The sequence below is a fragment of the Rattus rattus genome, chromosome 16 (assembly GCF_011064425.1).
Source record: "Rattus rattus isolate New Zealand chromosome 16, Rrattus_CSIRO_v1, whole genome shotgun sequence".
NCBI classification, from domain to species: Eukaryota; Metazoa; Chordata; class Mammalia; order Rodentia; family Muridae; genus Rattus; species Rattus rattus.
In genome coordinates this window covers 38,820,640-38,958,175 of record NC_046169.1, presented here as the reverse complement: position 1 = coordinate 38,958,175, position 137,536 = coordinate 38,820,640, and the positions used below count along the sequence as shown (strand labels likewise).

General features: G+C 49.4%; 4 protein-coding genes across 5 annotated transcripts; 3 read left to right on the top strand and 1 right to left on the bottom strand.

Annotated features, from left to right (window-relative positions):
• Window positions 1-31,982: 31,982 nt before the first annotated feature.
• LOC116885531 (2'-5'-oligoadenylate synthase-like protein 2) lies at window positions 31,983-43,921 on the top strand. The gene is made up of 6 exons (XM_032886829.1): window positions 31,983-32,348; window positions 34,449-34,737; window positions 35,356-35,531; window positions 39,047-39,288; window positions 40,482-40,638; window positions 43,388-43,921. The coding sequence occupies exons 1-6, from the start codon at window positions 32,151-32,153 to the stop codon at window positions 43,859-43,861; spliced, it is 1,536 nt and encodes a 511-aa protein (XP_032742720.1). The 5' UTR covers window positions 31,983-32,150; the 3' UTR covers window positions 43,862-43,921.
• A 14,203-nt stretch (window positions 43,922-58,124) lies between these two features.
• Oasl (2'-5'-oligoadenylate synthetase like) lies at window positions 58,125-69,647 on the top strand. Of its 2 annotated transcripts, XM_032886827.1 has the most exons (6): window positions 58,161-58,398; window positions 63,318-63,600; window positions 64,601-64,764; window positions 66,470-66,711; window positions 67,757-67,904; window positions 68,708-69,647. In XM_032886827.1, the coding sequence occupies exons 1-6, from the start codon at window positions 58,201-58,203 to the stop codon at window positions 69,206-69,208; spliced, it is 1,536 nt and encodes a 511-aa protein (XP_032742718.1). In that variant the 5' UTR covers window positions 58,161-58,200; the 3' UTR covers window positions 69,209-69,647. The 2 variants fall into 2 exon arrangements, with proteins under 2 accessions (XP_032742719.1, XP_032742718.1); XM_032886828.1 differs by lacking the exons at window positions 66,470-66,711; window positions 68,708-69,647 and having other exon boundaries at window positions 58,125-58,398; window positions 67,757-67,867.
• Window positions 69,648-72,893: 3,246 nt separating this feature from the next.
• On the top strand, window positions 72,894-78,586 carry C16H12orf43 (chromosome 16 C12orf43 homolog). Its single transcript, XM_032886593.1, has 6 exons — window positions 72,894-73,072; window positions 75,888-75,930; window positions 76,110-76,208; window positions 76,390-76,520; window positions 77,213-77,303; window positions 77,688-78,586. The coding sequence occupies exons 1-6, from the start codon at window positions 72,925-72,927 to the stop codon at window positions 78,007-78,009; spliced, it is 834 nt and encodes a 277-aa protein (XP_032742484.1). The 5' UTR covers window positions 72,894-72,924; the 3' UTR covers window positions 78,010-78,586.
• A 529-nt stretch (window positions 78,587-79,115) lies between these two features.
• On the bottom strand, window positions 79,116-104,544 carry Hnf1a (HNF1 homeobox A). The gene is made up of 10 exons (XM_032886592.1): window positions 104,149-104,544; window positions 93,230-93,429; window positions 87,881-88,067; window positions 87,284-87,525; window positions 85,930-86,078; window positions 85,623-85,824; window positions 84,201-84,392; window positions 82,601-82,719; window positions 82,369-82,513; window positions 79,116-80,238 (listed from the first exon to the last, which is right to left on the bottom strand). Exons 1-10 carry the CDS (start codon window positions 104,472-104,474, stop codon window positions 80,114-80,116), a joined length of 1,887 nt encoding a protein of 628 aa, XP_032742483.1. The 5' UTR covers window positions 104,475-104,544; the 3' UTR covers window positions 79,116-80,113.
• Between the last annotated feature and the right edge of the window lie 32,992 nt (window positions 104,545-137,536).

Below are 137,536 nucleotides of genomic sequence, written 5' to 3'. Positions count from 1 at the left end.
AAGGCCATGGGCGCTATTAAGGAGAAAGGACAGTGAATGAGGTCAATGTCGTGGGCAGAAGGTTCTAGAGACTGATGGCTGACATCCCATCCCGGTCACAGCTACGGAATCGGACTGATGGAAAACTATCGAGACCAGACACCTCAATCCATCCCTACTGCGGGGTGAAGGGGTCCAGGCCCCCGATGAGGATTGCAGACATGAGGGGACACTGGCAGTGCCTTGAGGTGAATACTGTGAAATAGCACCATCCACGGAGCAGCAGGGCCCGGAGTTCTCCCCCTGCTCTTGGTCCCTGGGACCACCTCATCAACACCACTGCTCCTAAAACTCAGATCACTTGGCAACGGTGAAGACTCAGAAAGAGCCCGTCTGTGTGTCAGCCTCCTCTGCCCTACCCTTTCCTCTCTCAGGAGTTCTGGCCTGTGGTGCCTCTTTCTCACATTTATGACTCTCATTGTGAGGGATCTGAGAGATCAGGGCCATCCGGACACTTGACCTCCTGGAAAGACAGCGAGATCACTGCCTCTGCAGAGATCCTCTTGCTTATCGGTGCCCTGGTTTCGGACGCCAGGCTATGACACAGAGTAGGAGCAGCCCTTCCCAGCTGGGTGGGCTCTTCATGGGGACAGGGGCAGGACAGCTGTGGGGGGTCAGCATTTATGTCAAGGTTCAGGAGAGGGCCTGGGGCACTGGGTGCTCTGCGTATGAGCGAGTGCGTTCTGCCTTCCGGATAGGAAGGTGATTCTGCTGACGTGCTTCTTGCCACCTCTTCCTGGAGACGCAAAGGGTGGACAGGGTGAGGGAGGGGTGAAGGGCAGGGGAGAGAGTGTGATGAGGGTGTGGTGAGCAGAGGCAAAGGACTCCCTCGCCCCCACCTCTCCCTCGGCTTTCAATTTGAGGAAATCGAGATCACGGAAAGAGCCGCTTGCTGTGGCCGCTTTTGTGTCAAGGCCAGAAAGGTCAAGGAAAGGTCATAGGAAGATCCATGAAGTAAATGCCTGACCTGAGAAATCCTCCTCCAACGTAGGACTTGTTTCTGGCTAGAGAGACAGGCAGGCCAGGAGGACGGGCATCAGCAATAAAATATGTCCTTGGGGAAACACAAAGAACCCATATTTAAGTGCAGGCACCAGTATGGCCCCTGTGGAGGGTAGACATGGGGGGCACTGCATGGCTTCACCCAGTGTCATTCGGCCTCCCACCCCAGAGACCCAGGGTCATGGGACTCGGCTCTCCCAGCCCAGGGTCCTACAGATGCCCTATCTGCTGCTTCAGGCTCACTGACAGAGCTGCCCCTGAGGCCTGCCCAGTGAGAGCCCAGGCAGCCTCCCTGTGGGAGGACAGTCACGCTCTTCCCACACACAACACCTTAGCTAAGGCCACAAGACAGAACTTGGTGGCTGCTGGATGTGAGTGGCAGGAATATCTGAGGAGCCTTCTGGAACACACAGTCTCCCAGCCAGCCTCCTCCCCCTCTCCCTCCCCCTCCCCCTCTCCCTCCCCCTGCCCCTCCTCCCCAGTCACTGCTTCTCCCCTGGCACCGTGCAATTCTCTGTGCTGCTGCAAACTCCTATAATGTGTATCGCCACCTTAGGAGGTCAATGACCTGCATCCCTGGGGCTCACAGCCACTCGGCTGTATGGCCTCCGCTCTCTGTAAAATGAGGTTTGCACTGGTTTGCACTGGTTAGGTTGGCCATATTTAGTGGACATTTAGGGTATAATGTTGTGTTTCTTTCGTATTTAATGTTGATCATATGTCTGTTCTATAGTGAGTGTTCCTGGGAGGCAAACCTCAGGCCCCAGGGAGCCTCCTCTGAGGTCCACCAAACAGTTTCAGTTTCAGGTAGAAACTATGCCAACCTCTCAACATTCCCCGCCAAGTGGAGATCTGAAGGGAAGCCTGCACACGTTTCCCCCCAGGACAGGACGCTCTCGGGGCCACCTCAGCAACCAACACCGCAGGAAAGCTGAATTGCAGCCCGAACGCAGCCGAAAATACTTGTCAGAGCCTGACATCACTAAGAGCAACTTAGACTCGGAGACGTTCAGAAAGGAGCGACTGGGATGCCAGGGCGCGACGTCCCAGGTTGGGTGGCGACAGAATCCTCGCTTTGGGGGCGCTGACATGACTGCACTAGAAAGTCATCGACATCCAGTCAGTGGGGACACTTGGTGGCAGAGGGATGTGGCAACAGTAGGGCCAGGATGGTTCAGAAGAAACCTCCAATGTGGTTGCCTGTAGCTATGGAGGGAACTTCATAGAGGTGCCCTGCCCCTGGCTGTGCAGAGGACCTCACACAGATGCTCTGCCCTGCCCCCTGGCTGTGCAGGGAACTGCAGAGGCAGGATGAGAGTTCCGGAGTGAGTTCAGGCGGACAGGAGGCAGCAGGAAGGAACGTCCTCAGAGCAGGGACACACAGTCCCGGCCAAGCTTCTTCTCATACGAAGTGTCAGGTCAGGAGAGAGCACACAGACAGGACAGCTTCCTCCACTCCCAGGGAACCACAGCCCGGGAGCTACTTTGTCCCCAGTAATCAATGCTAACAGTTCATCCGAGGCTGCCCAGTGGAATCTGGGCACGCTCACTGTGGTGGGGACAACGTTGAGTTTGAGTTTTGAGCCACATAGGAGCCAAGAAGAACGTGGGTTCTTCAAGAGGGTCCCGGAAGCTGATGAGGAAAAGTCTCAAGAAGTGGGGACCTAGAGTCGACGCCGCTCTCCGAGTTACATTCTATTGAGAAACTGCCCTAACTGTTGGTGCGGGACTGCCATGCAAAGGCAGGAGTCTGGGTCAGCTACGCGCCATTCTCTTAGCCAAGCACTTCTTCAGGGTACCCAACTCTTTTCACAGCCTCTGTGGGGTGAGAAAATCTGGGAAAGGGAGTGGGAGGGAGTCCGAATCATCATCGTGGACTCTGGTTGATGCTTTGCGTCCCCAGGGAGCCAACTACATTGCTTCTATCTGGTCCACGAGACCTGTGTGACTCTGGGCAAGGCTCTTCATGGAAGGTCAAATACAGAGTTCCACTCGCTGCACAGGGCTGATGTGGGGGGACCACAGGGCTGACGACAGTTCCTCCTGGGAACTCCACGATACCATGCTCATGTGAACTCTGAACCTACCAAGCTCCCCCACCACCCCTGCCTTGCCCCATGTCTTTCCTAGCTAGAGGAAACATCCTCACACATCTGGCTCTCCCCAGACCTGTAGCACTGGCTGCTCAGGCACAACCAGGAAGCACCGGTCTGTTTTCCTCAGACTTCATGTGCAATCAATACACTAAGCTTTATACTCTGAGAATAGTAGATAACCAGAGGAGCGTTCTAGTAAACAAGCCACGAACCATGGAGAAGAGAACAGGAAGTCCCTCTCCCATGCCCCACGGCTTCTCAGTGAGGCCCGAGCACAGGACAGCAGGCACCTGCCCGGGCTTTGTGTCAGGACATTGCCTTTCTCTCTAAGAATTATTCCAGAATCTGCCCCTTGAGTGGTTCAAGTCTGCCCTACACTGTAAGACCTTCTTCCCAGTGCAGCTCTGGTTCAGCTGTCCCCTGAGACAGCGGGGACAACAGGAGAAAAGAGTATCTAGGAAGCTTCCCCTGACATCCACGCTATTTTGAATATATTGTCCCTGCATGTGGCTCAAGGGCACAAGATGCAAAGATGCTAAGACGTTCAAACAGGGCGGTCCAGAAAGCTACTGCAGAGCCCACAAAAGGTTCTGCATCCTTGTCACAGGAATCCAAGACAGGTCAGGCGGCAGCCACCAAGGCCTTCCTACTGTCTACCCCAGTTCAGAGTTTGCTGGGCCCCTCAGCCTTTGGCCCAGTAGCAGCGGAGCCCCAGTGAGCCATATGCAAGCAGGAGGCTACACACGCACGCTGAGTGGCCCAGCTGCAGCCAGTTCTCAGCCTCTCCTGGGTCCAGGCTGCTTCAGTGGGTTAGTCAGATCTAGTTAGCCTGACCCTGGAAGGCCAGAGACCTTCCCTGAACCATCCCGCCCCAGCACAGCAGCTCCCCACAGCTGCTGCTTCTTCATATGCTCCCCTAGGTTTGGCCGGTTCAGGCAGATCTAATTTATGCAACTGTCACATGGGCAGTTGGTCGGAATGTCCTGGGTTCCGGGCCAGTTGGGAGTCAAACACACCGACATGGTCACCCAACTTGGTCTTTTCCCCCTGGTACATTAGATTTAAACATGTCCAATGAAGAGGGCACCAGGTTACTGGTCCCTCAAGTCCACTGTCCCCTTCCGGTGTCCAGATAACTGAGGCCCCAGTACACTTCTCTCTAATACATTTTTACACTCGAAGAAACAAATTCCAAGGTGATTGGGTTGGGCAAGCGTGTGGAGATCTGTGGTAGTTCACTATCTAGGCTCTACGCAAGCCCCCTTTCCCTCTCTCTATTTTGCTTAATGTGTCTCCATTCTAGCAGGGTATCCATTTGTCTGAGTACGTGCTGTGCCCAGTGCCTAGAGAATTACAAAGCCATAGATGCTCCTGAGACCTTTTAACACAGGCCAACACACACACACACACACACACACACACACATACACATGCACGCGCGCGCATATATAGACACACAGACAGATGAAAACACATACATACATACATATATAACATACATGCACGCACACATGCACACACACATGCACAAACACACGCACATGCATATATAGACACAGACACACAGATGAATATACAGACACACACATACACACATACATATACATATACATACACATACATATATACATACATACACATGCACAGAGAGAGACACACAGACACATATACACACATATACATATACATACAAACATACACATGTACATGCGTAGATATAAACAATCCCTCGCTAAGTCTGGTCCTGAGGCTTACTAGACATAAGCCGTATCAGCTATTGAAATCACATTCAATGAGTTAGGTAAACTCTAAAGTCTACATCGTGGAAAGTCTGTTCCTGCACCATTTCATGCACGGTTCCTGGGATGGACCTGACTGCGGCAGAGAAAGGATGCAGAAACATAGATACACACACGGGAGAGCAGAGGGGTCTGAGCTCTAGGCTGGGGAAACCGCAGCACCTGGGGAAGCTTCACATGTTTACAGTTTAGAGTTGAACAGGGAGGTAGAGCCATGGCACGTGGCTGGCAGGGAGGCGAGGTTATGACTTATAAATGAGGGAACGGAGTTTATGGTTTGCAAGAGAACAGGGAGACGTGTGTGGCTAGTCTTGGTCAACACAGTCTCTGTAAGGGACAATCTTCAGGCCATATACCTCAGGAGTGGGAAAAGCTATGGTGGACAGACTCTGCACAGACCATCAACACTTGTGCTTGGTGTCCCAGGAAGGTTTTGCTATGCCTCTCAATCTCACGGAGGGGGAATGTATTGATGCATGCATCCCTCAATGGGTCTGAGGCTCTAGAGTCAACACACGTGTTCCCTCAGGACAGTGCTCACTGAGGACAGTCTCTGTTCCCCACATTCAGGAAAGAGCTAGTCAGACGTATAAGCCTCAACAGGGGAGTTTTGGCAGGGTCTTTGGTCGCTGGAACAAAGCACTATGTCCCTTAGACAAGCAGAACGTTCTTCACTTGCAGTTCTGTAGGACAGAGATGTCTGTGTTAAGGTGGTCAGAAGGAACTTGTCTGTTTAAAGGCAGAGTCGTCTGTGCCCAAATGCGCCTGATGTCTGAGAGCTGTAGACACGTATCTTTATCTGCCTCCTCACCGCTCCTGCTGAAGCCCCTGGATGACCTTGGCTTGCAGGTGTACCACTCCCCTACCCGACTGTCACCACCCGTCCCTGTCGCCTCTGTGCCTCTATGCCCACACTTTCTTGTTGTCATCTGAGTGATGGTCATTCACTTAGAGTGCATGCTGATACAGGACAAGCTCACCTCAGTGAAAGGGAACCAATTTCCAAATAAAGGCATGGTCACTAACACTGGACATTCGGCATTGACACTGGAGGGCATGGTTCAGTCTCTGACTTCCCTGAGCCAGCAGAGGAAAGAAACAAGCTTATACATCAGTCAGCAGATAGCACCAAGTCCGCGTCACAGTCAGCAGAGATACAGAAACAAGCATCAAGTCTAAGTCGTAGTAAAGATACGTAATACATAAGCTATCAAGCACAGGGGCATGGGCAGAAAGAGAATCTAGGAAGAGATGACAGGAACTTGTAAGCCAGGAAGAGCCCGAAGCCCTTAGATCTTAATTAAACCTTCAACCAGACATTAGCAAACCCAAAATGTAAAACTCGGATCACATTGACCTGGTTAAAGTCCAGAGAGGCAGAGGGCTGACAAGAGCCATTTATCATGTGGAGAAGGTTGCTGAAGAACAACCCGGCTATAGACAGAAGGAAAAAAGATGTGTTACAGACAGTGATGGGGGTGGCAACAGAATCTCTGGTGCATTTCCGGGAATAGCTAAGAAGAAATGGCTCTACCGGTCCTGAAAACATTAAGAGCTATCATGTGGCCTAGCAATCCAGTGCAGCAGAGATGCAGAACAGGTGCAACACAGGTGCAATGCAGGTGTAGAACAGGTGCAGCACAGGCGCACTGTAGGTGCAGCACAGGTGCAGTGCAGGTGCAGCACAGGTGCACTGTAGGTGCAGCACAGGTGCAGTGCAGGTGCAGCACAGGTGCACACCACAACACAGATGCATCTTACTAACCTACACTAAAACTGGCAGATTGCGCAGCATGGTGTAGACCTGTCGGCATGAGATGTGCAGAAGAACTGAGAGAGCCCATAGCCTTGCGGATAGACAGAGAGCATTGACTGATCCTGGGAACAGGATTTCATACTGAGATGGTAAAAAGCACCCTGAAATAGGAATGGCTGAAAACGCTAAGAACACACTTGAAGGTTTATGGTTGAGTTATTTTGATTACAAAAAGAATAGGGCCTGAAAGTCTGACTTCAAACACGGGACATTGGATGAACCCTATTCCCCCCAACCCCCGCAGTCCATCCCAGAAACACATGACATTTACCTGAGAGATAATACTGCTTCTTCTGGAAAACTCTGCCCCCCAGACTGTGGTGCTCTGGATGGAGCTAGCTGTCCATCTGCGGTCTGAGAGGACAGACTACCCCACCCACCGCCCCTCCACGAAGTCAGCACAAAGTCTTCACTCTGTCCCTGATACTTTTATGGACTCTGTACACTGTGCCCACCGGAAAAAAAAATGTAGCTGGGCTGTGATGTGATCACTGCCAAATCAGCACCTCAGGGAAAAGCTAGCCTTGTGCATGTACAGTGTGGGGGAGAGGAGTGGCTTAAAAGTATGGGAGCCGATCAGGACAGTGAACGACTCTGTAGCAGACTGCCGGGAGATGGGCAGGTCAGCTTTTCTCATTGCTGGGCTCTCTGGGTCTTTGCAATGCCTCAGCTCCTACAAAAGTACTACATACATTGCTTTAGTTAAGAGTAACCATGCAGGGGCTGGAGAGATGGCTCAGTGGTTAAGAGCACTCACTGCTCTTCCAGAGGTCCTGAGTTCAAATCCCAACAACCACACGGTGGCTCACAACCACCTGTAACAGGATCTGATGCCCTCTTCTGGTGTGTCTGAAGACAGCTACATTGTACTTGTATAATAAATAAATCTTAAAAAAAAAAAAAAAAAAGCCACATTTCGTGTTCCAGGTTGTTCCTGGTGCAGAGGAAACAGTGTCACCCTCTCACGGGCTGCTGCTCTGAGCCTGGCCCAGCTCTGTTCATCAAACCCACATCTGCCATATGCACCTCACAGCCCGGATTCCAGCTCGACGGATGGGGAGGCAACAGCTGCCCTGGGTCACTGAAGAAGCAAACTGAGAGGTGAGTGTTTCAAATCCCCACTTGGCAGCTCGAAATGATTGCCTTTTTTTTTTTTTTTTTTCAGAGCTGGGGACCAACCTAGGGCCTTGCGCTCGCTAGGCAAGCGCTCTACCACTGAGCTATATCCCAACTGGCTCCCCAACTCTTCAGAGCCTGGGAAACATCTGAATGTCCGGGGCAGGATAGAGCAGAGACACCTTCTGTAATTATGACATTAGTCTGTTTTCTCTGTTATAGCAAAACGCCTACTGTGGGGATTTATAAACTAGGGGGAAATTTAGGTCACGATTTGGGGGCTCGAGGGCACATGGCAGACATGTGCTTAGATTTTGTGACGACGCCTGCGGGTGGGAATTTGTTAGAGGGAGATGCCGTCGTAATAAAGCAAACACATGGGACGGAGAGACCTGGTTTGCTCCTTTTATTGAACGATGCCAACCAAGGTGTGAGAAAACTGCATTAAACCCAGCATAGGTCAGCATCTCCAGCGACCAGACTTCCTTCCTCTAAGCCCTCTCTGCCATACACTGGGGTCTACACATCCAGCCTCTGAACCTTGCTGGTCAAAGCACATCTTAAACCACAGCACCCACCATGACCTCAACAAGCATGGACGGACTGGGCAGGACTCTCTCCACTAACGCTCTTTCTGATGTTTCTATCTCTGAAGATCGGCGTGTGCACAGACGGTGGAACTGGAGCCATGAGCGTGGAGATCCTGCAGGTAGGGATACTCCTTGGGGTGGGACCCTGCGGGGAAGGATTCCTGGGGGAGCCGGGGGCAGGGTTAGGGTTATTATGGGGTGCACCTGCTGCTCTGAGACTTTCTTTCCTGCTGTTATTTTACTGTTATGGAAATATGGCCCTTAGGTCTCTGGTATCAAGCAAACCATTAGTAAACCTTTTCTTGCTTTGCTGGTTAAAAAGAACCCTCCTCACCAGCCCTGCTGGTTCAGCCTGTGCCAGCGATCATGGCCTTTTTGGGGGTTTATCGGTTAACACTCCCTGCCAGCGATCATGGCCTTTTTTTTGGTGTTTATTGGTTAACACTCTGCACAATTTGCATTGGATTCTGGTCTTCTCTGTTGACGCTGCAAGGGACAGATCTAGTGGGGAGGAGAGGGCAAGGCCTTGCTCACAGGTGGCAGTTGGCCCTAGAGGTGGACTTGTGACCCAGGGGGAGGGGGAGAGGTCAACACGCCCAGCATTTGTAAGGATCCGTGCATTTTCTGCTCTGAACTCTCTGTCCCCTCCTGGTTTAACTCTGGGAGTTAAACAAGATCAGCAAAGGGGCTCCTAGGTGGCAGGTCGCAGTGGTTGCTGCTTTACCTGATGACACCACCATGCTTTTCCTGTCCTCGGACTGCTAGTGGGCTCTTCCATGACTCAGTGCGAAACCCCGCCAGGTCCCCCCTCTCTATCGATACTTCCCTCCTGTAGGGTAAAATTACAAAGTACGAGATCTGCACAAGTTGGCTTCACCCCCCAGACTCGTTCTCACCCTTGTCTACCTACGAAACCACTGTGAAGGTCCAGCGTCTTCCCAGTCCCTCACCTCATCCCACACTCAACACGCCCTGCCCCCAGTACGTAGTTTGGTTGTAAATCTCTCCCACAAGACGCGAGAGACCCCCTCAGTCCCGTAACAGGTCTCAAGGTTCTAGGGGGGAAGCAGGTGAGTGAATGAATGAACGGGGCTGGGAGGGGAGGCAGCCCTGGTCTTTCTGGCAACGTCTCCACACCAGAGGAACCATTGTGAGTGGGCATCGACTCGCAAAAGGAAGTGAGACAGGGCAGGACAAGCAGTTTGAGGGAGGCTGGAGGGAGGGAGGGAGAGAGGGAGGGAGGGAGGAAGGAAGGAAGAAAGAAAGGAAAGAAGGAAGGAAGGAGGGAGGGAAGGAGGGAAGGAGGGAGGGAAGGAGGGAGGGAAGGAGGGAGGGAAGGAGGGAGGGAGGGAAGGAGGGAGGGAGGAGAGGGAAGGAAGGAGGGAAGGGAAAGGAGGGAGGGAAGGAGGGAGGGAAAGAAGGAGGGAGGGAGGGAAGGAAAGAAGGAGAAAGGAGGGAGGGAGGGAGGGAGGGAGGGAGGGAGGGAAGGAAGGAAGGAGGGAGGAAAGGAGGAGAGGAGGGAGGAGGGAGGGAAGGAGGGATGGAGGGAGGAGGGAGGAAGGAAGGGGGGGGGGCGGGAGTGAGGGCGGCGGGAGGGAGGGCGGGCGGGGGGAGGGGAGGAGGGGGGGTGGGGGAGGGAGGAGAGGGGGAGGGGGGGGGGGGGGGAGGGAGGGAGGGAGGGAGGAGGTCCCCTGTGAGAGTCAAGAGACCTTGGCTGAGTCTTGCAAGGGCAGGGAGTCACAGGCTGTGACAGGGTGGTGCTCTGGCTGGAGAAGCAGCCTGGATTCCAGCCACCGTCCCCGTGCACAGCAAAGTGACTGAAGCCCCGAGACGAGAAAAAGGGATTCGAGGGAGAACTGGGTTCTGCACTGGGGCTCTGAGACACCAGGAGCATTGGGGGACATGAACCCTGTCCTCCTTCTCCCAAGGACACCACCACATCATGGTCACTGTCCTGGTATATCCAGAAGTATGTGTCATGGATTCTGAGGATAAGGAAAGAGGGAACAGAAACTGGTATGTAAATTGTCCCCTCTCCTTCCCTATGCGCTTTCAAGTTTTTCAAATGTGTGTTTAGTCTCTGTCATTATTGGTGTTTACCGTGCCACCCAAGTCTAGCTCATCCCCTTTGTCCTCCCACATGGTCTCCTGCATACTTTCACAACACACACACGTACACACACGCACACACACGCGCACACACGCGCACACACACGCACACACAACAGTGGTTCACGTACAGATATGACTAGGGATAAATCTTTAAATTGCATTTGAAGTGAATTGTATAACTCAGTGTATTATATTTCAAATAAGATTTCCTTCAGAAACCTTTACTGCTTTAAAAACAAACAAAAGGGGCTGGGGATTTAGCTCAGTGGTAGAGCGCTTACCTAGGAAGCGTAAGGCCCTGGGTTCGGTCCCCAGCTCCGAAAAAAAGAACCAAAAAATAAATAAATAAATAAATAAATAAATAAATAAAAACAAAAACAAAAAAACGGGTTCGGGATTTAGCTCAGTGGTAGAGCACTTGCCTAGCAAACACAAGGCTTTAAGTTTGGTCCTCAGCTCCAAAAACAAAACAAAACAAAAAACAAAAAAACAAAACAAAAACAAAAAAACCTTCAGGTCGCACTCCAGGATTCTATAACAAACATGACGTTGTAAACAAATTCCAGAGAGAAAATAACATTTTAGAAAGCACAAGGCCAGAAGCCTCCCAATGCCTAGCTTCAGACAGTATCATAGAGCCACAGAGCCAAAAAGAGCATGGGGCTGGAGCAGAAGTGCAGGGAGACTAACGGACGGACGGAGGAGAAGGCCTGCAAACAAACAAGCGGACACCCGCCCACAGTGTGGAAACAAGGCAGCTTCTGCAAAGGGTGCCGGGGAAATCGCACATCCGGGTACCAAACAGACACCGCCTCTCATCCCGGAGATCTTAAGTTCAAGGAGCCAGCGATGCGGCTCAGGCTCAGCGGCTAAAAGCACTACCATGATGCAGTCACCTGCAAAGTGTGGGGCCAAGAACGTGGCAACACAGCTTTTTTTTTTTTTTTTTTTCAATAGCACACAAAAATTGGGGGCGGGACACATTCAAAGCTGTCCTGCAGCTCTTGTGGCCAGCGGGACACGGGTTCTACACAAGCACCCGTCTCCTCAGTCCCTTAGTGGTGAGGAGATTTGGGAAGAAGGATGAAGGTGATACCGCCGCCTTAAGCGTCCACAGCGTCTGTTGGGGAGGAAACACACAGAAGGGGGTTCCCACAAGTCACCCAAGTGTTGGCACGGAAAAGCAGCCACCTTTCCGTGAACACGGCAGTTGCCTGTGAACATTCGGGAACAGTGGTTGGTGTCTCAGTTGAGCAGTTGGCCTTCCTCTTTCTATACTCAACGCGATAATCCTTATCATGGTACTTCCATGATCAAGAAAAAAATGGTGGGGGTTGGGGATTTAGCTCAGTGGATTTTGCCTAGCAAGCGCAAGGCCCTGGGTTCGGTTCCCAGCTCTGAAAAAAAAAAGAAAGAAAAAAATGGTGGCAGACATTGTAATTTTACTTATTTAACTTGTCTTAATAAACACACAAGCCCAGGGATTACTTTCTGGCTAGCACAAGGTATGAAGGTCAAACCCCACCATAAAGGGGAAAACAACATAAGCCCAGTCTAATAAGTGTGGGTCTGAGGTCCAGCCTTTGAAATCAAACACATCCTCTCGCATGGCACACTTTTGGACATGGGAAACACACCTCTCTACACGGCACCACAACAGCACCCCCATAGGTGCCCTGAACATTCTGCGATGAATGGTCACCATGGCAATGAGCGGGCACACGCCTGGCCTTCCATTCCAACTGTGTTTCGGTGAGTGAGCAGAACAGTTCACGTCTGTCTGAGAGCAGTGGGACAGGTTTTAGGTCGCCACCTAGGCTCCTCGGAGATGGGAAACTTGCAGTGTTGCTGCAAAGGTATGCTCCCTCTACCCAGAGAGGGCCCATTCAATATCACACGATGTATTTCCCTCACACGTCCCCATCCCCTCCCAAATGTTCTACCGGTTTTAAGGTTTTCCTATCACTCGACACGGACTTCCAACACTTCCCTCACTGGTTGGCTGGGATGTTTCAATAGTAGTGTTAGCACAGTTCCTGTTTCGTACAGTCTTCCCAGGGACAGCGTGGCCAAGGGAGACTCTTGACACTGAGTTAATACACAGTCCACAAGAGGAGAATGACTCTAGAAACTCTTCTCAATGCCCATGGCGAAAGCCGAATCCAGGACTGGGGAGATGGCTCACTGGGGAACAAGCACTGAGATTGCAGTTAGAAGGAAACTGGGACTTCTGTGGAGCCTGGCTCCTCGCTGTTTGGGAACTGCTGAGACACTGGTGACAAGGTAGAGTGCCCTGATCTCAGTGAGGTAGTTATTCAATGACAGAGACAGAGAGAGGCCTTGGCTAGCACTCAGAAAGTGTCCTGTGTGGGGGTCGCAGGCTGAGAGGCTAAGACAGGTCTGGTCTGCTCCCAGCTTTGTGAGACCTCGGAGGAGCAAGAGGCTGTGAACAGGAGTGTGTGACAACTTCTCATTCTCTACCAAGCCTTGTCCAGACGCCCAGAGCAGTAGCCAGATGACATAGGTACACAACTTCCCCTGCCGAGCCCCTGCCACTTCAGGCACGAGGTGCAGGACATCACAGAGACAAGACCAAAAAACGAAACTCCCCCATGACATATAGCTAATACACAAGAACAAAGAAAGGCCACTGGAAGCTACAAGAGGAAAACAAACCTCTTAGCTCCAGTTCCAAGTGATCCAACACCCTCTTCTGTATATATATATTTGCATGTATACATACATATATACACACACACATACACACATACATATATACACACATACACATATACATACATACACACATACACATATACATACACACATACATATACACACACATACATACATACACACATACATACATAGATACATACATACATACATACATAAATACACACACACACACAATAAATGTTTTACCCAACGTATTCCTAAAGTCTACTTGTCACGCCGTCTTCCCAGCCTCTACTAACTACAGGTCTGCTCCCTCTAACCTTCTGGGAGATCCATTTCTTTTTTTTTTTTTTTTTTTTTCCGGAGCTGGGGACCGAACCCAGGGCCTTGCGCTTGCTAGGCAAGCGCTCTACCACTGAGCTAAATCCCCAGCCCCATTTCTTAATATCCCATGCGTCAGATGGAGTAGATCTGTGTTCTAGTCACTCACACGAATATCCTCCAGTTCAATTGCACGTTGTCCCAAAACCCAGTTTCCCCTCACCACAAACAGCGATACCTAAGTAAAGCTGCAAACGCCAGCAAACGCTATCACTGGACGATAAACACATTTTGAAACAGACTGTGCCTCAGGATACGTCAGTTATTCTATGCCAATCTGGCTGTAAATAACAGATGTCAACACTGTCTCCAACGTCTGTCTCCTAGGTTGCTGCGTCCCCGACGACGATGTTCCTCAGAGGAAGAGACATTTTTCCCACGGAACGCGGATCCGCCTGTGGCCGCCTAGCAGAGTGGAGCCCACATATCCCAGTGACGGTCTGTGAAAATCAAGTCCTCGAGTCCGCACGCTGTTCACACGAGTACTTCTTAGTCAGCATCCCTCACTAACATGGTTCAGGGGTGACCGTAACTGTGTTAGGTCATGCCTTTCTTTCTCCGACGTCCGCACACGTCAATTCAGTTACTACCAACCTCAGAAATGACCAGCTACTTGCAACCGTGCACCCCCGGCAGGGTGGCCTCCAACTTCCAGATATCCCCCTGCCTCAGCTTCTCGAGTGTCGAGGCTGCTGGTTTGCATCACCACAGAGTTTTAAAACCTTTCGGGGCCCCACAGCATAGTGTTCAGCCCAACTGCACCGCCATTTTGGCTCTTGCTGGCACGCACAGTGCCGTTTAAGGCTGGGGGAAGTTGCCCTCCTCCGCGCTGCGTTCGATCGATTGGGGGTCACGCTCGGGTCACGCTGCCGTCCTTCTAGTATGTTCCATTTCTGTCTGGGGCTGCTTCCTGTCCTCCTCTCACCCGCCAAGGAGCATGTCCCAGCAGTACCTGGCACTGTGCATGTCACCCGGCCACCCCACCCTCCCCCTCTTCCAGCTCTGGGTCCACACACCACACACACACACACACACACACACACACACACACACACACACACACACACACACACACACACATTCTTGTGTCTTTCATCAGCAAGGCCAGTGGACTGACAGCACCCTGCCTCCCTACCAGTTTCCAACAGGGTCATCATGGAGGTGGTCCCCTGTGTCAGCTCAGAAGAGGAAGAGGAAGAGTCTGTCGGAAAGGTAAGCTGTATCCTTCTTTGTCGGAGGCAGGCATGTTGTGTTCCCGGTTTACTTCTTCGGGAAAATCAAGTTCAGGCATTAAAATCTAGGCACACATAATTTCCTTTGTGGGGAAATGTCAAGTGCAAGTCTGTTGCCAACTGATGCCCGATTTAAGATGATCTTCCCGTCAGTAGCAGGTACCAACTAGAGGCTAGCTCCTGAGTCTTCCTCAAGTGCTATCTCACTTCACTTTAGGGACATTGTATAGTGCTGGAGGCCAGCTCTGGTGTTCTTCTCTCTTGAAGGAAGCTGGGGGGAAAGGGTTTCAGTGAGGGCAAAACTTGGTCTTGCAAAAAAATTAGGATTCCTTTCTTTTTTTCTCTTTTTTTTTTTTTTTTTTTTTTTTTTTTTTTTTTCGAGCTGGGGACCAAACCCAAGGCCTTGCGCTTGCTAGGCAAGCTCTCTACCACTGAGCTAAATCCCCAACCCCTCCTTTCTAATATTTAACCGTTTACCTGCCTGAAGTCTGGATTACTTTGCAGGGGTAGCTGGCCCGCCTGTCTGAGTTCCTCTGAGGCCAGAAACTGCATAATTTCTGGCATTTATTTAGCACCTCATGTCAAACCAGCAGGAGATTAAGTAGCCTTTGTTCTTATGTCCCAGAAGACTGGAGTACCCAGTGAAAAGTTGCTCAGAGAAAGAAAACAGGACACTTTGAAAGCGATTCTAGTCTCTTTATTTCTAAGTTCTCTTTCTCCAAAACTTCTCTCCTCCAAAGAAATTCTCCTCTAAAAATTCCCTCTCCAAAAAAATGTCTCTCTCAGCTCTCTGTCCTCAGCACCTACACATCTTTCAGAACGCACGACCACATGGTAAAAAGCTCGCCAAGAGTTTACACATAAATTCACCTCATAAACTGAATGTGACGTTTACAGCAGAGAGATGTTTACACTGCTTTCATTAAGACTAGCTATGGAGCCAAACAGTAATTTTCTGTCACTGATTCCACAGGTTCACAGAAAGTTAAAAAGCCACGATTTCGTGACTAAGTGATCGTTGAAGTTTTTGCATAGATAAACCCAGTCAATATTTTGCCTTCCCTCCTTGCACCTACAACAAATTGTTAGTTCCCTTTTATGACCTTTGGTTAATTGTTTTACAAGCTCTTGAAATGTGTTCTAAAGTTCTAAGTTCCTGCTTTCTATCTCAGAAGCAATTAACTCTCGACAGTGAAGCCTGCAGGAGTTCTAACTGAAGTTTTCATATCAGAGGGGGCTTTAATAGCAGCCCTATTAGAAAGGGCTTAATAATTACCAGTATAATCTTAGGAATCCTTACAGGAGCATCCTTAAGAATTAAGATGTCATCTATATGTCTATATGGCATCACTACAAGACAATATGTCTTTGTTGATTGTCAGAAATGTATATATATATATATATACACACACACATATATACATATATATATATTAATTATCAGGAGAAGGATATCAATAGCAGGAATCTTTCCTAAAATGTAGCCCCTTTGGCCTTGCCTAGAAGGGCTCACCCATAGTTTGACAGTCCACGGTGAAACCTGTGGGATGATGTAACAGGTGAGGCAGGTACAAGATAGAAGGAGGCCTGTCATTGGATGAGAAGGAAGGATGGGCAGGAGAAAAGTTTGAAGGAAGAGGAGGAGACTGGAACGGAAAGGAGGAAGAGACAGGAGAGAGAGGGAGAGAAGCTGTGGCAGGACAATATGGCAGGTGACGTTAAGATTCCACGCTGTAGGGGCCGGAGAGATGGCTCAGCGGTTAAGAGCACCGACTGCTCTTCCAGAGGTCCTGAGTTCAATTCCCAGCAACCACATGATGGCTCACAACCATCTGTAATGAGATCCGATGCCCTATTCTGGTGTATCTGAAGACGGTTACAGTGTACTTATATATAATAAATGAATAAATCTTTAAAAAAAAAGATTCCACCCTGTACCTTTACAGGTTGTTACGAATGTTTTTAAGGGATGGGTGTGTACTGGGCTTTGTATGTTTAGGTGGGCAATTATATCTTATCAGTTGGGCCAGAGGTTATTGTGTTGTGTGTTCTTTCATGTAGCGATTTAAGTGTAAGAAAGTGTGCGGCAGCTGGTCTGGGCTGCCACAGAGTTAGGATGTGTGTTTCTGGCATGGAAACCTGCCTTGGGAACTAGGTAGGCAGAGAGATTGCTGCCAGGCTCAGAGAGAGGCCTTTGGCAGTGTGGTATGGGATGGAGCAGAGTGGGTGAGAGGCTTTGCTGACTGAGAATTAAGATATCCAGCAGATATCTTGGGGCACTGTGGTGATGGACCTAGTGGGGATAAAAGACAGCATTTATATTTTTTACATTTTTACAACAACAGAAACCACTTCAGGAAGATCACCTGCTAGTTTTTTTAGCCTCTCCTAGGTGGCTCTGGCAGCATAGATTCCCTGTTCTCCTTGCAGTTTTGCAATTGCCACCAGACTGCACAAAGAGACCTGAGCTAACCGGGCTAAATGTGTGATCTGATCCTCACGTCCGTTTTCTTTGTGCCCGCAGGTGGAATCCGCAGACAAGGAAAACAGTAAGTGTCCCAAACTCGTTTCATCTTAAGTGCTAAAAGGGGGATAGAATTTCTTGACTGTTTTGTTGAAAATATGCATCCCAGTTCCAGTTCCCAGCTGGAAAGTAAAGAAGGAGGAAGGGGCCATGGTGAACAGAGTTGGCGATCCCATGGAAAAACGAGGGCCGTCCACAAAGACTGGATGTCTTTTGGTGGTGTGGACTTGTGCACAGGAAGGTTGGAAGGCAGCTGTGGCTGAGTCCAAGGGGAATAAACCCCCACGCTCCAAAGAGCGGAAAAACAAAGTATGCACTTCACGTAAAGTTTTATCCATTCTGTCCGAGAAAAGCCTGATGCCAGCTAACTGGTCCATGGTTCATGGCTCCGTAAGGTCAGAGGCAAACGAGAGCGGGGATGTAAATTTAATGGAGCATGTTTCTAGATTTTAAATCCAGTCTCCGAACAAAGGCCACTTTTTTTTTCCCCCTGGCCTGGAACTATGTAACCCGGGGCTGGCTTCGAATCCATAGAGATACAGAGATCTGCCTGCCTCTGCCTCCCGAGTGCTGGCATTTTCAAGATGTGCAATACCATGCCTGGCAAAGGTCACATTTTTTTTTTTCGCCCAGTAAACAAATCCTTTAGGAAGAGAATGCTATAGGAGCAGATGTGGATCTGGGGAAGGAACGATCTCACAAGCCACCAAGGAGATAGTGACAGTCAAGTGACAGATAGCTCAGCTTCTCACCTGTGCCCCTGGGGACCAGCATATGCTTCATGCTCAGTGAATGTAGATGGTTTAACACCCTGGGGTGCCCTCAGGTGGAGGGCCAAATTTCCTACTCCCCACCCCCTCCCACACACCTCCTCTGCCTTCTGTCTTCTGTCTCCATGTCCAGCCGCTTTGCTCCTGTGTAATTCACGGGCCACGGTGCCGAGGTACTGACAGGATCTCCTCTCTTCCCTAGTCATCCTGGAGAACCTGAGGGACTCCTTCCATCCCCATAGAAGATCAGAAGAATCCATCAAATACCCGAGTAGGTGGATGGCATTTGGGTAGAATATAGAATATTACTCATTGATAAAGCTTGTATGTACACCACTGGCCTCCAGATTAGATCATAGCATGTGACTGGTCAGGACCGTTCTCACCTAACTCAATCACAATCGTTCCCAGTCACGGGACCCAGAATCCATGTCTCCTACCACCCCATCATAAGCACGGGGACTGGGCATGGCCCTGCCTTAGCAGCGAGACCTCTGGTTAAGGCCCCATCACAGCAGGAGTGTGAGACAGGACTGACTTCAGAGTTGTTCCTGAGATCCAGGTTCCCTGACTCCCCCTCCCCGCCCCCGCCCTCCCACCGTGGTCAGGACAGAGGCAGCTTCTTTGGCTCACTGGCCAAAGGAAGTCACCTCCCCACTGATCCTTGGGTAAACACTGCTGATGGAGTATTGCCTGTCACATTAAAACCGAACGGCACAGAACGTACAACTGAAAGGCGTTGACGTTTGAGGAAGGGGAGGGGCATAAAGGCATGACTCCAGCAAAGGTCACACTTGGTATACTGATGGGGCCATGATCCCACGCTCCCACATGCGGCCCCTAGAACAGAACTCTGAAAGCCTTGGTTAGATCCTTACATCTCCACGGCAGGTGCTGCCGGCCCTCCTCTCATAAGGACAGGAATTGCAGTCCTGACTCTTCACTCTTGACAGCAGGACCTGTGTCCTCGGTTCTCCCCCTCACCCAGCTCAGCTCCAGACAACCATCGCGCTCCTCCCAAGCAGCTCCAAAGCTGGGATGTCGCTCACAGGTGGAAAGCAGAAAGCCTCGCTCTCGGCTTGTATATCCTATTGAGTCCTATACGGGCTCAGGTGTCTCCTCACTAAGAGCAGCCCGGCCAGGGCGGGGGCGGGGCGGGGCGGGGGGCGGGGCATGGCAGGGCAGGAGTGAGGGTTGGCTCCTCGGTCCTGCTTCTCAACAGGATGCCCTGGGCCTTGTTGGAGTCCAGCTGGGCCTCGGAGTTAACAAAACTCATTAGCTTAGTACCCAGAGGATTTTACAGAATGACTGGCCCTTTCGGATGTGTGCAGAGGGCAATGTATAAGCTAACATGAAGGGAAGGGAGGTGAGACCTCCTCAGCTTTGCCCTCTCTTTGCCCTGGGCATCCATGCCAAACCAATGCATTGTCCGAATTACATTCATTCAAATACATAAACATTGAGGATCCCAGCCATGCGGCTGCAGCTCATGTCTCCAGCGGAGACGTTTCTAGTGGGAAAGAATAACAGCATCGTCTCATGGATCATGTTCTTGATCCTAAATATGTCATCACATACATGCGGACACACATACACACAGATACGCATGCACACTCACACTCACACACACATGCACAGATGGATGCACATGCACACATACACACCCTCAGAAACACACACAGACACATGTGCATGTACACATGGACACACATGTACACAAGAACTCATACAGGAACACATGCACACACATGAACACACATAAATACACACCTGGGGACACACACACACATGGACACATGCACAGGCACACACACACATATGGAGAAACACATACAGACTCAGACATGGACACACATGCACAGGCACACATGGATACACATGCACACAAAGACTCATACAGGAACACATATGCACACACATGGGGACACACATACACACACACACACACACACAGTGTCGGGGTCAGGGGAAGAAGAAAGAATGGAAGCTTGGCATGTTGTAAGTAGAATCTATATTGGGTGAGGAGAATTGAAATTTGATCCTCCAGCTTCTCTCTCCAACTCAAAGGCTTGCAAGACCTTGCGGGCTCATACTGGGGGCCTTGGAGTCCACAGAACTCAGTAAATGTCTGAGAACCCAGAGAAGAGGACAGTAACCCACTATTAGTCAGTTTCCCGTGACCATCACAAAATGTTTGACCTTGGCGAAGAGGGAAGGTTAGCTCACAATCCTCCATGTCATAGTACAGCAGCACATGGCAAATACACATGTACACATGTGGCAACACACATGCACACACAGCAAATACACAGAAGAAAGACAGCGACTGTAAAAGGCGAGGCGTGAAGTGCAAGCGAATGAGACACCTGGCCTGCTCTTCCCAATAAAATACCACTCTGAAAGGAAACAGGCGGGAGCTGAGAAAACCACATTAACTCCATGATGGGGTGGTGACCCAGTGACCCACTTATGATGTCCCTTTATCTGCTGTGCGTGAGCGCAGGTGAGCATGTGCTCTCTACAGACGACAACTTGTGGGAGCCGGGTTTCTCCTCACACCGGGTGGATTCCCAAGATCAAAACTGGGGTCATCAGGCTTGGCAGCAAGCGCCCTTTACCTACTAAGCCAGCCTGCTGGCTTCCAACAGTCTAATTACATCCCACCCAAGACCACCTCTAGAAGGTTGTTAGCTCCTGTGAATATCGCTGCATTGGAGGGCATGCCCTACTTATACATACATACATACATACATACATACATACATACATACACACACACACACACACACACACACACACATACGACTACAAGAGACACAGAGGGGGCACAGCAACAGTGCACTTATATATAATAAATAAATAAATCTTTTAAAAAAGGAAGAGACACAGAGGGAATGGGGGAAGAGTGTCTACTGACCAAGCCAGCTCAGTCAGTCAACCGGGTCTCCAGAGGGGGAGTGAGGATTGAAAAGAAAAGACAATCGGACAACACATGAGTATAGCTCCAGCCAGTGCTGAGGCTGAAGCGGGTTTATTTTTTTCCCAGTCTGCTTTTATACTATTTTAAATACATGCAAAAAATAGGGTCAGTTCTAGGTCAAGGAACAAACAAAGCAGTAAACCAAGTCCCTTGACCACTGTAGGGACTCATCGGGACGACCAAGATAAAAGGAACACCACACATTCCTGGGCTGAGTTTACCTTGAGCTTGGTACTAGCCCAAATGCAAATATTCTTTTTTTTTAAGATTTCTTTATTATACTTAAGTACATTGTAGCTGTCTTCAGACACACCAGAAAAGGGCATCAGATTCCACTGCAGATGGTTCTGAGCCACCACGCAGTTGCTGGGATTTGAACTCTGGACCTCTGGAAGAGCAGTCAGTGCTCTTAACCACTGAGCCACCTCTTCAGCCCCAAATGCAAATATTTTTATCTGAGCCTACTTCCCTGTCCTAACCCAAAGTCAAATTCCTGCCTGAACCTACTTCCAGGTCCTGGCCCAATGTCAAATTCTCTCCATGTTTCTAGAAGAGGCCCCCAAAGCTCTCTACTGTCTACTGACTGTCTTGCTGACGTTTGTGTTTCTAAAGATTGGAACGTCCAGAGGCAGTGGGACTGGAGTAGCGATGAGGAAGACTGTGAAGGTAAGTAACATCTCCGGATGGGACCGGATGGGAAAGGTTCCCTGGGAGGTAAAGGGATGTGTGCGCTGCCCTGGGACCCGTGAGAAGAGAGCACAAGAAGACAGGGAACAGAGCCCAACAGCAGAGACACCGGCCTTCCCATCTTACACGCAAGCGTCGGTGCTTCCTGTCTCGGAGTGCCCAATGTCGCACTTGTGGAGTGAGTGGTGGGTGAGAAGCCCACCCTCCTTTCCTGCACCGTCAAGGCCTCAGAATCTCAGCCATTTTCTGTCCTGTCCTCTCTGCGTACACCTGCTTTTATGGAGGCTCCCTGGGAGTTGGGGGGATGAGTTTAAAAGAGGCCACTGGAAGGACCGTGCATGGTGCTGGGTCCTGGGGAGGAGTGGTGAGTCCCTCTTCAGCCGCATCTCACCTCCCTCTAACCCCGTTTCCCTTACTGTGAGACCGGAAAGAAACCGGAAGCTGTTTCCATCAGGGCTTACGTCCAACGCCCCCTTGAGCCAATCCGAAGCAAAGCAGCAGTAACCCCGCCTGTGTGGGCGGGGCAGTACACACAGCCTCTGGGCCTGCCCCTTGGCCCTGAATCCACAGGCTCAGGGTAGAGCCTCTGTCCATAAGGTCCTTGTCCCTTGCAGTTTACTGCTTCAGACACCGTCCTCATCTTCTAATCTTGTTCCTTGTCCCCAGACCTCCAGTTACCTTCCCAGCCCAATTTAAATGCCCGGCCCCTCTTCTCTAGCCCACCACGCCTCTGTTTTCTGTAAGACAAAGAACTAGGGGAGTTTGGCCCATCCGTTCAACCTGTCATCTTGTGTTTATCCTGTCAGCTATGGAGTTGTTGTGAAGTCCCAATGTCTGCCTGGTCCCTCAAGTCATCACAGGCCCATAACACTTACCGACGTGTGCCTGGTTGTCACTCTCTTGCACGAGACAAACACAACTCCTGGCCCCTGACGTGTGTAAAGGCCATAGGTAGTTGAATAGTTAGGGAGGTAACCATGTACTCTCTTTCTTTTTTTTTTTTTTTTGGTTCTTTTTTTTGGAGCTGGGGACCGAACCCAGGGCCTTGCGCTTACTAGGCAAGCGCTCTACCACTGAGCTAAATCCCCAACCCGTAACCATGTACTCTTGATCTCTCCTCCGATCTCTCCATGTGGGAGAATTATGGGAGTGAGGTTGGGAAGGAGCGAGAAATCGGGCAGCATCCCCAGAGGAGGAGACGGGTTAGCGGGAGGCAGCACACAAAGAGGTTTCCCACAAAGCAGAAAGTCACTGAGACTGCAGCAGCCCCTAGGAAGACTAGGGGAAGACAGGCACCCACCCTCAGCATCATGGTGGACTCTGGGCTAGAAAGATGTCCAGAGCCTGTCCTTAGCCTGCGGGGAAGGTCGGAGGCGGTGCACACCTGATGCGCAGGGCAGCGGAGGCTCAGACTCACACCCTAGACCTTAACTCCGGCCTCCTTTCCCCAAGGCCACTCCATCTCCGTCACCGCCCTGGTACACGCTGAGGCCTGCTTGTCGGACACCGAGGAGGAGGAGAAGGCAGAAGAAGCCATTAGTACGTAGCTCAACTTGTTTGGTTTCTTTTAAGTTTCCTATCCGCTCTTTGCGTCTCTTCTCCATCCCACCCCACCCCCGCCCCCATTTCCCACGTCATGGCGTTCCTGTACGTTTGTAGCCCCCGTACTTCAGATTATGTTAAATGCCTCTGCCCGCCAGCTTCTTCCTTAGCCCAGCTTTGGCTTCCCTTTTTTTTTTTAACTTCGGTGGCAACTCAGGTAGAACCCAAATCCTCGTCAACACCTGCGCTCAGTCTCTGTGTGTCCGAAAAGTCACAGGACAGACAAGGCAGCACAACACGTCAGGCAGGCACAAAAAGGGAAACTCGATCCAGGCAGCTGGCCATGGGTACCTGGAGGGTCTCAGGATGGACCACAGAGCGGGAAAGTGTCTGGGGAGGGAAGGCAGGCCATGATCCCACTCCCCTATTGGAACTTGTGTTAAGAGACCCCACTGGACCCAGTGTGTGGCACTCAGCCTGCCCAGCCCACCACCCAAGGGCATCCTGTCCTCTGATTCTGGTTTACTGTGTTTCAGAATCCCAGGATGAGGCCAGCAGGGAGGCCGGAGATGTGGCCGCGAAGACAGAAGCTGCTGCACTGTGACCCTTTCCCCTTCCTGGAACGGGCTCCTCTAATGTCCACATTTAGAATTTTTTACACGTTTGCAACTTTTTTACCATTACAAATACTTTGTTTTTTTAATGTTGGATACTCTGTTTTTTAACGTTGGATATTTAAGACTGTAAATATGTTTCTCTTACATATTGTGCATATTGTATAATAAATGAAAATTGACTCCTGCCAGTCTGGACTGAGTCATTCCTGTGATATAAGCACTTCTAGAACAAATGCCTAAAAAGGAATTGATTTTCGACGTACTAAACCCATAGCCAATCCCTTGACCCAGTCCCCACGCCGGGTCTCTACTGGCCATAACTGCCAGGTGGGCACTTGTCACCACTTTGGTGACTGAAGTCAGCTTGTTCCTCCCTCTGGAAGGCGTCATGGCGGCAATATGACCCAAGGTTGTCCATGGCCACTCTGACGTTGGCCCTTTCCATCTCAAGGCCAGCATGCCGATAGGGAATCCACACTCCCTGTGCCCCTCCCTGAGGCTCGTCTGTGTGCTACTCTGATTCCATTTGGGAAGGCTCTGCTTCCGCTCTCTCCTCTCTTCCGTTATCACCACATCCCTCTTCATCTAAGAATTTTTTTTTCTTTTTTTCGGAGCTGGGAACCGAACCCAAGGCCTTGCACTTGCTAGGCACTTGCTAGGCAAGCGCTCTACCACTGAGCTAAATCCCCAACCCCTCATCTAAGAATTATTAAGGGGGCTTCCAGCCCCGCACTGGGCAACTTCTCTGGCACTCACAATAATAGTGCTTGATCTCTTTCAGGCATTGCTGCTGGGGCATATTAATGACTCAGCCAACACCCTAGAGAAGAACTTAGAGATGTGGATTGTCACTCATAGAAAACATTTGGAAAACTAAAGTTGTTAGTGAAGCTAGGTTGAGATGCTTTTACTATTGGCTCTGGTGTAGAAAAATCTTTGGGAACAATTTAAAGTTCAGAAAAGGGGTTGGGGATTTAGCTCAGTGGTAGAGCGCTTGCCCTAGCAAGCGCAAGGCCCTGGGTTGGTCCCCAGCTCAGGGAAAAAAAAAAAAAAAAAAAGAAAAACTAAAGTTCAGAAAGGCAACACTCTTATTAGTCACGCTTGGGACCTTTATGGTCAGGAGACCAGAACAGCAGGAGCAGCAATGGCTAACGTGACTCTTGCTGAGGCAGGACTGGTGACGGCTGATTCGGCAAGAGTAGGATTAATTATGAACTGCTGGGCTGGAGAGATGGCTCAGTGGTTAGGAGCACTGACTGCTCTTCCAGAGGTCCTGAGTTCAAATCCCAGCAACCACATGGTGGCTCACAACCGTCTGTAATGGGATCTGATGCCCTCTTCTGGTGTCTGAAGACAGCTACAATAGTGTCCCCATATAAAAATAAGATTTGCTCATGAGTAGATGCACATTCTGAAGATTTAAGGTAGATGTGACTGATTTTTATATAAAAGTTTAGATTTGTGATTCTTTTAAGATTCTCCCAAGATGGGTTGGGGATTTAGCTCAGTGGTAGAGCGCTTGCCTAGGAAGCGCAAGGCCCTGGGTTCAGTCCCCAGCTCCGAAAAAAAAGAACCAAAAAAAAAAAAAAAAGATTCTCCCAAGATTACTTTTAAAGATAAGTAATAATTACTCCTTTCTGTGTAACCACAACTTGCTGCCTGCCAATAAGAGAAACTAGCTGAGAAAACGACCTTGCTTGCCCACACTGTTAGTCTATAACCAAGTTACTAAGTTACAAGTGTACCTGGGTTCTTAAAAATAATTTGTTTCCTTTACCTGTCTACATATAATGTTATTTCTTGTGAAGGTATTGTGGAACACACTGGCTTTTTTTTTCATAATCATTCACTAGTAGAAAACTAAATGGTAATCACATTGTAATTTTATACTGCTTGAAATATTTTACCTAGATATATAAGCTATGGAAGAAAGAATAAAGTGTGGGGGTTAGAATATTACACCTTCTATCCATCAGCCGTGTGTGTGTGTGTGTGTGTGTGTGTGTGTGTGTGTGTGTGTGTAAGGTTTGTGTGGGGGTTGGAACACTGTTCCTTTTCCCATCAACTATGTATATGGAAAGCTTGGCTGGTGTTGGACCTTGCTCTCTCCACCAACTTCCTGCCTCAGCTCATTGGCCATCAGCTTTTTTATTGACAGATGAGCTATCTCAGTCATCAAATGAATGCTTGCTAGGATCCAAGTGTTTGTACCATTCAATTTAACCACGCCAGTGCTCCTCCGCTCTGACCTTAAATCTAAACAAGGCATGGCATAAAACTAGTAGAGGCCAGGAGGGAAGGAGAAAGGTGTTTTTAAGTTGCCTATTAAAAGGTGCAGAAGTCCATTTTGTAGAAGGGTTTGTGTGGGTATAATCAGTTACCCACTGGCCGCGCTCTGTTTGTTGGGAGTTAGCCTCACCCTCCGCTCACCCGGAGAGCACAAGGTTGTAGCCCGCAGATTCTAATTACACCACCACTCAGCTGTTCAGGAAGGGCCAGAGCCCAACTGTCCAGATCATGAGGGAAGAAGAGTGCAAGGGACGCTGTGGGAAGCACAGACAAGTCTGAAGATGGTGGCCGGCCACCTGACCACAGGGGCAGGCTGGAGCTGCAGAGTGACACCTTCACTCTCGGCTGTTAATCTCACGTCGCCAGCTCACTGAATAAGCCCAGCGGTAAGAATTCCTATCTTTGCCAGTTTGTCTCCCCGGTGAGCAGCTGTTTAAGCCGCTATTCTAGCTACAAAATACGCCCTGTGGTTTCATTCACAGAGCACCATTCTCTAAGATAAGGAAAACAGACACGCTCATGCATTTTTACTTTGGAAAATTGAGACCTTGCAAAGCTGTTGAGTGCTCTTCCTGGGGTCCCAAGTTCAATTCCCAGCAATGGCAAGATGGCTTAACAACCCAGGCTTACGGTATTTACAGAAAAAAAAGGGGATTTGATGCCCTCTACTGGCATGCAGTGGTACATGCAAAGTACATGAATAATTTTTTTTAAGTTAAAAAAAAATTGCTTCATCTTTAAACCTTACCGTAAATGACATTTTCTGAGGAATGTAACATAGAAAGAAAGTCACAGAATCATATGTGTATCTGTAATGTCCATTGTAAAGACACATAAACACAAAACTCTGTCTCTCCGTCTCTGTCTCTGTTTCTTTCTATCTCTCTCCCTCAACCCCTCTGTCCACCCATGTCTTGAGAACATGCACTCTCTTTTCCTAAATTATTACCTACTTAATAAACTCACTAATGTCGCTTTACACTGCCTGATCCTGAGATTAACATCTCTGGTGTAGTCAAGACCACAGCTTTCCCCGGGCAGAGGTCAGGCAGAAGGGCAGAGGTCAGGCAGAAGGGAAGCAGTGTTGAGCCGAACCTCGCACCACCCACAGCCCTGTCCCAATTATGGACACCGAGATAGGTTCTGAGAAAGTAGTTTCTGTTTCCTCTCTCCAGACTTTCAATATGAAATAGCTTAGCAGCCAGTCTTGGTGGAGATCAACTGTGACCTCAGCACTTGGAAGACAGAGGCAGGAGCATTGCAAGTTCAAGGCTAAGGACACAGTGGCACCCAGAAGTGTCACTACACTTGCCCGTGCTACAGGAAACAGAGAATCGTTGAGGCGGCTTCCAGAACCACAGCCTGGGATCCAGTTGTGACTGTCAGGTCCAAAAGGGGGGGGGGGGGTCTCCATAATGGCAGTGCTAAATGAGAGTCTGGGTTCAGGCTGGAGGTCAGCAGGTAGTCAGAAGGATGGCTGGCAGACCAAACAAAACTCTGCTTTCCTCAGAAACCAGATTGTCAGGAAAAGATTTCACTTCCTTTATCCACCCCCTACCCCTGAGCAATTACCTCTGGCAAGGCGTCTAGTTTCCAATGAAGCAAGCCTGTAATAGACAACAATCCCTAGGCTAGCTATCATGAGGGTCTTGTCTGTCTGTCTGTCTGTCTCTCTCTCTCTCTCACACACACACACACACCACACACACATACACCACCCCAGCCTGTCCCTATAAAACTATCAAGGCGTCTTCTGCAGAGAGGCCTTTTGCTGGTCTCTCTGCCTCCTCTCCACCCACCCCCTAGCCCCAGCCTTGGCGCTTTGATCTCCTAACGAAATCACTCTGTATTGTCTAACGTGATTGTTTCGTTTTGCTTTTCAGGGCGAGCCCTTCCCTGGGAGACTTCTTTTTACCAGCGGCTTTTGACTCCATTTTGAGAGCTTAGGAATGCTTGCTCAGACCCAGACCCTGCTCCAGCTGCCAGGCTCCACCCATCCGCCACAGACTGACAAATGCCTAATTCCCAGGGAGCCAACCTATAAATTTATTGGGGCCGTAGGGGCCCAAGGGCTCGTTAAAATCACATCAGGGAAATTAGGGTCAGGAAGTTACCGACACACAGTACCAAGGAAAGGCCCCCTCACCTGCACCCAATAAAACCAGGAACATCCTTCACTGAGATGACATGGTCTCACATAACCTAGTGTCAGCAAAGCTGGCAGTCACAGCCTGTGACACAGGTGCAGTCACCCGTCCCCAATGAGCCAGTTAAAGGAGCCAAATCAATGGCAGAAGGTGTAGATTGCTATCTGTGAGCAGGTGAGTTCAGGTGAGACAAGGCCTGTGATTGGACAGTAGAAGAGGAGGGCGGGCTGAGAGAGTTTTTGAGAAGCAGGAGAGAGTTAGGAGAAGGAAGATGGAGGAAGACAAGGATGACCTAGATCTGTGTGGTTTTAAAGAGCCACAGGTAGGTACGAATACCTTATAAGGGATGGATTATTACAGGACAATTCATCCAGTCTAAGTGGGCAGCTTATATCAATATCAGTTGGCTCTGAGTTCTTTGTTTGGGAGCTTTGTGGGGTGAGAATTTACTGATAGAAATCTGACTGTTAAATTACAAGCCTCTAGAGTTTTGATTTTACCGGGTTACAGGGATTTGTGACAGGTAACTGTGAGCGGTTGCTACATGGGGCCAGCCATGGAGGCATGAGACCGCTGGGGCTGGAGAGTAGCGGGCGCTAGTGTGGGATGGTGATTCTTTTTTTATTATTTAATGCGACAAGAAGGTACTGGAGAGATGGCTCGGTGGGTAAGAGCACTGGCTGTTCTTCCAGAGGAGCCAGGTTTCATTCGCTGAACCCACATCATAATTACAACGGTCCATAATTCCAGCTCCAGGGGAATCCGGTGCCCTCATCTGCCCTCTTGGAGCACAAGGCATGAACGTGGTGCACAGACATACATGCAAACTGTTCATACACATACAGTAAAAAGAAATAAACCTTTAAAAAAGTTAGTAGTGGGGCTGGAGAGATGGCTCAGTTGTTAAGAGCACTGACTGCTCTTCCAGAGGTCCTGAGTTCAATTCCCAGCAACCACATGGTGGTTCACAACCATCTGTAATGGGATCTGATGCCCTCTTCCTGTGTGTCTGAAGACAGTGACAGTGCACTCACATATATAAAAAATAAACTGTCTTAGTTCTGGTTTTATTGCTGTGAAAAGAAACCATGACCAATGTAAGATTTATAAAGGACAACATTTAGTTGGGCCTGGCTTACAGGTTCAGAGGTTCAGTCCATTATCATCAAGGTGGGAACATGGCAGCATCCAGGCAGGCATGTGCAGGAGGAGCTGAGAGTTCTACATCTTCATCTGAAGGAAGCCAGGGACAGACTGAGCATCCTCAGGCAGCTAGGAGGAGGGTCTCCAAGCCCACCCCTACAGTGACTGCCAACAAGGCCACACCTTCTAATTGTGCCATTCCCTGGGCCAAGCATTTGCAAACTATTACAAAATCTTTTTTTAAAAAAAAAATTAGTAACAGGAATCAGAAAAGGTTAATGTACTCGGTGTGGCTACACTGGTACAGACGGGGAGATCAAGCAGCTCCCCCAAGGGAGCTGGGGTCCTGAAGTGAGATTAAAGTCTGAAAAACAGGCCAACGACAGGCACACTTGAGCTTCCCTGGTCAAGCTGTGGTCTCCTTCACCATGTACCCTCTCCTCCCTGGGCCTCACTCCTATCCTGAGGGCAGTCTGACAAGATGTTAGACTTGTGCGAAATCTGTTTCCAGGAGACAAGATTTCCCCCTGGCCGACCCCCTTTCCTCTCCCAGTGTGAGATTCTTGGGAAAATTCCCATTTCTTGGGGGCTAATTGTTTCAATTACAGTAGTCTGATAGGTTAAGAGATACACTTGGTGCTGGAGAGATGGCTCAATGGTAAGAGCACCAACTGCTCTACCAGAGGTCCTGAGTTCAATTCCCAGCAACCACATGGTGGCTCACAACCATCTGTAACGAGATCTGATGCCCTCTTCTGGTGTGTCTGAAGACAGCTACAGTGTACTTATATAGAATAAATAAATCTTGAGAGAGAGAGAGAGAGAGAGAGAGAGAGAGAGAGAATATTTCCTGCCAGACCGTTTACTCCCTTACCTTATACCTGAGGCATGGCACCCAGGACCCACAAGCAGAGGACTGCTTTGTTGCAACTCAGTGCCCCCTTGTTGACGTGGTCTACTTGACCCCAGCTGCTATGGACGGACAGGAGAGTTGACCGGCTACTTGGTGCGATTCGTATTTCGTACACTTCTAGCATCAGTCTCAAGCGAGCCCCTCACACCTCACACAAGCTCCCTTCTGTTTGAGAAGAGGGAATCTCGGTTGAGAGGAATGCTTCCATAAAACCGGCCTTTGGGCCAGCCTGTGGGGCATTTGCTTAATTAGTGATTGATGTGGGAGGGTCCCGCCCATTATGGGGGTCAAGTCAACCCTGGGCAGGTGGTCCTGAGATGTACGGAAGAGGAGACTGAGCAAGCCATGAGGAGCAAACCAATGAGCACCGTGCACTCCTCTGTGGCCTCTGTTCCTGACATGAGTTCCTGCGCTGACTTCCTGCATGGTAGACTATCTCTAAGGTGCAATAAAAAACAACAACAAAAAAAAAAACCTTTCCTCCCCAGGTTGCTTTTTCAATGTGGTATTTTTAGCAGAGATAGAAACCCTAACCAAGACAAGATATATAGATGTATTTACTGGGTGGTGTGATTTGAGAGTTACTATTTGTGATAAGCATAGCAAAAAAAAAAAAAAAGTTGCCTTTTAGACATGCAAACAGAGCTTAGTCAGGAACCCAACCATACACCCAAGGCTGCAGGGGATAACCAGAACCCAGACGCATCCCTCCCTGAAGATACCAGACAGAAAACTTCAGGAGATGAGACTCTCTCACTATCCACTTGACAGTGTATAAACAGACCAAGAGCGATCCTTCTGTCTTCACATCTTGGGGACTGCGGTAGACATAAGAGATGTCACCTCCATGAGCTCTGCAGCCCAAGAGTCTGACCCTGGACCTGACCTTCAGCTAAGATCTGTGCACAGATTAGCAGCCTGGGGGAGACTGGCTGAGGTCGATAGTTAGGAACATGGAGCAGGGATGTTGTGGGATGACCCTCAGCCTAACCAGCCATAACCAATTCGCTCAAGATGCTATTAGTAACGGAGACACTATGAGTGATTAAGAATGAAATAAGTGGGGGTTGGGGATTTAGCTCAGTGGTAGAGCACTTGCCTAGCAAGCGCAAGGCCCTGGGTTCAGTCCCCGGCTCCAAAAAAAAAACCAAAAAAAAAAAAAAAAAAAAAAGAATGAAATAAGTGGGGCTGGAGAGATGGCTCAGCGGTTAAGAGCTCTTCCAGAGGTCCTGAGTTCAATTCCCAGCAACCGCATGGTGGCTCACAACCATCTGTTAAGAGATCCAATGCCCTCTTCTGGTGTATCTGAAGACAGCTACAGTGTACTTATATATAATAAATGAATAAATCTTAAAAAAAAAAAAAGAATGAAATAAATGCATTTACTTTGGTTTCCTTCTGCCTTGAAGAAGGAAAACTGGGCCTCCTTGTGGTTTAACTTATTGTTTCCTGTCAAAGCTTTTGTTTCAGTTTCCAGACTTGCGGGCTGCAGCTTCAGAGGGAGGGGCAGAGTGCTGCCTGGAGACGTCACAGGCTTTTCTCCTCCCTGGAAACAGAGGGCTAATCTCTCCATTCCACTGTCTCCTTCTCCAGAGAAGGCTGCCGGAAGCTTCTCCCAGCATTGCTGAGCAGAAGCACAGAAGATTCAATCCAGAGGACAGGCTGATCCAGCAGAGATGGATACATTACCCGACCTGTATGGGACCGTTGGGGACAGTCTAGACTACTTCCTGGAACACAGCCTTCAGCCCCAAAGGGACTGGAAAGAGGAAGGGAAGGATGCCTGGGAGAGAATCGAGAGGTTCTTTCGGGAAAAGTGCTTCTGTGATGAGCTGCTCCTGGACCAAGAAGTCAGGGTGCTTAAAGTGGTGAAGGTGAGCACACCGGGTTCTGGGTTCAAATCTCACCTCTGCGCTTTAGGGCTTGTGACTTTGAGAGGTAGGCCATTTCATCCCCTCTGAGCCTGTGTCGTCTTCTTTAGATGGGTTTAGTAGAAGCGGTAAATGGGATAAACCATAGAAAATGTTTCTGTGCATAAAAATGAGCCGTGCAAGGCTGAAGGACTGAGGTGGGATTCTGACTTCTGAATGGACCACAGTCACCGGGTTCCACAAAACGCCTGCCTTTGCCTCCTGCTTAGGAAATACTACTTTAGGAGGTGGGGGAACAAACAAAAAATAAAAAATAAAATAAAGAAATACTATTTTGGGGTTGGGGATTTAGCTCAGTGGTAGAGCGCTTGCCTAGGAAGCGCAAGGCCCTGGTTCGGGTCCCCAGCTCCGAAAAAAAAAAAAAAAAAAAAAAAAAAAAAAAAAAAAAAAAAATACTATTTTGCCAGGTGTGTGTGGTCCTGCAGGCTTTTAATCCCCTCACTCTAGAGGCAGAAGCAGGCAAATTTCTGAATTTGAGGCCAGTTTGATCTACAGTGAGTTCCAGGGCAGCCAGGGCTGCAAAGAGAAAAACCTGTCTGGAGAAAATGAAAGGGAGGGGAGGAAGGGAGGGGAGGGGAGGGGAAGGGGAGGAGGGAGGAGGGAGAGGGGTAAGGGGAGGAGGGAGAGGGGGAGGAGGAGGAGGAGGAGGAGGGGGGGGAGGAGGGGGAGGAGGGAGAGGGGAGGGGAGGAGGGGGAGGGGAAGGAAGGAGGAGGGAGGGAGGGGAAGGAAAGGAAAGGAAAGGAAAGGAAAAGGAAAGGAAAGGAAAGGAAAGGAAAGGAAAGGAAAGGAAAGGAAAGGAATACTACTTTACTACTGAAGTTAAAGGAAACCTATGGTTGTCTAAGTTAGTACTACTGGTCACGTTAGAGATTACCTAGCAAGACAGTACTTGGTAAACTATGGGGATTCCAAGACCTGCCTATGTAGTAAGTAATTCTGTGATTTGTGGAGCTCCGTCTCTGCCAGAGAAACGCCAACTTACAGCACATCCCCTCCAATCGAGGCAGTTTGTCTCAGAGCTCTGGATGGTCTTCATTTTGCTAAAATTGAATGACGTCTTACATTTACTTGAGTAAGTCAGGCTTTACCTGGGACCTCTGAGCCATGGTCGCAGAGGTTAAGACTGGAGAGAAAGCTTTTGACCAAGAATCTAGAGACAAACATTCAACACCAGAGATCAGGGAGAGTTCTTAGCAAAAAAAAAAAAAAAAGTTTCAAGACAGAAACTGAACCACCCACAGTTGCTACAAAAGATACAATTTATACAATTTGCCCCTTTTGGGTTCTGGCTGCTCCAAACCTCTGACTGACCTAGGTCTAGCGCTGTATCAGCCTCGTGGCTTCCGGGACTTGAAGGAAACAACAAAATAGGAAGTCCAGAAGTGGGTGTGGTGGCCTTCGTCTGTAAACCCAGCAGTTGGGAGGTTGAGGCAGGGGGATTACCATTTTAAGACTGTCAAGCCTTGGCTACATAGCAAGTCCAGGACAGTCTTGGCCGCATAATGAGCCACTGCCTGGCGGACGAAAGGTAGAGCTGACGTTCACATACTCTCCTCTTCTTTGGTTTTGTTTTGTAACTAGTGAACAAAGTATTTTGTTTCATTACAGCGTGTTTTTCAAACAGAGATTTGCTTTGGGCTAGGGATGTAGTTCTAAGGTTGCTAAATTCTGTGCCTAGTATGGTGGCTCGAGAGCATCAGTAACTAGCTCCAGAGGAGCTCCCTCGTGTCTCTCTTCTGGCTTCTGAGGCCAGACACCAGGCTCACCTATGGGTGTATGTGTACGTGCAGGCAAACCAGCCATACACATAAAAAGTGTCGTTATTGTTTTCTGCTTGAGATTTCAGAGCATTTGGGTCTCTCAGTTTTGGAGCAGGGATGCCCAACCCAAAAACGCCCACAGCAGAGGTCTCCAGGGTGGGGACCGATGGCTTCTTTAAAGGATTGTATAGAGAACTTACCCATGAATGGGTCTGACTTATCTCTCAACTTCAAAGCACCAAATCTCAGGAGAGGTAAATGTGGCACTGTCACCTTCCACAGGGAGGCTCCTCAGGAAAGGGGACGGCGCTGAACCACAGATCTGACCAGGACATGATTCTGTTCCTGAGCTGTTTTTCCAGTTTCAAACAGCAGGCAAGAGACCGGAAGGCCGTCATAGACTTCATTAAGAGCAAGCTGATTCATTGTAGGAAAAGCCTGGCCTACAACATCACTGTCCGTCAATACAAAGAAGGCAAACGGACCCCTCGCTCCCTGACCCTAGAGATCCAGTCCAGGAAGAGCAATGACATAATTTGCATGGATATTCTCCCTGCTTACAATGCCTTGGGTAAATCCTCCAGCAGTGGAGTTTTACTTTCTCTTTAAGGAAATGATTCTGGGGTCTTCAGGGAGAGGTTAGAGAAAGTAGAAACCAATGGAGTTTGCTCTGTAGGTAGATAGGTGGGACTGGGGCTATATTGGAAAGATGGATAAACTTCCATAAGTATCCTTGCATGGATTCCTATGTCCCAGTGACGCATGGGGAAGGAGGACCCATCACAATGTTTGCCAGGTTAGGCAAACATGCCAAGGTCTTTGGGGTCAGACAGAAACTTATTAGAATCACCTTTAAAAGTAGCCTTTTGGGGGCTGGAGAGATGGCTCAGCGGTTAAGAGCACCGACTCTCTTCCAGAGGTCCTGAGTTCAATTCCCAGCACCCATGTGGTGGCTCACAACCATCTGTAATGGGATCTGATGCCCTCTAATGGTGTGTCTGAAGACAGCTACACAGTACTCACATATATTAAAAAAAAATAAATAAATCTAAAAGAAAAAAAGGAAAGAAAAGAAAGGAGGGAGGGAGGGGTGGATGAAAGGGGGATATGAGGGAAGGATGGGGGGGGGTTTACTATGAGTCCCATCTCAATAGATGAGTTCCCTGATCAGATAAGCTTTCCCTCCCAGGATCCTTTTCCAGAGATTGCAAACCAGAACCTGAAATCTACGAGAATCTGATAAGGTGTAAGGGCTACCCTGGCGACTTCTCGCCAAGTTTCACAGAGTTACAGAGACATTTTGTGAAAAGTCGCCCGGTTAAACTGAAGAACCTCCTACGGTTGGTGAAGTTCTGGCACCTGAAGGTGAGGGCCGGGAGGAGATGGAGGGGAGAGGGCGAACGGTTCTTTTAAACATGCTTTTAAAAACTGGGGCTGGCAGGGGGGTGTAGCTTGTCGGCACACTGCTTGCTTGGGACTGGACCGTATAAGGGCCCAGCATCCCCGTAGGAGAGAATGCTTGCACCTTACTCACAGCCACCTGCTCCCAGTGACGCCTCCCCCAAAGGGCAATTAAGTGCTCCCTCAGAGGAGAGCAGACGTGCCTTCGACAAGCCTCAGAACCCGTGGCATTTTGATGGCAAAAATAAAGCCACCATTGTGACAGACTAGTTGGGTCCCGTGATCTAGGCTGCCATCTCCCCCGTTGAGTCTCTCCGGCTGTTTCCAAAGGCATGTAACTAGCATCTGCGCTCGAAGCAGTCCCGGAAATGCTGTTCAGTTTAGTAGTTCTTTCCGGTTATCTGACGATTGCAAAGGGCTCGTCATAAAAAAAAAAAAAAAAAAAAAAAAAAAACTAAGAAGGGGGAGGGATTAGCAGAGTCCCCAGATAAACCTGCCAGTGCGGTGGCTTTTCTTCTCTGTTTTATTTTCATCTGTGTTCACGCAGCCCATACCTAGATGTCAGGTAACCAGAGTCACGCCATCCCTCGGCGGTTTCGGCCCACCCTTTAAACCATGCCCACCAGCTGTTGACCTTGAGAGTCAATTGTGAGAGCGCAGTCTGCTCCTGTCCTCTGCACACTTTACTTTGTTCCCCACCCCCACCCCTGTCAACTCTACGACCTCCTGGGCTACAGGTATTTTACTGCCTTTCCCATGAGAGCTGCAAACATTTTCATCCATCCACCAGTCACTACTGGCTCTAACTAGGCCATGTCTGAACGCAGAAGGATGGCTCAGCGTTAAAGAGTACCTACCGCTCATAGACACTGTCACTTCAGCTCCAAGGGATCTGGCGCCCTCTTCTGGCCTTTATGTGCATTGCAGTCACGTGCACACATTTTATATATATTATATATATTAATATATATATATATAATATGTTTGTGTGTAGGTCTCGGGATGGTTGTCTTCCTCGGTCTCCTCCATATATACTAGAACAAGGTCTTTCAGTTAACCTTAGACCCTTGTCTACATGGCTGTCTAACTAGCTAGCTTTCTCTGGGGAGCCCCTGACTCTGTCTCACAAATACTGGAACTATAGGCAAGTATGACACTCACTGTCATTTATGTGACTTCTAGGGATCTTTTACCCACTGGGCCACCTCCCTGGCTCAGAAAATTTCTGCACATGAATATTCCTGACATTCTCTAATAGATTTTACTTATCTGAGCAATCTCTCTCTCTCTCTCTCTCTCTCTAATCTCTCTCTCTCTCTCTCTCCCCCCCCATAGAAAAATATATATGGTCATTTAAATATTGCAATGGAACCATTATAAAAACTTCAAGACACACAAAAAAATGTATAAAAATATGAAGGTAAAAATTCTTGTATGTGTGTGTGTGTGCATGTGTGCATCAGTGTGAAGATGAGCTGTATCTATGCTTGTAGGGGAAACTCCAATTGGATTTAGTGTGTGTGTGTGTATATGTGTATGCACATGTGTGCATATGTGTGCACATGTGTGCATGTATGCATCAGTGTGAAGATGAGCTGTATCTATACTCATAGGGGAAACTCCAATTGGACTTAGTGTGTGTGTGTGCATGTGTGTGTGCCTATGTGTGCATATGTGTGCATGTGTGCATCAGTGTGAAGATAAGCTGTATCTATGCTTGTAGGGGAAACTCCAATTGCACATAGTGTGTGTGTGTGCACGCGTGTGTGCATGTGTATGGGGGGAGAGAGGGAATGTATAGCCACCTGATTTTTTAAAATATGTTTACTATACACTTAATTCCATTTTTAACTTCTTCTTGTATATGACGTGACTTTGGTGACACCTTTATTTCCTTCCATATAACTAACAAGTTGTCCGTTATTACATCTTGAATTATGCTTCCTTTCTCACTGAACTAAAATACTTAAATAGTACCTTTGTTCAGTCTATTAAATCCATAGATCTAATGGGAACTAATTCTGAGCTGTCTATTATGCTATACTTGATTGGTTTTCTTTATAAGTCCTGAGGGATTGAACCCAGGGTGCCTTGTGCAGGCCAGATAAGTACCCACACACTAAGTCACACCCACGACTCTTGACTCCTGTTTATTCTTTTTTTTTTTTTTTTTTTTTTTTTTTTTTTTTTTTTTTTTTTTTTTGTTCTTTTTTCGAGCTGGGGATCGAACCCAGGGCCTTGCGCTTCCTAGGTAAGCGCTCTACCACTGAGCTAAATCCCCAGCCCCGACTCCTGTTTATTCTTATGCCAAAACCTGCTACATCCAGGGAGAAGGTGAGGATTAACATCAAGTTGGCCTGTGACCTCCACATGTGTGGCAAGCACCTCTCCCTCTCCCTCTCCCTCTCCCTCCCCCCTCTCTCCCCCCCTCTCTCTCTCTCTCTCTCTCTCTCTCTCTCTCTCTCACACACACACACACACACACACACACACACACACACACACATCACTGGGAGCCAGGCTTGGTGGACATACCTGTATTTCTAACACCTGGCTGGGGAGAGGCAGAAGAACTACAAGTTTCAGGCTAGCCTGGGCTACCCATCAAGACTCTACCTAAAACATAAAAGTCACCAGGATTTTAATTAGCATCTACTACTGTTGTTTTACTCAATGGACAAGGCATCAAATTGTCTTCTAGAATCTCACATTCACTAACCCGCAGGTTAGTGTGTCTCTCTGTTCTTGTCAGAGAAGCAACCTCCATGCCCCGCCCCCCAGTGTACAGCAGGACTAGTCTAAGTGAGCAGGTGACGGTGGGCTGTCCCCATCACCCCTGTCTACAAGGCTGGGCAAACCTTATGGGAAAGGAAGTGGGAGGAGCCCAAGAGCCAGTGATGGGGAGAATGACTACAAAATAGTGTATATGGACATGCCAGCCTCACTGCCCACCTGCCCCCCCCCCGCATCCCCACTATCCCCACAGCAGCAGCAGCTATCTGCATGAGACCTACGCAAGATTAAGTTAGTTAGCGTTCTAGCATGGGGGTGGGGTGAGAGCTACTGGCCATCATGGCTGCTGGGAGAGGGCTCTTCCTCAGAGATGCGGCTCCTGACAGATACCCATGCTCTGGAGGATGGCCCTACAGCAGCACCCATAAGGACAGCTCCAACTGAACTCCATGGGACATAGAGGAAAGGAAAAGGGAAGGGGAGGACAATGGGGACAGGGTGCGGGGGAGGGGGGTGGGTGCAGTGGGTATGATCATATACAGGTATAGAATTTCAAATACGCCACATCACCTTCTCCATTCTAACTGGAAATCATGGACTGATACACAGATGGTCCGCAAGGAAACCCCATACTGTCGTCAGTCCATCTAGACTTACCTCTTTCTCTCTTTCTCTCTCTTTCTCTTGCTCTTTCTCCCTCCATCCTCCCGACCATTCCTTCCCTATGCCCACCCTGACTTTTCCAGTACCTGAGGCATAAATATAGAGGAACGATGTTGCCCTCAAAATATGCGCTGGAGTTGCTGACCATCTATGCTTGGGAGATGGGTACAGACAGCAGTGATAATTTCAATCTGGATGAAGGGTTTGTAGCCGTCATGGAGCTCCTCAGGGACTACCAAGACATCTGCATCTACTGGACCAAGTACTATGATTTCCAAAATGAGGTCGTCAGGAACTTCCTGAAGGAACAGCTTAAGGGCGACCGGTGAGTCTATCAACCACGTTGTTTATGACTCAGGACTAGAAACCCTGAGTAGAGTGGCTTGGGAAAATAAAGGGACTCAGAAGGCGTTTGCACTTGAAAACGTTACCAAGGTCTCTGTCTGTAAGTGGTTCAACCCTTCCCTACCCAGGGTCTCGCTTCAAGGTTGCAACGGTTCTAGCCTTCTCCTATAGACACCTAAATTTCCACTATCAGAAAGCATATGTGGGGGTTGGGGATTTAGCTCAGTGGTAGAGCGCTTGCCTAGGAAGCGCAAAGCCCTGGGTTCGGTCCCCAGCTCCGAAAAAAAAGAACCAAAAAAAAAAAGAAAGAAAAAAAAAAAGAAAGCATATGTGAAGCAAATCCTCAGAGATTCATTCTCCGGAGCATCCTGAGGCTCCAATCCATCTTAAAGGAAGGGCTTTGTTTTCTTGCAGGGGCTGCTCCTACCCAAAGGTTCCCCTGCCCCCTTCCCGGGTTGTCCGAAGAATGCTCTCCATTGGATGTACCTTCAGTTTTAAATGAGGGAGTTAATTATGGAGTATACAGCAAGCAGAAATAACGGAACAGTAACACGCAGCAATAGAGTAACAGCCCTTAGCAAAGCATCTGGCAGAGACCACAGAGTAGCTTCAGCGGCAGAGCAAACAGAAGCAGCAGCTTCCGCTCCGCCCCCCTGCCTCTCACCCCTCAACCCCCAACACCCCCGCCCCGCCCCCCCGCGCGGCGCTCACAACACCCTGCAGATGTCAACTGGGGAAGTCGAGGCAGTCAGCTGGAATTCCCAGCTGATCTTTCTCCCCAAGGATGCAGCTCCGGGAGCCGGACCGGAACCACGACTGTACTTTCAGCCTTCTCCTTCCCACTGTAGCCTCTTTGGGGAAGTGAGGATGGGGGGGGCGGGGGCTGCGAGGATGCCTGAGACAAGGATGGTAACCATGGCAACAATAAGGCAGGGGTGGGGGTGGCGTCGCAAGACATAGAGTCTTGGGGGAAAAGTTTGAGATCCCTGTTTGAGTCTGAAATAGTGGAGGTTGTGGAGGGGCGAACCCACCTCCAGAGACAGCTTTTTAGTGATCTTTAACATCTTGTGACAATTTCCCCTTAAAATGTGCTTCACGAAAGTTCCACAGGGATGAGGGCCAGAGGCCAGTACTCCGACTGTAACAGAGATCCGCTGCCATTTCCTCCCCCAGGCCTATCATTCTAGACCCAGCTGACCCCACCAACAACCTAGGAAGAAGAGGAAAATGGGAACTGGTGGCCAAAGAAGCTACTTACTGCCTGCGACAGTTGTGTTGTGTGACTGCAGACCGCTGGGATGTACAGGTATCTATCGCGCACTACCTCCGAGTCACAACTCACATTAACACTCATTTGGATCACGGTCAGCACCCATAAGTCCCAACACTGGCTACAGCCAACTCAGAGACAGCGTCTGAGAATCCACTCCCCTTTAGCTCGATCTTCCCTAGAGTAATACTTTCCCATCTGGGGGCTCATCAGAGTATGGTTCCTCGCTGTTTAAATAGTAACTGTAATATGCTTTTTAAAATTAAAGTGAGGGTTGGGAGTTAGCTCAGTGGTAGAGCGCTTGCCTAGCAAGCGCAAGGCCCTGGGTTGGTCCCCAGCTCCGAAAAAAAGGAAAAAAAAATTAAAGTGAGTTTTCTACCACCCACTGCAGACAATAAGCCAGCCGCACAACCTTCCTGCATGGCCTTGCCCTGTCTTGGATTTCAGTGTGACGTCAGAATCCAATGTTTGGACTCAAGGATTGGACTTTAGGGGTACCCTGAGGAAATTGTTTCCCCAACCTGCTAAACCCACATAAATCCTGTCCCTTGAGCCATTTGTTTTCTTCCGCAGGAAAATTTGGTATTTGTCCGCAAAGGTGGCCCCACTGCAAATGAAGCCAAGGGTAGACAGATAGGGTCTGACAGTTGCCTGCCATCTGGCCATCAAGTGCCAATGGCTGAGAATGTCCCCAAAACCAAAAGGACTCTTGGGAAGCAAGGAAAAATGAAATAAAAACAATCTACCAGGGTCTCTTGTCTCAGGTGGGCTTTCCATTGCTGTGAAGAGACACCGTGACCACGGCAGCTCTTTAAAAAGGAAAACATTTCATTGGGACTGGTTTCCCGGTTCAGAGGTTCAGTCCGTTATCATCGTGGCAGGAAACATGGCAGTGTGCAGGCAGGCATGGCGTGGAGGGAGCTGAGAGTTCTACATCTTGATCCCCAGGTAGCAGGCAGAGGACTGGCCTGAGCTTCTGAGACTTCAAAGCCCGCCTCCATAGTGATACACTTCTTCCAAGGCCACACCCACCCAGAAAGGCCATGCCCACTCCAACAACTCCATAGTCACAAAACAGATCCAGAAGGTTCCACCATGAGGTATATAAATCAAGGTACTTCTGAGCATCTCCTGAGGGTGATGTTGATTCTGCCAGCTCAAAGGACCAATGCCGGGATTGGGCTCAACAGATACCCCGTTTCTGTTACTTTTGTGTGTGGTAGAAAATTATTTAAATCCCAGATGGGGGCTTCTTCCTGCTTCAGAGTACTTATGTTCCCAGATGAAAGACACACACACAGCCTTTATATTTTTAATATGCCTTAGGCAGAACAATATCTGGAAAGCTGCCTACCCTCTATGCTGTTAGAGTCTACTTTCCTGTCAATAAACCTGGGTTATTTACTATGTACTATCTGGGCTGCCCTTAACCCGACTGGGCAGCCCTCTGGGCCACGTTCTCCTGGCCCTTAGCCCATGGCGGCTCTCTTTCTCCCTCCTGCCCAACGTTTTTCTTCTATGGCAGCTGCCTCCGCCTCCTCCTCTTCCTCCTCCTCCCCCTCCCCCTCTCCTCTCCCCATTCCCCTCCTCCCCCTCCCCCTCTCCTCTCCCCATCCCCCCCTCTTCCCTCCTCCCCTCCCCCTCCTCCTCCTCCTTCTTCCCAAGCACTGAAACCTGGACTTGTGTCTCTTCTGCCCAGCTATTGGCTGTCGGCATCTTTATTCACCAATCAGAGTTAACTCGGGAGGCAGGGTCCCAGCGGCCAGGTGCAGACTCCAGGTCTTAGGGGCTCACGGTTTGCATTACAATAGACAGTAAAAGACAGAACCTCCACAGGACTGCGGCTATGCTATGACTTACAGAAGGGAGGGTTCCTTGGTTCCACAGAGATGAGTCTTTTCATCGCGGCAGGGAAATGTGGTAGCAGGTATGGTGGCTGGTGCTCCCATCTAAAGTGACCTTGGAATGTTGTGAGCTTTTGAAATCCCAAAACCTGACTCGGCTGATATACTGGTATCCTCCTGCAAGGCCATACTTTCTAATCCTCTTCAAACAGTTCTACCGAGGACCGTGTGTCCAAATGCTCAGCAAATAGGTCAGAATTCTGTGACATATTTTAACCAGTACCCCGAGGCAGGATTTTTAGGATATGTCCAGATTTTCGGAGTGTAACAGTGATCGTCCTTGAACAACCATCCTAAAGCCAGACACAAACATTAAATTATGTCACTGGAATCCCCAGGCTTCCATGAGGACAACACTGTTGTGTACCCATGAAAGAATCCAGTTGTGGCTGTAGTTTGGGTGAGTTGAGGAACACGGCGGCGTGGAGTTAGTGGTTACTCTAAGTCTAGAGTAGCCAAACAGCCTCAGGCAATTATCTGGAGCATCTCCCAGGTTGTCTTGGTAGGGGATAAATTATGTCAGGAGCTAGAAGTAAGAAGCTCGGGCTGGAGAGATGGCTCAGCAGTTAAGAGCACTGACTGCTCTTGCAGAGGTCCTGAGTTCAATTCCCAGCAACCACGTGGGGCTCATAATGTCTGATGCCGCCTTCTAGTGTCTGTGAAGACAAAGCCTTCATGTATATTAAATAAATAATAAATAATCAAACAAATAATAAATATTTTAAAAAAAAAAGCAGCTGTGTAGACAATAGGAAGTTCTTACCACACACTTGCCCTTTCTCCTCTCTCTCTCTTTTTTTTTTTTTTTTCCAGAGCTGGGGACCGAACCCAGGGCCTTTCGCTTCCTAGGTAAGCGCTCTACCGCTGAGCTAAATCCCCAACCCCTTCTCCTCTCTCTCTTGCAGGGAGCGAGGGATGTTCAGGTGACAGTGAAACAAACAGGAAGGGAAGAGTGGATTCTCTTGACAAACCCCCACAGCCCCATCAGGAAGTTGAAGGCAAAGATCAAGAAGAAAATGAACCTCTGTGGGAATCTGCATATCTCCTTCCAGGAGCCGGAAGGGGAGAGGCAGCCGCTGAGTGGCCGGAAAACCCTGTCGGATTATGGAATTTTCTCTAAGGTGAACATCCGGGTGCTGGAGACCTTTCCTCCTGAGATTCAGGTCTTTGTGAGGTATCCCGGTGGCCAGAACAAGCCTTTTGCCATCGACCCTGATGCTACCATCTTAAGCCTGAAGGAGAAAATTGAGGAAGATGGAGGCCCATGTACGGAGGATCAGGTACTACTATTTGAGGGTAAGGAGCTGGACGATGATGACGACCTTGCAGAGCTTCAGATCAAGGACTGTGACACCATCCAGCTCAGCAGGGTCTCCTAGTCTGCCTCCCCACATCGCCCCAATACTCTGACATATTCCTCCTGTAGGTTAAACATCATCATATCCTTCTCTTGCTTAAAACCCTCCTGTGTTTTCCGGTAACACAGGGTGAAGTTCAAGTTTCTTTTCCTAACAAGAGTCTTAAATATAATCCCCCACCCTGCACACTCAACGCACACCAGATACTGAATGACCCCGTGAGTCACACCAGAGTTCCGAGGGCTCCCAAGTCCCAGCGAGTTCGGGTCACACTGAGTGCAAATGACACACACCAAAGGGGCTGGGGTCACGCCCCCATCACTTTGCCTCAACTACCCTTTCCCTCACCCCAGCCTGTGTTCTCATCGTTCTGTGAGATATCGAATCTCAAAGAGCAGACCTCAGATGGACAGATTTCTCACCTCTCCAGAAACGTCTCAGAAGGAAAAACTAACCTGAACCGGGGACCCGCTGAGACTCAGCGGGCTCTGTCGCAACAAGCCTTCCATGTCATCCGGCATGCTTGAGTTTGAAAAACTACCGCTTGCCTAGCGAGTGCAAGGCCCTGGGTTCGGTCCCCAGCTCTGGAAAAAAAAAACCAAAAAAACAAAAAAACCTCGGGCTGGAGAGATGGCTCAACGGTTAAGAGCACCCGACTGCTCTTCCAGAGGTCCTGAGTTCAAATCCCAGCAACCACATGGTGGCTCACAACCATCTGTAAAGAGATCCGATGCCTTCTTCTGGTGTGTCTGAAGACAGTGACAGTGTCCTTATATATAATAAATAAATAAACCTTAAAAAAAAAAAAAAGAAAAAGAAAACAACTACCTCTGGCCCATGCCATGTGATCTTGTGTTCCCACCCTCTCCCTTCATCCCCGTTAGACTCCTGGGAATGTGGGACCTTAATCATGCTATTTTCCTAATCTATCTCCCTCATCTAATGAGACTTGATTGTTTTTTAATGCCTTAGGCCTTGTGCTCTACAAGGGTACCAGTCCAGTACGAATGTTTGATTTCTGCTGGTTAAATAAAGAAACTAACCAAAGAATGGCTCTGAATCCTTCAATCTTGTCTTTATCAGGCCTCATGCCATTTCAGAGTCCACATACTTTCAAGGTGCCCCGAATCTACTTGGGGGCATTCTCTGAAGATGCCCCCAAGTCACCTATACAAACCTCATGCTGGTGTGTGATCATGGCCTCCTTCTGTCTAAGCCTACTTGGTCAAAGGTGTTAAGGACAAACTCCATCCGTTGGCTACCGTTAACCAATCACAGATTTCAATTTTGTAAAGTGGAGCCTGGTGTCGTAAACTTCTGGTACAGTCAGGATTGAAAGAAGCTAAAAAGCCGAGAATAGATCAACCCCCAAGCCCTTACTTAAATGCAGAAAGAGAACCATTAGCCCACAGACTAGACAGCCATTAGCCCACAGACTAGACAGCCATTAGCCCACAGACTAGACAGCCATTAGCCCACAGAATGGAGAGCCATCAGCCCACAGAATGGAGAGCCATCAGCCCACAGAATGGAGAGCCATCAGCCCACAGAATGGAGAGCCATCAGCCCACAGAATGGATAGCCATCCGCCCACAGAATGGAGAGCCATCAGCCCACAGAATGGAGAGCCATCAGCCCACAGGCTGGAGAGCCATCAGCCCACAGGCTGGAGAACCATTAGCCCACAGAATAGAGACAAGAACAGCAAGATATGCAAACCAAAGCAGGCTTGTGCCCAGGGAGAGACTGCAGGACTTGTTTGTCCCTCCCCTGCTTCCCCCAAATTCTCCTTGTGCCCTTTTACCTTTCATGTCACTGAATAAATCAAAGTGGCCAGCTTCTCTGCCCTCTAACCTTCTGTTTCATTAGCTCCGTTCAATTTATTTGTTGGCCTCACTCAATAAGTATGTGCAGAGCCCCATGCATGTACTTGTGTGAACGTTGTACCAAAAGTCTCATAAACAACGCTATTTGACAACTTCACAGCTGCCTTGGAGTTGGATGAACTTGTAGAAATAACAAGCCTACTACATTTTACAGCTAGGGGATAAAAAGCTTAGAATATAATATATTAACCTAGCAATGGTGGCACACGCCTTTAATCCCAGCACTTGGGAGGCAAAGGCTGGCGGATCTCTTGTGAGTTCAAAGTCAGACTCGTCTAAAGAGCATAAGGCTACACAAAGAAACTCTGTCTTGGGGCTGGAGAGATGGCTCAGCGGTTAAGAGCACTGACTGCTCTTCCAGAGGTCCTGAGTTCAATTCCCAGCAACCACATGGTGACTCACAACCATCTGTAATGAGATCTGGTGCCCTCTTCTGGTGTATCTGAAGACAGCAACAGTGTGCCCATATACGTGAAATAAATTTCTTTAAAAAAAAAAAAGAAAAGAAAAGAAAAAAAAGAAACTCTGTCTTGAAAAACCAAAACCAAACAAACATAATATAGGAAATTATATTCAGAGGAGAGGAAGCAGGACAGGCCCTTGGTCAACGTCCAGGCTCTTCTGTGTCTCTTGGAAGGATTCTTTTCTCTTCTCTGGCCTTCCCACAGTGGGCACGTGGGCAGGAAGCCTGGTGTCATCAACCTGACAGTAATCTTGCTGATACCAATGATCTTGACTGATTACCTAGGGAAGATTGCCTGACCCAATATAGACTCCCCCACACTGCCTAGGCCAAGCCAATCAAACTATGAATGCTAAAGACTGGTGGCTAGGCCAAGCCAATCAAACCATGAATGCTAAAGACTGGTGACTATTATTTCTTGAGCCTTTCCTGTGGACTTGGACCAGCACAAAGCCCATGCCATTTATGTGACTCCTGTGACAGGTTTAGATTGGTAACGACTGCCCTATTTGTTAGAAACCAGGCATCCCCCCCGCCCCCACCAGCCCAGCTGCCACATCATCACCAGCCGCGAAATGCCACAAACAGTCGCCCCCCTATCATGTATGGCTCTCTCTTCTCTCCCCCCCCTACTCTGTCTCTGTGTGTCTCTGCCTCTCTCTCCATCCCTCTGTCTCTGTGTGTCTTCTCTGTGTGTCTCTGTCTCTCTGCCTCTCTCTGTCTCTCTGTCTCTGTTTCTCTGCCTCTCTCTCTTAATCCCTCTCTATCTCTATGTGTGTCTCACTGTCTCTGTCTCTCTGCCTCTCTCCATCCCTCTCTGTCTCTGTGTGTCTCTGTCTCTCTCCATCTGTCTCTCTCTGTCTCCGTGTGTGTCTGTTTCTCTGCCTCTCTCTCTCTCTTAATCCCTCTCTATCTCTATGTGTCTCACTGTCTCTGTATCTCTCTGCCTCTCTCTCCATCCCTCTGTCTCTGAGTCTCTGTCTCTCTGTGTGTCTCTGTCTCTCTCTCCATCCGTCTTTGTCTCTGTGTCTCTCTGTCTCTATGTCTCTCTGCTTCTCTCTCTCCATCTCTCTGTCTTGCTCCACTCCCAGGTGGCCTCCACACCCCCCTTCCCAAATCTCTTGCATGAGATCTGTGATTGACCAAGCAAACAGAAACATAAGCATCTCAACGGTTCTGCTGAAGCTCTCACAACTGCTGACAGAACGAACACACCTGTTGTACGTCTGTTCAGAGATGGCGGCCATCACCACCACTTGATGATGCCATCTTAGAGGATGTCAGCCCTCCCTTCCCAGCCCCTGCGCTGCCTGCCACAGTCACTGCTGTCCTCTAAACGGAATCTCTCCTCTCAATCCTGATGTGTATTCTTCCTCCTGCCCAGGATGAAGGCTTGAAAAGGTGCTCAGAGACTGAGAGCACACACTGCTCTTGCAGGGAACCCAGGTTTGATTCCCAGCACCCACACTTGGCAGTTCGCAGCTGCCTGCAACTCCAACTCCAGGGAACTCAACAGAAGCCTTTTCTAGCTTCTGAGAATGCATACGGACACATACACACACACAGCACAAACATACAAATATACACATAAACACATATACACACAGGGCATACACATGCATATATACAAACACACATATAACACATATATACATGCATACACAAACACATAAACACACATGCACACACACATATACACAAACACACACATAACACACACATGCACACACATATACACAAACACATAACACACACATGCACACACAGCACAAACATACAAATACACACATAAACACATATACACATGGCATACACAAACACATAAACACACATGCACACACATATACACAAACACACACATAACACACACAAACACATATATATATATATATATACATACACAGCACACACACACAAATATACATACACGGCACACACATACATATACACACACATATAAACACATACACGCATAGCATACACAAACACATAAACACACATGCACACACATACATATACACAAATATACATATACACATACACAACACACAGAACATACACACATGGCACACAAGCATACACAAGCACAGTACACACACACAAACACCACAGACAGTTAAAAAATAAAGGTTAGTGACTCTAACGGTCAGCAGTTGTCACTAATTGTCTTCTTTCTGCTGAGTTCCCCTTTCATGTCCTAGACTGGGTGGGAGAGAACTGTTAAGAACTGTGTCCTCTCTGACTTGGCTGATTTCCCTACATTTACTTCTGAGCTGGAGCCAAATGACAAAAGAGGAGAAAAGATGAGAGAGCAGTTTCGGTTTCTCTCTATCGCCTTCCTACCTCTCACTCCTTCCTAGTAACACAACTGTAAGGTACACACATTACTAAAGGCTAAGAACTACACTTCCCTGTATTCCTTGCACTGAGTGTGACTGTGTGATTAAGTTCATTTGCATCTTGTGCATAAACTTTCATGTTTACCTTCAAATTCATATTTGTTGAGCCCAGAATTCCTAGAGGAGGAATCTCTCCTGTTTTGCTTGTTTGTTTGGGTTCTTTTTTTTTTTTTTAAGCAGGGAAGGAGAATGGTGTGTGTGTGTCTGTGTGTGTGCGCGCGCGCGTGTGTGTATTTATGATATGTGCGTATGATGTGTGTGTATGATGTATGTATGGTGTGTGTATGTATGATGTGTGTTTATATATGTGTGTTTGTGTATGATGTGTGTATGATGTATGTATGGCGTGTATGTGTGTGTGTATGATGTGTGCATATGATGCATATGTGTGTGAGGGTATGCATATGTGTGAGAGAGTATGTACATGCGTGTGTATGATGTGTGTGTGATGTGTGTGTTTGTGTATGGTGTGCATATATGATGAGTATGTGTGTGAGGGTATGCATATATGTATGATGTGTGTGTGATACGTGTGTGAGGGTATTCATATGTATATGTATATATGATGTGTGTGCATGATGTGTGTATGTGATGTATGTGATGTGTGTGTGAGGGTATGCATATGTGTGTATGATGTGTGTGTGAAGCTATTCATATGTGTGTGTATATAGGATGTGTGTGATATGTGTGTAAAGCTATTCATATGTGTATGTATGTGTATGATGTGTGCAGGATGTGTGTATATGTGTGTATGTATGATGTGTGTATATGATGTGTATGTATGATGTGTGTATATGATGTGTGTGTGTATGTGTGATGTGTGTGAGGGTATGCATATGCGTGTGTATGTGTGTGCGCACATATGTGCTTGTGCACCTCTGGAGCACCACAACTTACAGCACCAGTCCTTTCTCACCGTTCCACTTTGTCTGGGAGACAGATTCCTCACCACCGCACACACCAGGCTGACTGGGCTGTGGGCATCTGGAGAGTGTCCTGTCTCCATGTCCCTCTGTGGGTGTCGTTCTGGGATTATGGAGCCCGTGCTACAACACTCCTCTTTGCATGCATTCTAGGGACCTGAACTCAGGGCAACACTTCCATCCACTGTGCCATCCAGCGCCCCACCTCCTGCTCACACTGTGTGTGGAGGATGGAGAAGCGGTTACTGTCAGGTGCCCGCAAAACCCACAATCCTCTCTGGCACTGGGGTGGACCCTGGATGGTGCTGCTCTCTCCCATGATGCTCCAGCAATCCCAAGAGGAAAAAAGAGTGGTGATCTTCAGGGAAGGAGTGGGGCATGCTCAGGACTCGTGGACTTGTGGGAGCCTGAGGAAATTAAAGCTCAAATGAAACTGGTAGTAGCCCGTGACTTTGATCTAGATTAAGAAGGAAATGCTACAATTTCAAAGAGGAAGGACCTTGAGCAATGAGCCCTCTGTGTCCTCTACACCCCAGGCTTACTTCCCTTTCCCCCCAGCCAGGGCCCTGCCCCCTTGGGAACACCCCCTGCCCCAAATGCCTCCTGAAAAGCCTGTGCTCACTGTCCCTTTGCTCCTTTAAGAATCTCTGTCAAGGGTTGGGGATTTAGCTCAGTGGTAGAGCGCTTGCCTAGGCAAGTTTAAGGCCCTGTTCGGGTCCCCAGCTCCAAAAAAAAAAGAAAAAAAAAAAAAAAAAAAAAAAAAAAAAAAAGAATCTCTGTCAAGGGGCTGGAGAGATGGCTCAGCGGTTAAGAGCCCCCGACTGCTCTTCCAGAGGTCATGAGTTCAATTCCCAGCAACCACATGGTGGCTCACAACCATCTGTAATGGAATCTGATGCCCTCTTCTGGTGTGTCTGAAAACAGATACAGTGTACTTATACATAATAAATAAGTTTAAAAAAAAAAAAAGAATCTCTGTCAAGAGGGTTGGGGATTTAGCTCAGTGGTAGAGCGCTTGCCCAGGTAGCGCAAGGCCCTGGGTTCGGTCCCCCAAAAAAAAAAAAAAAGAAAAGAAAAAAAAAAGGGGGGGGGTGGGGAAACAAAAGCGCTTGCCTAGCAAGCGGAAGGCCCTGGGTTCGGTCCCCAGCTCCGAAAAAAAAGAAAAAAAAAAAAAAAGAATCTCTGTCAGTCAAGGTTCCCTAAAGGCCAGAACAGCAAATCCATTACACAGATATTAAAGGGGGATTTATTAGATCAGCTTAGGGTGTGGTCCAGGTAGTCCAGCCAAGGGGCCAAGGCTCCCACAAATCCATCGAGTTCTGAGCATGGCCCACTCCTTCCCTGAAGATCACCACTCTTGTTTCCTCTTGGGGTTGCTAGAGCATCATGGGAGAGAGGGTCATCATCAAGGTCCACTCCAGTGCCAGCCTTGGGCCACAAGGCTGGCTCTCTCAACAGTCTCTGTCTATCGGCCAAGGCCTGGAGGATTCCCACAGAGCTGCTGGTCATCAGCCTCTGCTGGAATCCCAAAGAAGTTGGTTCTAATATCAGTGGGAAACGCCACAATGACAGTATAGCCGGACTTCCAGAGCAGGGGCAAGTGGGCAGAATGCAGGTTCCTTCTTCCGTGTCCTTCTGTTTGGGCTGGCACCAGAAGGAGCTGCTTATGTTTGGGGTGAGTCATCCCTATTCAAATGACTTGCTTTTTGTCTTACTCAGAGTTTCTATTCCTGCACAAAACATCATGACCAAGAAGCAAGTTGAGGAGGAAAGGGTTCATTCAGCTTACACTTCCACATTGCTGCTCATCACCAAAGGAAGTCAGGACTGGAACTCAAGCAGGTCAGGAAGCAGGAGCTGATGCAGAGGCCATGGAGGGGTGCTGCCTACTGCCTTGCTCCCCATGGCTTGCTCAGCCTGCTCTCTTATAGAACCCACGACCACCAGACTAGGGCTGGCTCCACCCACAATGGGCGGGGCCATCCCCACTAGATCATTAGTTGAGAAAATGCCTTACAGCTGGGTCTCACGGAGGCATTTCCTCAAGGGAGGCTCCTTTCTCTGTGATAACTCCAGCTTGTGTCAAGTTGACACACAGAACCAGCCAGTACAATTTTTAAAGAAAACCTCTTACGAGAATGCCCAGTGACTTGCCTTTTAGTCGATTCTAGAGCTAGCCACGTTGACAACTAAGCTTACCCACCTTAGGATCCTTAGGGTTACAACCGACAGAACCCTACATGAATACAGATTGAGCAAAACTAAGACCAGATGATGGCACATCTGCAGCCCCAGAGCTCAGGGGTCTGAGGCAGGAGAATTACCATGAGTTTCAGAACAGCCTGGGCTACATATGTAGTGAGGCCAGCCTAGGCTAGAGAGTAAGACTCTTATCATAAAAACAAAAATGAAGTGGGAGTGGGATTTGGGGGCGGGGGTTTGCTGGCCCAAAGTGGCGCTCTCCTTTAATCACAGCACTCTGGAGGAAGAATCAGGTAGATCTCTGGTTTCCAAGAAAGCTTGGTCCAGGGAGTGAGTTCCAGGGCAGCCAGGGGCTATACCGAGAAACTCTGTCTTGAAAAAACAAAGTAATTAATCCTGGGCTGTTAGCCAGGATTCTCCAGAGAAACAGGACTAATGGCAAAGAGATTGGTGGGAGAGAGGATTGTTTTGAGAACCAGCTCACATGATCACATGATTATAGAGGCTGCAAGCTAAAGACCCAGGGAATACATTAGCCCCACCACCACCCACCACCACCACCACTACCCCTGCTTCAGACATGCGCAGAAATAACATTTAGGACTAAGGAGATGGTTCAACAGGTGAAGAACTTGCTGGGGGGATCTGACAGCGAGAGTTTTAATCCCCGCAGTCCATGTAAAAAGCCTTTGGTCCACTGGAGCACTTAATTTTTGGATGGGGCACAGGAAACTCTCTCTGCAAGATGGCCCGTGTTACCATCTCCTTTGACAACAACACATGCCTGTTTTCACGCTGGCTTCTCATTATCTAGCGAGGTGACCTGAGCTTGTTCACAGGGTCATGGGCTCTGAGAGCGGCAAGGGAAAGGGGAGGGCCCAATGTGCATACAGCTCTTAAAGCCTCAGCCTACGTCACATTTGGTAAAGGTCAACACTAGGCACAAGGCCACACCCTGATTGAAGGGATCGGAAGAGGATGCCTCGTCTTCTAGAAAGATCTGAAAAGTCAGCACGGCAGAACTTGCTAAGAACTTAACTGCTTGCTGGGTGGGATGGCATACCCCTTTAATCTCAGCACTCGGGGTGCGGAGGCCAAATATCGGAGTGTTCAGACAACCTGGTTTATAGAGTGAATTCCAGACCAGTTGGGGCCCATAGTGAAGTCACCCGACTTGGAGAAAACAAGTGGGTAGCATCGCGAAGCTCCCCCTGGTGGTCAGCTTTCATAGTGCGGGGAAAGCGCCGGCCAGGCTGCCCAGGGTAAAACCCATCAACAGGCTTAGCCAGCTGCTTGTTTACCCTTAGAGCCAGGATGATGGCCGCCTAGCAAGAGACGCAAGTGGGTGAAATAATGGTATGAAGTCTGCCTCCTGGCTGCGTTTACGGGCCATTCCATGGGAAGAAACACATGCCCAGTGCTGCAAACCTAGCCCAGAACCTATTGGGGAGCTCGGAAGTCTCAGGAGTGAACCCAATACTATGATTCTGCTAAATGAACTTTAAATTCATATTTCAAAAGATGCAGGGCCTAGGTGGGCCAGAGGGATGGCTCAGCAGTTAAGATCACTGTCTGCTCTTCCAGAGGTCCTGAGGCCAATCCCCAGCAGCCACATGGTGGCTCACAACCATCTGTAATGGGGATCTGACGCCCTCTTCTGGCCTGCAGGTGTATATGCAAATAGAGCACTCTAAATCTTAAAACAACAACAACAAAAACACAGGGTCTAGTTAAAAATATTTTTTTAAATCTCCATACCCATAGATAAGTACAGCTCTGAGAGCTCTTCGGAGAACTTTGGTTGTGGAATGGTTAGAGCATAAACCCCTAGCTGACTAAAGGACAGAGAGTGAGTGTGTGTCCCTCTCAGTGATCAGCGGGACATATTTCACACCAATCCCTACACCAAGGCTCAGGAAAAAGAAGGAGGAGAAGTGGGGAGACGTGGGGAAGAGGTGGGGGAGGATGAGGGGGGAGGAGGAGAGGGAGGAGGAGGAGAAGAGTGGGAGGAGGGGGAGGAGAAAGGGGGAAGAGAAGGGGGAGGAGAAGGGCGAGAGGGGATCGGGGAGGGGAGAAGTGGGGAGGAGGAGGAAGAAGAAAGAAAGAAAGAAAGAAAGAAAGAAAGAAAGAAAGAAAGAAAGAAAGAAAGAAAGAAAGAAAGAAAGAAAGAAAGAAAGAAAGAAAGAAAAGAAAGGAAGGACGAACGGACAATGATACTTCCAGAAAGGCAGAAAGACTGATTAATCCACGGTTTCAAATGCATCAGTCTGTCACTGCAAAGTGGACACAAAACAGTTTACATCAGTGGTGCTCAGCCTGTGGGCAGTGATTCCTTTGGGGCTGAACGACCCTCTCACAGGGGTGGCATATCAGATATTTACACTCTGATTTATAACAGTAGCAACATTACAGTTATAAAGTAGCAACAAAGTAATGCTGTGGTGGGGGAGGTTACCACAACAGGAGGAACAGTATTAGAGTTGCACCATCAGTTGCAGCATCAGGAAGGCTAAGAGAGGCTGACTTACATGGTCAGAAACAGGAAAATGAGTGGAGTACTAATGGAGAGTCAGGGCAAGGTCCCTTCCTCAAACCCGACCCCTCCTTCTGCAGGTCCACCACCTCCCAACAGTCTAAGTGGCTCTAGAAACCCCTCACAGAGTTACCCAGAGCTGGGCTGTGGCAATCTCCCAGGTGATTCCTAATCTGACCAACTTCTGATCATAATCCAGCATTACACCGTTGCGAACCGTGTCATGCTCCCAGTTTGACCAACAGAAACGTCTTGGTTCCTCTCTCTGCCGGTCTTTTGTTGTTCTTACTGTATTGGTTTTTTGGTTTTTTTTTTTTTTTTTTTTTTTTTTTTTCGAGCTGGGGACCGAACCCAGGGCCTTGCGCTTCCTAGGCAAGCGCCTACCACTGAGCTAAATCCCCAACCCCACTGTATTGGTTTTTGTAGCACGGGAATTTCTGTGTAGCCCTGGCTGTCCTGGAACTCACTCTGTAGACCAGGCTAGCCTCGAATTCAGACTTGTGTTTCTTGTTTTGTTTTGTTTTTTTTCCAGAGCTGAGGACCGAACCCAGAACCCAAGGGCTTGCAAGTTCTCTACCACTGAGCTAAATCCTAAGTGTGCAATAGGAGAGATTTGTAAACTCCTAACTTTGGCCCCACCTCTTTGGCCACTCCATCTAGGGCAACACTTCCTCAAGGTACTAGGGACCATCTGTGTGACAAGGAAAACCAAACATGGTCTCCATATGAAGCGTCCCACCTCCTCATACAGGACACCTCCATGCCCTTGCGAAGACTCACTCCAAGTCTTCCACCTCCTCTAAGATTCCTCCTTTCACTAATGGAGGCCCAAGGACAAAGGCTGAGGGGCTTCCTGCTTCCTCCTCCTTCCAAGACTTAGAACCTAGGCCCCTTCCCTTCCCTCCTATGTGTGCAATCCTGGTCCAAGCCATCGGCCCCGCCCCACCTCTTCCTTCTTTCTATGCAAACATCTCCTTATGCAGCCTCAGCTGACCCAGAACTCACCATAGCAACCAGGCTGGTTTCATTCTCACAGAGCTCCACCGGCCTCTGCCTCCCTACTGCTGGGATTAAAGGCCTGCGTCACCACTGCCAGCCCACCGTTTGAGTCCTACATGGGCCACCCCATGGTGTCAGACCCATGTCCCTGCCTCTAGCATTTCTGCCGTCCGTCCTCAGTACGGAAGGAGGCAGAGCACTCGTGCTAGGTTCTAAGTTCACTGCACACCACACTTTGGGACAGAGGCAGAGCAGACTCACCTGCCATATGACCCAGTGGGCCACTTCCTCTTTGTCAAACAGTATTATCGCTTGGCTTCCAGAACATTCTCCTTTCCTTTGCCCTCCTGCTCTTCCTTGTTCTTCTTGACTGAGCTCTTATATCTCCCCAGCTCTGAATCCTTAACTACTTCAGAGCCCGCCCGTCTCCACTCACAGGTCTTGTGGCTCTAATGACCTCTTTGTTTAGAGGCGTCTTCATTTGGGTTGTTTCGTCTTTTAACACGTTTTATTAATACGGTGTGTGACGTTTGGGTGAGTAAATGCACACACGTTCAAGTCGTTTTAGTGTTTGGCTTTTCGAGGCAAGAGTTTCTCTGTGTAGCCCTGGCTGTCCTGGAACTCACTCTGTAGATCAGGCTGGCCTCGAACTCAGAGAGCCTCCTGACTCTGCCTCCCAAGTGCTGGGACTAAAGGTATGCGCCACCACTGCCCAGTCACATTCAAGTCATTAATTAATCAAACAAAAGGTGTCTTTCTTAAAAAGTCAGTCAGAGAGGGGTATGGTGGCACAGGCCTTTAATCCCAGCATTCCGGAGGCAGAGGAGGGTGGGTTGTTGTGAGTTCAAGGCCAGCCTGGTCTACAGACTGAGCTCCAGGACAGCCTGGGCTACATAGGGAAACCCTGTCTTGAAAAAACAACAAAAAATAAAGAAATCAATCAGACCACATATCCATGCTCTGCTCAGAACTTCGCGACTGTCCCTGTTTCTTCAGAATAAAGTCTTTGGGAGACAACAGCTAGCGCCTCCAACTGTCGACTACTCCAATCTTATTCCCGTTCAACTCCCCATCTCAATCATTCCATTCTAGGCACCTGATGCCCTAGACCCTCAGACCCAACAAGTGCATGACCACCACAGGGCCTTTGCACATGCTTTTGGTTTTCTTTTGTTATAGAGAATCCTCTTCCCTCACTGTCCCTGCAGCTCACTCTGCACCGTCTTCTTGTCTTTGTTCAAGGTCTCCTTCCTTAAGCCTTCACTGGTACCATAAGCTACTTCACTAAGTAGCTAAAGCACGCACAAAAGCAGACCTGCGCGCACGTACGTGCATACGTACGTATACGTATGTACATACGCACACGCATACGTACGTACATGCAGACACGCCCCATGGGTCTTTTTCTCTGTTTTCTTTTTCTGCTTAATTCTTTCACACCTTTTCTTTACTCTCACGTCGCAGATTAATCCTACTGGTCACCCGTTTCTACCACTAGTGTGTAAGCTCTCTGGGGACAGAGATTCTTGTCTCTTCATTGGTCTAGTCACTTGCCTGGGACGTAGTAGGTGCTTAGTAAACTCTTCTGATGCCTGAAGCAGTACCGGAAAGTGGGACTGAGCCGGGGAACAGCACTGTGATCTCCCGCCCAGGTATATCCCTTCCTCACCAAATCCTGGAGGCTATTCCCCCTGTGAGTCCCTGACTCCCGGCTGTTCCCACTCCTCAGCCTCGGCGCAGGCCTCACGCCCTCCCTTCTGTGATATCCTAGTTTGCCCATTTGTCATTCCCCTGGGATTGAGTCAGTCAAGGGCTTTTCAACCCTGTGGGGACTCTCAGTTCCTGTTCATCTGTCCCATAGCTCAGAGAATCTTGTCTTCCCTGTATCATGCCCGCTCGGAACTCTTAGGTTTCACCCACACTCACTTCCGTGAGGCTATTATCACTAAATCCACCTAATGCACCAAGAACGTGCGAGTCTGGGTCAAGATGGCTCAGCGGCTAAAGGCGATTGCTGCCAAGCCTAAAGACCCGAGTACAGTTCCTGGAACCCACGGGGTGGAAGCAGACCACAGACCTCCGAAAGTTGTACTTTGACCCCCACACACACACATTTGTGCCACAGCACACACCTCCCCCCAAATCCCCAAAATACGTAAATATATTTCTTATTTTACATAACTGTAAGTCGAAACTTAAAACTCTCTTAAATAAAATACATTTAATATAAATGAATATAAATGTATAAAATGGGGGTTGGGGATTTAGCTCAGTGGTAGAGTGCTTGCCTAGCAAGCGCAAGGCCCTGGGTTCGGTCCCCAGCTCAAAAAAAAAAAAAAAGAAAAGAAAAGAAAAGGAAAAAAAAGAAAGAAAGAAAGAAACTAAATGTATAAAATGTAATAAAATTATTTTAAATAAAATAAACGAGAAAAGCCAAGCCTCTGACAAAGGGTACTGGACTTCAAAGTGTCCTTCTGATTCCAGATTCCTCATTCCTTACCACAACCATGAGTGGGCCCCTTTCTCTTTCCAAACCTCAGTTTCCCTATGACAGGCTGGGGGTGGTTTGGCCTGAGTCATCCAGACGAGGTGTGTGTCTCCAGAGGTCAAACTCAAGCCAATTTCAGTTTACAAACGTCACAAAAGGGAAACTACAAATGCTGAGAATCGAAACTTACAGCACAAAAGTTGGCCAGATGCCAACCCTGTTAAGGCGGTCCGGACCTGCCATGCCCAGCCTCCCTTCCCTCGGCACAGCTGTCATGGCAATAAATCTCCAAGGCGGGGACCCCCGTAGAGTCTTGCTCCCAAATCCCTCTCCTCAGCCCCCATTTCCACCGTAGGGTACTAGAGGTCAGCTGGAGAGGAGCCGCCTTAAAAAAGGAGGAGGTGTATGCCGGGAGTCGGGTGGGTGCTTGGCTATATAGCCCTGCGGCAGCTGGCGTCAGCGCAGACATGGCAGTAGCCCAGGAGCTTTACAGCTTCCCAGCCTCCAAGCTGGACTCCTTTGTGGCTCAGTGGCTGCAGCCAACCAGAGAATGGAAGGAGGAGGTCCTGGAGACGGTGCAGACAGTGGAGCAGTTCCTGAGGCAGGAGAACTTCCGTGGAGAACGTGGCCCGGCCCAGGATGTACGAGTGCTCAAGGTACTCAAGGTAAGGTTGGACCTCTCCATTCCCAGCCAGGACAGGGCAAAACCCAGTGCCAGAGGGTCCCCTTGCCTCGTGATTCCCTACTTCATGATTCGGACATCTCCAGACATGACAGCTAGCTGTCTACAACCTACCGCCTTGAGGGGAATGAATTAGTAGAGAAGATAATGAAAGACAGCCTTGGGGGGGGGGACCCTCATGTTCTACTGTTAGAGCTGTACTCTTCTGAGATGGATATGATTCTTGTCCCATTTTACAGATGAGCCTAACAAAGGCTTAGCAGTGTCAGAGCTATAATGATCACAGGCAATGCGAGGCCTCTGGTTGGATCCTGATATGTAATTTGTAAAATACAACTTTGGGGAGCTTGACTTGGGGCACCACTCCTGCAACCCCAGCATGGAGGAGGTGGAAACAAGAGAGAGGATCATGGGTTCAAAGCCAGCCTAGGTTACATGTCTCAGAACAGTATAGAGAGAGAGAAAGGGGGGGGGGAGGGAGAGACAGGGAGAGAGAGACAGAGAGTTTAGGTATAAGTAGTAAATATTTAATGCATTTTGGTAAGAAAATTGTTGTTTGCCAAGTCAAATTGCACCTTCTGGGGAGGGGAGCTCTCTTTTGGGGGACTCACATGCTATACTGTTTCAGGGCAAAGCTCTTTGCTGTCTGCTACTCCTTTTAAAGTAGTTGAGATGACACAAATGTAGAGGCTGTGGATGTGGCTCAAGGCTAGAGTGCAAGCCTAGCGTGTATGAAGCTGTGGGTTCAAGCCTTAGCACTGACAAAAGAAAGACGGTCATAGATGTGACAGGTTCTGATGTGCTGGGTGCCTCGGTGAGTGGCCATCTGACTTGTTCAGAGCAGTACTGCTTGCGTTGGAGTTCGGATTTGAACATGACTACTCAGACGATGACCCAAGTTTCTCACCTAGATTTTTTTCTTTCCTTAAATCCTTCTGGTGGCCTCACCCACACCCTAGCTAAGCTAAGGATCACAGAACTCAACAGACCCTGGAAGGAGGCAAGACAAGAGCTGAGTGTGGATCTCCAAACTTATAATCCCAGCCCTGAGGAGGCAGAGTCAAGAGAACCACTAGCCTATCAGTCAGTGTCCTTGGCCTATTGGTCTAGCTGAATCTGCAAACCCCAGGGCACAGTTGAAGACCCTGTGTCAAAAAACACAATGGACAGCCTAAAATATGGTGCCCACTAGTACAGGATGTGCACACACAGCTTGGGAGAAGCCTCAACCAATTGTTCACTAAGGAGACTGACACACGGAGAGCTTGACACATCCTAATGCTACACCCCAAACCGATGGCAGCATCCGGACCAGAATTAGGACTCTGGACTTCCGGTCTGAGGCTTTAACTTGCCCTGTTGGGATGAATTTAACAGCCCTGAGCCTCTCCCTTTCTTGCAACCCATTCCATCTCCAAGACTTCAGGTCACGTGACTTAGAAGTGGCAGCCATAGTTTTGCCACCACACAGAGAGGGTTTGAGTCTGGGCTCTTTCTCTTGCCAGCTGTGTGACTTTGACTGTCCAGTCTCATGTCTCAAGTTCTTGGTCTGCTCCTCTGTAGTCACAACATCCTAAACATCACCTCCCATTGCCCAGCACTGAGACCATGCAGCCTGAAGTTTATCCCAGGGTCAATTCTTAGAAACAAGGGTTTCATTGTGATGCTTGCCTGGGGCTTTTTCCTGGTCTGTGGGAGTCTCTTGGGCAAGGCTGTCCTCTAGACTGCTCCCTCCCTGACATATCTAAGAAAGAAATGGGTAGAATAGCAAGTGTCTAGGCAGAAGGAAGACTCACCAAATAGAGTAAGTTTTGACGACCACAGATACCAACTGCTAAGCCCCATTTCTCCTCCCCTTAACCCACTAAATGATAGCCACACCCACAGAGCAAGAACAGTAAGAGTGTATCCTACACTGGATGTATCCTACACTGAGTGTATCCTACACTGGATGTTAGAATGTATCCTGAACTGGATGTATCCTACACTGGATGTATCCTACACTGAGTATATCCTACACTGGATGTATCCTACACTGAGTGTATCCTACACTGGATGTATCCTACACTGGATGTATCCTACACTGGATGTATCCTACACTGGATGTATCCTACACTGAGTGTATCCTACACTGGATGTATCCTGAACTGGATGCATTCTATACTGGATGTATTCTACACTAGATGTATCCTACACTGGATGTGCCCCGCACTGGATGTATCCTATACTGAATGCATTCTACACTGGATGTATCCTACACTGGATGTGCCCTGCACTGGATGTATCCTATACTGGATGTATCCTCCACTCAATGTATCCCACACTCCACGTCTCCCACACTCCACGTCTCCCACTCTTCATCCCTCCACCCTTGACTTTCCAGAGGGCTGAGCTGTCCACACGACTGAATCTGAGAAGATTACAACAAAAGCAAATCTGCACCCTGTCCTAAGCTGCGCTTTCCTCACTGGGGAAGGGAGAGGGCGGTGTAGACAACCTGACCTGCAGAGGGATCGCCTTTGCCCACATCCACAATCACTCTCCAGTCCTTTCTCCCAGGATAGGAACGCCAAGTCTGAATACTGGTGGGATCAGAATAAAAATGGAGTATAAGGGGTTGGGGATTTAGCTCAGTGGTAGAGCGCTTGCCTAGCAAGCGCAAGGCCCTGGGTTCAGTCCTCAGCTCTGGGAAAAAAAAAAAAAAAAAAAGGAGTACAAAGGCAGCAGACACCTGCCATGTGCAAACAGAGCACAGTGTGTGGAAGCCATCATAGGGTGGAGAGGAAGAGTCATTGGCCATGTCTGCGGAGTTAACATCTAACTCCCGGGCTGGCTGGGAGACCTTGCAAGTGGGTTATGTGCCACCACTTCTGTATTCTCAGTTGTACACTGGGGAGCTGGGTCACAGGGCCCATCACCATGGTGATTAGAAAGGAGATGCGCATTAAATGGCCTTTAGTGGTGCCAGACACAGGGACTGCTCAGCCTGTGCTAGCAGTATTTTAATTTCTGCCGTGACTCATTAACCCAGAAAGGTAGCCACCCAGAGAATGACCCAACCCCAGTAGTCCAATGTGGGGTAAGCCAGAGGTGAGCCAGAGAGGTGTGGGACTTTGTATGCCAAAGAAGCCTAGAGTCTCTCCTCAAAATCATCGGATTTGGGGGCCAGCAGGATGGCTCAGGTGTAAAGGTGCCTAGTGCCAAGCCCTACACCCTGAGTAAAATCCAAGGAGCTCACACAATGAAATGAGGAAACCAACTTCCATGGGTTGTCCCCTGGCCTCCACATGTGTGCCATGGGGTGCATGCAACATGCACAAGAACAAATAAAATGGGGAAAAATTTAAACAATCTAGTCTCTTGCCGTTAAGAGATATGGAGGGCTGGAGAGATGGCTCAGTGGTTAAGAGCACTGACTGCTCTTCCAGAGGTCCTGAGTTCAAGTCCCAGCAACCACATGGTGGCTCACAACCATCTGTAATGGGATCTGATGCCCTCTTCTGGTGTGTCTGAAGACTGCAACAGTGTGCTCATATACATTAAATAAATAAATCTTAGGGGGGGTGAGAAGGAGAGAGAGGGAGGAGGAGAGAGAGAGTAATGTGCTATATGACTAATGTGGAGGCAGCTGGGGATCAACTAGATAAAAAGGGAAGAGATACGCACTGCTGACTTCCGGGACACGCCTTGTTGACTTCCAGGGCACGGGCTCCCATACAAGCCCTGGGCATACAGTTCTGTGTCTGATCTTCCCAATAATCCAGTCGCTGTTTTGATCTCTCAGCTGATGGACTTTGGGCTCCTAATGGTCATGTAGCGGGTGGGTCAGGGATAAGAGTCTCGTCAGTGCTAGGCAGATAGCTCTAATGCCAAAGAGCTTGCCTACCATGAGGGAATCCCTTGAGCGATCCACATATGATTTAAACAGGGAGGAGGGAAGGATGGATGGATGGGTGGATGGGTGGGTGGATGGGTGGGTGGATGGATGGGTGGATGGGTGGGTGGATGGATGGATGGGTGGGTGGATGGGTGGGTGGGTGGATGGGTGGGTGGGTGGGTGGATGGATGGGTGGATGGATGGGTGGATGGATGGATGGGTGGATGGATGGATGGGTGGATGGATGGATGGGTGGATGGATGGATGGGTGGATGGATGGGTGGATGGGTCAACTCTCTGTTTCACAGACTGTGCAGTGGGTATTTCTACAGATTGGGAGTCCTTTACCAGATACTTAGGCCCTGAGCGTTTCAGGTTTAGAAACACCCTCTCCCCAAGTCTTCAGCCTATTTACAGAAGCATAGCGAGATATCTTAGGACAGGACCCAGATCTATTCTTGAAATCCGTGTGCTCTCGCATACCCAAAGGCAATTATATACTCTGTGTTTAGTCCCATGGGGTCAGGTGTGGGATCTTTCCACTCGTGGCAGCAGGCCAGCCATTTTGGAATGTTTATACTGGGGGGCATTCAGTCATTATTCCCTTGGAGGGGCCATTTCTCTGGGTTGGACAAAACCAACTCTCCAAAGGTGTTCGGTGCAGGGGTTAAAGCAAGGGCTGCTCAGTGGGCCACTCCTGTAGCCCATGCTTGGGAGGCCGATTCAGGAGGATCGTGAGTTCAAGGACAGCTTGAGCTAAATAGCATAGTTCCAGGTCAGCCAGAGGCCGTGTGTCAGAAAAGAAAGGGTAAAGAGGCCTGGGTGCTGGAGTCCAGCTGCCAGAGACGCTGCCTGCATAATTCACCCTCCGTGTCTGTAGCTGTGAGAGAGAGGCAACCCTTCTCAGCTAGCCTTGTGTGTATGTATGGGGGGCTCTATACTAAAGGAGTGTATTTCGTGAAGAGCCCCAGGTTGCTGGGCACATGGCAGAGGGCCTTGGGGTGACAGAGTCCTGTCCTTCACAGGTAGGCTGCTTTGGGAATGGCACAGTACTCAGGAGTACCACAGACGTGGAGCTGGTGGTGTTCCTGAGCTGTTTCCACAGCTTCCAGGAAGAGGCCAAACACCACCAGGCTATTCTGAGACTGATACAGAAAAGGCTGCCTTACTGCCGGGAGCTGCTGGATCTCGGGCTCAGTAACCTGAGTGTGACTGAAGAAGTGCCCAGTAGTCTCATCTTCACTATCCAGACCAGGGAGACCTGGGAGCCCATCACTGTCACCATCGTGCCCGCCTTCAGAGCCCTGGGTAAGGGGAACAGAAGCACATGCCTGGCCTGACCTTCCCCCAACCCCCAGACTGTAACCTCTTTCCTCTCGGGGCCACATGCTTTCCTCCTTCCTACCCGTGACCTGGGCTGGGGTGATTTGCCCTGTGGACCTGGGAAACAGAAACTTATCACAGAGGCCACTAGGGACACAGGACAAATGGTGGTGAGTAATCAGAGGAAAGAGTGGGGTTCCCCCAGTAACTAACAAACAACGGTCAGGAAAGGACTTTCTGTGGGAAGATTATTTTGAAAGACCCAAGGCCCAACCGGGGGAAGGAGTCAAGTCAGAAGCAAGGTAGCATTTACTGGGTCTGTGTGACCTTTCCCAGAAGCGGAGCTCAAAGATACCATAATGATTTTTGTATCTCACACACACACACTGATGACCGGCTGTGCAGTGTTATCCCATGGTTACTAGCAATGGTATCCAGCCTCAAGAAGAAAGTTCTTCATGGCATGACATAGAGCCAGTTCTCCCCTATGAACACTGACAAATATCGTTCCATATTTGTCACACACACAAAGAAAGGAAGGAAGGAAGGAAGAAAAGAAAGAAAGAAAGAAAGAAAGAAAGAAAGAAAGAAAGAAAGAAAGAAAGAAAGAAAGAGAGAAAGAAAGGAAGGAGGGACTGGAGAGATGGCTCGGTGGTTAAGAGCACCGAGTGTTCTTCCAGAGGTCCTGAGTTCAAATCCCAGCAACCACATGGTGGCTCACAACCATCTGCAATGGAATCTGATGTCCTTCTAGTGTGTCTGAAGACAGTCACAGTGTACTCATATAAATAAAATAAATAATTCTTTAACAAAAAAGAAAGGAAGGAAGAAAAGAAAGAGAGAGAGAGAAAGAGAAAGAAAGAGAGAGAATGAATCACCAGAAAAACACCATCATAATCTAATGAGTGACCAGGCCCTCCCCAAACACTTCGTCCACACTGGATTCCACAGTCTTTACTCAAGTCTTTGCTTCTACTCTCCTCAGGACCTTCCTGTCCCAACTCCGAGGTCTATGTGAATCTGATCAAGGCTAACGGCTACCCCGGAAATTTCTCTCCTTCCTTCAGCGAGCTACAGAGAAGCTTCGTGAAGCATCGGCCGACTAAGCTGAAGAGCCTCCTACGGTTGGTCAAACACTGGTACCAGCAGGTGAGGGGGCGCCAGGGTGAGCCTGAGGAGACAGGGTTGCCGGGAGGATGGGCAGATGTCAGGACATGTGCAACCTGCAGTTACTGTCTCCCTGGGCTGACATGCACTTGTGAACATTAAACCCAACAAGTTCAAGATTAAGGAGAAGAAGGATTCCTTAAAACCCATTCATACTACTCAGCCTCTCGGTGGCGACAGCTTCTGAGTCCCGGTCGTGAAGGAACGGGTCCTTGGCGCCTACTTTTCAAGTGTCACATTTGGTATCTGAAGAGGACCCCGTATATTTCTTTTCTTTTCTTTCTTTTTTTTTTTTTTTTTTTTGGTTTTTTTTTTTCGGAGCTGGGGACCGAACCCAGGGCCTTGCGCTTCCTAGGCAAGGGCTCTACCACTGAGCTAAATCCCCAACCCCTCAGGGCTGGTCTTGAAAGAATTAAAAAGAGCTTCGCCTTACTTTGGGTTACAATGGCCAAAAGCAAGTTGGGGAGGAAAGGGTTAATTCAGCTCACACTTCCACTTCATAGTCCATCACTGAAGGAGGTCAGGACAGGAACTCAAGCAGGGCGGGAACCTGGAGGCAGGAGCTGATGCAGGGGCCACGGAAAGGTACTACTTACTGGCTTGCTCCCCATGGCTTGCTCAGCCTGCTTTCTTATAGAATCCACCCACGGTGGGCGGGGCCACCCAAGTGGGCGAGGCCCCTCAATCTCTAATTAAGGAAATCCCCTACAGTCTTGTCCACAGCCTGGGGTATTTTCTTAATTGAGCTTCCAATCCTCTCAAAAGATTTTAGCTTCTGACGAATTCTGGTGAATTGATGTAAGACTGCCTAGCACAAGCTAGAAGCAGTGGTTTTAAATATAGGTCCAAAATAAACAGCGGGGCTGGACAAGTGTCTCAGTTAATAACGTGCTTGAGATGCAACATGACAACCTGAGACCAGATCCTCGGCATCCGCACTGTGGCGCACCTGCCATCACAGCCCCGGGGTGGGGGTGGGGGGACATGACAGAGACAGGAGGATCCCTCCAGGGGTTTGCTGGCCAGCTTGGTCTAGCCAGTGAGAGAGATCCAGTTCAGTAAGACAGCCGGTCTCGAAATGTGACAGCGATTGAGGAAATATCTCACCCGGCCTCTAGGCTCCAACCCATGCAGACATAGTGTTACACGCTTATGTACAAAAAAAATTAAAATCTATCTGGTGAGATGTCTCAGTGAATTAAAGGTGCTTGCTGGGCTAGCATAGCAACCACGGTTGAATCTGATCCCAGGAACCCACGTAAAGGTTGAAGGAAAGAACTAACCTTTGAAGTTGAACTCTGACCTCCACACCTGCACCACATCCTGGCATTACCTGGGAAGAGGGAGGGAGGGAGGGAGGGAGGAGAGAGGGGGAGAGAGAGGGGAGAGGGAGGGAGGAGGAGGAGGAGGAGGAGGAGGAGGAGGAGGAGGAGGAGGAGGAGGGAGAGGATTCAAAAAAATAAATTACATTCCTCTAAATTTGATTCAGACACAGTTTGACGTCTTCTGGGCTAACATAGACACTTAATCCTAAAATGGGGAAGACCGAGGCCCGGGAAGGGAAAGTAACCTTGCCAAGGTCACACAGCTCGTGGGTTACACTTCGAATGTTCTGCCCCTGGACCTGGTGTCATCTTCACACTTGATCTCAGCATCCCTCTCTGTCTCTTCCCCACTCTCTCTGCAGTACGTGAGAGACAAGTGCCCCCGGGCCAACCTGCCCCCCCTCTATGCCCTGGAGCTGCTAACTGTCTACGCGTGGGAAGCAGGCACCCAGGAGGATGCGAACTTCAGGCTGGATGAAGGTCTCGCCACTGTCATGGAGTTGCTCCAGGATCATGAACTCCTGTGCATCTACTGGACCAAGTACTACACCCTGCAACACCCAGTCATTGAGCGCTTCGTCAGGAGACAGCTCAAAGGAGAAAGGTACTGGGTCAATGCCCGGCACCGAGCCTCGAGGCAGGGGTGGGGTGAGGGTGGGGTGGGACCTAAGGTCTATGTCCCTGTTCCTTCAGCTCTACATACAACAGGGGTAACCACAATAATCCCTTATAGAATTGTTGAGAGAGAGGATTAAAGCAGGCGCGCTCAGGTTAGGTTCTGTCCCAGGGCTTCAAAAGCAATCAGCTGGGGCTAGAGAGGTGGCTCAGAGGTTAAAAGCACTGACTGCTCTCCCAGAGGTCCTGAGTTCAAATCCCAGCAACCACACGGTGGCTCATAACCATCTGTAATGGGATCTCTTCTGACGTGTCTGAAGACAGATACAGTGTACTTATATATAATGAATAAATCTTTTTTTTAAAAAAAAAAAAAAAAGGACAAGAAAAAAAATAAGAGGGTGGGGGATTTGGTAAGGGGTGGAGGGCTTCCATGGGAAGGGAAAGGCCCTGGGTTCAATCCCCAGCACCAAAAAAAAAAAAAAAAAAAAAAAAAAAAAAAAAAAAAAAAGCAATCAGTGGATGTTGGTGGTGTCATTGTCATTGAAGGTCACTCAGCAAATTTGTCCTCAAACTTATGCAGCCTGCTGTGGCCTTGAGATGGCCCCCTCCCGACCCCTGCCAAGTAGACATCTGTTATTGTTCTGGGATCCATCTTTTTTTTTTTTTTTTTGGTTCTTTTTTTTTTCCGGAGCTGGGGACCGAACCCAGGGCCTTGCGCTTGCTAGGCAAGCGCTCTACCACTGAGCTAAATCCCCAACCCCTTCTGGGACCCATCTTACAGCCTTATCCTACCCACCCCTCCGATTCTTAGCAGTTCCCAGAACATTCTCCTCAAGGAGATGAGAAATCTTGCCATCTCCACGCCCTCGAGCTCCAGTGATATCCGGTCAAGGCCCTCCTTGATGGACAGCTCTGGGGACATGTGCTCTGGGGATGCTCAGCCGCTGGGAAGAATGGCGGCTGGGAATCAACTCCCTGACCTATAGCTTCCGAACCAGAAAGAACCTGGACATCGTCTCTCTGTGTTGCAGGCCCATCATCCTGGACCCAGCAGACCCCACCCACAACGTGGCGCAAGGCTACAGGTGGGATATAGTTGCTCAGCGCGCCAGCCAGTGTCTGAAACAGGACTGTTGCTATGACGACAGGGATGCCCCCGTCCCCAGCTGGACCGTGAAGGTAATGGTTCCTCCCAGACTGACACTCTGAACACTATGCCTGCATGGTGTTGGTTCACCCTGTGGAGAACAGCTTTTCAGAGGCAAGAAGTCTGGACAGCACTCTCTAGCCAAATAGAGCCAAGAGATAGGCAGGATAGTATAGGCCCTGGGGTTTGTTTGTGTGTTTGTTTGTTTGCTTGTGAAACAAGAACTATGCAGTTCTGACCATCCTTGCTGTGTAGACCAGGCTGGCCTTGAACTCACAGAGATCCACCTACCTGTGCCTCCCCAGTACTGGAATTAAAAGTTTGTGTTTCCACATCCAGCCCATGACTCAGTGAAGCAAGGGCTCTCTGTGTAGCCCAGGATACTCTCAAAGTCACAATCCCCTTGTTCTGGGCATGAGAATGGCACATACGTCTCACCCCTGCTGAGCTGGAGTATTTTTTTCATGAAAACTTTACAACCTGAGCTTTAGAGTCTTTCAAAACCCGGCCATGTCCTACATTCCTTCTGCCGTGCAGTGAACACTGAGTGGGGTACCATCACTTTGTCTGCCAAATGGGAGGAGAGCCAGCCCCACCGGGCTGAGAATGTATTCATGGGAGGCGCCCGCATAGAGCCTACAAAGTGATTGACACTCCCTAAACATTTACGGAGGTGGAGGAAGAGGAGGAGGGGAGGAGGAGGGGAGAAGGAGGGGGAAAGAAGGAGGCAGGGGGAGGGGGGGGGGGAAGGGGGGGGAAGCTGTTTTCTGGGAAGGAACTTGTGGGTCACCAGGCAGAAATGTGAGCCTAACCCTGTCGCCTCCCTCTCTTGCAGAGAGCACCAGATATCCAGGTGACCGTGCAGCAGTGGGGTCACCCGGATTTAATCCTCTGGGTGAACCCTTATGAACCCATAAAGAAGCTGAAAGAGAAAATCCGACTGAGCCGGGGCTACTCCGGCCTGCAGCGCCTGTCCTTTCAGGAGCCCGGCGGCCAACGGCAGCTCATCAGAAGCCAATGCTCGCTTGCCTACTACGGAATCTTCTGCGACACCCAGATCTGCCTGCTGGACACCATCTCCCCCGAGATCCAGGTCTTTGTAAAAATCCCGGATGGTGGAAGCCACGCCTACGCCATCCACCCACTTGACTTCGTCCTGAGCCTGAAGCAGCAGATCGAAGATAGGCAGGGCCTTCAAAGCCAGGAGCAGCAGCTGGAGTTCCAGGGCCGGGTCCTGGAAGACTGGTTTGACTTTAAATCCTATGGCATCCAAGACAGTGTCACGATCATCCTATCCAGGAAGAGGGAGGGGAAAGCCCCATCTGCGCCCAGCTAGCTTCCTCTGCCTCTTTTGCTATCTCATCCTAGAGTCAGCCTAGTCACCCCTCCTTCCGGTCCTCAGCCGGGATGATCCCAGCAGGGAGCCAGAAGGGAATACAGCCAGACACTCTTGTGTGACAATGAAACTCTGCAGTCACCTGTGAAGTCACACCAGGACCTCTACTATCCGCTGTCAAGACTGGGTCAGTGAATGGCCGTCCCACAAATAAACTATTCTCACTTGTTCATGGGAAGCCAAACGATCTTCCTAACCAATCAAATGGACCCTACCTCAGGTTGTTCCCTCCCACACACACCAGCAACCTCCATCAGGTTGGATCTGAAGCCTTCCCCCCTGTGCTCCCAACCACTTCTGCCTGCCTCAGCCTATCCAAGGCAAGGTAGGGTATCAAGTTCCTTTCAAATGGAGAATAAACAACCTTTGTTTCCTCCCAGATGAGTGGTCCTCATTCTTCGCCACAGATGCCTCTCAACTCTGGGGAATTGATGAGTGTAGGGAAACTGAGTCAAAAGGACACAAAGTCTGGGAGATGGAGATTGAAGATAAAACAATATTTAAAAGCTCTTTTTGGGTGTGGTATCCCGCCTTTAATCTCAGCACTTGGGAAACAGGCAGGCAGATCTTTGTGAGATGGAGGCCAGCCTGGTCTCTACCCAGTGAGTTATAGACCAGCCAAGGTTACTTAGTAAGACCCTGACTCAAAGTTTTCTGTCCATAACTCCTAAAAGCCACACACAGTTAATAATTGTACACACACACACACACACACACACACACACACACACACAAAAAAACCCATTCTTATTGCCAAAGGATATTGTGATTGGATTTATGCCAAATCTTCCTTTTGACCTGTTTTCTTACCATAGCCCTAAGTCTGCTTCGTAGCTGGTTTTCAAAAACCTCTAAGCAATTCAGCAATACTGTCCTATATATTTCCCAACTCTTTTACATCCGGGGACTGAAAAAGAAGCTCTTTCCCAGAGGGTGCACGGTCTAGCTCAATGCACACCTTCATATACTTCATAATACAGGCCACGCTATTGGTGCTTTTAAAAGGGAATGAACAAGGCCAAGGCAGGTCAGCTGATAGAAGACTCACCTGGCCCCTAGGGGGTCCCCAGTTCCAGCATTTCCAGGTGTGGTGGCTCATGCCTGGAATCCCAGCACAGAGGCAGGAAGATCAGGTATTCAGTCATCCTCAACTACATAGCAGGTTGGGGGCCGGCCTGTGCTACATGACAGCCTGTCTTAAAAGATAAATGCTGGAGAGGTGGCTCAGTGGTTAAGAGCACTGACTGCTCTTCCAGAGGTCCTGAGTTCAAATCCCAGCAACCACATGGTGGCTCACAACCATCTGTAACGAGATCTGATGCTCTCTTCTGGTATGTCTGGAGACAGCTAAGTAAGTACACTTATAATAAATAAAAATAAATAAATAAATCCATACATACATAAATACATAAACACATAAATCTTTTTTTTAAAAAGTACAGATCTGATCCTCTCAAGCTGTCCTCTGATTTCCACATATGCACTCTCTCTTCCACACACAAATAAATACGATACGATTTTTTAAAAGTTAGTTGGTGTGCGTAGAACTTCGCCATCATTAAAGGCGAAAGCAAGCAGGTGTAATCCAGGTCTGAGGGAAGCAGAGACAGAAACAAATGGGGTAGCGTAAGTTCAAGGCCAGCTTGGTCTACATAGCAAGTTCCAGACTGACCAGGGATATGTGCAGTGGTCTCTAAAGGACATGGGGGAGCCTGGGGTGTGGCTCTTGCCTTTGAGGCAGAGGCAGGCAGATCTCCGAGTTTGAGGTCAGCCTGGTCTCCAAACAAAAGTGTGGGGGCAGGTGGGGGCAAGGGATATCGATCCTTCAATAAAATGTTTGCTGCTGCAAGAATCTGAGGTCTAGGGCTGGAGAGATGGCTCAGCGGTTAAGAGCACCCGACTGCTCTTCCAGAGGTCCTGAGTTCAATTCCCAGCAACCACATGGTGGCTCACAACCATCTGTAAAGAGATCCGATGCCCTCTTCTGGTGTGTCTGAAGACAGCTACAGTGTGCTCATATATAATAAATGAATAAATCTTTAAAAAAAAAAAAAAAGAATCTGAGGTCTATTCTCTGAACCCACAAAATAAAAGCCAAGTCCAGTGATGCACACGTAATCCCAGCACCAGGGAAGGAGCCAGGCAAATCCCTAGGGCTGCTGGCCAGCCAGTGTAGCTTAAACAGTTCAAGAGTTGATCTCCGACCTGCACATACATGTTCACCCACGTGCACATTCATCTACGTACACATAAACATGCCTGCACAAGCACATAAAGAAGGACAAAAAGCAATTTTGCATGTTAATGAGACAAGGGTATTTGTTTACTTTTGCATAAATCTCGCCTCAATATTTGATACCGTGGGACGCAGAAACTTCTTCAGTGTTTTCAGAGTGAGGCAATATTTTGATTCTATAATCAGCAATGCCGACAGAGCTTCTCCTCACCAATATTGTACCAAACAGCAGACACATGGGTGGGGCCACTTCAGACGTTGTTGGAAATGCTGTCTTAAACCCAGGCCAAAGGTCAACTATTTTCTGTAATGGAACACGAACAACTCAAACGGCAACTTTTACAGTCAAATGTTCTAATAGAAAACAGTCAAAAGGGGTTGGGGATTTAGTTCAGTGGTAGAGCGCTTGCCTAGCAAGCGCAAGGCCCTGGGTTCGGTCCCCAGCTCCGGAAAAAAAAAAAAAAAAAAAAAAGAAGTCAAAAGATTTATTAATCCGTTATGCATTACAGTGGCATAAAAAAATTTCCTGTTTTCTGCAATTGAACGGTTGTGTTTCCTAAGGGCAGAAAACGGTGTGTACATGGTAGGAACACTGCCCTGCCTAGTTTCCGTATTCATTGGTGATGCGTGGTGTGAAAACCCATTCACTGCAGAGCGTGACCACCATGTGCTCGATGCTACAGTAAAACTGTACAAACGCCAGAAACATCACAGCTTTGCCACCGGCTTGGGTTTTGAAATAACTTTTTGCTCTTTGCACATTCAGAAGCCTTTACTAATGTCATATATTTTATGATCCTCCCCATTCAGTTCCCCACAGTTTAAGATGCTGGGGCGGGGGGCACAAAATTGCAGTATTTTCCAGACTAAACTGTTCATTTGGCCTGCCTTGAGACTCCCTTTATGTACAAGTCACTGGAGGAGTTTAGAAACCAGATTCTGCATTAAAAAAAAAAAAAAAAAGTTCTCGGGGCTGGAGAGATGGCTCAGCGGTTAAGAGCACTGACTGCTCTTCCAGAGGCCTTGAGTTCAAATTCCAGCAACCACATAGTGGCTCACAACCATCGGTAATGACATCTGATGCCCCCTTCTGGTATGTCTGAAGACAGCTACAGTGTACTTATATAGAATAAACAAATAAATCTTTTAAAAAAAGAAAGGAAGGGAGGGAGGGAGGAGGGGAGGAGGGAGAGAACGAGAGGAGAGGAAAGGAGAAAAAGAAAAGAAAAAGAAAGGAAAAAAGATTGAAGGTGGTGGTCTCGTGAACCCTTCGGGAGCTCATCTTGCTGAATCGTTCGCCAATGGTGGCCTGGGAACTACAATCCCCACAATGCTCTGAGACGTGGGTCATGTGGGAGGGAAGGTCAAATCAAAGACGAAAGACGGGCCGCTTTCCCCACAACCCTTTGCGGCTACCAAGATGGTAGCACCCAGCGGTGCCATGAGCGACTCGGAGAGCAGCAGCAGTGACAGCAGCGATGCGGAGGAGCTGGCGCGGTGCCGCGAGGCGGCAACGCCCGCCTGGGGGCTGGAGCAGCGCCCGCGGGAAGCGGAGAGACCCGCAGCCGGTAGGGGGGCTGTCCGAGGGCCAGGGCTGAAACCGATGCTTGGTGGGGTGCGGACCACGGCGTCCTGACGTTTTGAAGGAGCTTTCTTCTGATGCCTTTATTCCCGTGGAGGCCGCAGAGGCACCTAAATGCCTTCTGACATGCGTCCTATGTCCTCCCCCTGGGAAAGTAATCCATCACCTGTCTGGGATGACTGAGATGCACCTCCTTCCTGTATTCTCAGAATCCCGTTTTTCCAGGCCCTCATATGCTGTCACACTGAGGCTGAGGTCACCAATGGGTATACCTAACGGAGAGATTCTCTAGCAAACTGGGGATGAATCCGAAATCTGCCAGTATAAGGGTTCTTAATCATGGTTAGAGAACCCAATGCTGCATCTTGTACTTTCATTAGCTCCTCGTTGAAATTTAACATCTTTTTCTCTCACGCATGAGAGCAACGAGCCACAGTCACATGATGATCCCTGTTGGTTTGTTCCAGCAGACATCACCATATTGTTATATCACGTTGCAGCTGTTTACAGATAACATCCAAGTATTTTATTCACAATAGCTGTGGGGAAAATAATTTATGCTCTTCTCTACTTTAAAGCCCTGGTGATGTCTAATCCCATCTCCAGATCAGTGAGTTAGCTCAGCAAATGCTACACAAACCCGTAAACTGCACCGGATTCCCAGAACCCATAGTGGAAGGAAAGGATTGACTCCCAAAAGGTGTCCTATGACTTAGACACACAACAATACGCATTTTCAAGTCTAGGAAGGGGACCGATGTAAAAAACAAAGTATATAACTTACAGTGGTTTTTGTTGTTGTTTTTGGAGACAGGGTCTCTCCGTGTACCTTTGACTCACTATGTATCCTGGAACTCACTATGTAAACCAGACTGGCCTTAAACTCATAAGAGATCCGCCTGCCGGGGGTTGGGGATTTAGCTCAGTGGTAGAGCACTTGCCTAGCAAGCGCAAGGCCCTGGGTTCGGTCCCCAGCTCCTAAAAAAAAAAAAAGAAAAAAAAAAAAAAAGAGAGAGAGAGAGAGATCCGCCTGCCTCTCCCTTCTGAGTGCTAGGATTAAAGGCATGTGGTGCCAAGCCTGGTTTTAAAATGCCAAGCCTGGTTTTAAAAGTGATCTTTAGGGGTTGGGGATTTGGCTCAGTGGTAGAGCGCTTGCCTAGGAAGCGCAAGGTCCTGGGTTCGATTCCCCAGCCCCGAAAAAAAAAAAAGAAAAAAAAAAAAAGTGATCTTTAAAATTTTTTTTATTACATTTTATGCTGTGTGTCTGTGCGGGTGCACACAGGTGTCATGGGACACAGGTGGAGCTCAGAAGTCAGTCTCTCCACTGCCTTGTGGGTCTGGGGAATCAAACTGAAGTTGTTAGGCTTGGTGGCAAGTGCCTGGAGAGCTACCTTACCTTCAGTGGAGGGTAATCGACTCACTTTACAGATGTAAACAACAAAAGCTTTGGGGAGTTAAATGTCTCACCCTGGGTGTGGAGTTTGACACTGTCTTTATTTTGGGGGGGGGGTTGTGGGGAGGGGAGAACATCACCATTGCTCTGTAATCATAAGGGAGCTACTCCTCGTGACATTCAGAAACCAGATATCCATCTCCCACGCACCCACAGCCAGCGCATGGGGCATTTGAGAGCACGCTGACAGAACAGGGTATCAGACAGACACACTGACTGCATAACGGCATAAGCACAACGGTGGCCCTGGAGTTGATGCAAGCTCTGTCACCCTGGGCGCCTCAGCTGTCCTTTCTGTTCCCTTGGCACAAGCCCGCTTTGTCCCATGATCCACATCAGAACCTCAGAGCCTTTTTTCAGTGTCTCTTCCCGTACAACATCTAGCGTGTTGCATCCTCAGAGGCCTGGGTGATGGATGCAGACCTCCCGTCTGCCCTTGGCCTCTTGGGTCTCATTCTGTCTGTGGCAAAGCTAAACTGTTTTCTCTCACCGGTGGCCTTTACCCCACCATTGCCCTTCTTTCTCCAATCCCTCACATTGCCCCTCTGAGAGGCCTGGGTAATCTCGCCCCAACAAAGTCGCTGCTCTCCCAGCCACACCAGCAGCCAGCTGGCTTTCAGCACCACAGTTTCCTGTCTTCACAGACTTGCTTCCCTGTGCCTGGGGACACTCCCAGGTCTCCCCTTGATTCACAGCTTCGCCTCAAGTATCTATCTGCCCAGCTGTCATCTATCTGAACAGTTCCCCCACACTATACCTCTTGCCTCCTTTGTTTTCTGTTTTTTATATGCTTGCTGTTAGCCAGTTACATTACGTAATGTGTTACATTACGTATGAATGTCGTTTACCATCCACGTTCACCCAAGAACATACGTAAGTCCTCCGAGGACAGCGCCATCTGTCTGAGTTATTCAGGTTGGGCATCTGCTTAGTAACAGCCACACACAGCATTTTCTTGGACCGACTCCACCGTCAGCATCCCCAGTGGTCGCCCCTCCCACAGCACACAGCGCAGCACTAGCAGTCACTCTGTAAACCATAGTCAAATTATACCTGGGCTTGCCTGGTACACATTATCAGGCCCTCTGGAGCCAAATGACCTCCCAGCTCCTTCTAGCTCCCCTTAAATCAGCTACTCGTCTTGCATGAGCTCAAGGCTAGCCTGGACTATGTAACAAAATCTCATTTAAAAAAAATTAGCTTTTAGACTCTAGCCAAGTTATTTTACACGTCTTTGACTTTACCCCTTTCACACAATGGGGATAATGTTCACCTCTCAAGTAGAAACTGGCATTCCCTGAGTCCGCTCTGTAAGTGCCTTCTTTTTTTTTTTTCCATTGCTCCACAGGTGCTGCAGATACACAGGCGCCAGCCCCCCAGCCAAGCCGCAGGTACTGTGTGCTCTGCACAGAAGCTTCATTGAGCCATTCAGCAAACACTGGTCCCCCCCCGTGCATGCCAGATGCTAGGTTAGACCACAGGATGTCAGAGGGAACAGGACAGGCGGTCCCCTCCTAGTGAGGGCAGCTTCTGAGTGGTCGGGAAGTGATGTCTGTTGTGTGTGTTGTAGGCGTGAGGTGAACCAGCACGATGAAGATGGCAACGAACTTCAGACCACTCCTGAGTTCCGAGCCTACGTGGCCAAGAAACTGGGAGCACTGCTGGACAGGTGAGCGGTAGCACGCGCCATCCCGTGATCCTCTTGCCTCAACCTCCCAGACTCTGAGGTTACGACTTCTTATCCCAAACCCAGCAAGAAAAGAAATAAAAAGTTTTTAAGTTGAAAGACAAAAGGTATTTTGGTTGTTACCCGAAACGTCACCCTTGGTCTGGCACCTCCTCTCCCCCAGCTCCATTGCTATCGCAGAAGTATGGAAGAAGACGCAGCAGGCCAGGTTGCAGCAGGAGGCCAAGGAGCAGCAGGAGGCCAAGGAGCAGCAGGCGGCCAAGGAGGCGCAGGCAGCCAAGAAGGAGGAGGATGGTAAGTCCTCAGAGTGCAGATCAGTGCTGCCTGGGGAGGTGCTGCTGTTCGCCTGTGGCCAGCAGTACCAGGGAGTGGGTATCTTCTTGTATCTGCTGTCCCCACACCCTGAGGTAAGAGATAGAGCACCCCATTCCCCGGAGGAGCTAGCCCTCAGATCTCCCACTTGCCCTGCTACCCACAGCATTTTGGCTTCTTATTCCAGTCTTTCCCTCCCACTCTCTCTGATCCTGTCCTATACTTGGGCCCTCTTGGAGGCCATCACAGGTAATTGTGGACTTCTGAAGCCTCTAGAGGCTGGGTAAGGTGGAGCCTGCTTTTAATCCCTACATTTGAGGCAGAGGCAGGTGGATCTCTGCAAGTTCAAGGCCACCCTGGTCTGCATAGCTAGTTTCTGGACAGCCAGGGATATACACAGAAATCCTGTCTCCAAACAAATGAAGTCCACCAGAAGCCCCTGAAGCTCGCTGTCTGGGTGTGGCAGCCGGTCAGTGCCCCTCAAGCCTCCCAGCTCTGGCTCCACAGGAGAGCAGGCCTTGCCTCAGACCAGCTTCAGGTTGACGTTTACAACAGAGGTGCTAAAGCCCTTGCCACTAGACTGGGAGTACCTAAGGACGGGCTGCATGCTCGGCTCCTGGAGGAGGGGTCAGCGTCTGCCTTACCGACTGCTGGCTCTGTCCTGTGGTTCCTAGGCTTCCGCCTTTTCTTCACATCTGTCCCCGGAGGCCATGAGAAGGAAGCTTCTCCAAGACCCTGCCGAAAGCGCCAGCCCCCCAGCTCCAGGTAAGAAAGAACTCACAGCCTCTCCTGAGAGAGCCTGAGGAATAAATAGCTAAGCAGCCCCAGTCAGGCTCAGACCAAAGGAAGAGACCGTCAGATAATAGGGCAAAGTGTTCCCCTAGCAGGAAGGCCCAGGGTCTCCTCCCGGGAGCTAAGGGGCTGTACATTGTCTCTATCATCCATGCCGACTGAGAAGCTCTGGGAGGTTTGGGCACTGTCAGGACCCTTATTGTAGATGAGACTCGAGGTACTTAATGTGGTCACATGACTGATAAGCAGAGAAGCTGACCCTAGAACCTGAGCTACTTGGCTGCCTCCGTCTGGTTGGGAGGCGGCTGGGAGCTTTGAGGCCCGTCCAGATAACCTGACTGCTCACCACGGTAACAGTGAGGACAGTGACGAGGAATTGCAGCGGTGCCGGGAGGCAGCTGTGTCCGCTTCAGATATTCTCCAGGAGTCAGCCATACACTGCCCTGCCAAGGTCGAGAAGGAGGTCGAGAAGAAGAAGTTGAAAAAGAAAGCCAAGAAGAAGGCAGACGCTGACCTGGCTGCAGCCACAGGCCTGGAACAGGTAAAGGAGGCGGGTAGCGTCAATGGGGACCCAGTGTTGTCTGGGACCAAAAAGAAAAAGAAGAAAAAGGCCAAGAAAGCCAGAGAGGCTTCCCTGTGCCCACCAGCAGAGTGCGCAGCGGCTGAGCCTAAGAACTGACTGCAGGCTGTAGGTAGGTCCTGAGGTCACCAGCTCTGAGGATACTAACCCAGGGGGTTAGGGCAGAGCCAAGCCACACTCCATCTCCAGCTTCCCGCACTGACTGCCCGCAGGTGACTTTAGTTGGCTTGCCCAAGAGTGCAAGCAAAGGAGTGGGTATATGGGGGGAAGTCTGTGCAAGGCTGGAATGGACTTGTGGTTCCAGAACATTCCATCGCCTCAGGAAGTACAACTCTTCCAGCTTTTGAGACTGAATCTCACAGCATCCATCTTCCCAACCTGTGCAGCCTTGGATGACAGTTATCTTCGAGAATGATGGGGAGGGGTCTTCAAGCTACTGAGGCCCCAGAAAACTTCTGTACCTCCCCCCCAACCCACACAGACTTAATAGCATTGTCTGGAAGAGAAGGAAAGATATCCCCCACCTCCTTCTCCCCCCACATTTGTGTGTAACGTGTTAATTTGTTAATAACACAGGTAAACCATTTCACTCTCTGAAAACCAGGTGCCAGAGCACTGAGCACCTACTTAGTGGAAGGAAAGAGAAAAAGGGAAATAAATTATCAGGTGACCCAGACTAGTACTGTGTCCTGGTCAGTACCAACCCTTTTTGTTTATTGTTTGTCTGTGTCTCTGTAGCTCAACCTGGCCAGTCTCCTGGTTTGCCTCCTGCATAGTTACAAGGAGCCATCAGTGTGTTGTTGTTTTGAGTGCCGGGGATCAAACCCACGGCTTCCCACTTACCAGGCAGGCATTGTGCCACCGAGCCACATCCTCTGTGCTCAATGTTAGGGGGACGTCTCATAAAAACCACAGTGGGATCCTTCCACCCACACCCGGGATACGCTTTGTCGCCCCAGCTTAAGACTCCGGGAATGGCACCACACCTGGACTGGGTGGGTTTCTTGCAGTACCGAGGAGGACACAGAAATCCAGGCAGTCACCTCACCTCATTTCCAGTTGAACAAAAAGATGTGTAAACACATATCCCGTGAGCCTGCTGACAGCTCAGGCCCTTGCCTTCACCCTGCTTCCCTCTGCCTTCCCTCCACCTTCCCTCCACCGTCCCTCCTGGCCACAGATGCGTAGGTAATCAGGAAGCTACCACACACTTCTTACTGGCTTTACTAAAAGTTAAATAAACATCCAGGCTTGCCCATGACCGGCCGTAGGCTGCAGGGGGCGCTGGCTCTTTCCAGGCTGACAGAGGAGCCCACTGAGGGCCAGGCTCTCTGCAACAGGCCAAAGGACATCAGAATAGCTGCCAGCCCCTAGCCCCTTGGGTGGCTTCTCTCTGCTGGTCTCAGCACTCTCTCCACTAGACACTGCTCAGGCCTTGTCTTCCGAGTTCTACACGTCTCACACCAGGAAGGAAGTTGTAGGGCCCTGCAGCCAGAGGAGGTGATTGCCTAGGATGTGGCCTTGGCATGAGTTATGTGCCCTAAGGAACAAGGGTGACAATCTTAGCCCTGAAGCAGCCTTTCTAGTGCAGGCAAGATGCCAAGCTGGCATCAGAAGATACGGTCACGGAAACAAATGAGGTCCTGGAGCTGGGAGGAAGAGCGGCTTAGTAGGGGAAAGCCTAGGAGAGCCCTGCTCCCTAGGCTCCCAAGCCTGGCCAGAGAACTGCCTGGAAGATCCTGTGCTGGGAGGGTAACCCACCAAGAGGCACATGGGTCTCTGGCGCAGGGTGGAGTGGCCTGGGAGGCACAGGAGACAGATGGCAGCCATGTTGATGTAGGGCCTCCGAGCTCAGCAGAGATCCTTCAGGGCCTGCAAGCTCTGACTGGAGGGTGCCAGCAATACAGGCTTCCCCCTTCTGTTCCAAGCATTAAGTTTTCTATTCTAACCAGCAGGGATGGCGGTCCAGATTGGGCTGTCCTCCGGCTCCTTGAGGCTTGCCCCTCAGGCTGAGGAGACACCTCAGAGCCATCCCTTTCTGATGGTGGAGGAGCAGCTGCAGCATGAAGGTGTAGAGTTCTAGGAAGGCCAGCAGCCTGTGGCAGGTGCCAGGCTCCAACATCCTCCAGGCAGCATGGCTGTGGCCCTCCTCTCCCCCTGTGCAGGCTCTGGGAGCCCAGCTCCTGGGAGGCAGTCACCATGGTTACTGGGAGGAGGAGGCCATCTGGGTGGAGATAAAAGTCTCGATGACACCGTGGTTGGATGGCAGCAGGTGGCTGTGCCCGTTGGAGTCAGAACTCTGGTACAACACCAGGCTGCTGGAGGACACTGCAGAAGCAAACGAGGTCACAGGCAGTCAGCCAAGTCCCCTCGGACCCTTCCCCACCCGTTCATCTCTAGGGATGCTCCAGGCGGAGAAAGCAGAGCCCCACATTCTGAATCTACACATTCCAGCTACCCATCCGCCCTTACCCTCAGGGCCCACAGGGAGGCTCCCAGATGCATTAGAGTTCCTGCTCTGCTGGTGGAGGCAAACACTAACGTGGCTGTTACTGGTGTGTGTGTGTGTGTGTGTGTGTGTGTGTGTGTGTGTGTGTGTGTGTGTGGCCTAGTGCTTGCCTATAGGTATTTTATAGATGTGGTTAACAGTGAATTGACTTCAAGTAAAAGAAGCCTTGACGGTGTGGGTGGGTCACATCTAATCAGAAACCTTAAAGTGGAGCCTAAAGAAATCCGTCATCAGAATGGAGAGATGGCTCAGCGGTTAAGAGCATTGACTGATCTTCCAGAGGTCCTGAGTTCAATTCCCAGCACCCACATGGTGGCTCACAACCATCTGTAATGCGATCTGCGCCCTCTTCTGGTGTGTCTGAAGACAGCAGCAGTGATACATACATAAAATATAAAATAAAATCTTAAAAAAAAAAAAGCCATCATTCAAGACCATAGATTTCCCCCTGCTTGGGTCCTGCTGCTGGTTTGTGGTCAGTTGACAGACCCACAGCTGTGCCTGTCAAATATCCCCACACATTCCCAGTACCACTGACTCTGTCTCTGAGAGTTCCATACTGGTGAAATGACAGAGATGAGCCCTGGGGCTCACTGGGACTCAGCCTGTCTTTGCCACAACAACCGTAGGAGAGGGGACAGGTCCCTCACCGTGACTCTGCATTTGCCCATCTGCCCAATGAGACAGTAAGTGTCTCCGGTAACCGCCATTACAGCTCCAAGGGCCAATTGGGGGATCTGAGACTCCATGGGATAGCAACTTCCCTGAAGTCACAGAAGTGGGAGTAGAGGACGCCCCAGCGCTCACTCCATGGCACTGGAGGCTGTACACCGAGCAGGTGGAGTCTGACAGGGACTGAGCAGTACACATCCACTGGGATGCGAGAACACAAGACCTCCAGTTTCCCAGATGAGCTGAGAAAGCAGAGCCTTCATGGCTGCTCATTTAGAGAACCTCAAGCCCTGAGCACTGAGGAGATGGCGTGGTGGGGAAGAGGACTTCAGGGCAGGTGGGAAGGCTCAGCAGGTGAAGATGCGCGCCACCAAGCCTCAAATGAGTTTCCTGGGCCCATAGTGGAAGGAGAGAATCAACCTCTGAAAACTGGATGGCCTCCGCTCTCCACACATCACATACATGTCCACACACAAAACATACAACTAAAATACGTTGACGGGGGCTGGAGAGATGGCTCAGTGGTTAAGAGCACCGACTGCTCTTCTAGAGGTCCTGAGTTCAAATCCCAGCAACCACATGGTGGCTCACAACCATCTGTAATGGAATCTGATGCCCTCTTCTGGTGTGTCAGAAGACAGCTACAGTGTATTTAAATACAAAATAAATAAATAAATCTTTAAAATACGTTGACGTTTTCAAAAAGAGTGCTTGCCACACAAGCACAAGGAACTGAATTTGAATCCCTAGCACCCACATAAATATCTATGTCCGCACACGTCTGTGACCCAGTGCTGGGGGGGGATAGAAACAGATCCCCGGAGCTTGATGGCCTGCCAGCCCTGACAAAATGGTGTGCTTCCAGTTCAGCGAGAAGCCCTGACTCTAGGGAATACGACAGAGCTACAGAAAAAAAAAAAAAGACACGAAACATCCTCCTCTGGCCTCTGCATGTGCATGTGGGTGTGCACACTCACGTGCACAACACACGTATGTGCACGTGCACACACACATGCCCAGATCCCTGAGAGCAACCAAACCATAGGGGCGTCACCTCTGGCTCCCATTATCCCCTACTGCATCTGAATATCTACCCTGTCCTTTGTCAAGTCAGTGAGCTGCCCTTAACTGCATACTTAACTGTGGCTGCCCTTAACTGCATACACTGCTTGGCATGCCACAGGCACCACATCCGGCAGGCAGAAGCACTTCCGATCTGCCCCCTGTCCATTGCACACAGCACCTCACCCACTACTGGGGGACCCCAGACGGCTCACCTGTGGGACTGGTGCTGAGCCGGTGAGCAGGCTGCAGGTGCTGGATGTTTGACGGGTCCTGGCTGGGGATGTGAATGGTGGTGGCTGGAGACGACGGCTCATGAAGCCCAGGCTCACTGGAGGCCTCTGTGTCTGAGGTGAAGACCTAGGGAACCAGAATAACCCCCCTGAGCCCTCAGACACTGGAGTGGGCGGCTTCAGCGGGGCCGGGCTTCAGGAGGCAGGGCCTTACCTGCTTGGTGGGCGTGAGGCTGGCAAGGGTGCTGAGGTTGGTGTCTGTGATCAGCATGGTCTGCGGAAGCAGGCTTGTGTGCGTGTACTGGGCCACCTCAGGCTTGTGGCTGTACAGGGCTGGGAGGAGAAGGTGCAGATAGCTGTGACCCCCTGAACCCTTTCCCAGAGGCCTCAAGCATGGGTGGGCATGAGGCTGGATGAACACCCTGATGGCCAGTGCTCATTACAGAGCCAGAAGGAGGAGCAGCCCAGGGAGGGGCCAGCATCAACTCCAGCTCATTTTATGTTACTGGGCTTTTTGAGTTTGTTTCCCCAACTGCCCCAGGTAGAACACAACCCCAGCTATGTGGACGCAAAGGCATCGAGCCGCTGTGCTGCGTACGGGTGGTGTATTAGACACACGACACACGGATCCTGCTGCACTAAATGCAGGGGGTGCCATCGTACTGAGCGCAGGAACTCTCCAGTACTTGGCTCAGTATCTGACGCTAGACAGAGGAACCAAAGTAGCGAGCATTGAGTGCTGAGGTGTGCAACGGGTGCAATGCCTCTGAGGGAAAGGCATCCATCTAGGTGAGCGGGGCAGAGGCCAGCAATACCTGGATCTTCAAGTCACCTCCAATGTGTGCCTCATGCCTCGAAGGTTCATCGCTTGCTACACTCACCAAGCACGCAGCAGTAGCATGCTATCCCAGGAACTCAGCCAAAAGCAGAGCACGAACATGTGCACACACACACACACACACACACACACACACACACACACACACGCTATCAGCCACATGCTGGCCCACAAGTCCATAGCTCCCATCCATGCTGAGGTTTGAAAAGTCTGAACCCAAAGCTATATATAAGGTTGGTCCCATGACCCATCTTGTAGCCAGCCTTATGCAAATCTGACGTCCACAAGGCTGCGTGAGCATGCGTGCATGGGGGGGTGTGTCTGTTTATATACAAGTGTAGGTATGTGGGGCCAGGCCAATAGAACCTCAGGAAGTTCTCCCACTGGACCAGAGCCCATCTAGTAGGCTAGACTGGTCGGCACAAGCCCCAGGGGTCTTTACCTCCTCAGCTCTGGGAAGCACACACTACCGTGTCCTCCCCTCTCTTCACTGCGGAATCTGAAGGATGGAACTCTGGTCTTTAGCACTGACTAACTGAGCTGTCTCCCCCTCCCCCGCCCCGCATGAGTCTTCAATCTACTTCACGTAGTACCTATCTTGTACTCCAGAAACAACAGTGTTCTGTGGACAGTGAAGTCCAAGCCATACTGGGAGTAATCTGGAACCCACGATCTGTCCACGGGCCAGCTTCCTAACCGCGGCAGAGTCATAAACTGCCACATGTGCACAGCCCCGAGGGTTTCGGAGAAAAGGCTGTGGTCTGCAAGTCAAAGCCGGAAGCATGACCAGTGCACACCAGCCAGCCTCGCACACGTCGAAAAGCTCACACACAAGCTCCTACATGCACACACACAAACAGGTTGATGCCACATAGACACCTGTGCCACACACAGGCAGACCACAGCACCCGCCACCCATCCTGCCCAGTGCCAACCTGTAGCCCAGCTCTCCCAGACCAACGTGAAGATTGCTCACCGTGGGGGCTCTGCAGCTGGGCCATGGTTGCCATGAAGGGACTCTGGGCCACGTGGCTCTGTACAGGGGGCATGAGAGGCTGCTGATAGGAAGGGTGCAGTGGCTGGGAAAACTGGACCGGCTGCAGGGTGGTTAGGCTGCTCCCCATGCTGTTGATGACCGGCACGCTCTGTGCCTGAGTGGAGGCCAGACCTGTAGAGGACAGGCAGGAGTCAGCCAAGCCTCCCATCTGCTCAGTCTCCTTAGACCCAGCCCAGGGCCTCTGGGGACACTACCCTCCTTCTCTGAGCCTGAGGGTTAGAAGAGGGAGGGGAGGGGCTGACACACATTTAAGTGGCCTTGCAAAGTCATTCTCCGGGGCTTTGACTCCTCATCTGGCTTGGTGGGGAAGACCGGCTGTGAGGAGTTGCAAGGTGGTCAGGATAGGTACCCTGGAGCCTTGGGGGCTCCGTGGCAGTGGCAAAACCCTGGGCTTAGCTCTCTGCTCCCCTATTCTAACAGCTTCCCGTGTCTTACACACTGAGTGCCTGCCTAGAAAGGGTTTAAAAAAGTAATTAAAAACACCCCAGGGGTTGGGGATTTAGCTCAGTGGTAGAGCGCTTGCCTAGGAAGCGCAAGGCCCTGGGTTCGGCCCCCAGCTCCGAAAAAAAGAACCAAAAAACAAAAAAAAAAAAAAAAAAAAAAAAAAAAACACCCCAAACTGCAACCGTAAGGCCCTGGGTTCGGTCCCCAGCTCCGAAAAAAAGAAAAAGGAAAAAAAACAAAAAACAACAAAAAAAAAAAACCACCCCAAACCTAGAAAACATCACACACATGCCATTAACATTTTGTCTAGGCTCCGCCCCACAGTTACCTGGCAACAAACAGCCAGGTGTGCCTGATTCGCTATAAAAGGGGCTGTTTGCCCCTCCCTCATCCCTCCCACTCGCGCGCGCACTCTCTCTGTCTCTCTCTGTCTCTCTTGCTCTCGCTCTCGCTCTCGCTCTCTCTCTGCCTCTATTACCCTCTCAACCCCAACTCCCCTCCCCTTGCCCTGAATAAACTCTATTCTATACTATGCCGTCCTGTGACTGGTCCCTCAAGGGGAAGGGATGCCTCAGCACAGGCCGCAGAGGCACCCCCTTCCCCCACACCTTACCGCACCTCCACCAAGCATTCCTCTCTCGATATTTTTATAAACACAACACATGCACGCTTCCCCTGCTGTTTCCCCACTATCTTCTCAGACTGATGTCTGGTAACTTCTACACTGTGCACTATGCTTAGTGGGTTTCTTGGGTTTACTGCCCGGCGTCATGGGTGCCTAGTCGAAGGCGCTCAGAAAGCAGATGCGGTATGGATGGACAGATGAGCCCCAGTAGCTCTTTCCAGATCCCAGATTCCGCCCAAGGCACAGGAGCTCCACTCACCCCACCCACTTACCAATGACCAGGGTAGAGGCACCCGTGTTAGTGAACGTGGGACCCAGGGAGGCGGGCTCCCCTGGGCCGATGGTCATGACCCCAGGCAGCGAGGCCATGATAAGGTTCTGCGGCTGCTGGTTGAGACCTGGAGACGTCTGCTCCAAGCTGTGCAGTGCTGTCAGGGTGCTGACGGGAGGCAGGGGACCCCCCGTGGCTGAGACCTGTGAAGGGAAACCAAGCTGAGCTGGTGTGTCCTCACCCTGCCTCCCAGCCACAGAGAGTGGGGCTAGGAGGGGTTTCTACACAGGACAGGGCCGCTCACTCACCAGCTTGGCCTCTGTGCTCAGCAGGCTGCTGGGCTCCAAGCCTGTGGGGGACACTTGGTGTAAGGCCGCAGACACTGTGACTAAGGGACCTCCGCTGCTGGAGGGCACCTCAGCTGCCTCGCTGGTTGCAGACTGTCCATACCGCACACCTAGGGTGGGGAGCAGTGTCAGCACCCCACTTTCCCGTCCACTCCTGTCCCACAGACCTTACCATGCCAGAGCCTACTGGTTTGCTCAGGCAGGCACGCCATCTTTCCTCCTGTGCGAGCCGCTTCCAGCTCTTGTAATGCATGGCAGTGTCCCCCACTACTTGGTGTGTCCCCCTCTGTGCAGAAGACGCTCAAAGAACAATGGGACTGAGCCGAATCGGGGCTCAGAGAACTAAATGGAAAGGAATTGAGTTGAGCAGAACGGACCACTATCGGCCAAATTAAATGAAATCTCCTTAAATGGGACCAGAAATGAGTTGAGCTGGATTGAGCTTTTGCTAAACTAACCGAATCGGTCTAAATCGAATTGAGCCGTATGGTCGGCCTCTCGTCTGCTGGTGCCACGTCCTCAGACTCAACCAGTTGCTGGGTCAAAATATTTGGAAAAAAAAAAAAAGAAAAAAGTCCACATCTGTGCTGAAAACATGTAGGTTTTTTCCTCCTTGTCACCAGACCCCAGAATACAGTGTAAGTGTCTACATCGGGATTCCGCTGTATTGGGTGCCACACATCATCTGGAGGTGACTCGGTATACAGTAAGATGTGCACAGAGGAGAGGCGAATACTGAATACCTGTCCACAAGAAGTCCCGGCCCCAATTCCCAGGCACCAAGGGCTATACTACATAAAACGAACTGGATTCTGTGGAATTAGTTTGGTCAAAGGGAATGGTTTGAATGGGAATTGGTCGGGTTAAACTACGACTTGGACACCATTGAGTTGAACTGAAACGGTTCGAATGAGTTGACCCGAAGGGGATTGCGTTCCACTGAAGCAGCCGGAGGTGAGTGAGTTAGGTTGAATAGAGCGGGTTGGCCCAGGATGGACCACAGCATCAGAGAGTGGCCCGGGGCGGTGTGAGCCACTGCGGACCCGCCTAAGTGAGGTGGGCGGCGGCAGAGGGAGTGCGCAGTGTGAACTGAGCAGAGTGGGAGGAAACGAAATAGAGAGGGAAAACCGGAGTGGGAGAAGCGAGGAGGATGGGTGAAGGGTGGAGCCGACGGAAAGGGGAGGGCGGAGTGGCGCAGTGGTGCGCAGAGCATTTTTTGGGTGGCTGCCGCAGCTGGGAAAGTCCCTCCCGCCCTCTTACCCACCCACTTCTTCTCTTCACCTCCTATCCCAGCTTCCCTACCCACAGGACTCACCGTGGACCTTACTGGGAGAGAGGGTGGTTGTGGGCAGGCCGGGGGAACTGTGGGCAGGTAGCGCAGGGCCGGGGCCTGGCCCCGGTGGAGGCCCGTTATACGTGTCCATGGCCAGCTTATGCCGAAAGGCTTCTTCCTTGCGCCGGTTGGCAAACCAGTTGTAGACACGCACCTCGGTGACAAGGTTGGAGCCTAGCCCCTGGGCCTGCGATGGTGACACCCCTCTCTGGATGCACTCCGCCCTGCAAAGATGGCACCCGTGAGCCTCCAGGCCAGGCTCAGAGCAAGGGCAGTGCTGAGATGTGGGATCTACCCTAGGGCTGGATTACAATACCAGCCCTGCTGCGTGACCTTGGGCAAGTGACTTAACCTCTCTGAGGACAAAACAGCCATAGGGCTGAAGAGGAGATGAAATGAGATGAATGGTCGGAAAGCGTTGCTGGAGGAATTCAAAATAATGCAAGAAACTGACTCCTCTCCACTGACTGGACAGCGAGAGCTCTCAAGGACTGCTGAGGCCGCCCTGAGGACCCAGAGACACCTTCTCTTCCCTTCCCCGGCTTAGCCTCCCGCCCTGATGGCCGACCACCGTGCTACCTATTACACTCCTCCACCAGGGTCTCTCGCTCTTCCTTGCTGGGGTTCTTCTGCCTCTCGTAAGCCTGGAACAGGATCTGCTGGGATGCGGGACCCCACTTGAACCGGTTCCTCCGTCCCTTTTTGGTTGGCAGCTCATCACCTGTGGGCTCTTCAATCAGTCCGCCCTGCCCCGCGTGGGTGAATTCTGTAGGGACAGAGAGCGGTCAGTGCGGTATTGACCACTCCCACCTCCGCTTGTCAGATCACGTGACCTTTCCCCCGACCCCACCCCTCAGCCTCTCTCTTCCCCAAGGTGCTTAAACAGTAGTTGACAGCTTAGAGTGAAATCATCCGATCAGGACTGGGGCCATGAATCGGTTGGTAGCGAGCTTGCTTAGCATGCACGAAATCTTCGTCCAAGCTGAGCCCCACCCCTTGCTTTAAAAGGGAACTTGGTGTCATAAATACCAGCATTCAAGAGGCAGAGGCAGGCGGGTCTCTGTGAGTTCGAGGTCAGCCTGGCCTAGTCACACCCACCCACTCACACTGACTCTGAGGTTGGCCATCTTGTTTCTGTCCACACTCACAGAATTGTAGGAGCCGTGGCCAAGACTTGAAGTACCAGAAACCATAGTTTGGCCCCCTAAACCTGAAACACTCGTTTATTTTTAATATATTTTTGCTTGTATGTGTGTATGTCATGTGTATGTGGTGGGGCACGGTGACCTGAAAAAGGTGCTAGAGGTGACCATCAAACACCTGAGGTCGGTACTAGGAATCGAACTCCGGTCCTCTGGAAGAGTAGGTTGTTTACTATGTAATTCTGTCTGTCCTAGAAGCTGGTCTGGAATTCACAGAGATCTGTCTGCCTCTGCCTCACGGTGCCAGGTTTAAAGGTCATGCATCACCATGACTGGCCCTAAATAAAATAGGTACTTCTTAAAGGATAATAACATAATAATATCGTAAGGAGTTACCAAGAAAATTAAAGTTAAAACCATAATACACTACCACCGTGGGTACCTCACAGCTAAAATGAAAAGACCAACACTAATAAGTGTTAACACAGATTTCAGAAGCATCTAGGATGTTGAGACCTTGATGGTTGGCGTGCAAAACCACAGCGATTGGGGCAGGAACTGCTAAGACCCAGTAATCCCACAGCCAATAGAATTGTGTACTCAGCTTTACCTAAAACCTCAAGTAAAAATGTTCCGAGCCGTCTGTCCCGTTCACAGAATCAAAAGATCAGAAGCGATCCAAATGTCCACCAAAGAAGAGTAGTGTCTCCTCCACGCAAGGGAGTAGGCACACATGACAATGAATTTGACCCATGGGAAATGACAAGGGACCACGTAGATGAGTCTCACACAATTAACATGGAACAAAAATGGCGGTCATGAAAACTTCAGAAACAGCCGTAGTAAGCAGCCATGGTTGGAAGTCGGGATCGGGGACTACACTTGCCGGGGAGGGGTTGTTAGGAAGCTGCTCACTTCATCCACCAGGAAGCTGTGTTGCTATGTTAGCTTTGTGAAAGAGCCACGTGTCGTCACTCATAACTAAAATCCCAGCCTTCTGGAGGCTGAGGCAGGAGAATTGCTATAACGTTGAAGCCATGTTGAAGCCATCCTATGTTGCATAGCAAATTCCACTCAAGCTGGGGTCACAGGGGGCCCCTGTCTCAAGAAGGAAGAAAAAGCCAGGTAGTGGTGGCTCCTGCCTGAGAGGCAGAGGCAGGGGGATCTTTGTGAGTTCCAGGCCAACCTGATCTACAGAGTGAGTCCCAGGACAGCCAGGGCTATATAGTGAGACACTGTGTCAAAAGAAACAAACACCACCCAGCAACAACAAAAGCCATAATACCGGGGGCTGGAGAGATGGCTCAGCGTTTAAGAGCACTGACTGCTCTTCCAGAGGTCCTGAGTTCAATTCCCAGCAACCACATGGTGGCTCACAACCATCTGTCATGGGATCTGATGCCCTCTTCTGGTCTGTCTGAAGACAGCTACAGTGTACTTACATATAATAAATAAATAAATCTTTTTTAAAAAAGCCTTAATACCAACTACAAAAGTCTGTGGACTTTTGTGTATTAGGCCTATTTTGAAGTTTTTTATTGTTATTGAAATGAGTAATTCAACTGAAAACTGGAAGACTGCTTTCACTTGAGGTTGCTAAGCTGGTCAGGTGGCTGCACAGGACTTGTAGGACCAATCAGGCCCCTAGGAGGAAACGCCCTGCAGGATGTTCACAGAAGAGAAAACAGAACCAAAACAGCACGGTGGTGTGCACCTGTGATCTCAGCACTGAGGAAGGGGAGCCAGGGGGAGCAGGCCAGGGTTATCGTTGGCTGCACAGTGAGTTTGAGGCTAGCATGGGCTACACGTGAGACCCTGCACTGGCTGCTTTTGTGTTTGGGCTTGACACAGCTGGTGTTATCATAGAGAAAGGAGCCTCCCTTGAGGAGAGGCCTCCATGAGACCCAGCTGTAAGGCATTTCCTCAACTAGTGATCAAGGGTGGGAGGGCCCTGCCCATTGTGGGTGGAGCCATCCTGGGCTGGTGGTCCTGGGTTCTATAAGAGAGCAGGCTGAGCAAGCCATGGGGAGTAAGCCAGTAAGTAACATCCCTCCATGGCCTCTGCATCAGCTCCTGCCTCCTGACCTGCTTGAGTTCCTGTCCTGACCTCCTTTGGTGATAAACAGCAATGTGGACATGTGAGCTGAATTAAACCTTTCCTCCACAGCTTGCTTCTTGTTCATGAGGTTCGTGTAGGAATAGAAACCCTGATTAAGACAGACCCTATTCAAAACACAACAACGACGACGACGACGACGACGACGACGACGACGACGACGACGACGAAAAAGAAAAGGAAAAGGAAAAGAGGAAAGAAGCCAAGCCTGGAAATGTCCAGCCATCAGTTAGGCCCCGGAGGCCACCTCGAACCATCCTGGCTTGTTCATGTTCATGATGCAATGAATCTCTTCTTAAAAATTCATAAGTCAGTTTGAGTTGATGCTCTGCCTTGTTTCACTGGAAGAGACCTAATACTTCGGGCTCATCGAGAATAACTTTATCCTATCTTTCAGTTTTCCCTTTTAAGGTTAAAAACTCTGTATTGAGGACTGAAGAGATGGCTCGGTAGTTAAGAGCACTGGCTGCTCTTCCTGAGGACCTGAGTTCAGTTCCCGGCACCCACGTGGTAACTCACAAAGGATCCACTGCCCTCTTCTGGCTGCCACAGGCACCAGGCACACAAACATAACTTACGATGTTGACGAAACACCCATACACATAAAATAAGTACAATTTTAAGAATACAAAAAACCGGGGCTGATTTAGCTCAGTGGTAGAGCGCTTACCTAGGAAGCGCAAGGCCCTGGGTTCGGTCCCCAGCTCCGAAAAAAGAACCAAAAAAAAAAAAAAAAAAAAAAATTTTTTTTAAAAAATCCGGGTGGAGAGATGCCAAAGGAGAAAAAAAAAAAAACACTTAAAAACCCCTAAAAAAAACAAAAAATTAAAAAAATAAAAAAAAACCCAAAAAAAAAAAAACAAAAAAAAAAAAACAAAAAAAAAAAAAAAAAAAAAAAAAAAAGAGCACTGACTGCTCTTCCAGAGGTCCTGAGTTCAATTCCCAGCAACCACATGGTGGCTCACAACCATCTGTAATGGGATCTGATGCCCTCTTCTGGTGTGTCTGAAGACAGCGACAGTGCACTCACATACATGAGATAAGTAAATAAATCTTTTTTAAAAATAATTAAAAAAAAAAGGAACAAAAACCTCTATCATGGGGTCTGGTGATTTAGCTCAGGTCGAGGGGTGGTGAGCACTTTGCTCCTCCCCTTTCCCCCCCATCTCAGCACTGTCCATCAACAACTTGGAAATTTGCACCACAGAATCCCACATCTACGAAGTTTTTCTCTTTTTTTTTCCCTTTTTAAAATGTATTCTGGGGTTAGGGATTTAGCTCAGTGGTAGAGCGCTTGCCTATAAGCGCAAGGCCCTGGGTTCGGTCCCCAGCTCCGAAAAAAAAATTAAAATTAAAATGTATTCTTCTCCTATATGTTACATCTGGACAGCAGTTTCCTCTCCCTCCTCCACTCCTCCCTCCTCCACTTCCCCTCCCCCACATCCACTCTTCTGTTTCCCTTCAGAAAAGAGTAAACCTCCCGGGGACGTCAGCTCAACTCAGCGTAACAAGTTGCAGTAAGAGTAGGAACCTCCCACTCACTAAGGCTGGATGAGGCAACCCAGTAGGAGGAAAAGGGTCCCAAGAGCAGGCAAGAGTCAGAGAGACGGCCCACTCTCACTGTTAATCTCAGGAGAAGACCACTACAGAACCATAACACACGCAGAGTCTAGGCAGACCCGTGCAGTGCGGGCTTCTAGGAACTTTTTCTACACCGGTGTTCTTTGCAACAAAGTGTCCTGAGAGCTTACCTGGGAAAATCCCTAAAAGTCCCTCAGAAAGTGATTGTTAAACAATCCGATATCCCTCCCAATAACTGCCAACTGCTAGAACCTTGGAGGTGAAGCTCAAGCAGAGAAAACTTGTCATTCCAGCACGTGGAAGGCTGAGTCAGCAAGATCACAAGTTCAAGGCCAGCCTGGGCTACACAGTGAGACCCTGTGCTGTGGACTTAGCTCCCGGGAGGAGCACATGCCTCACATGCGGGAGGTTTTGTGTTCTCTCCCGAGTATGGGGGTGGGGTGAGGGCGGGGAATCAGAAGGTCATCTATCTGACTGTGCACCCGGTCTCTGAGCCTTTTCTCATGCTGTTCCTCCTGATTGCAACATCCTTCCTCATACTTCCCTTAGGACATTGGGGAGGTAATGGTCACGGTCCCCATGAAAGTTTCCTGAAACCTCTGTCTCCCTGGGGCAGAAGTGTTTATTAAATCCCTTCTACCGTCAGCTCAGCGTTTTACTCAGCCCTGAGCCCAGCACGCAGTAGGTGCTCAATTAATACCACAGTTATTGCCGGGTTTAGTTGTTTACATCGTACAATCCATGTCTCATTGTGTAGTGATCTCCCCTCTCCCATCCAGCCGTGAGTTTCTGGAAGGAGCAACCCGGTGTGTGTATCTGTTGACCCATCCCGCGCCCTTCCCTCGGCACCTCGTGCAGAATGCACGGTAAGTCCGTGTATCTGTTGACCCATCCCGCGCCCTTCCCTCGGCACCTCGTGCAGAATGCACGGTAAGTCCGAGGACCTCTTTCTTGCACCTCTCAGTCTCACGAATCTGCGAGATGGGGGAGGGGTGACGCTCTCACCCTATGGGCTGTGGAGAGAGCTGTGGGCCACCCCACCGTGAGCCCTTGCCAGGGAGGAGGACACAGGCTGGGGTCGTTACTTACGCTGAGCCACCTCTCGCTGCTTGCGGACGTACCAGGTGTACAGCGCAGCCCGCTTCTGCGTCTTCATGGGGGTGCCCTTGTTGAGGTGCTGGGACAGGTGGGACTGGTTGAGACCCGTGGTGTCCACCACCTCCCGCTGGGGGATGTTGTGTTGCTGCAGGTACGACTTGACCATCTTTGCCACACGCCATGGGTCCTCCCTGGAGGGGAGCAAGGACAGGGTCTGTTCAATGGCCCTTCCTGCCCCCTAAGGCGATGCTGGGGTTCTGGAGACTAGGGCCCTCCTCTGTGGGTAGGACTTGTACTCGGGTTCCATACCAGGACACGTGTGTATACATGAGCAGATTTCCTCGGGAAATTGTGCCAGCCAAGTAAGGAGGCCCGTCAACTTATGAGTTGTTCAGGGATCCTCTCTCTGCTGATCCTGGAAGTGTATATGATGCTTTGGGAAGAGTATGTGAGTGTGTGCACGTGTGTGCACATGTATGTATATATGTATGCATGTGTATGTGTATGTATATACATATATATATACACACACACACACACACATATATACTTATGCATGTGTGTATGCCCACACAAGTGCCCGCATGTGCACATGCACTACAATATGTGTGTGGAGCTCAATTCTCCTTGCACCATTACATGGGTCTTGCAGATTGAGCTCAAGCCACCGGGCTTCTGCAGCAAGTGCTTCTGCCTGCTGAGCCATCTCACCGGCCTTTTAAGTGAGCTTTAAACAACCGTAATGGTGGGAGAACTGTCTGGGTCCCAGAAGCCAAAGTGAGCCTGACATAGAATATACCATGGATGATACACAGGGAGGTGAGTGATGGATGGATAGACGGACGGATGGATGATGGATGGATGGATGGATGGATGGGTGGATGGATGGGTGGGTGGATGGGTGGGTGGATGGGTGGGTGGATGGATGGGTGGATGGGTGGGTGGATGGATGGATGGGTGGATGGGTGGGTGGATGGGTGGGTGGATGGGTGGGTGGATGGGTGGGTGGGTGGGTGGGTGGATGGGTGGGTGGGTGGATGGATGGGTGGGGGTGGGTGGGTGGGTGGGTGGGTGGGTGGGTGGATGGGTGGGTGGGTGGGTGGGTGGATGTGGATGGGTGGGTGGGTGGATGGATGGATGGGGATGGGTGGATGGGTGGATGGGTGGATGGGTGGTGGATGGGGGTGGATGGGTGGGTGGGTGGATGGATGGGTGGGTGGATGGTGGGTGGATGGGTGGATGGGTGGATGGGGGTGGGTGGGTGGGTGGGTGGGTGGATGGGTGGATGGATGGGTGGATGGATGGGTGGATGGATGGGTGGATGGGTGGGTGGATGGATGGGTGGGTGGGTGGATGGATGGATGGATGGATGGGTGGGTGGATGGATGGGTGGATGGGTGGGAGGGTGGATGGGGATGGATGGGTGGGTGGATGGGATGGGTGGGTGGGTGGGTGGATGGATGGATGGGTGGTGACCTGTTTGGCTGTTTGCTATTTTCGGTCAACTTAACACAAGCTGGGGTTATCTGAGAAGAAGGGAAACACAAATTGAGAAAATCTCTTACAAGATTCATCTGTAGGCAGAACTTTAGGGCATTTTCTTAATTAATGATTGATGTCAGAGGGACCAGACCTCTGTGAGTGGGGCCCCCCCTGGACAAGCAGTCTTGGGGCGTATAAAAAAGCAGGCTGAGCAAACTCTGTTCCTCCACACCCTGTGCTTCAGTTTCTGCCTCCAGGTCCCCCCCTCCCATTTCCCCACCACCACCTTGAGCTCCTCCCCTGACCTCCCTGCATGATGGAGTACAACATAGATGAAATGAACCTTACTTCCCCGAATTGCTTTTGGTCAAATGCTTCGTCACGGCAATAGAATCCTGACTAAGATAGATGGGTAGATGCTAAGTAGAAGGATGGGTGGTTGAATGGGTAGAGGAACAGACGAATGGATGGATGGATAGGTAACTGGATATGGGTGGAGTGATGGATCAATAGGTTGACAGCGGAGGACACACAGACAGATGGATACATGGATGGGGAAAACCCCTGAGACAAAGAAAGGCTGTGAAATATGGACTGTCCCCATTTGCCATCAGAGCCACCGAAGCTTAGAGACCTTGGATCGCTTGTGTCTCTTGCCCTCTTGCCCAAGGGTTAGGACTGTGCAACAGGGCTAGCCCAGCAGAATCCAATTCCACCCAGAGCAGCAGCCATCTCTAAGTATAGCCCAGGCAGAAACCACACAGGGTTAATTAAAATGCCCAAAGTCTGCAGTGCGCCCTTGGCAGCAACCTATCTGCTCTCCCACAGCGCTGGGCTGGAGGGAGGCCTTGAAGTCGAGACCCAGGCGAATGGTGTTAGAGCTCGGTGTACAGAGGCATCTTTGCTGCAAATATGGGTGCCTGGGAGCCAGAATTGCACTCTGGGGGCAGGGAGCGTCCCTGAGGAGACCACCTAAGGGTCATAGCTCCATCGTGTCCTCACTGCTGGTCTCCTTGATGGAAAGGAGGGAGTGTGTTTACAGATTGCCTGCACAATGAATTGCCTCTCTGAGAGAGAGAGAGAGAGAGAGAGAGAGAGAGAGAGAGAGAGAGAGACAGAGAGACAGAGAGACAGAGACAGAGAGAGAGAGAGAGACAGAGAGACAGAGAGACAGAGACAGAGAGAGACAAAGAGAGAGACAGAGAAAGAGAGAGACAGAGACAGAGAGACAGAGAAAGAGAGACAGAGAAAGAGAGAGAGACAGAGAAAGAGAGAGACAGAGAGAGAGAGAGAGAGAAGAGAGAGACAGAGACAGAAGAGAGAGACAGAGAAAGAGAGAGACAGAGACAGAGACACAGAGACAGACAGAGACAGAGAGAGACAGAGACAAAGAGAGAGACAGAGAAAGAGAGAGATGGGTGCCACGGTGCACATGCGACAGTCAGAGGACAACTTATAGTAGTAGCTGCTTGTCGCCATCCACCATGGGGGTCTTGAGGATCAAATTCAAACTCTTTTGCAAACAGAGCCATCTCACCAGCACCCGCCCCCAATATGCCTGTATCAGTAAATACACCTCGGTTCACGGGGCTGGAAAGCCTGTGTGCCCCCTCCCCCCTCAGCTCTGCAATCTGTTTCTAAAACTCGAGGCTTGAGATTTTACACGCATGACAGACAGCATCCTTAGAAAGTGGATGCTTCCGTGCTTGCTGTGGGAAACAAAAGACCCTGATGCTGTCCCAGCAGCCTTTGCATCCCACTGTATAGAAGGACAGAGGCCTGTTGGGGTTTCTGCTGTGTTGCCTGCTGCTCACTTGATGTTAGAAGTGAGGAAAGAGAAGCCAGCTGCAGTGACACTCACTTATGTGTGGTGGCACACACATATGATGCCAGCATTAGGAAAACTGAGACCGGAAAACCTCCATGCCATAGCACCCTGAGTTCCATATTCCAACCTTGTCTGAAAAAGCAAAACAAACACCAGACATTCTTGGCTTGATAGTTCACACCTGTAATCCCAGCATGTGGCCAGTGTATGCAGGGAGATTGGGGGTTCAAGGCCAGCATCATCCACATACGAAGGCTAGCCTGAGCTACAGGAGACCTTGTGTCAAAGGAGATATTTCTTTCATTATATTGTGTGTATGTCTGTTTGTGTACGTGTGGTGTGCACATGTTTGTGATACGTGTGTGATATGGGCATGGTATGTGTGTGAAAAGACACTTTCCACACTTTCCTGTAGCCATGAAATGTCAGAAGACGGATCAGAAACTTTTTTTTTTCTTTTTTTTCGGAGCTGGGGATCGAACCCAGGGCCTTGCGCTTCCTAGGCAAGCGCTCTACCACTGAGCTAAATCCCCAACCCCCAGAAACTTTTTTTAATTTTTTTTTTTTTTCAGAGCTGGGGATCGAACCCAGGGCCTTGTGCTTGCTAGGCAAGCGCTCTACCACTGAGCTAAGTCCCCAACCCCCAGAAACTTTTTTAAAGTGTGTGATACATTATAATATTATGTAACACACTAGATACAATGCAGCCTCCTCAGAGTCATTAGGAAAGCGCTTTCAGGACCCCAGTAGATATGAAAACTACATGTGTTCAATTCCTTACGTAATCTAGTGACCTTAGCCTTCAGTCAGACTTCAGAGCTAGCCTGAAGTACATATTTTGACCTTATCTCAAAAAACCAGAACCAAGGACATGGCCCAGCGTTTAAGAGCACTTGCTGAGGGGTTGGGGATTTAGCTCAGTGGTAGAGCGCTTGCCTAGCAAGCGCAAGGCCCTGGGTTCGGTCCCCAGCTCCAAAAAAAAAAAAAAAAAAGCACTTGCTGGTCAATCACGAAGACCAGAGTTTGGATCCTAACACTATGTCTGGTCACTCACAAATGCCTGTAAATCCCGCTCCTAGGAGTCTGCTACCCTCTTCAGGCCCCTACCAACAGCCATGTGTGTAGGTGGCAGTCACTCACATGGACGTGCTCACACACAAATGCATAGATAGTAAATAAACAAATCTTTGTCGGAGCCTGTTAGTGCCACCTTTAATCCTATTAAGCCCCAGGACAGCTGGGGCTGCGCCAGTGGGACTCAGCCTCAAACATTAATAGTGGGTAGGCCGGGACTTACAGAGAGCCTGTGCTTTAACCTGCTCAAACCAGCTCCGCTTACAACAGCAGTGCTAAACAAACAGCCGTCTCACTTAGTGGTTACAAAAAGCAACAAGAAAACAAACCATCAAACAAACACAATCTGTACCCATTCGTCGCGGAGCAACTCAAAAGGTTTTTTTCAGCCCCCACCCGGTTGAACTGGGCAGGTTTGGAACTCAGAGACACAGAGGACAGGCTGCATCTAACATTTCAAACCAAAGGCAAACTGAAACCTGCCCCCAGCTCTCTGAAGCCAGCCCCACAGCTCCCCCGCCCCCACCCCACCCCTGCTTCGGTCCCCAGAGCCAGGTGTGCCTCAGACATTGCCTGCATCTCAATAACGCTGTTCTCAGAGGCGAGGCGGAGTTTACCCCGGGTGCTCAACTTAGGGGTTGTGACCCCTTTGTGAGGTTCTGGCGACCCTCTCACAGGGATGGCCTAAGACCATGGGGAAAACAAAGATATTTACATGACCATTCATAACAAAATAACAAAATTAGAGTTAGGAAGTAGAAACAAAATTATTTTATGGCTGGGGGTCACCACAACATGAGGAACTGTATTAAAGGGTCACAGCGTTAGGAAGGTTGAGGGCCATTGGCTTAGACTCTATGACTTCTTTGTGGCTCCCAGATGGCCAGCGGCACAGGGAAAGTGGACCGAGTAATCTAAACTGGCACAGCAAATAAATGGATGCATGGCTCCTAGGGGTCACTGGGAGCTGCCTTAATCTCGCTTTCAACCCAGGAAGTACGCTCGATTTGAACACTGGCTCCTCCTCAGACAAAACTCAGGTTCAGAGAGGTGAAACCTTGTCCCAGGTGGATGTAACTGGGGCTCAGGAATATTTCTCATCGCTGGTGACCCCAGCTGCTTCCCCCCTCCCCTAGCCATTATGGGGGCCTCTTGGAGCCCCACCCCCTCCTCCCTTCCCTGAGTGCCAATCAGGGCTAGGAGGGAAGTAGGGACAAAGTCCAACCTGAGCTTCTGCAAACATGTTTATCTGGTGGCCTCCCTGCTCTAGCAAGGGCAGCCCGCGCCCCGCTCCCCTCCCTCCTCTGTAGGAAGAGCCTGGGTCGCTTAGCTCTCAGCACAAGAGCAAGGGCCAGCAGGGGAGGCCTTTTCTTACATACTGCCTAGTTGTCTCTGATTCATACCGCCACTGTCATGCTCCTCCCCCTTCCCCCTCATCTCCCCTCTCTTCTCCCTCTACTCTCCCTCCCCTCCCCTTCTCCTCCTCTTCCTCTCTCCCTTTCTTCTTCCCATATGTCAAGGTCTCTCTCACTTCCTCATCTCTGTCTCTTTTTATTTCTGCTATACTAGGTCAAATAAAATAACAGATACAGTAACCACCCTCCTCAAACACCGGAAACACTTACAAACAGAAGGCAAGCATTTGAACGGGAGCACAAGTGTTCAAACTCATAGGGACTTTGAGAGCTCTCACTACATAACCTTGGCTGGCCCGGAACGCTTACACATCCTGCCAGCAGCCTCTACCTCTCCAGGGCTAGGATTAGAGGCAGGCACCATCACATCTGCTCTTTAAACAGTTCCTTTAACAACCGCACAGCGTGGTTATAAAATGCCGGAGAGAGCCAGGCACGGTGGTGGCACAAGCCTGTAATCAGCACTTCGAGAGACTGAGGCTGTAGGGTCATGAGGTCTTTAAAAGTATATGAAAAGGGTTGAGGATTTAGCTCAGTGGTAGAGCGCTTGCCTAGCAAGCGCAAGGCCCTGGGTTCGGTCCCCAGCTCCGAAAAAAAGAAAAAAGAAAAAGAAAAAAAAAGTATATGAAAAACAAAATCGCCAGAACCACCACCATCGGCAGCACTACCACCACCATCACCACCGTCAACATCATCACTGTGGTCCTGTGTGTCCCCGTCCCCACAGCAGAACCCAGAAAAAGATGCCCTTCGCTTCCCTGCCCAACTCTGGAGTCAAACAGACTCCAGTCAAAGGCCCTTCTGTTCCCAGCTTTGCGCTTTTGGTTCTCTGGTACCCAGAGCCTTGGAGCTAAGAGACTAGACTGAAGGGCCACTCCTCTAGAGAGGAAGCTGAACTCTAGTTGGAGCCCAGGGACAGGCTTAGATCTGAGAAAAAAAATCCCAGTTCTGCTACCCACTCTCTGAAGAATTGCTTAACATCTGTGTCCCCAAATTCCTTCGTTGATAAAGTAAGATTAAAGATGTTTCCTATTTCCCAGGCTGGGACGTAGCTCAGTTTGTAAGCATTCATGAAACCCAGGATTCAGCCCCAGAGTCATGTAAAACTGGGCATAAATCAGCCTTAGCGGCACACACCTTAATCCCAGCTCCTGGGAGGCAGAGGCAGGTGGATCTCTGAGTTAGAGTCCAGCCTGGACTACAGAGTGAGTTCTAGGATAGCCAGGGCTACACAAAGAAACTCTGTTTCAAAAATCAGAACACAAAACAAATCAGGTGTGGTGGGGCAGGTCTGATGGGCAAAAGAAGGAGGGTTGGGAGTTCAAAGCCATCCTTAATACATTGAGTTTGAGGCTAGTCTAGCATACTTGAGGCCCAGCTTTGCGTGTGTGGTGTGTGTGTGTGTGTATGTGTGTGTGTGTGTGTGTGTGTGCGCATGCTTCTGCTTGTGTCTCTGTGTGTGCTTGTGCCTGTCTGTCAGTGTGTGTGAGTATGCATGTGTGTGTGCATGCCTGTGTGTGCATGTGTGTCTGTGTGAGTCTATTTGTGTGTGCCTGCCTATGTGTCTGGGGGGGTAGTATGTGTCAGTGTATGCATGTACTTGTATGTGTGTGTGTGTGTGTGTGTGTGTGTGTGTGTGTGTGAATGTGTGTCTGTGTGTATGCTTGTGTGTTTGTGAGTCTACTTGTGTGTGCCTATCTGTGTGTCAGGGTGTGTGTATGTACATGTGTGTGTTTGCATGTATATATTGTCCCTGTGTGTGCATGCATGTGTGTGCATACTTGTGCATGCATGTGCGTGTACATATGCTTGTGTTTTAGAAACTGTCCAGAGGGAAACCTGAGTTTAGAACATCTCTAAGCACCAGAGAGTTTCAAAGCTCAGCACAGAAAAGGATTTTCCTGCCAAGCTGAGCAGTAAGATTGTCTGGGGGGGATGGGGAATGGTGAGTGTGCAAAGACAACATGGAACTGTGCAGACACAGACGAAGCTGTCGCACACACCCGAGTCCCTTTACTTCACTGAGCCTTCCTCTGCTCATCTGTGAAATGGGACCGTTCAAATGCGATCCTGCTTAGCTTCTGGCCGTACTCTTGAACCTGTGGCTGAGTGCTGTCTTCAGCGTTCTGCAGAAGAAACTAGGACTCAGGGACGGTGCCCACCTAACTGGTTGCAAAGGGACAGAGCTGGCTTGGGAACCAAGGCAGGGCACTGTCTGCTGAAGCATCCGGCCTGCTCCCCAGCTGCTGAGTTCCTGGCTGGGAGAATCCTGCGGCTGCTTGGCTGGGACTGGGGGCATCAGGAAACAGCAAGGTTGGAGATTAAGCAGTTAGCAAATGGGAAGGTCCTGCCATGGCCTCCAGGATAGAACTCTGGGTCCCAAGAGCTCCCCCAGGGAGGAGTAGGAGGTGCGTGGATGCGTATATGTGTGTGGGGGGCGTGTCTAGTCTCTCGCTCAGCTCACTCATGCCTGGTGTCTGTTATGGCTGGATGAGGGAGAGGAGCGGACATCATGAGCTTTTCCCTGAAGATGTTTTTAAATCAGGAGACAAGAAATGAACACAGAGACAATTAGGGGGCAGGAGGAAGTAAGAGGGAGCAGCAAAGGAGAGAGGAGCAGGGGCGACCCCATGCAGAGAGGAAGGCCAAGATGCTAAGAGCCAAGGAGAAAGGGAGAAGTGGGTCCCACGCAGGAAGACTGGAGCAGGCAGCGCTGAGTGTGCGGGCATCCAGGACTTGCAAAGCCAGCATGAGGGATCAAAAGAAGGGATAATGAGCGAGCGAGCGAGCGAGCGAGCGAGCGTAGGGAGGCTAGGGGGAGGGGAGGGCATAGAACTAGAACTAAGAGAATTTGCCTTTACTCTGTCTACCTGCTGACCCTGAGGGAGGGGAGGGAAAGGGTCTTGCCCAAGGTCACGTGGTAGGACAAAGGATGGGGCTCTGGGAGGAGAGCTGAGGTGTCTGCGGTGGCCTCGAACGCGATGGGGTGGGGGTCGGGGTGGGACCTGAGACCCCAGACCCACCTCTCCCTCTTCCAAATCTTCCAAAGGTAGAACAACAGCTACCATGGGGAGTTGGTCCTTTTTACCAACCCTTCCAGCCTCAACTTCCCCACTAGCCAGGCCCTCCTCAGGGGTCCTCCAGTCCTCTCCCCAGAGTCTCCCCCCACCCCGTCCTGAAACTAGAGGCCCCCACTTTTTGTCCCTGGGGACATGTTCAGGTCCCCTTTGTTACCTGAACAATAAGTAACCCGGGTAGTTAGTTATAAACTCCGCAGGAACAAGAAGCTGGTTGATAATTTATAGCAACATCTCGAATTTAAATGGAAAGCAAATAGCTCGCTGTTAGCATTAAAGAAAGGCAACCTGGGAGGGACGCGCTCCAGCCTCCTCTCAGCTCAGCCTCTCTCCCCTGCCCCTTCACCAAGCTGCTCAGAGACCCTCTCTTTTCCTGGCTCTTCTGCTCTCCCCAGCTCCCCCAGCCCTCTTCTTCCCTCTCATCCTCCTCCTCACCGCCCTTGTCCCCTCTGCCTCCGGGATTCTTCTGGTTACCCCCAAGGAAGCACTTTGACCTCTGCTCCAGCTGCTGTGGACCAAGCTCCCCTCCAACCCCCACGGCCCCCAGCATGGGGGCTGCTGAACAAGAGGTCCTACCTAGCCAGGTAAGAAGACCCTTGGCCTCCTTGGCCACTCCGCCTCATACTAAGCCCCCAGTCCCACCTGGGGCCCCTGGACGGGTCAGGCCCAGCTCCACCCTATCCCAGGTTCCTTGCGCCCTGGTTCTGGTAATACTTGGCCCTTTGCCCCTCCCCTGCAGCGAGGCAGCACTTTGCCCTCCACTTTCTGCCAAGTCAGGGGGCCTGGCTGCTCCTCTGCCCCTTGCCTAAGGCCCTGGGAGGCTCCGCGACACTTCCAGAAATGCCGGGATCCACCAGCCCTCCCCCACCCCAAGTCAGGATCAGGACCTTGGACAGAAAAGAGGCTGCTTCCCGAGTGTTCTTGGGAGATTGTCCCCAAACTCCTCAGCCAGCCCTCTGGCCCCTCCTTCACAGCTCTTTCCCCAATCTGAGCCTCAGTTTCCCTATCTGAAAAACCTGGTTTATTAACCGCTTCCTTCTGGGGGGGGGCTCATCTCTACATCATGGCGATTTAGGCACCGCAAAACCCCCACAAGAAAATAGGAAACTGGGTGATAATCTCAGGAAACTGTGGAGGCTTTGCGACGTGGGGGTGGTAGTATTCCCCACGGCCCCCCAAGTTACCTTTCCCCCACCTTGGTGTTCCCGTTCTCCACCCCCCAACTGGGCATCTCCCAGCCACCGTCCCTACAAGTTAATGATCACAGGCCTTATCAGGGCCTTTTGCTATTTATAAATTTATAAAACAAAAGAAATAATAGCGCGCATGGGTAATTAGTAACCAGGGTGGCTTTGCTGAGGAGAGGGGAGGCATTGAAATTGGGACCCACCCAACACTCCAGGAGATGGGGAGCCAGACAACAGATGAGGAGGGCTGGTATGGGGAGGCCTCTAAACCTGCTATCTGACCAAGTTGGGGTCAGGGGGGTGGAGGGAACGGCACCTGGCCATGCATGGAAGCTGCCAGCCCTCAGCTCCATCTGCCTCAGGTAAGAAATCCAGGCGTACCCAGCCACATGCTTAAGCCCTGGCGGATCAGGAAATCCCCTAAAACGCCAACACCAGCCCAGCCTCCTCAGACGCTTTCGGGCCCCCAAACCTGGGCTCTGACCCCCTAGCAAAGAAGGTGGAATTTGTGGGAGCCACAGGCCACCACCCTGGGAAAGGATTTCTACCACCCGCTGGTTCTCCCACCATATTCTTGGGGTTCACTTCCTTTGTCCTCCGTTTCAAAGTGACCTCAGGCCTGTCCCGGTTTCCTAAGGACGTGGCTGCAAACAGGTAGCCCACGGGTATGGGGTACGTAGGACCAAACTGAGGGGTAGGTTCAGCAAGAACCCCTTGACCACCAGCCTGAAGACCACAGCTCCCAAAGCCTCTAGGAGGGAAATGGAACTTGCCCGGAGCATAGGGAGCATAGACTGGGCCGCTATGAGCTCCTGCCCGGGTGCTGGGGACAGGGTGGGGTCCTTACTGAAGAAGTGACTCCACCACGGCTTTCTGGTGGGCTGCCTCCTCTGGGCTGAGGTTCTCCAGCTCTTTCAGAATGGGTGGCGCGAAGTCTTCCCCATCGTCATCTGTGTCATCTTCCGAGCCACGAGTCTCCCCCAGGCCATTGGGCAGCTCGGTCAGGTCCCCTCGATTCCCACCGCAGGACTCCCCCTTGTCCAGGGGACCATCTCCAACCATCAGGTAGGGCCCGGGCTCCCCCAGAGCCTGGATCAGAGCCTCTTTGCTCAGGCCGGACTCGAGCAGAGCAGCCAGGAGCTCCGTCTGCAGCTGGCTCAACTTAGAAACCATGGCTCCTCTACCGCCAGGCCACGCGGCCCAAGGCCACTGAGCTAGCCGCCTCCCCCACACACGGCCGGTGTCTACTCGCCAGCAGGCTGGCAGTCAACGGACCAGGCTCGCTGCACCCACTGCTCCCCCAAATCCCACTAGTCAAGCCCTGTGGGCACCCCCAACCCCCAACCCTGGCCCCAGCGGCCAGTGAATCAGGGCCCCTGCCTGCTCTGTTTACATTGGAGCTGGGGAAATTCTCCAAGGTTCATATTTATCCGTGTGCTTAGCGAAGGGACTGAACTTTGGACTTCAGCCTTGCAAGTGCAGGCCTCACAGCAGCGAGAGGGACCGGACCGGGAGCCATGGCCTGCAATTGGGAGTGAGCAGAAGGGCGGGTGGGGGAGGTGGGACCAGGGGCGCAGGAAGAGAGGCACCAGGAGCCAGGAGGCCTCTGGGAGCAGCGCTGGTCCCACTGCCCAAGATGCCTTCCTCCTGGCGTAGGAGAATTTTAAAAGCGTGCTTCTTTGGGCCCCTGGAACAGTAGGAAGCTCTGGGCCACTGGGCCAGTTCTCAAGGGCAGAATTAGGTCACACTTCCTGGAGGGAGTCACTGCACCTCCATCCTAGCCCAACATTAGGCTTCCCGGGGGGCGGGGTAAAACCTGTGTCTTAGCACTTCAAACATCTGTGTTGAGGATGGTACTGGGTTACGATGTGTTGCTTCTTATCATTGTGTGATCCCAACCGGGACATACGTGTGTGTGTGTGTGTGTGTGTGTGTGTGTGTGTGTGTGTGTGTGTGTGTGTGTGTCTGTGTGTCTGTGTATCTAATCTATGTGTGTCTATATGTGTATCTGTGTGTGTATATGTCTGTGTGTCTGTGTATCTAATCTATGCGTGTCTATATGTGTCTGTGTGTGTCTGTGTGTCTGTATGTGTGAGTCTGTGTGTGTATCTTTGTGTCTCTGTCTGTGTATGTGTCTATGTGTGCGTGCCTGTGTTTCTAATCTATGTATATATGTATCTGTGTGTGTGAGTGTATCTGTGTCTGTCTGTGTATGTGTCTGTATGTCTGTGTATCTAATCGATGTGTGTATGTATCTCTCTGTGTGTCTGTGCGCACACACACATATTTATTGTTTTCCAAGGCAGTCTTACTGTGTCGTTCAGGCTGACCTTGAACTTCTGATCCTCCTGCCTCTACCTCCCAAGTGCTGGGATTACAGGCCTGTACGGAAGTCAGTTTTTGAAGTACTGGGGGTCAAGTCCAGGGCCTTGTATACGCTAGGCAGGGACTCTACCATGAGCCAGCACCCCAGCCCCAAGCACCATTCTCATTTTTCTCAAGTATCATTTTCATCAGTCTTACTTAACGAAAGCACTTAATACTTTTTAACCTTTTTGAGTGTATGCGCGCACGCGCGTGTGTGTGTGTGTGTGTGTGTGTGTGTGTGTGTGACAGCTCCAGTGTGGAGGTCAGGGAACAACTTCAGGAATCACCTCTCTCTCTCTTCCACCCTGTGGAAGGAACCCAGGCAGCCTCACTTGGCCGTCAGCACCGATCCCTGCAGAGCCATCTTGCTGCCTTATGAAATACAGTGTTAGCAGCTTTGAGCATATCCCAGCACCGTAGTGCACCGTCCGGTCATTAAAACACTTTTATCGTCTGCACGTCAGAAACTGCACATCTGCTGAGCAGCCAGTCCCCATGCAGGTCTCTAGCCCAGCCTCTGGCAGCCATGGAGTACCGGAAGTTCACTCACCCAGAGCACGGATCTCATGTATCCCTTCCATAGTGAATGACAGATACTGTTGCAAAGAGAACTGGCACTTTCCCGTGCATCCATGGACGGCTAATTATATATGTTCCGCCCACGTTTTAGCTGCTAGGAACATCCATGTACAATTTTTTGTGTGTGTGAATAAGTGATTTCTATCCTTTTGAGTTTTCTCATTAATTTAAGAAATATATCACACAGACAAGGAGTTCTGGGCTAGCCTGGGCTACATACTATAAATTCATTGTTTAAAAAAAAAAAACCTGTTACTAAAGTATCACATTGGGGTTTGGGATTTGGCTCAGTGGTACAGCGCTTGCCTAGGAAGCACAAGGCCCTGGGTTCGGTCCCCAGCTCCGAAAAAAAGAACCCAAAAAAAAAAAAAGTATCACATTTTCCATTAGGAACAGGCTCACCCTTCTCTCACTTCATCCTGGCTGGGCCCCAGGGAGCTTGGCCCTCATCTTTCCTGTGTCCTTTTCCTGCTGAAGAGAGCTGCCCCTAAACTTGACTGTTTCCAGAACCTTCAGGGTTCTTTGGAGCCAGGGTTAAGTTTTGCAGTGGGGGAGGGAGAGGAGGAACCTCCAGGCCAGCAGCAAGCAATGTCCCCAGTGAGCCAAGCGTGCGACAATCCACCATGCCCTCTACCTGCAAGCCCCTCTCCACGTGTGGTTCGTTCTCAGCACCAGTCACACGCGGCTACCAAGAACTTTGAGACCTCTTGTTGAAATGGTGTTATTTTTGATAAATGGTGTTAAGTTTTAAAATTAAAAAAAGATGAAATGTTAGCTCAGTGGTAAAGCAAGTCCCTGGCAGGCACAAACCCTAGATTCTATCCCCAGCACACACATTAAAAAAAAAATAACTAGGGCTGGAGAGATGGCTCAGTGGTTAAGAGCACTGACTGCTCTTCCAGAGGTCCTGAGTTCAATTCCCAGCAACCACTTGGTGGCTCACAACCCTCTGTAATTCCTGTTCCAGTGGACTGAACACCCTCATTCAGATATACGTGCAGGCAAAACACTAACTCACGTAAGATGAAAATAAATGAACTAAAAAAAATTAACTAAGTTAAAAATTTAAAGTAGGGGTTGGGGATTTAGCTTAGTGGTAGAGCGCTTGCCTAGCAAGCGCAAGGCCCTGGGTTCGGTCCTCAGCTCCGAAAAAAGAAAAAAAAAATTTAAAGTAATTTACATGGTATTTCATGAAAATGAATTTTATTATAATTATTATATAATTATATATAGTCATTATATTATTATAATATTATATTGCATTTAATAATAATTAATTCAAAATTATTTTATTGTTGCCTCATTGTGCTGGTTAGTTTGATGTCAACTTGACTCAAGCTAGAGTCATTAGAAAAGAGGGAACCTCAATCGAGAAAATGTCCCCACTAGACTGGCGTGGGGGCTAGCCTCTGATGAATTTTCTTGACTGCTGATTAATATGGAAGTGCCCACGGACAGGTGGTCTTAGGTGGTGTAAGGAAGCAGGCTGAGCAAGCAAGCCATGGGGAGCAAGCCAGTAAGCAGCACCCCTCCATGGCCTCTGCATCAGCTCCTGCCTCCAGGTTCCAGTCCTGACTTCCCTCAGTGATGGACACTGTCATCTGAGACTTGTAAGCCGAAATAAACCCTTTCCTCCCCTAAATGCTTGCTGTCAAATAACATCTTACCGCAATAATAAAAACTTAACCAAGACATTCCTCTCCTTTCTGTTTTTGTTTTAGTTTTGCTTGTTTGTTGTTTTTCTTGTTTTGTTTTGTTTTGTTTTGTTCTGTTTTATGTTTAAGCATGGGTAGGGGGTGCTTACCATGGTGCACATAAGGAGTCCGAGGACAATTTGGGATGCTCGTCCTCCAGTTCCTCTGGCTTCTGGGTCCACACTCAGGTTCCAAGGATTGAGCTGAGTCTGTCAAGGTTGTATTGCAGATTGGTGAGCACTTTCACCACAGAACCCTCTGACCGGCTCTACTCTGGTTTGGTTTGGTTTGGTTTGGTTTTGAGTCAGGGTCTCACTATGAACCCTGGCTGTCCTAGAACTTGCTATGAAGACCACGCTGGCCCTAACCTCCCAGAGATCTGCCTGTCTCTGCTTCTGGAGTGCTGGGATTAAAGATAAGAATCACCATGCCTGGGGTTGGGGATTTAGCTCAGTGGTAGAGCGCTTGCCTAGCAAGCGCAAGGCCCTGGGTTCGGTCCCCAGCTCCGAAAAAAAGAAAAAAGAAAAAAAAAAAAAAAAAAAAGAATCACCGTGCCCACTACTTAGAGTTCTGACATTTTAAATTTTATCCCATTATTCATTTGTTGGTTCACTTGAGATAGGATCTTCCCCGTAACTGGGTTTTTGTTTTTTTTTTTTCCTTCTTTTTTCTTTTTTTCGGAGCTGGGGACTGAACCCAGGGCCTTGCGCTTTCTAGGCAAGTGCTCTACCACTGAGCTAAATCCCCAACCCCGGGTTTTTGTTTTTTAAAGACAAGACTTCTCTAAGTAGCTCAAACTCCTAATCCTCCTGCCTCAGACTCCCAGTTGATAATATCATACGCATGTGCCCCCACACGTGACAAGACTTTAATTTTAAAAGTATTCAATCAGATGGAAGCAGGAAGATCATGAGTTTATGTAAATTCCAACCACATCGTTAACTTGTGGCTAGCCTGGGGTAGAGGTAGGGCCTTGTCTCCAAACAGACAAGAAAGTAAATAAGAACAAAAGAAATTAGCTTCACTCATTGCGTCTAACTGTTCATGCTTGGTTCTACTTTCTGTGACGTGACCAGCTGCCTCATGTCCCTGCCGGCAAGCCCCCCTCCACTGTGATGGGTAACCCCCACCCCAGTGATGAACCAAAATAAACCCTTCCCTCCCTAGGGTCTGTTTTGCCAGGTGTCAATCACAGCAGCGGGAGGAACAACTAACCATGCTGACTGACTGCTCTTTTTCTAGAGTGTGAGCCCCAGGAGGGTAGGCTCATCTCTGATTCATTCACAGATGTATCCAGAGCCTCATACAGTGCCTGGGAATACAGTGTAGAACACTTAACCCGGTAAATAAATACTTATTTATTAAGTAACTCTCATCATGACTAACCGTGTTTTGTGGGTTTTTGTGGTGTGTGCTGGGTGTATGTAGAGCATGTATTGTGTCTGTGTATGTGTATGCTGTGTACATGTGTGGCGTGTGGTTATGTGTGTGTAGTGTGTATGTGGTGTGGGGGGTATGATTATGTGGGTATGATGTGTGTGTATGACGCATGCATGTAGGGTTTCTGTGTGTGTATGTGTGTGTGTATGTTGTGTATGTATGTTGTGTATGTAGGGTTTGTATGTGTGTGTGTGCTGTGTGCATGTAGGGTTTGTGTGTGTATGTGTGTTGTGTATATGTACTCTGTGTGCTGTGTACATGTGTGGGGTGTGGTTATGTGTGTGTGGTGTGTATGTGGTGGGGGGGTATGCTTATGTTGGTATGGTGTGTGTGTGTGTGTATGCTGTGTGCATGTAGGGTTTGTGTGTGTGTGTGTGTGTGTGTGTGTATGCTGTGTGCATGTAGGGTTTGTGTGTATGTGTATGTGTGTGTGTGTGTATGCTGTGTGCATGTAGGATTTGTGTGTGTGGATGTATGTGTTTGTATGTGTGTGTTTGTGTGTGTGTGTGTTGTGTGTATGTTGTGTGCATGTAGGGTTTGTGTGTGTGTGTGTTGCTGAGGTCCAATCCACTCTGATTTGAATATTTTCCTCATATTTGGAAAGCCATGCCAATGCAGCATTGTCTCTGGTCTTACCTCATTGAGAGCTGCACGTCCTTGTTTCCAGGGTGGACTGATTGTCCAGAATGAAGTTGCCCCTGCCCTCCCGCTGTGGCTCCTGCCCTCCTTCCTCATGGCTCAGTGAGATGGCTTCCTGGCTAGGTGGTGGGCCATCCCTCCTAGATTTTCTAGCCTCTAGAGTCATGACTCCAACTGCTTCCTGGTTGTTGTCAATTACCTGTTTTTGTAGCTGTGGATACAGAGGGAGACCATGCTTGTCTCAGCCCTGCTGCCCTCTTCCGTCCTGCACTGGGTTCTCAGAACACCTCTGAGTTCTGTTAGCATTCCATTCTGCAGAGGAGAAAATGAGAGGCACAGAGGGCTCAGTGGGGATCAGAGTCCCTCAGAGCTGGGATCTAGAGTGGGCAGCTGCCTTTGGGAGCAGGGCCCCCTCTCTCCTCTGGAGTCCGGCATCGTTCCTGTGTCTAGGCGTTTCCAGCTGACGGAGGTCTGCCTGGTGTCTCAACCTCATGCAGTGAGTGGTGGTGGTGGTTTTTAATCTCAAAGCCTGGCCTCCAGCAAGACCCTGGCTTCCAGCAAGACCATACCACCCAAACTTCCCAAAATGATGTCACCAACTGGGGGCCAAGTGTTCCAAAGCCTGAGAGGGACGTTTCCTATTCAAATCACCACCCAGGGTCTCACTGTGTACTCCTATCTGGCCTGGAACTCATGATACTCAGCCTGGCCTTGGGTCCAAGGTAAGCCTCCTCTTGCTGTTTTCAAGGGCCTGGCCCCTTGAAGCTGGTGTTATAGCCAAGTGTGAGCTGCTTGACTTAAAGGCTGGAAGTTGAACTTGGGTCCTTGGTAAGAAGGTTTAACCACTGAGCCCCGTCTGCAGCACCCAACGTTTCAGTTTTTCACTCGATACATAATCACTTTTCCTGTGTGCGTTCAGCGGTTCAGCGAGCTAGTTTTGGTTTCTGTTTAGTTTTGTTTCGAGGAAGGGCTTTTCTGTGTAGCCCTGGCTGTCCTGGAACTCACTCTGTAGATCAGGCTGGCCTCCAATTCAGAGATCTGCCTGCCTCCTGAGTGCTGGGATTAAAGGTGTGCACTGCCACATTTATATACATCTAGGCAAAATCACTATTACACATAATAAATATTAAAAAAAACAAGAGTATAATACCTAACGATTAGAAAAATTAAATTAGAACAATTAGAAAAATAAAATACTATATATAGAAAAAAATAGCTTTACTTATTCTCCCTCCCCCCTACTCGCTCTTTGAGACAAGATCTGATGTAGCCCAGGCTAGCAATTTGCTAAGTATCAAAGGAAAATGTTGAGCTCCTGACCTTCCTGCCCTCCACCTCCTGTGTGCAGGGAATATTTATGTAGCCTATAAGGGCTTTGCGCAAACTAGATAAAAACTGTCGGGTGACCATGTCTACAGCCCTATTTCATGTGTTTTGTTTTGTTAAGACAGGTGTCCCTATGTAGCCCTGGCTAGCCTGGAACTCACTCTATAGATGTCCTTGAACTCACAGAGATTCACCTGCTTCTGCTTCTGAGTGCTGGGATCAGAGACACGGCCTGTTCTGTTTGTTTGTTTTGCCTTGTTTTCCTCAACCCCTATAATATCGTCCTAGCAGTACCAGTGCTCCTGTGGACTTGACACAGCAGCTCGGATCTTGGCATAAGATCAGAATCTACCGCCTTCATTTCCGGCCCTGTGATCATTTTTGCATGCACTTTGCCAGTTCTCTCTATACCCAAAGGGCCATAAAACTGGTCTCAGGAGGAAGTCGTATCATGTAAATAAGGAATGAGAGTTGCTTCCTGGACCAGACTAAATGGGGGGAGGGGGCACGACTGTGGTTTTGTTTGTTTTGTTTCATTGTTGTTGTTTTTTGCTTTTTGTTTATTTTTTTATTTTTTTTGGCAAGGCACCCAGACAAGTGTGTCTGTGTTACCTTCTAGATCTCTCTAAGATCATTCTGTTGTGTCCTGAGATGTGTGGTTTGGGAACTTCACCCCTCAAGAGCCTCCTCGGACACAGTAAATGTTCAAAACCTAGTTGTAAACACATTCAAACACCGAGGAAGAGTTTATTTGACACAGCAAGAGAGATGCTGGGTTTGTCCCAGAGTTGTCTTGGTTGTGAGTACAGGTGACAAGAACAACGGACCGCCCACCGCTGGCGCCCATAGCTCGTCCCTAGCGCGCATCCACATTACAGATGGTTGTGAACTACCATGTGGTTGCTGGGAATCGAACTCAGGACCTCTGGGAGAACAGTCAGTGCTCTTAACCGCTGAGTCATCTCTCCAGCCCGAAAAGCATTTCTTATTATTTTATGTTGTGGGGCGAGCCTTTGGAAGTCGAAGAACAACTTGTGAGATCCGGCTGTCTTCTTCCACCATCTTCTTTCTCGGGTTTTCCCGAAGGTGTGTATTCAACCCAATGAGACATGAACTCGAGGAGAGCGGGACAATTTGGCCTTCCTGTCATCCCGTGTATCCAGCTCCGACCTGGATGCAGACGAGCTTGGAGAAGGTCCCGTGTCCTTCCGCGTGGGTGCAATCCTCTTTTTCAGCAGTAGGGGGCGCTCGACCTCCACGCGCCGGAGCTTCCTTGCCCAAGAATTCTCAGTCGGAAGGGGAAATTTTTTCAGATCCGCCCACTTTTTTCCTGGATCACACTCCCCCGTCCAAATGGCAGAGAATCTCTCATCTGAGCAAACACTTCAGGCAGCGTTGCCAGGATCTCACCTGCTTTCCCCAGCTCCGCAGGTGCTGTTAGGAGACAATCTGGTTCTCACAAGCAAAAAAGCCCAAGGATATCTATGATCCAGAGATGCCAATCAAAGTTGGCCAAACAGTGAAATGCGGGCTGGCAATACTCGCTGGGTAAAGTGCTTGCTATGCAAGCGTGAGGGTCTGAGCTGGGGGCAGACATCTGGGTGTGGCTTTGCATATCTGTAACCACAGAGCAGGCAGAGACCAGAAGGATCCCCAGGCTCACTGACCAGGCCATCTCTTAGAAACAGTGGGTTCCAAGGTCAGCAAGAGACCTTGTCTCAGGAACTAGTAGAGAGCGTGATAGAAGAAGACACCCCCCCACCAATCTCTGGCTTCTTCGTGCGCCTGGAACACACAGACACACGCATGCGCATACACACAGAGAGCAATGCGCTAGGGCTCAGGGACCTGTGGAAGGAACTCTTTGGTTGAAAGAACTCCAGACTGAGCAGACAACTGCAGGTTCTGCAGATCCCGCGGCTACTCTGAGCCTGCTTCCTTATCTGCACAGGGCGGGGGATAGTGTGCATCTAATACGCGGAGGTGATTGCAGAATTTCTACCACTTGCAATCCTGAATCTTGCCTGGAAGAAGGCAGAAACTTCCAGAGCCGTACTGCGTGCGAGCCTGGCATCAGGATTCCACTGCATGAAACCTCCCACCACCATCCAGTGTCTACGGGAGCTGGGACACAGGAACGGACAGATCAGCCTCCTCCCCCACTCGCCACAGGGTTGAGCCCATGTATGGCCCCTTCCTCTTTCAAAACCTATCCATGGGGTTGGGGATTTAGCTCAGTGGTAGAGCGCTTGCCTAGGAAGCGCAAGGCCCTGGGTTCGGTCCCCAGCTCCGAAAAAAAAAGAACAACAACAACAAAAAAAAAAAAAAAAAAAAAAAAAATCAAAACCTATCCATGCTTCAGGGACTTGACCCAGCCACACAAGTCACCTTCCCCTTCCCAGCCACTCTTTCCCATCCGCTACAGGCCGGATGTTTGTTGTCCGCCTCCCCCGCCCCTCCCCCCTGCTTCGCCCCCTACAGCTGTTTATTGAATCCTAATTCCCCTTTGTAGAGCTGTACGGGGTACAGCCAGCATCAGGTATCATCAGGTATCCGGTCTCGCTGTATATAATAGAAAACTCAAGGCCGTGGTGGTATTCCAAATCCAGTCTAATTTCTTTCAGAAATACCAGTGGGGGCTCCCACAATCTCACCATTACCCTTTTACCCTCTTATCTTCAGGCGGTGGACAGGTTCTAGATCCCAGGAGACCTGTGGGGTACCTGCCTGCCAAGGGTCTGAGCTCACTCATTTATATACTTTATACTATATGTACATGTATAATGTAATATATATATATATATATATATATATATATATATATATATATATATATATATAACAGCTACTCAGGAAGCTGAGGCAGAAAGGTTGCAAGTTGGAGGCAAAAGTTGGGCAATTTCCAAGTCAGCCTAGGACTACATAAACAAGACTTTGTCTCAAAAGGTTGGGGGGGGTGCAAAATGAGGGGATGTAGCTCTTAAAACAACTGGAAATCAGTTCAAGTTGTGTCAACAGTTGGGAGGTTTTTAGTCTGAATCAGAGTTCTCAATCCCAGGATGTAGCCCACCGCCTTCCTGGGCTGCGCAGAGCCCAGGGCCCAGTCTCCGTGTAGCTATGAACCAGGCAGGGCAGCTCCAGCCTAACCCAGCACTCAGGAGGTAGAGGCAGGAGCATCACCATTTACTGAGGGATTCCTAAGACTGTTTCTAAAACCAAAAGAGTTCACGATGCTGTGTTCTTTGGAATAAACTAATTGACTTTTCTTCTTCTTCCTCCTCCTCTTCCTCCTCTTCTCCTCCTCTCCTCCTCCTCCTCCTCCTCCTCCTCTTCTTCTTCTTCTTCTTCCCTCCTCCTTCTCCTTCTTCTTGTTCTTCCTCCTCCTCTTCCTCCTCTTCTCCTCCTCTCCTCCTCCTTCTCTTTTTCTTCCTTTTCTTCTTCTTCTTCTTCTTCTTCTTCTTCTTCTTCTTCTTCTTCTTCCTCCTCCTTTTCTTCTCCTCCTCCCTCCTCCTCCTCCTCCTCCTCCTCCTCCTCCTCCTCCTCCTCCTCTTCCTCCTCCTCCTCCTCTTCTTCTTCGGTAAGGTCTGGCTGTGGGGCCCTGGAAATCCCCCTGCCTTAGCCTCCCCAGTCCTTTGACTAAATACCTCACTCTCTGGCCTCTTAGTCAGATGGTCTTGAGTTCAGTAAGAGTTTCCTCAGAATCAGGGTTGGGGATTTAGCTCAGTGGTAGAGCGCTTGCCTAGCAAGCGCAAGGCCCTGGGTTCGGTCTCCAGCTCCGAAAAAAAGAAAAAAGAAGAAAGAAAAAGAAAAAAAAAAGAGTTTCCTCAGAATCATAAAAACAATCCCATGGTGAGGTGTGGTCGTTAACTGTGAAAAAAAAAAAATGCCATGAGCAAGGCCACTTGTAGAAGAAACAGTTGATTCGGGGCTCCAGGTTCCAGAGTCACTGAAGGTGGAGTGGAGGAGGCAGGCAGCAGGCAGCAGCTTACATCTTGAGCCCAAGACAGAAGGAAGAGTGAGCTAACTGCCCCAGTGCACACTTCCTCCAGCAAGGCCACACTGTCTAAGCCTCCCAAGTAGCCAAATTTATATGTACACGAGTGCACTGTACAGGAATTCTAAACTATGTCAGTGATAAAAAATCTCTGTCTGCTTGGTGCTGTATCCAAACATGGATGGCAGCTGGTGTAAGTCTTAATAAAATATAACAATGTATCACAGGTGATATAAGTTTAAAAATGGTTACTTGTATTTGTCTGTTGTTTCTTTGATTCTTTTCACTTTTTTAAACAATTTTTTTTATTTTATATATATGAGTGACTTGCCTGAATGTATGCTGGGGCACCATGAGTGTGCAGTGTTCTCCAGAACCAGAGAGCATTGGATGGCTTGGAACTAAGGTTACCAACATTTGCGGGTGCTGGGAACTGAACCTGGGTCCTCTGTAAGACTCCTGAGCCATCCCTGCAGTTCTCTGTTCTTGTTTGATTTGAGACAGGATCTCCCGTGGCTCAGGTTGAAGATGACCTTGAGTTTCTGAGCCTCTGCCGTAGGCGTTTATATCACAGGTGTGTGCTTCCATATCCAGTTCTCTTCAGAACACAAGATTGAACCCCGGCTCTTGTGCGCGCCATTATAACCTTCACCTACTAAACTATAGCCCCGGGCCCTTCTTCATTTTACTTTTCCTTCCCCTGAGACAGGATCTCTCATTTCCCAACATTGCTCAACATGGCCTCAAGCTCTAGGCAATACTCCTGCCTCAGACACCTGCGGACAAGCATGAGCTACACTCCTGGCTAAAATTAGCTCCCTTTAAAAAAAAAAGAAAAAGAAAAAAAGAAAAGAGAAAAAAGAGGGCTGGAGAGATGGCTCAGAGTTTAAGAGCACTGACTGCTCTTCCAGAGGTCCTGAGTTCAATACCCAGCAACCACATGGTGGCTCACAACCATCTGTAATGAGATCTGATGCCCTCTTCTGGTGTGTCTGAAGACTGCAACAGTGTACTCATAATGAATGAATAAATCTTTTTCTTTTCTTTTCTTTCTTTCTTTTTTTTTTCCGGAGCTGGGGACGGAACCCAGGGCCTTGCGAACTCTACCACTGAGCTAAATCCCCAACCCCGAATTACTGTTTTAAAAATAGCGTCTGCGCTGAGTATGAGCAGGTCTCTCGCCACTCTACTGTAAGCAGTACGGTAGGTACACCGTGTTTACACTGACCGGAAGTGTGTGGGGAGCCAGGCCTAATGGCACTCAGATAGCTGAAGCAGGAGGACAGTAGGCTGGAGCATGACGCGGCTGCCTAAACTGCAGAGTGAGATCAAAGCTTGGACAACCCAGTGTGACCCTGTCACAGCAACCAGGTTTGTTTGTAAGCCAGTGGTGTATCTCGGTGGTAGAATGCTTGCCTCGCACATAAGGGGGCCTGGATTTAAACCTGAGTAAGAAAGGGGAGGGGGGTGGGAGCGTGGGGGGGAAGAAAGGAGGAAATGACATACAGGATGTGGCCCCATCCTGTGGGGCATCCTATGGGACATCCTATATGAATCAGGTCAGCTTTTTTGGTTCTTTTTTTCGGAGCTGGGGACCGAACCCAGGGCCTTGCGCTTCCTAGGCAAGCGCTCTACCACTGAGCTAAATCCCCAACCCCCAGATCAGCCTTTTGAGTTGGCATCTAAGGTGCAACCAGAATCCAGCCCAGAGACGCAATGCAACGGCAGCAGACTGGCCACAAAGACAAAAAATCGTAGTCTATTTCAGACCCACCCTCTCCGTGGCCGCTTAGAGTTTTCATTTGTGTTTAAAATACAAACCAAGGGGCTGAAGAGATGGCTCAGTGATTAAAAGCACGTGCTGCTCCTGCAGAGGCCCCGGGTTCAGTTCCCAGCACCCACCCGATGGCTTACAACTGTAACTCCAGCTCCAGAGGGTCAGACACCCATGACCTCCCCGTGCACCTATGGGTACAAACGCGTGATTAAAAATAATTGAAACTGGGGTTGGGGATTTAGCTCAGCGGTAGAGCGCTTGCCTAGCAAGCGCAAGGCCCTGGATCCCCAGCTCCGAAAAAAAGAAAAGAAAAAAAAAATAATTGAGACCAGCAAGATCAATTCAGGAGTGAACTGGCTTGCTGAATATAAATGATAACTTAAAATAGCTAGGAATTTCTTTATTCGTTGTTGTTATTTTCCCGGAGACAGGGTTTCTCTATGTAGCCCCTGGCTGTCCTGGAACTCACTCTGTAGACCAGGCTGGTTGCGAACTGCCTGCTTCTGCCTCCGAGTGCTGGGATTAAAGGCACGAAGCAACTGCTGCCAGGCTGGGAGTTGTTTTGAAATAAAAGAATCAAGAAAATAAAAAAATGAAGGTTACTTAGCATGCCACGTGTAATTTCTGAAACATCTTTATCTGCCTACCAGTTACAGGTGTGCCTGCCCTGAGGCCTTTGGGCTGCATGCACCACCCTGGATAGCACTGAGTTGGGCCAACTTAAATATTGGGAGGGGTGTGTGTGTGTGTGTGTGTGTGTGTGTGTGTGTGTGTGTGTGTGTGTTTTCTGTAACTCAGTTACACATTTCTTTTTTTTTTTTTTTTTTTTTTTTTTTTTTCGGAGCTGGGGATCGAACCCAGGGCCTTGCGCTTCCTAGGCAAGGGCTCTACCACTGAGCTAAATCCCCAACCCCTCAGTTACACATTTCTTTCTCTCTCTCTCTTTTTTTTTTTTTAAAGATTTATTTATTATGTATACAGCGTTGCACCTGCATGTACATATGCAGGCCAGAAGAGGGCATCAGATCTCATTACAGAGGGTTGTGAGCCACCATGTGGTTGCTGGGATTTGAACTCAGGACCTCTGGAAGAGCAGTCAGTGCTCTTAACCACTGAGCCATCTCTCCAGCCCAGTTATACAGTTCTTAAGAATTTGGGAGCTGAGAGCGTCTTTCGGCATGTTAAGAGGCTATGAGCCAGGCAGTGGTGGCAGCCTGGTGGCATACACCTTTCATGAGGCAGGGGGAGGCAGATCTCCGGTTCGAGGCCAGACTGGTCTACCAGCAAGTTCCAGGACAGCCAGGGGTGCACAGAGAAACCCTGTTTCGAAACAACAAACAAACAGAGCCTGACTGTGCCCTAGAAGATGTAGCTCAGCCGGTCTGCCACGCCAAAGCCTCGGGACTGCATTAAAAACCGCAGAGAACCGGGTGTGGCGGCCCCACCTGTGAAGCGGCAGGAAGCTGGAAGACCAGAAGTTCCCGGTTATCCATGGCTACACAGCAACTAGAAGGCCAGTCTGGGCCACATGAGACCTTGTCTCCAAAAAAGTTAAAAATTAAAATGAAACAAACAAATGAAAATGAACCCTAAACGGAGAGGAGTCCGTGAATACCAGAGGAGACCCCACGATCTGGAGGCCATTTTCACGCCTGCGCTTCGGGATCAGCGGTCCCGGCTCAAGGACTCAATCCCTTTGCTCATTTATCTGCTGGGACATCTCAGACCCTCTGTGGCCTCTAGAGCTGGGTGGGGACCTTGAAAGATCTCAGAAAGAAGCCCAAGGCCAAGGTGGTGAACAAGTTGGACCAGTGTTCAAGCCCAGATGGGGCCGTGCGACTGGGCAGCTGACTCTCTCCGGACTTATTTCCCCCATTGCTCCAGTTGTGTAAGGATGCTTGTGACCTCGTGGGCTCACTCTGAGGATCAGATGGGCGAAGCCTTCGTCACTCGGGTGTGGTTCTTTATATCTCTCCTTCCCATCTTTGAAAGGATCCTTGCTTCACCTCAGCCGTCATCTGTGGCATTGGGTTGCATCCTGGAACAATGGAGCTGAGTTTATAAACCTGAGCATCTGCCCTCCCAAGGGGGGACAGCATCCGGGAGACCGCATCGGGGAGACCTCATGGAGAGGAAGAGCGGGGTTTGGTCTGAGGTTTTTGTTTATGTTTTTAATTTTTTAAAAAGATTTATTTAATTTATGTATGAGCACACTGTCACTGTCTTCAGACACACCAGAAGAGGGCATCAGATCCCATTACAGATGGTTGTGAGCCACCATGTGGTTGCTGGGATTTGAACTCAGGACCTCTGGAAGAGCAGTCGGTGCCCTTAACCGCTGAGCCATCCTGACAGCCCTTACTTTTGACTTTTGAGCAATGCCCTCACTGTATAACCCACTGTATAGCTGCGAACTGAGAGTCATCCTGCCCCAGCCTTTGGAGTGCCGAGATTCCAGACAGATGCTTACCACCATGCCCCACTGACCTATCCCACAGAGGTCTCACTTAAGGAGTCAGTTGTAGAGTGCTTGTGTAGCATGCAGGAAAGCCCTGGGTTCCATCCTCAGCACGGAATAAAGCTGGATTCGATGATGCAGGCCTGTGACTCCGGCTCTTGGAAGGTTGAAGTGGGAGGATTTGGGGTTCGAGGCCAGCTCGGAACACAACACGTAAGAAGACCCTGTCTCCCAAGCTAGTTAGGTATATTGCAATCCCGGTCTGACCGTCCATTCGCAGGAAGGTACTGAAGAGAAATGAGAGAACCTTCAGACAGCGGTCACACGCAAAGGCTCCTAGCAGCTAAAAATAGAAGCAACTAAAATGGATGAAGAAAATGTCACCAAGGATGGACATGTAGCTCAATGACGTACCACTTACGGAGCGCATGTGCAGTGCTCACATACATAGATTCGCACTCTCGTACATACTGTTGTGGTCTGCCCCACCCCAGCAGAGCTGTAGCCGTTTTGTTCCCTGCCTACCAGATATTTCACGTTGTTGCTGTGACCAACAGTCATTGACCCAGGAAAGTAACTTGACTCAGAGAAGGGTCACACTGACCAATAGCCTGTTACGTTCTGTATGTTACGAGGTTTGTCAGTCTTAAGGCATTCCACAGCCATAAGCTTCACTTGGGATCCATCAAAATAAAGGTCAGCATGAACCCTTATGTCTAAAGTTACTTGAGTCACGGAGGACCACCAGGCAGCGCCTTCTGCACCTGCGCATGCGCTCATCGTGGTTCTCGCGGTTTTAGCCTAAGTTGGCTCTGAGAAATGTTCAGGGTCGGAGCTTCAGCTCCTGAAGTCTGAGCTACAACCCTGATCCATCATCGTTCTTGGGATGTGTGTTCAATAAACTATCCATGTCTGACTGAAATTGGGGTTTCTGTGGTTTGTGGGGTGACTCCTAGACCCCAACACATACACTCATACATATTCTCAGGCATTTGTGCACTCTTAAGATGCATCTCTCTCTCTCTCTCTCTCTCTCTCTCTCTCTCTCTCTCACACACACACACACACACACACACACACACACACACACACACACACAATTTTCTTTTCTTTTTTTTTTCCAGAGCTGGGGACCGAACCCAGGGCTTTGGGCTTGCTAGGCAAGTGCTCTACCACTGAGCTAAATCCCCAACCCCCCCCCCCCCACAATTGACAAAGACAAAGTCAACAAAAAAAATGAACAATGTATCGGCATCTGTCACAAAGGCATGGATGAATCTCCAGTAACCATTGCCGGCCGAAAGACCAGATGTAAGGGATGGCTTAGTATTAAGGCTTGCTGCTCTTGCAGAGAGAGAGGACCAGAACTCAGTTCCCAGCACCCAAGTCCGCAGCCACAGCTCCCTGTGACTCCTGCAAGGGCATCAGTGGCTCACTTCTGGTTTCCGTGGGTACCGCGTGCCCATGCAAGCACATAGACACACGCTTTTATCCACATAAAACGAGTTTTTAAAAACACAAAAAGCATGTGACAAGATCCTACTTTATAGAACGTTCTAGGGAATGTAAACTTACCTGCAGTTACAGAGGGAGCGGTAGTTGTTGAAATAGAACTGTGCTTTATGGAAAGCCCCAGACAGCAGGCCAGAGGCCCCTTGGGAGCCTGGAGGGAGTTCTGAGTTATACAGGTCCGATCTACTTAGCAACTGGATACATTCTTGAGCATACACTACCTCAGATGTTACTGTGTAAACATTACAGAATGTGCTTAGATAAACCAAGGTGGCTCTGGGTTCACAGGACCAAAGTTCCATCTGTTCAAGCCAGAGATGTTGCCATTCATGTGACTGTTTTTCTAAGATTCATTTATTTCATGTATATGAGTACACTGTAGCTGTCCTCGGACACACCAGAAGAGGGCATCGGATCCCATCACAGATGGTTGTGAGCCACCGTGTGGGTGCTGGGAATTGAACTCAGGACCTTTGGAAGAGCAGTCAGTGCTCCTAACTGCTGAGCCATCTCTCCAGCCCCTCCTGTAACTATTAATGACCTTGATTGTGATATTGGCACAAGAGGTGTCCATCTCTGTGGATGCTTATCAGGTTACACAGTGGAGGCTCACACAATGTATTGGTCCAATATACATCCACAAGGCAGTGTGCATTTTATTTACTTATTTATTTATTTATTTATTTATTATTTCTTTCTATTTATAACTAATAATATATAATATAAATGATAAATGATATTTTATTGTATTTATTTTATTCTATTATTTTTATTTTATTATTGATATTACTTGTTATTAATTATTGTATGTGTGCACCCACGTGACTATAGGATGTTGTATCCTGTGGTGACAAATGCACTCCTGCATGTATGCAGAACTCAGAGCACCATGTGTAGGAGCCAGTTCCCGCCTTCTACCAGGGATTCCAGGGACGAAACTCAAGTTGTAAGGCACCGGTGACAAGTGTGTCTGCCTACATCTTGCCAGCCCTAGAGCTCTTTTTTACCAATGTCTCTCTCTCTAGGGCTAAGGCTGTGGCTCTGTAGGTGTATGGTACACACCCAGCAAACACGAACCCTTGGTTTTGATTCTCAACACCGGATGAAGCCAGTGTTCCCAGCACCTGGAAGGTGGAGGCAGAAGGATCTGGAACCCGAGATCATCCCCAGCTACTTGGTGAATTTGAGGACAGACTGGGCTATGAGAAATTCAGTCTTTAAAAAAAAATATGGGTTGGGGATTTAGCTCAGTGGTAGAGGGCTTGCCTAGGAAGCGCAAGGCCCTGGGTTCGGTCCCCAGCTCCGAAAAAAAGAACCAAAAAAAAAAAAAAAAAAAATGTGTGCTCATGGTGATGAGGACTCCGCTCAGAAGTGGAGCACTATCCAAGTTTACACGAGGCTCTTGGTTTCATCCTCGTCCCAAAGAGAAGGGGGAAAAGGAACCTTCCTCATCCGAGTATTTTCTGAGAGACTGGGGAAAGATTTTAATTACATCCAATTACGTTTTTTTTTTTCCTGCCAAATAAGTCACCACGCAGAGATGAGGCAATCAGAAGCCTTGGTTATATTTGGCTTGCATATATTACGCAGAGAGCTTGGTGTCTGTCGCAATAAATAGCCCGGCCAGGGTAATTAAGGCGGCCCTTCCTGATACCACCCAACACTTTCAGGTGAAGTAAAGCGAAGAAAGGTACAGGGCGACTCTCAGAAACACCAGAGACCTCAGCAATCAAAATGCGTGGAACTGTCAGAGGCTGACCAATAGGCAGGAGTAGGCGGGGACTGGGCAGGTCTCTAGGGCCACATCAGAATCCTATAACTACATGTTAACGAGATCCTCCTGCAGCTCGGTGGAGATTACAAATCTCCTGTGTCTACAGCAGCTCGGTTTGCAAAGTGCTTTTCTCTGGTGCTCCCGTTTGTCTGTGTGCTCGGTAAAGACTGGTTCATTTTCCAGGCAACTGAGGCTTAAGGTCAGAGAATCTAAGACCCAAACCTGTAGTCAGGGCTGGCCTCAAACTCCCTCTGTAGACCAGGCTAGCTTTAAACTGCCTCCGGGGTAGTGGGATCAAAGGCGTGCGCCTCCACTCCCAGCAGAACATCCAAACTTACCGCTCACATGATCTGCATTCCTTTCCACTCAGACACATCTGGATCAAATAGGTTCTTAAAAAAAAAAAAAAAAAAAAAAAAAAAAAAAAAAAAATGTACTTATTAGGTACACAGCTTTCTGCCTACATGTATGCCTGCAGGCCAGAAGAGGGCGCCAGATCTCATCACGGATCGTTGTGAGCTACCATGTGGTTGCTGGGAATTGGACTTAGAACCTCTAGGAAGAGCAGTCAGTGCTTGTAACACTGAGCATCTCCAGCCCCAAATAGGCTTTCTTTATTCCTCCTTCCTAACGGTCACTCCAAGAGCCAATGTTGGTTTGGATTTGGTTTGGTCTGGTCTGATTTGGTTTTGGGTTTGGTTTTGGTTTTGGTTAGATTGGCTTGTTTTTGTGTTTGTGTTTGTGTTTGGTTTTAGTTGTGGTCTGGTTTGGTCTGATTTGGTTTGGGTTTTGTTTTGTTTTGGGTTTGGGTTTGATTTTGATTTGGTTTGGGTTTGGGTTTGGAGTTCTTTTGAGACAAGGGCTGTGTACAGAGGGCCAGGCTGGCCTTAAATTAGAAATCTTCCTGCCTCTGCCTGCTGAGTACTGGGAGCACAGACAACATGCCATCACACCCTAGTCTCAGCGACTTGCGTGCGTGTGCCTGAGTGTGCACAGGTGCGTGTGTATGAGCATGCGTGTGGAGGCCTGCTGACTCCTCAGGAGCCATCCACTGGGTCTTAGCATGTGTGGAGACACTCCTACAACTAGCACACGTGGAGGTCAGAGATTGATGTCTGGGTGTTTTCCTCTATCCCTCTCCCCCTTGTTTTTCCAGACAGAGTCTCTTGCTGAACCTGGCAATCATCCTTTTAGCTGGACTGACTGGCCTAACAGCATCTCGGGTCCTTCTATCTCTGCTACCAAAGTACAAGTCACCAGAGCAGCATTTTACACGGGTCTTGGGGATCAGAGGTAAAGTCACATGGGAAGTCCTTTATCCACTGAGCTAGCATCTCCTCAGGCCCCTGACTGGTTTGTGGACACAGGGACCTGGAAATCAACAACTGTCCAGGCTGGCCAGCCAGCAGGCCAAAGGGTTCTGTGCCCCCACCCCACCCCTAGTACTAGAATCACACGTGCACACTCCCGTGCCCAGCTTGCTCCTGTGGATTGTGAATGCTCAATCAGGTCCTAGGGCACGCAGTGTGAGAGAGCTTTACAAATCCAGTCCATCGGCGATGCTTTGGAATGAGGCGGGGGCCTCTGAGCAACATTCTAGAAACAAAGGAGTAGAGAGTCACACACCAAAGGAGTAGAGAGTCACATACACTCCGGCCACCTGCCCAGATCAAGTGGATGTGTTTGTTTTTTGTAAATCTATCAGCAGTGTCTCCGTGTAAACCCCGGTTATAACACAGATACATTTTACTTTTCTTCTCCCCCTCCGCCCCGCCCCCATTTAACTTGTTTATTTTCTAGGCAAGTTCTCCCCAAGGAGACCCAATTGGCTGTAAATGAACAAAGCTCTTTCTGCCTCTACCTCCCCAGTGCAGCGATTCCAGGCCAAGGCAACCAGCTACAGTTTTTTTTTTTTTGTTTGTTTGCTTGTTTGCTTGCCTACAACAGAGTTTAACTATGCAGACTAGGCTGGCCTCTGATTCACAGATCCACCGTCCTCTGCCTCCAGAGTGCTAGGATCCACCGCTCCCACAGCCCAGCTAAACCGTTTTCAGAGAGCCAGTCATGTACGAGATTTAGCTCGCAAGATGAATCTGTTTATTCATTCCGCAAGTGAATTCAGTGTGTGAGAGCATGAATAAATAGTGAGTAGAGGTCACTGTGTATGTGCAGGCATGTGCCCAAGTATTTGACAGGCGTGTGAACAATTCATTGTTGGAGAACAAGCATGTGAGGCGGGTCCTCTCACGCCGCGGCCTGTGTGGGCCGCCAGAACAGTGCCATAGACAGAGACATTTTTCATCCTTCTGCTAAGTTCAGGGTCAGCAACCTTGGAATGAGGCCTCTCGGCTTGTGAGTCATACATGCCCATGGGGGCTGGAGAGATCCCTCAGCTCCTGCACTGGCTGCTCTTACATGAGTCCCCTGTTCAGTCCTCAGCACCCACGTGATGGCTCATAGCTGTCTGTAAAGCCAGGTGCAGATTCCAACGCTCTCTTCTGACCTCCTTGGGCACCAAGTGCACACAGTAGACAGACAGACATCCATACTCATACTCATTCAACGCTCATACACATAAGATAAAATAAAGATACCCTAAAACATTAAATGAGGCGGCTGGAAGGTGGTGGTGCCCACATTTAATCCTAGAGCTCAGGAGGCAGAAGCAAGCGGATCTCTGGGTTCGAGGCCAGGCTGGTCTACAGAGTGAGTTCCACGACAACCAGGGCCACACAGAGAAACCTTGTCTTGAAGAAACTGAGAAAAAAAAAAAAAAAAAGGAGAAAAGAAAAAAATTAACCTTGAGTGTTTTCTTGAAAACTACACATCTATCAAACATTGAGGGGTTGGGTTTTTAATATATAAACGGGGAGGGGGTACTCGTAGAAGACATAGTCCACAACGGTTGATTTATCCCCGAGATGGTAAATCGTGATTCAATAGAGACCAGTCTAGTAAATGAGTAAGGCACACTTCTGGGTGTATCCGAGGGCTTTTCGGGGACTGATAGATTTATATCTAGAGGGTTCTGGTCTAATGAATACTTTTTTTTTTTTTTTTTTTCTTTTTTTAGGAGCTGGGAACCGAACCCAGGGCCTTATGCTTGCTAGGCAAGCGCTCTACCACTGAGCTAAATCCCCAGCCCCTAATGAATACTTTAATTCTAAGGCAAATCACAATTTGAACAGATAATCAGGAGACTGAAGTTTGGGAAGTGGGACCTAGTCGGATGATGTTGGCTGCCGGAGGCCCCTCAAGGGTCATCATCTGTGTTTTCGGCTTGTCAGCCCTGGCGACTGAACTTGAGGTGTGCCAGGTAAGCATTTCACCACTGGGCGGGTCTCACTCCAGCCCTTTCTGTGGTCCGGTGTGGTGCTTTCAGCCACCATGACTCCAGCTAGCCTCCCTGCCTCGGAGCGATGCCCTCTGAACCTGTGAACTGAGGAACCCTCTCCTTCCAGGTTGTTTGTTCTGCTCTGAGGTTTGGTCAAAACCAGCCCCTCCCCCAGCTCACAGCGCTGTGGCTGGGGAGGAGAAAGCGATTGAGAAAGAGGCAAAGGTTGAGTGTCAGCGTGGAGGAGCAGTGAGAGCAGAACATGAGAAGCGTCTGATGTCTAAATTCCGGTGGAGGGGAGTCGGCCAAGGGAATTCCAAGCCGGCACCTTGGTACTTGCCTGTAATCCCACCAGAGGCGGGAGGATCTCAAGTTCAAAGTCAGCTGGGTTCAAAGAGAGACCATCTCAAGCTGGAGTACCAGAGAGCTGGGAAACTACATCCGTGGAAGAGCACAGGTCCAGCATATTGGAGGCCACAGATTCCTTCTCCAGCACTGCAAAAATAAATAAAACACGACGTGAAGAAGGTAAACAGGGCAGGCGAGATGGCTCAGCAGGTGAAGAAAGGCGCTTGGCACCAAACCTGACGACCTGAGCTGGATGCCCGGACTAACATGGTGGAAAGAGAGAACCTACTCTGGAAAGATGTCCTTTGACCTCCACACATGTGCTCTGGCGTGTGTGCGTGCAAACACATAAACAAACAAAACCAAACCAACAAACAGACACATTGTCTTTTTAAAAAATTATTATTGTTGTTTATTATTTTTAATTTTTAATTTTTTTTTGTTCTTTTTTTCGGAGCTGGGGACGAACCCAGGGCCTTGCGCTTCCTAGGTAAGCGCTCTACCACTGAGCTAAATCCCCAACCCCAATTTTTAATTTTTTTTTTAATTGGGACAAATATATTTTTTTTTAAAATGAATATATATCGCGCTCCTTATTTTTTTTTTCTTTTTTTCGGAGCTGGGGACCGAACCCAGGGCCTTGCGCTTGCTAGGCAAGCACTCTACCACTGAGCTAAATCCCCAACCCCAATCGCGGTCCTTACTAATGTTGACTGAGCACATAGTCATCTCTGTAAATCAGGGTGGTCCCCATCCTTCTCCCACAGTCCTTCAGTAAATGTCCTTCCAAGCTAAATTTTAGACACAACCCTTCATTGTTTCTTTAGGATAGGTTCCTAGAGCCGCGCAATTTCTGGGTCACAGTGTCTGTGTGCTTTTTTAGAGTCCGCAAATACACAGTCTGACAAGTCCCACGCTCTTCCTAGTGCCCTATCCTGGTTCCCAAGCAGTTGCTGATGGTTAGATGGAGTTTTTCCGTTTCTCTGACCTCAGAGGAGTAGGTACCAGTGCCGCTGGCTGAATGCCAGAGTCGAGCAGGAAGAAGCCTTCTGGATAAGTCAGGCCTGTGACTGACCATCTGACCATTCTTTTTTTTTTTTTTTTTTTTTTCTTTTTTTTCGGAGCTGGGGACCGAACCCAGGGCCTTGCACTTGCTAGGCAAGTGCTCTACCACTGAGCTAAATCCCCAACCCCGTATCTGACCATTCTTATACAGTCACATTCATTATTTTAAAAGATTTATTTATTTCATGTATATGAGTACACTGTCATTCTCCTCAGACACACCAGAAGAGGCCATGGGATCTCCATTACAGATGGTTGTGAGCCACCATGTGGTTGCTAGGAATTGAACTCGGGACCTCTGGAAGAGCAGTCAGTGCTCTTAACTGAACCATCTCTCCAGCCCTCATTTTGCTAAATAAAACTTGTGGCGGTGGTTTAAGGATGTGGTTCAGCTGGTAGAGTGTTTTCCTGGTATGCCTGAAACTCTGGGTTGGAACTCCGGGCATGACATAAATCTGCTGTGCTGGTACGCTTCTGTAATCCCAGTTTGGGAAGGTAGAGTAGTTCAAGACCGTCCTCAGCTATATAAGTTTGAGGATTTGGATCTGGGACCTTCCCTGGGCTCAACAGACCCAACCAGGAGAGCTGAATCATGGGAAGTGATTTCAGGCCGGTTGCAGAAAACGCTGTAACCGGTGTGTTAGCCAGGCTGTGTCAGCTGGTGTACAGGCCTTAGTCAATTTGCTGGTTAACTCGGGTGTGCCCAGTTAAGTTGTTTTCTATGCCTCCTTCCTGCTGGTCTACAGATGCTGTCACACCATCGCGGTTGGAGGGGCAGAGCTGGTTCTGGTTCGGGGAGTTGGCTCTGGATTGGGGAGCTGCCCAGTGACAAATCCTTTCCACATTGTCTGGCTTGGCCCAGATATACGCTACTGAATCTCATTGATCCAAGGAATGCTGCTCTTAATAATTTCCTTAGTTACTCATCAGTTTTATCACGTCATCCAAAGCTCTGTTCTCAGGCTGGCGGGACGGCTCTGCGGGTGAAGGTTTCTGCTGCCAAACCTGATGACCTGAATCCTATCCCTGGGACCAACATGGTGGAAGCAAGGTTGTCCCCTAGCCTCCGCACTCATACAACTGTGGTACATTCTTCTCGTGTCCACCATCCAGGTAATAGATAAAGAAATTATTCCCTAAGTGTATTAAAGACTGTGTGTTCTTTGGCCAGATAATATAAGAACACAGGATAGTGTTCAAAAGATGTAAAGCCATAGAGAAAAATATTCTCCCTTACATAGTCGCCTTGGCTTCAGGGCCCCGCTCTTCTGTGGGTAAAAAAGCCAAGGGGTGGGGCACCTTGTGGTTCCTGATAGAAACTGTGAGTTTGGCCTTGCGACTTTTTTCGATGCTAATGTGTTTGTATCCTTGTAAATATTTTTGAGGTTGTTCTTTAAAGTACATTTGTGTGCCTTTACCTTTATTTTTACCTTATTACCTTAGTGTGTGTGTACGTGCGTTTTGTGTGTGTGTGCATGTGTGCATGTTTATGTGTTACATGCATGCGTGTGTGTGTATGTGCGTGTGTGTGCATGTGTGTGCATGTGTATGTGTTACATGCATGCATGTGTGTATGTGCGTGTGTGTATGTATGTGCATGTGCGTGCATGTGTATGTGTTACATGCATGCATGTGTGTATGTGTGTGCATGTGTGTGTGCATATGTGTGTACATGCATGCGTGTACATGCGTGCGTGTATGTGTATATGTGTATGCATACATGTGTGTGTGTGCATCTATGGTCTTTTTCTAGGATGAACCTGTCTGTCCCAGTTACAGCATTCAGTGCTGCATTTTTGTGGCACTTCTAGCTGTGAGTTTATGAGCTGCACAAGAAGCCTGGTCTAGACCTAACACGTCCCCGTGTGACTCTTAAACATTTGCCGATTTCTACCTTTTCATCTCTTTGAATGAATAGCTATACTTGACCATTTAATATTTACTTTCCTATGCTTGGAATAATGGGGGCTGTATCCTTGTAAACCAACACTAACTTGAAGATCTCTTAAGTCAAAAGTGTGCCCCAGGCATACTGAATAGCATTGCTTAGCCATTGCTGATTTAACCATGCTCCGAATGTTCACATTAACCCACAGTTGGGCAAAGTCAGAATATCTTGGTTACTTGTCTATTGCTGTGGTAAAACCCCATGACTGGGGTTGTGGATTTAGCTCAGTGGTAGAGCGCTTGCCTAGCAAGTGCAAGGCCCTGGGTTCGGTCCCCAGCTCCGAAAAAAAAAATTAAAGAAACAAACAAACAAACAAACAAAAAACCCCATGACCAGGGCAACTTATAAAAGAAAGTGTTTGATTGGTCTTAATTGGGTCCAAGAGGGTCAGAGTCCATGATGGCCGAGTGAAGGTGTGGTAGTAACAGCCTAGAGCTTTCATCCAGAACCACAAATAGAGGCAAAGAACACTAGAAAACCTTATGCCACAGCCCTCCTCCAACAAGGCCACACCTCCTAATCCTTCCCAAACAGTTCCACCAGCAGGGGACCAAGTACTCAAACATATAAGCCAGTAAGCGTTGTTCTCATTCAAACCACCACAAGCACATGATAATGTGTTGAAGACTCTAGGCCAAACTGAAAGGGAAAAGGAGTTATTCTGGACAGCTCTGATGCAGAAAGAGCAAAGTTCAGATCTGAAGCTCATTTCCTACCTTGCACCACCTTCCCAAGGTCCCGAGGTAGAAAGGTCTTAGGTCAAACTATCAGAAGTTAGAAGTCAGTAGCAGTCTTTGATCTGGTTTCTGTCAAACTACTTTGCACTTTTCTGGATAAAAACATGGAAATACTGCCTGACATGGTGGCACACACTGTTAATTCCAGCACTAGGGAGGCAGAGGCAGGAGTACTCTTTGAGTTCAAGGCCAGCCTGGTCTATATAGAGAGTTGAAGACCAGTCAGGGCTACATAGTGAGCCCTTGCTCAAAACAAAATGAAGAACTCCATGGACACACACACACACACACACACACACTGGTTATTTGAGACAGGGTTTCTCTGTGTAGCCCTGGCTGTCCTGAAACTCTCTGTATATCAGGCTGGCCTCAAACTCAGAGATCCACCTGCCTCCACTTCCCAAATGCTGGGATTAAAGCTGTGAACCATCACTGCCTGCTCCATGGAAATACATTGTAAGCAAATACAATAAGCCTCTCCTACACACACACACACACACACACACACACACACACACACACACACACACACCTTTAATGAAACAGTTGCTTCAGAGTTTCTAGTAGTTGGGAAACAAAACAGAACAAGACAGACATTGTATTCAAATCATTACACATAGCCTTTTTTGTGTGTATCTTTTGGAGATTGTTTTAAACCAGTCACTAAATCTACTTGGTTCATTTTAATGGGTGTGAAATATTCCATTAAATGATTAAGTTATGGGCTGGAGAGATGGCTCAGAGGTTAAGAGCACTGTCTGCTCTCCCAGAGGTCATGAGTTCAATTCCCAGCAATCACAACCACCGATAATGAGATCTGGTGCCCTCTTCTGGCCTGCACGTATACATGCAGGTGGAACTCTGTGTACATAATAAATAAATCTTAAAAAAATTTAAAAAAATGATTAAGTTATGAAAAAAATAAGAAAAAAACTACTATAGTGGAGAGATGGCTCAGCCATGAAAAGGCTAGGCTCCCAATATAAGAAAGAAGCTATAATAACTTCCTTTTGAGAGACTTTGGGTTTACTTGCAGCCAATTGATATAAACAATGTAGCAAGGACCGGCCCTTCCCAAACATTTCCTTGGCTCCCTCAAGGTGCAGGTGAAAGGTAGAAAACAAGACCATTGTGGTTTCTGCCTCGAAGAACTTGAGATCCTGTGGATGAGAGGCAGTCAAGGTCACACAGACAAGTTGTTGGGGACTGGACGTACTTTGTGCCCCAAAAGGTTCGTGCGTATCCTGTTGTGTGACACTATTCCTTGGGAGTTGTGAATGAATGTCTTCTCACCCCAGATAAGGAGCCAACAGCTCACTGAAGCAAGGATCCCATTAAAGCCCATCTTGGTCGTCTCTGAGTTTACTGGCATTGCTTATAGGAGTAAGGATGAAGTGTTACTACAGGAGCAGAAATCACTCAAAGGCCCTATTCTACACTTGCTGCTGTCCCTGAGGGGTCATCCCACAGTCCTGGCATCTCCAATATCCTGAAGAATATGTCGCAACCAAGTCTGCATTTTCACCAAGCACCACACTGCACCACCCAAAGCCCAGCCCAGCATGGGAGAGGCCCAGAGAATCTGGAACCCTGGAGCTCACTGAACAACTTGCAGGCAGCTTGATAAGTAGGGGTGTCCCTGCCAGGCAACTTGACTTGCTTCTGCCTCTTCCAGGCACCTATGCTCATCTGAAGGCGACTTTTAGCAGTCCTTACTGCTTTGAACTCTGGGTGGAGTGGCCTATGAATATAGATCAGTTTCAGCAACTTCCTGAGGCTTCTGAGTTGTTGACTTCCTGAATCTTAAAGAGCTTTCCAGCAGAATGAGATGTTTTACCCTCCTGTAGATCATCCTGAGTCTTAAGCTTCCCTCCAAGATGGAATGTGTGGACTCTAAGTGCTACACATCAACCCAGATTTTCTGAGTAGGGGCGCAGCTATTAAAAGGCGGGGCCCAATGGAAAAATCATTGACTCATCAGGTTGATAGCCTTGGAAGGAATAAATGAGGTGTTCACAGGGACTCAGTTCCCTCTAGAGTGAATTGTAAAAGAGAACAAGGCCATCTTCTCTCCAGGCTCTGGCTTCCCGTCTTCCTCCAAGCTTCCTTGTGTCTTTTCCTTCTTGTACACACTACCCCTACAACCCCCACTGTCATGTCATCTGTACTGTACTGTAACACAGCCAAGGTGGCTGGAGCAGGGGGTGTCTCACTGTAGTTAAGCTGGAATTGACAGCATGTTCTCAGACCTTCAGCGCTATAGATTAAATACACTTCTTTGCTTTAAACAGTATCCAGCCTCAGGTATTTTCTTGTAGCAAACAGGAAATAGACACATAGATGATGAAGTGTGTGGAGATACAAGGGAAGTGCACTGAGCACTCTCGGGATGCCCTCATCCACACGGGCAAACGAAAGGGCCTTGGGGAGACTTTCCCGGCATCTCCATTATCAGGAGTGAGAAAGGAGAGTGCTGGCTAATTCTGCAGTTGCAGTCTTGTGTAAACTTTTATTTTAGGCTGAGTTCCCTGGAGGAATCTGAGTGAGGATTTCCTGCGGAGTGGAAAGGGGGAGCAAGAGGATCCCTGGGGAGTGTGTAAGAAGGAATTTCATCTTTATGATATTTAATGTGCATGTGTGGACACATGTACGCCATGGTGTTTATGTGGAAGTCAGAGAACAACAGTTAGGGGCCCTTCCACCATGCCCCTCTACCTCCTGGTGGCCTTAGGGAAGGTTGCCATGTCCACCCCGAATTCCTGTGAGTGCTGGGGGTCTGAATTCAGGTCCTCATACTTTCATAGAAAGTGTATCCCGGGCTGGAGAGATGGCTCAATGGTTAAGAGCACTGACTGCTCTTCCAGAGGTCTGAGTTCAACCACATGGTGGCTCTCAGTGTAGCCTTATATAGACCAGGCTGCTGCTGCTGCTGCTGATTATTCCTTCTTCTTCTTCTTCTTCTTCTTCTTCTTCTTCTTCTTCTTCTTCTTCTTCTTCTTCTTCTTCTTCTTCTTCTTCTTCTTCTTCTTCTTCGTCGTCTTCGTCGTCTTCGTCGTCTTCGTCTTCTTCGTCTTCTTCTTCTTCTTCTTCTTCTTCTTCTTCTTCTTCTTCTTCTTCTTCTTCTTCTTCTTCTTCTCTTCTCCTTCTTCTCCTTCTCCTTCTCCTTCTCCTTCTCCTTCTCCTTCTTCTTCTTCTTCTTCTTCTTCTTCCCTCCTCTCCCCTTCCTCCCTCCTTCCTCCTCCCTCCCCATCTTCTCTCCTCCTCCTCTTCCTTCTCCTCCTCTTCCTCCTCCTCCTCCTCCTCTTCTTCCTCCTCCTCCTCCTTCTTCCTGCAGTTCAATCTTGATTCCACAAGGCCTCCACCATCTCAGGGAGGGGTTGGAGTACACAGATCCAGGAAGGTGAACAGAGGGCTCCTCCAACTACGCAACTATGGGGAAGCCATCGTCTTTGCTAGGTGTGGGTGAAGGGTGGGGTGAGGTGGGGGTCACCCATGCTTCTGCCCTCACCTAGCTCTGTAAGCTTAACAAGTTCATTGGGTCCCCAGGGTGAGCTTTGGCTTGTGGTTGGGACCTCATTGGGACCTCAGGGACAGAGGTTGTTTATGTCATCCTAGGGAAGGAATTATGGAAACAGGAAGAGTTATGTTTTGAATCGGTTATCAGATCTTGCTCCATCTTGTGGAACTAAAGCTATCAGACAGGTCTTCCGGGAGTCTGGCTGCTGAGGAAGGTCCCTGTAGAACCCCAGTCCTAAATGAGACTTAGCGCTGGTTCCAGTCACTTGGCTCTGGTGGGGTGGGGGTGGGGTTCTGCAGATCCTAAATAGCCAAGTCCCTAAGATCCCAGTTATTCCCCTAACCAATTCATTTCTGCCAAAGTTCTCCAACTCAGACTCTGTCGTTGGCAAATCCTTGGCAAATGAAGACTGTAACAGGTTGGGACCCTCACGTGCTGAATGAATCCGAGAATATTATCTGAAGGTGTATCCCATCACGCTCTATGACTGCTCTTTTTTCCCCTTTTAAAGATTTATTTATTTTATGTATATGGGCACACTGTAGCTGTCCTCAGACACACCAGAAGAGGGCTTCAGGTGCCCATTACAGATGGTTGTGAGCCACCCTGTGGTTGCTGGGAATTGAACTCAGGACGTCTGGAAGAGCAGTCAGTGTTCTTAACCACTGAGCCATCTCACCAGCCCTCCATCACGTGTGTCTTATGCCTCTCTGTTCCTCATCATCCTGCCCCCGGAAAGGAGGGTCTCTCTTAGAGGACAGGAGTCCTGTGCCAGCCCCCATGTCAGAGGGATCACAGCTGCCTATGTCTCCAGCCCCAGGGGACCTGATGCCTTACTCTGGCCTTCACAGGTATCTGTGCCCGCACACACAAGCACATGCACGTGTGCACACAAGCACACGTACATACACTAATAAAAAAAATAAAATACATCTTCAATGGGCCAACCCATTTTCTGGACCCCTCCTTTCTGCGGGGAATCTGTTACTTTTTAAAATCTGCCCAAGAAAAACAAAACAAACAAACGAATCAACAGAAGCCTGGAGCTAAACCCTATGAGATTTGTAAGCAGAATTCTTTCGGAGTTCACGGGTGTCCTTTTTCTTTTTTTCTAGGGCGCCAGTGTGTTTGCCTGTATCCAGACTGCTGATGCTTTGTCTGGAAATCTCATATAAAAGTTTCAGGTTTCCAAATTTCCGTGGAAACAGAAATCTCAGGTCTGACTACACTGAACGCGGTCCCGATTAACAGGACTAATCTGGGGCTGAGAGGCGCTCAGACCCTTTCACGTGGGCTGTAAGTTGGTAAGTTGGCCCGGTCACAGCCGACTCACCTCCCTCACCGCCATCTCTGGGGTCTGGGAGGCACTTGAGTTCCGCGTCCCTTTGTTTAGGTGAGTGGAAAGTCCTGATGTCTTCCTTATTTCCTTGTTCGTTTATTGATTTACTTACTTTTTTTTTTTCTTTTTTTTTTTTTTCGGAGCTGGGGACCGAACCCAGGGCCTTGCATTTGCTAGGCAAGCGCTCTACCGCTGAGCTAAATCCCCAACCGATTTACTTACTTTTTTAATGTGTGTGAGCATTTTGCCTGCACGAATGCCGGTGCACCTTTCTCATGCTTGGTACCTGCAGAGACCGGGAGAGACTTTTGAATCCTCCAGAAATGGAGATGACTGCTGCTGTGAGCCATCATGTGGATGCTGGGGATTAAACCTGAGTTGTCTGGAAGAGCGGCAGGCTCTCCTAACTGCTGAGCCCTTGTCTGATTCGTAATACGTCAGTTGAGAACAAAATGTGGCAAAGTGACCCAAACCTTGCAATCGTCTCCTCGCTGTGTGACCTCGGGTGGATCCTTTAAGCTCTATGCGCTTTGGTCTCCTTGACTGTGAGTGGGTGTGACAGTTTACGGAAAAATATTGCAAGCTTCAGGCTCAGGAGATGGCTCAAGGAAGAGGAGCTGAACTCCATCTCCACGACCCACATTAAAAAGGTGGATCCCTGTGTGTTTGAGACCAGCATGGTCTACACAGTAAGTTAGAACCCAGCCAGGGCCCCTGGAAAGGCCCTCGTGAGACCCCGTGTTGTGAGGTACTAGCCTCCGAGCCACACTGTCTCTGCTCTTAGGACCACTCTGGTTCGGCTCCCAGAGGATGACGGTGACTGTGTTTACTGACTGTCAACCTCGCTTCGATTAGAGGCAGAAAGGGTCATGGGACTCTCACCTGAGTAGCCCACACACCTCCCAACCAGTTGCATGCAGTTGGGCCCTGATTACACCTCAGGAGTTAGGGAGGGGTTAGGACAGCAACCGGGCTCCTTCTATCCAGCCTCGGAGCAGTAATCGTCCCGCTGGGGAGAGAATCTTTCCTCCCGGCTGCTTTAAATTCACCCACCTTTCTGCCCACCACCCCATTGTATATGAGGCTATAAGCCTCGTGAACTCGCTGGCTCCTCAGGCCGAACTTCCTGGACTAGAACCTTGTTTTTTTTTGTTGTTGTTGTTGGAATCTTGGTATGTGTGTTAGATTTGTTTATCTCATCCCCAGAAGGGAAGCAATTTTAGCAACACCCTGTCTTTTAAAACAAACAAACCAGCCAGCCCGACTTGGTGGTTTGTTTCTCAGCACTGGGAGGGTAGACACAGGCGGCTCTGGGGCTCTCAGGCTACCTAGTCTAGCAGAGGCGGCAAACTCCAGGTCCACGTAGAAACAGAGGGACCCTATCTCAAAACATAAGGCGTAGTCATGGCGGGATGGCTCAGCAGGGAAAGGTGCTTGCTTTACAAGCTGGCTGACCTGTGGTGGATCCTTCTAGAACCCCAGTAAAAGTGGAGGGAGAAAACTGTCCCTAAAGGTCTCCTGGGACTACCAAAATGCATTAAGACAAGGTCAGTACAGCACAGTACGTTATAGTCATTCCTGGACGTCTTAGGGAATTCTGAGAGCCTAAATTTGGAGGGTCCATCAAGATGCTTGGCTCATAGCAGGGCCTTGGAAAATGTCCATTTTTATCACACATACTTTTCATGCCTGGGTAGGCGTCTGTGCCACCGTGCACGTGTCGGAAGTCGGAGAGCAGCTTTCAGAAGTCATTTCTCGGGGTTGGGGATTTAGCTCAGTGGTAGAGCGCTTGCCTAGCAAGCGCAAGGCCCTGGGTTCAGTCCCCAGCTCCGAAAAAAAGAAGAAGAAGAAGAAGAAAAAAAAAAGTCATTTCTCTTTGTATGAGTCCCAGGGATAGATTCCGGGTTGACCTGCTTGCTCCCCCTGCCCCATCCCCAGACTTGTTTCCTTAGTGCTGAGAAGGGTTTAGTCAGTTTTTGTTTGTGTCTGGGTCACAGCTGAGAAGGGGCCCAAACATCTAGGAACGGCCCAGTCCCCAAATAGCTTTGAAGTATGAGAGCGCTGAGTGGGTAGGACCTTCATGAAATATCCAGCCACACCCTCCTATTGGCTTGGGCTGCATGGGGCTTTGGAGGACAGGAAAGGCATGCTGTACAGGTTTGTGAACTAGGGATGCAGACAGGTCCAAACCAGCCCCACGGGCTTGGCAGAAGCAGGCGAAAGCTGGATAGGAAAAAAGCATGGGGCCTACAGAGAAACATCTCCAGGGAGCACCATCGTGAGGCAGCCTGAGTTAGGGCTTGGCCTGAGCCCGGGGGCTGGGGCCCGCAGAATGGTGTTTCAAGAAGACTGGATCTAGATGTAGTACATACATCCCAGCACTCCTG

Excerpts from the sequence above, each read along its gene's own strand:
- LOC116885531 (XM_032886829.1), top strand. The coding sequence starts at position 32,151 with ATGGATACATTACCCGACCTGTATGGGACCGTTGGGGACAGTCTAGAC. Across the intron at positions 39,289-40,481 it reads GAACAGCTTAAGGGCGACCG|GCCTATCATTCTAGACCCAG; the intron begins GTGAGTCTATCA and ends TTCCTCCCCCAG. Across the intron at positions 40,639-43,387 it reads CTATCGCGCACTACCTCCGA|GGAGCGAGGGATGTTCAGGT; the intron begins GTCACAACTCAC and ends TCTCTCTTGCAG.
- C16H12orf43 (XM_032886593.1), top strand. The coding sequence starts at position 72,925 with ATGGTAGCACCCAGCGGTGCCATGAGCGACTCGGAGAGCAGCAGCAGT. Across the intron at positions 73,073-75,887 it reads AGCGGAGAGACCCGCAGCCG|GTGCTGCAGATACACAGGCG; the intron begins GTAGGGGGGCTG and ends ATTGCTCCACAG. Across the intron at positions 75,931-76,109 it reads GCCCCCCAGCCAAGCCGCAG|GCGTGAGGTGAACCAGCACG; the intron begins GTACTGTGTGCT and ends TGTGTGTTGTAG.
- Oasl (XM_032886827.1), top strand. The coding sequence starts at position 58,201 with ATGGCAGTAGCCCAGGAGCTTTACAGCTTCCCAGCCTCCAAGCTGGAC. Across the intron at positions 58,399-63,317 it reads GAGTGCTCAAGGTACTCAAG|GTAGGCTGCTTTGGGAATGG; the intron begins GTAAGGTTGGAC and ends TGTCCTTCACAG. Across the intron at positions 67,905-68,707 it reads TCCCCAGCTGGACCGTGAAG|AGAGCACCAGATATCCAGGT; the intron begins GTAATGGTTCCT and ends CCTCTCTTGCAG.
- Hnf1a (XM_032886592.1), bottom strand. The coding sequence starts at position 104,474 with ATGGTTTCTAAGTTGAGCCAGCTGCAGACGGAGCTCCTGGCTGCTCTG. Across the intron at positions 87,526-87,880 it reads CTGGTGGAGGAGTGTAATAG|GGCGGAGTGCATCCAGAGAG; the intron begins GTAGCACGGTGG and ends CCATCTTTGCAG. Across the intron at positions 85,825-85,929 it reads TGAGCACAGAGGCCAAGCTG|GTCTCAGCCACGGGGGGTCC; the intron begins GTGAGTGAGCGG and ends TTCCCTTCACAG.